At 37.8% G+C, this 144,179-nt stretch overlaps 2 protein-coding genes and 1 pseudogene across 3 annotated transcripts; 1 reads left to right on the top strand and 2 right to left on the bottom strand.

The window, feature by feature from the left end:
- Nucleotides 1-5,894: 5,894 nt before the first annotated feature.
- LOC145986777 (uncharacterized) lies at nt 5,895-6,302 on the bottom strand. The gene has a single exon (XM_083121198.1). The coding sequence runs from the start codon at nt 6,300-6,302 to the stop codon at nt 5,895-5,897; it is 408 nt and encodes a 135-aa protein (XP_082977324.1).
- Nucleotides 6,303-40,644: 34,342 nt separating this feature from the next.
- Nucleotides 40,645-41,843, bottom strand: LOC145989848 (mitochondrial 2-oxoglutarate/malate carrier protein pseudogene; annotated as a pseudogene).
- A 679-nt stretch (nt 41,844-42,522) lies between these two features.
- On the top strand, nt 42,523-92,170 carry kra (basic leucine zipper and W2 domain-containing protein kra). 2 transcript variants are annotated; one of them, XM_083141634.1, is made up of 12 exons: nt 42,523-42,631; nt 52,973-53,044; nt 56,694-56,870; nt 59,278-59,381; nt 68,029-68,211; nt 73,109-73,230; nt 80,272-80,374; nt 81,486-81,626; nt 83,495-83,714; nt 87,560-87,682; nt 89,993-90,047; nt 91,182-92,170. In XM_083141634.1, exons 2-11 carry the CDS (start codon nt 52,984-52,986, stop codon nt 90,019-90,021), a joined length of 1,263 nt encoding a protein of 420 aa, XP_082997760.1. In that variant the 5' UTR covers nt 42,523-42,631; nt 52,973-52,983; the 3' UTR covers nt 90,022-90,047; nt 91,182-92,170. The 2 variants fall into 2 exon arrangements, with proteins under 2 accessions (XP_082997760.1, XP_082997765.1); XM_083141639.1 differs by lacking the exon at nt 42,523-42,631 and adding an exon at nt 42,824-42,846.
- Nucleotides 92,171-144,179: the final 52,009 nt, after the last annotated feature.

Below are 144,179 nucleotides of genomic sequence, written 5' to 3'. Positions count from 1 at the left end.
AGGGGAACACTTTACCTTTTTACCTAATGTAGTTTTCCATTTTTACTTCAAAGTTACATAAAATACACCACAAGATTTTCCTGTATGTGTCATTAACCTGCTTTCAGAGTTTGCCTTGCACGATACAGTAGTCAGTTAGCATCTGAAAACACGGTTGTGTTTCGCGTATGGGGCCTCCCTGATGGCATAGTGGTAGCGTCGTCGCCTTGTAATCAAGGGGTCCCAGGTTCGATACCCCGGTGGAGGCTTATAGTGGTTAAGAGCCCAATTTAAACTGTATGTCCAGCCCCGATTAGCCTTATTGGGCATAAAATGGACTTAAAACACCTACTCAATCAATGTTTCGCGTACATCAGATTATATCTATATATCCATTATGCATTGACCGAATTTTCGATTAATGGCCAATTTGCTAGAACGGTTGAGTTGTTTGATTGAGTTAGTGTTTTAAGTCCACTTTATGCGCAGTAAGGCTAATCAGGACTGGACCTACAATTTAAAGTGGAATCCGAACCATTATGTGCCTCCACCTGGAATCAAACCCGGACCCCTTGATTACAAGGCGACGATGCTACCACCGTGCCATCAGGCGGCCAAATTGTTAAAAAGACTATGTCAGAAAATTTAAAATTTAAATATGTTAGTTATAACATCAAAAGCATTTAAGCAGTGGAAGAGAAAGATAAACCTCAAGAATTTAGAGAAATGCAACAAAGATGTAAAAAAATACTGAAAATGACATGAAAATTTAAAAAGTCGAAAATTGAAAAGTGCATAATGAAAACAATGTTTTCTTTTTCTGACTGAAGGGAAACAGACTGATATCGGGTTTAGCATTGTTTTTCAAGGCCCAGAAAAAATATGATGTTTCATCAACTTATAACTTTATTCTTATTATCTCATTAAACGCCAATGATATTTGCTTTATTAGCATTTTATTTGAAGAAGTAAAAGCGATAAATATACTGCCTGCATGTCCAATCTTGGTAAAAATGGAGCATATTTGTAAAATATAGTATATTAAAATCCCTTCTAAATTTCCATCAATTCGAGCACAACTCTCCAAAATGTCTAGAAGTGACAGTAAATTATCAATGAACATGGGAGTAAATTGCAGCTGTTTCCCCCTTTGCGGCTTAAAAATAAGCATCCTCTTTAACAGCACCTAGTGTATTGTAGAATGCAAATTTTTCACGCAGAAGAGGATACAAATATATTGTATGTAGTGCTAATGGAGCTAGTAATAATGGTGGTGATTACTTGAGTAAGAAATATTCCTATCTTATACTGCTTTCACTCACTCAAATTTTTTGGCGCCGTCCCTAGTAAGGTAGTTTAAAAGATTTTCTATACTTTATACCAGTACCAGGCACGTATTTAGAAACTTATTTTGGGGGGTCCGAACCAAGTGTCTCGGAAATAATAATAACAACAATAATAATAAAAACATTTAAATTTAAATAATTACATTATAATTATATTTAATTAATAAATATTAAATTAATATTGTATTGCTATTATTAGATTAATAGGTAAAAACAATGTCAGAATGGAGATATAAAAGCATGTATTCATTATCTAACGTATAGTAAAGATCGCTAAAATTTGTATGAAAGCAACTGCTCTGGCAAGGAAATTAGTGCCAAATAGATAAAAAAAATAATAATATTTATTAAATAACAAGAAAGAATGTTATATCCAGTTAACGAAAATTAAAGTTTTAGATTAATATCTTTGGTGCTGTCATTCAAAGTTTGGCAAAAATAAATGACCCTCGATTATACAACAAATGATAAACAAGTATATTTTCATTGTTTAGCTAATGTTAGTACTTGGTAAGTCTTTCAAGGGGTGGGGGTTCAGACTCTTTGGACTCACACCTACATACGTCTTGTGCTTCAACGCCGTATATGTGAAGAACAGTTTTTTAGTGGGTCAGCGTGTAGTTTTGACGCTTCATTTGATGGATGGAACCTGGGAAATAGGAGCTTTTTATTTCCTGCAGCTGGATGTGTACCTGGACTCTCCGCAGCCATGTTGCGGTCACCGACCCAAGGGGACCAACCACCAGGCCCGTAGCTAGAGGGGGGGACTCCCCCCTGAGAGCCTGCTTTGCCCCCCCTCCCCCTGTGAAAAATATGGAACACATTCCTGCCTGGAATTCTCTCTAATCTTTACAATTATATCATGTGTTACTCTAGCATCATAACAAAGACACTTATTGATTTTGTGATTTATTAGGGTGTATGGGATTCCGTATAATGTCGTATCAGGATTGGGGGGGGGGGGATTCCCTTCCAGATTCAGACTTCGGGAAATGATTTTGCAATTTTCAGTATATCTAGAACAGTTGTGACATTTTGAGTACGGTAGTCTTGTATTAAAGGTGCCTAATGTGTTCGGTTGTTTTTCTTAGATGTGTTCCTTGGAACTGCTTAAATTTTTGTTTCCCAAGTCTACCTTTTCGTAATAATGATTCATGTGGTAGAGAGAGGGAATGGATATTTGATTTTTGTTACTTAGCGTTGCTTTTCTGCCACTTCTAACTAATCGCAACAATGAGTGATGACGTGAAATTGATAAAGAGACACTCGTAAACAGTTCTGCAACCATAGGGGGCTGGGGGCATTGTCCTCCCCCCCCCCGAACTTGGATGTAAGTCCACTCTAGGGGAAGCAAACATTGAAGTAAAAAAACAAGACTAGGAGAATTGGATACTCGTAATGGAATTAGTTTTCACGTGTTCCTTGCATTTTCCTTCCAGACGGCCAAGGGCACTTGCAAGGGGCACAGATGTGCAATTGCACCCTCCCTCCCCTCGATTACAAATTTTATACAAGTAAAAGTACATTTTGTAAAATTTTCTTGCTCGCTCCGCTCGCAATGCCGCTGCTCTTATAGTCCAAGTTCAGAGCCATAGCTATGGGGCGGCGGGAGCCGGCCATGGGAGCCAAACGATCTATATGAAAGAAAAATGTTAAAGAGGATGCCATGGCGCCCCGTAAAATTATTTCCGCCCTATTAAAACAATTTCTTTCTATGAAACCTAATATGAAATATTAATGATGACACTGTAATCCAAGAAGTCGTTGATCAATCAAGGGATTCCTATTTGTTTGTCAGGTGTCAAACACATGTATTTCACCTATAATTCACACAATATTTTGCAAAATGGTTAACATAACCAGTAGGTAAACATTGTCTGTAGTGATTCAAGAGTCTCTCCTTTGAAGGAAATATAGTCCGTGATGGACTAAGGGACCCATGTTTTAGCAAGTACAAAAAAATGTATTACAAATTTTCACACAATTCATCAAAGTGTAGATAATATTTAACCATTATTATTTAATTAATTCAATTTTTCTTCCATAACACAACACAATGGTGTTGTTGGATTCTCATTCGATTCCTTTGTGCGTAAAAATCTTTCATGCTGGAAACTAGAGGGAATCATTATGAAGCATGATTTATAAAGGGCTCCCTTAATCAGTTCTGCAGAGAGGCCCAAAGCTGTTGGTACATATTAATCGTCCATTAACATTATCGACCTGTAAATATCAAGTACATACAGTCCCTATCAGCCTATTTATGTTAACCTTTTTATTCTTTGGCAATCTGGAAAGGTTGTTCGAAGTTTGTTTTGTTCGTTGGAGTTTCAAGATATCATCCCTTTTCTGTTACTTATCTCTTTTGGGGGAGGGGGCAACTGCCTCTGTGTACCCTGCTATATCTGCCAAAGCGACACCGTATATTAAAAATTTCCCCCTCTAGGATTGACTTTGCCTCCCCCCCTACAAAGAATTCCTCGCTACGGGCCTGCCAACCACGAGGTAAGCAAACCGTCGCCCTGCACTTTCACCTGCTTTACCTCGTGCTCATGTGCTGTGACATCCACCTGAACCCCGGTCCCTCAAAACAAAATGAAACTGCTTTCTCTGTTTATTATCAGAACTTACAGAGCATAAAAAACAAGCTCTCTGATTGTGCTATAAACCTAAGTGAGATAATAATGTGACTGTCTAGTTTTTACCGAGACCTGGCTAAATGATACTGTGAGTGACGCTGAACTTCCATTTGCCAAGCACTTTAACATTTTTAGAAACGACCGTCTAAATCAACGTGGGGGTGGTGTCATGATTTGTGTAAACACGAAATGGAACTGTAAACACCTTTGTGATCTGAGTCTGGCTTGTGAAGTTATTTGGGTGGAGGTCAATATTCATAAAGAAAAGAAACTTATTCTTGGTTCATAATATCGCCTGCACAAAAACAGTCCCCTCCATATCCTCAAAGCTTGCAGGGATTCAGTGTTGTCAGCTATGAAATTTGGAAATGTTGTGTTGTGTGTTGATTTCAATCTCTCAATTGAGTGGGAAAATCCAACAACTGGAATCGTAAATTGTTCAAGTGATCAGTGGTTTCTCGACACTTTCATACACGGCATGGGGTTGAAGCAGCATAACATGCACAAAATGCATGGAGAAAGCAATTTGGACTGTGCTGGCAACACTGTGCAAACTAGAGATAACACCTGAAAGGAATTTGCTGCCCTCAGATCATGTATATCATGTTTCTCTCGATGTTGTTGTGCGTCTCCCCTCCGCTTAACTCTTGTTAAGTCTGTTAGTTCCCACACTCTCTCTTCGATTAAAACCCCTCAGGAAGTCAAATCTCTCCTACTCTCTTTGTCGTTGCACCGGTCCTTAGACCCCGATGAAAGTCTGACAATTTTCCTTCGCAACACTGCTGACTCCCTGGCTCACCCTCTGTGTCTCTTACTAAACAAGTGTTTTTATGCAAGTGTGTTTCCTGAACTGTTCAAACGTGCAAATGTTGTACCGATCTATAAATCTGGAGACAAACATTCTATAAAATCTTATCAACCAATCTCTCTTTTGTCACCTCTCTCTATCATCTATGAGGAAATTATCAAAGACAGGCTGCTAAGGTTCACATCCCCTCCCCTTTATAAATACTGCTCAGCATGGTTTTCTTCGAGGTAGCTCTTGTTTGACCAAACTATGTATTACTTTCTCATGCTACTCAGTCTATCTCAAACAATTCCTAGCTTGATGTTATATATTTGGACATTTCAAAAGCTTTCGATAAAATTAACCATAATCTCCTTCATAAATTACAATCCACATTTCACATCCATGGTAAACTTCTATCTTTGCTAGATCCGAGGAGCGATATGAAAGTGGCTGACCTTGACAAGTCCACGCAGGGAGAGAGGGAGATACATTTCCGCTGTTGCCACCTACTCACCATTCGGGGTTCTCGCCAGCTCTTACAAAATAAAAAACAACGGCTTACATTCGAACAATTGTAAATTGCCGCTGCACAGATATTATTGCAACAATCAATACCAATCCTGCACGAGTATTACCAGAAAGCTTTAGACAATCGTATTGTGCTGTAAATTAAACGCGTAGAATCTTGAAAGTAAGTGAAAGAAATGAAATATTTTATTGGCCATTATTGTATAGAGAAAAAGTTCTCTTGCGAGCCGATTTTTATTAAATTAGATTTGAAATACCTTCCAGTGAGAAAGTTACAAAGAAAACTCCAAATTTTAAGTTCGTGTAATATTTACAGCAATATGTTATTTGGTTACTGAGAAAATGAGAGAAGAACTCGATTCATTCTTTCGCGGCACGGCAAAGGCAACTTCGTTTGCCGCAGATACCACGTGCCAGTCTTGTGGCACTTGCAATAACAAAACAACTGTCTGGCATGCATAATATGAAATGAAAAAATAAATTAAAATGCCATTTACTTACATAACGCTCATTCCGTACTGCTGTCAACCTCGTCACTTGATTGAAGTTCTTCGGAATCTGTGTCTTGCAAATTTATAATGACCTGACTATCTCATGCTGGAAGTCATCTTCTTATATTTTCTCTGCGTGAGCCACACAATCTGCCCACTCGGAAACATCTATTCTGTCTATTGCTTCGTGAGTCAGTTTCTCTATGTCAGCTACGTACCCGGCCCAAATAATTTCAATCAGGTTGTACTGACAATGATAAGGTGGGAGACGAACAACTCTGTGACCATATTCTCTTGCTATTATATCGATTTCGTAACTTTTGTGAGTTGGTGTATGATGTTTCACCAACTGCAACAATTCTGCTCGGGTTTGCATGCTTGTGTGGGGAATGTTCTTGTTACAGAGCCAAGGTGTTTTATTCACTTGCAAGGAATGTATGTTTGCATTGTCCATTACAATCACAGATTCAGGAGCAAGAAACTGCAAGAACTGCTCGCGAAACCACTTTCGGAACATGGCAGACGTCATTTCTGAATGATAGTCAGTACTGTTTGTTTTGGAGTGGAAAGCTAATTTACTTTGGGGCACAAAGCTGTAGCAGCTGAACCAGCATGACACACTATAAGACAAGCACCTTTTCCTAATGGCACCTTTAACCCACCAGAACCATCACTCATTCTCCAGCAGCTCGTCTTCTTGTGATTCTTGTTGACCCAGGTTTCATCTAAATAGTATATATTTGCAGTACCTTATTTGTAGTACCAGCTTTCCTGATTTCGTGCATGGTTCTGAGGAAGATCACTCTCACAGCTACAACATCACTCCTCTCCATTAAAAATTTCCTCCCGTTGTTGCCTTTCCTATATCTGAACCCCAGGTTTTTCAAAATTATTAACACTGACCACATACTGCCTGCAAACCCGATAGCTTCCTTCAATTTAGCCCTAAGTTTCACTGCAGTAGGAAGTTCGCCATTTGAGTACATATCAAATATAATATTACGCAATACCCCTTAATCAAAATCATCCAAGTGCGTAACATTCTTTCACCGATTACGACGTTTGCCAGGCGAGCGAAAAGAAACCGACCCTCACTGATCGACGACCTGGCTTCCTTCGCAATCGTCTGAACTGTACGAAGACCTATCCCACATGCAGCCGCTGTACGCTCCTGACATTTGGCAACACTGCTCCCTGACAAACATGAGGCACTGTCTGCACTGCGAGATTCACTTTGGAAGAATTGATACACTGTACACAACATCTTGCGCTTGTTTGTGTAGAACACGATGCTTAGGTGTTTCTGTAGCCATCTTGCACACGTATATTGACAAATTTTTGTGATCACACGGAAGAAACATGAACAGTCACAACGAAAACCTAACCGCTTCTTACTGCTCGAGAAACAAAGAAAACCTTAGCACGTTTTTCACGGCAGTCTGTACTTCCTCCTTTTGCTACTGTGCATCGAGGCTTGTTCAAGGTCAGCTGCTTTCATATAGCTCTTTGACTTCTAACAGACTATCTGCACGCACGAAAACAGCATGTTATCGTCTCTGGCTCCTCTTCCACCTTTCTACCCATCCTGTCTCGTGTCCTCCAGGGGACTGTCTTAGGCCTACTTTTGTTCCTTCTTTACATGGATGATCTGCCCGACTGACTGTCTTCTCTTCCCATAAATGTACTTCTCTTTGCCGATGACTGTAAACTCTTCAAAGAAATTTCATCGGAACGTGATTCACTAATCCTACAACAAGCTCTTATAGAACTACTTTTGTGGTATCGCCAGTGGAAACTTGAATTGAATCCTCAGAAATGCTCCTGCCTCACCATATCCTGTAAAAAAACAAAAAAAAAAAAAAAAAACTGTCCCATCAAAAATGTTTCCTCTCAAAAAGATCTTGGTGTTATGATCGATGAAAAGCTAAACTTCAGTGATCACATTACATATACTTCTAAACGAGCCATGCGTCTCCTTGGTATTCTGTACAGGTTCCCTGAAATCCAAACCCAATCAGCCATTAGCATATATTTCAATTCCTTTATCTCTCCCATTCTTGAATACTGATCCCCCATCTGGACTATGGCTTCTAAAACTAATCTTTCCTGGATTGATTCTGTCCTCAGCTTTTTCCTCGCAATTGCTCGCCATAGAATTCCTTCTCTCAGACACCTCCATAAAACAGATATTATGTCTATTTTGAAGATCCAGTCACCACACACTCATCACGAACTTGCCAACATGAAATTTTTGCATAAAATCATTAATGGCAAAATTAAAACCAAATTCCTTGTCAACCAATTTCATTTACGAGTACCCGCACGGCCAACCCGCAACGTAAAGCTCATTCCTGCTACAAGGCTCTCTCTCCTACAGCGGTCCCTTTACTATACGCTCCCCTACTTATATAATAACCTGCCTGTAAATATCGATATTGTCTTGTCAGAAGACAGTTTCCGACAATCGCTAAGAATGTACGTGTAACAATTTCTTTCTTTTTTCGTCTTCCATCTTGTATTGCCTTGTTTTGTTGTTGTTATTTTTATTTTTATTATTATTTTTATTTTCTTCTTGTTGCTACAGTTTCAGTATAAAATGGTCTTTCAGTACTGTATCTGAAACTTTAAGTAAATAAATAAAAGAAAAGAGTCATTCTCCTACGTTAGCTTCTATTTAGACACACACATCAAATTGATGTTAAATAAAGCAATGATAAAAACTAAATATTTACTACCTTCAAATAAATTGAATGAATAATCCTCGATTATACAAAAAAATTTAAACAACGCATATTTTCATTATTTAATTTTTGTACTTTGTAAGTATTTCTGGAGGGTCCGGACCCTCCCCCCCCCCAAATACGTCTTTGATCAGTACATTAAATTTTATTGTAGTGACAAAAAATAATCAAGTGAATAAAAATTGTACTATGTTTAATGATGCACTTTAAAATAATATTAATTTTTAAACATTTGCACAAGAGTTTTGTCCTTTGATGTTTACTTCCCATTGTTTTGTGCACTGGAAGACGAACCAGCTCTCGGTGAAGTGTTGTACAGGTGTTCTGAAAATCTTCCCTCTGTGGAGAAGGAATGTTGATTTATCTGGTGGTGTTGCATACTGGTCGGGGCTGTGTACTGGGATGTGGAACTATTTTGAGAGATAAAACTTTGGGGCATGTAGAGGGTAGAGATGAAAGGATTGTACATCTCGCGATGGGGATCCCTTCTCTCGTTGGCCACCAGTTTTCTGTACAGAATATGCTACACTTCCATTCTGAACTCCATTTTATTCAGTGGATCCAGTTTCCGCACATGAGGAAGGAGCAAATCAAAAAATCCGACGTCGTCATCATTTGGATCTGTTGCACGTGCCTTTTTCAATTCAATCTTCTCCTTCTCCAGTTCTAACAAGGATTGACCTAATGCGATTTGGGGAGAGACTCTCTTCCTGTAGCCTGTTTTCACTTTTATGTGGTGAGAAGAAGGGGTGGTGGCTGTCGATGTCTCTCCTGGTTGCTGAAGGATCGCCTTTGCATGAGGCACTAGGTGGCTCCTCAGGAACGTCCACTACATCTTCCAAATTGTCGTCATTGAGGTAGACATTTTCCTCTGCTTTGCCATCCTCGGAATCAAAATTAGAGATGCTCTCTTGGGGGTACAAACTGGTCCATTAGGAACATCAATGATTCAAAGTAAGGCCAGGAATTAATGGGTTCTTCTGGCGCAGAATCCCCAGACTTTGGTTTGGACAATTTTCTGCCAAAATCTTGCCTAAGTTTTTTCCATAGTGGTTTGGCTTCCTTCTCTGTGAAAGAAAGTCCTCACACATACACACATGCAACACTCCCCACCACCCTCGCAAACACAGGACTAGTCTGCAACTTGGAAGCAGGTTAATATTTTTGAAACAAAAGCCAAAACACAAAAATCCACAGGACAAGCCGAATGGTGATTTTTGAAAGTTCATAGTGCCCAATATTGCAGTAGCTAGATTGTGAAACATCTATGATGTTATTATATTTTTGAATATAGATGTTCAATTATTTTGTTGATTTGGATTGTCAAGCATGAGGTTAGCCATGTTGTATGTATATTCTAAGTTATGGATTAAATGATTATTTTGTATAAAATCGAACCACATATTTATTATATCATATTACCGTGGTTGGTAATACAACAATTTGGCGACTATGTATGGGATTCAAGGACAGATTCTGGAACCTTTCGATATGGATAAAGGTAACATTGATTCGTATTTGGAGCGGTTTGAACAGATTTGTGTTGCTAATGGTATTCCAAAGGAAAAGCAAATTAGTCATTTTATTGCATTCTGTGGAGGAAATTTATATGATGTTTTAAGGGATTTAGTTACTCCAGATTCTGTTGCTAGTAAAACATACGAAGTAATAAAAGATGTATTGTTGAATCATTTTCAACTGAAGCATAATGTAGTCGCAGAAAGATACCGTTTTCATCTTCTGAAGAAAGAGTTAGGTCAACCTGTATCAGAATATATTGTTTCTCTTAAACATGCAGCGACTAAATGTAACTTTGGAGCATTCTTAAATGACATGCTAAGAGATCAGCTGGTGTTTGGCGTTAACAGTGAAGTTACAAGAAAGAAATTGTTATCAGAAGACGACGTTTCCTTTCTTAAAGCTTGCGACATTGCCGTGAATATGGAAATGGTTGAGAATGATGTACGGCTATTCCATCAAAAGGAAGGTTTTGCTACTGATTATAATGTACATAAGCTTCATGAAAGCAAGTCTGAACCTTCCCAAGCTTTTTCCAATATGAAAATTAACTTTAATAATCAGTTTGAGAAGAGCAGAGTTAATGAGAAACCTGGAACTTCAAGACAATGGATTTGTTATAAGTGTGGAAAGATGCATAAAAAAGGTAAATGTTATTTAAAGTGTGGGGCGTTACCCCCACACCCCCTATACGCCTTCATGGCATGGTGCTAAGCACAGGGGAACACTTTACCTTTACCTTTTGTTATTTAAAGCAAATTAGATGTAATTATTGTGGATTCTTTGGACATGTTCAGAAATTTTGTAGATTTCATAATAAACCGACAGATAAAAAACTTATCAAGTTTACAAAGTAAATCCGCTGAATCTAATAGTTGCTTAAGTAATGTGTCTCTTGATGTAATTTCAAAAGAATGTAAAGATTCTATTAAGTCGAATGCAGAAAAGGAACATCAAGAATTGTTAATTTCACGTGAGCCCTTGCACACTTTCCAGTTACCGTTGTACAAGTATGGTTCTACTAAAGGACGGCAATTTGAATTTAACTCTGTAGTTGGAACTTTGCATAATGCTGACAAATGTACAATTGATTTGAATTGTGATGGTAAATTAGTTAATTTTGAGATCGATACTGGAGCTTCTGTAAGTGTGTTTGATAAAAGATTTCTCGACGAATCTTTTCCATATTTAAAGATTCAACCTGCAAATATCAATCTGAAAAATGCTGATGGAAGACCATTAGCATTAGAAGGTCAGGTTATGTTGGATATATTGTGGAAAGATAAGAAATATAATATGAATGTTTTTTTTTGTAAGCAAAATCTGCCACAACCGATAGTAGGAAGAACTTGGCTGGACATTTTATGGCCTCACTGGAGGCAAAATTTCATGTTACAGCAGATAGGAGTTCAGAGTTGTTCTAATAAGGAAGTGGTGAGAAATGAGACCAATAAGAACGAAGAATTACCATCAATCGGAAGTACAGTGTGGACAAGAAATTATACATCAAGATTTCCAAAATACGTACGAGCCACAGTTACGGGTCATTTAGGAAGGCGCTTGTTATTGGTCAATGCCGGTGGAACAACGAGAAGGGTACACCTGCATCAATTGAAGTATAAATCTAACAGGTCGGATACAGACAGTGGACAAGATAACTTTTGGATCTTTGATGGTTCCGTGTCAGTGCAGGACAGAGCGTGTGAGGAGAGACCGCAAACTGGGCGAGAGGAAGCTGTTACTGCCTCCGCAGTGAACAGTCCACGACGATCTTTTAGAAGGAGGAAACCACCTGACAGGCTGTAGCTGTCATTTGGAACAAGGGGAAAGTTGCAGTAGCTAGATTGTGAAACATCTATGATGTTATTATATCTTTGAATATAGATTTGGATTGTCAAGCATGAGGTTAGCCATGTTGTATGTATATTCTAAGTTATGGATTAAATGATTATTTTGTATAAAATCGAATCCACATGATTTATTATATCATATTACCATGGTTGGTAATACAACAGATATAATGGATCAGCCATAAACAATCCTTCCTTATTCATATCATTGTAATTTTTGCATGCATAGACAAGTTCAGAGGCTAATGACTTAAAAATTCAGAAAATGTGGTAAAATGACCTTAAGATTCTTTAAAAATGGCCAGCAATGTTAACTTTCATTTTTCACAAATGACAAACTAAGAATTTTTTTACTATTTTCTGCATTTTACCGCATCAGGATCATTGAGTGAACTTTACTCGCATTTACTTCTCAGAAAATTGTACAACATAAAATACGTCTTTTCCTTCTGCGAATGTTCAGGGAGGTATATATAAGATTATATATATATATAAAGTAAATGCAATCATTTTTTTTTATTTTTCACAGCAACAATAGAAAACTTACAACAATATAATTTTCCAACATAGTCCCCCTGCGCTTCAATACACTTGGTCCAACGTTCCACAAGCTTTCCGATACCCTGAGAAAAAAAGGTTTTCGGTTGAGCAGCAAGCCACGTATGCACCGCCTCCTTCAGCTGTTGATCTGTGTCGAATCGACGACCTCTTAAAGCATCTTTAAGTGGACCGAACAGATGGTAATCCGATTGGGCGAGATCGGGACTGTATGCAGCATGCTCTAACACCTCGAAGCCCAGATTCTGAAGAGTTTGAGCGGTGTTAGCGGCGGTATGGGGATGTGCATTGTCATGACAATCGACCTCGTCGTTTGCTTGAAATTGCAGGCTACAACTTGTTCGAAAGCATATCACTGTATCGTTCACTGTTTATTGTTGTCCCCTTTTCCACATAATGTTCCATAATTACCCCTTCTGAGTCCCAAAAATGTGTCAGCATCACTTTTCCTGCAGAGTGTTGACGCTTGACTTTTTTTTCTCCATTCCATGCTCTGGCGTTTGCTCTCAGGTTCGAAGTGATGGATCCATGTTTCATCTCCAGTGATGATTCGTTTCAGAAAGGCTTCACCTTTGTTAGCATGTGTCCAATAATTGCTGACAGATTCTCACACGATTTCCCTTGTTCTCGTCAGTGAGTTCTTTAGGGACCCATCTTGCACAGACTTTATGAAAGTTGAGCCTGTTATGGATAATTTCATATGCAGAACCATGACTAACATGCATATGGTTTGCCACTTCATCAACAGCCACTTGTCGGTTATTCAGAACCAGCTCATGGACTTGCTCAATGTTGTCATCAGTAGTGGATGTGGCTGGACGACCGGCTCTTTCCTCGTCCTTCACACTTGTTCGACCGCTTTTGAACTTTTCAATCCACTGGTAAACACTTCACAGTGTGTAACGGTATATTTTGTGCTTTTAAGCTGATTCTCAGCAACATACACAATATACACAAGCATACATTTTTTGAATCCTTGTCCCGAGGTTCAAAACTTGCAGTACCTGAAGTTCTGTGGATGCTAGTTTAGGCAATAGACACGTACCTCTTCAAATTACAACTTAACGCCCATTTCCTTTTAGATATATATAGGTTTATTCATAATATATTTACAGAAGTTAATTCTTGGCCGCTATTCACAAAATTACATTCCGGTGTACCCTGTCCCCCCTTCCCGAAGAGAGTGTGTAGACTCGCGTAGCCACTGGCTCCACGAGTAAAAAAAAATATAACCCTCAGTACCAAAAAAGGTGGCTGAAGGTATGTGTGTTGTGTACCCGGTTTCCCACATGAAATAAACTATTGGAATAATATGAAAAAGAGCAAGTGTGTGTATTAAAAGAAAGAAAGAAAGTTAATATCCCCGCCGTCGGTTCACATGGTAAGGAAAGAAAGCTCGCCCAGCCGCTCCCCTCAGAGAAAAAGATACCTCTTACATTGCTGTACTCCGCCAAACATCTGAGGCCGACTGCTCCTCTGCCCTTCCTATTTATAGGCCCCGCTAATGACCTAAACCGTTACTGGAAACTTACCGCTCCCCCCAACGGCCAAGAACCCAAACGTACAGGAATACATAGACATACACAATTTATAACATAAAAAGGATCCAGTAATGATCGCATCATTACATAGTCCCCCCTTCCTGAAGAGAGGAAAATCAAAGTTCTGTAACCTAGAAAAAATAATAATAATATACACAAAACACTTGTCCGCAGTTTCTGTTCACTACAAACACACTTTCATTAGATAACACGACACTGACAGTCAATGTTCACTCTAATTTTGTCCACAAGTGTACTTCGAGATCCGTGATCTTCCCTCAGCACTGGAGCTGGTTAACACACGTCGATTCTTACCCGCTCAGCATCTCTTCCATCCTTCCTCCTGGACCAATGAGAGACAGTCTCCTGGAAATCCATCCAAGTCATCAAGGCTGCTGGTTCGAGTCCCGGCAACGCCACTGGTCTGCGCTCCTGCAGAGATCGGAAGACACCACTTCTACCGGTTTCCACATGAATGGATCGAAGTGGCTCTACATCCGAAGATGTCACTGCTATGCTCGGCGCTAGAACTGCGTTCACTCGCCACCGAACTGCGACTTCTCGACGAAATTACACGGTAAAAGAATACGCACTAACTTTGCGTTACTTTCGCGATGAAATTGACTGCGGAACGACACTTTTGTATGAGTACTGTATGAGGTATGAGGTAGAGAAAATAAGTGAAAGATAGAATAAAGAAAAGATAGATAAGTCCCTATGTACAATATTTACAAAAAATCCCCCTTTGAAATTAGACTAGAATCTGTTTCTCAGCTTGTAACGCATCCGGGATATATCTTCGTCTTGCTCCTCCTGCCGAAGTTACGTGCGCTCTCTTTGCTGAATTGGATTCGGCTACTTTCCTTGCAAAGTCAGGTGGCGAAGAATAAGGCTTCAACTGGTCACTGTTGGCTCTCAATATTCTTCCGTCCCCGCTGTGTTTCATTTTGAAAGTATTTGCCGAAGTTTGCTCCACAATTGCGTGTGATCCAGAGGACTTCCCCGAGAATTTACTGCTTACTCTGCGGGCCTTACCAGAGATAGGATGTTCCTTAAGCCAAGCTTTATCCCCCACTTCAAACGTGCATTTGCGGCGTTTCTTATCACAAGCTTTGTTCTTGGCGTCTTCCATCCTGAATTTCGTTTCCTCCTTACTTGACATGAAATCTTGCTTCTTATTCCTGTCATCTTTTAATACGCAGCATGGCTGGCACGACTTACAATACTGGATAACGTCTTTAGTTAGGCCTATCCAAGTGTATTGTTCCCTAACCTTCGCTAACGTTTTCAATCTCCCAGGATGACAAGCGAATGCATTATCATGCAACGACACGAGAATTTGCGAACGTAGTGAAGTAGGTGCCCATATTTTCCCTTTTCCCTTCTCTTTGTACTTTTCCGTAGGCAAATTTCTCCTAAGAATTCCCTCGTTGTCGAAATACGAAGATTTGGCCTGGGTCTTCACCTTTTCCTTGTACTTCTTCGTTCCTCCACCTCCTCATTCCTTGTAACCCTCGCTACGTCAGCAAGAAACTTGTCTTTCATTTGCTCGGAAATGAGGCCTACGTGGCTCCTCAGAATTGTATTCTTCATTTCCCTCAGTGGCAGAGAATGGCAACAATGAAGAATCTTCCATATCTTTATTTCCAGAGAGACGAAGCATGGGCAGTTTTGTGCTTCGAAGCAAATTTTCCCTCTGTTTCTTCCTTATTTGCTTCGCACTTTCTGCAGTACACAAAGCGCTGAAATCTGCAACTGATTTCTGCACAGTGTCAGTCGAACATTCGACACGGTCAATCATGTCCTCAGTTTCGGGGTGTGGTTTGCAATTTCCCATCGTCGCGGTTGCTTCAGTAACAGTTTCATTTATTTCCATCGTCGCGGTTAGCCCTGCTTCAGCTTCCACAGTCGACGTCCTCCCCTGCTGCGAGAACGGAAGCCTCTTTCCCACTTCCCTCTTCTCCGCAGAAAATAAATGAATGACATTACTGTCCTCAAAACTGTAGCCTCCCTGCTTCAAATGTAGCGATATGCCGGCCTTCCTTATGAACCCACAACCTGCGATAAATCCCGTGAAACAATTGCGCAGAACGACGAATTTATGCTTAAATTTCATCCCATTCAAATGTACAGTAAGATACATTTCCCCACATGATTGTACAGAGCCTACTGCCAAAGAAATATTAATACGTTTATTGTTAATCTTATTTCCTTGTTTTTCCAGTTCTCTTGCGATCTCAACAGACACGGTGCTCACAGACGCACCAGAATCCAAATATAGCGAGAAGTCCTTTCCCTGAACCTTACAGGTGACTAACGGTTTTTTGTTGCCAGAAGTGAAATTTCTCCAGTTGCGTATTTCCCTATTCCTCCCCCTGTTTTGCTTTCCTTCTACGTGTGCAAGAACCGGAGTTATCTGTTCTGGTCTAACGGTATCTTTAGAGACGGCACAGGTGGCGCCCTTCTGCTGACCATCATACCCTCTTCTCCTCGCCGGTTCTTCTGCTCTCGACGGGGTTCCAATATTCCCGGAAAGGCTCAAGCGGTTGAAAAGACCCGGGTTTATGGCACTCATTGATACTTCTGTTCCCACGCGGCCGAAAGGGTTCATTGTCCCCGCGGCTACTAATTGCCTTGCGACACTCCCTGAAGTTGACGCTAGTGGTAAACTGCTATCTCTTAGCTCTGGACAATAGTACAGAGCTTCTGAATACAATCTCTTTTGAATGTCCATAGAATGGGTTTCCAAATCTTTGATTGTTGCGAATGTTCTGTTGTACAAGTGTGTTCTGAATTTAGGATGGGAAAATTTCAAAACATGCTGGATGACCTCGTCTTCTGTCCCCCGTTTTTCCCTCATTGCAAAAAGCTTCCTGGTGTGTCGAATAAATGCAAGAAGAGACTGGTCTGGTGACTGGTAATTGTTCTGAATGATCCTTGCTATTTCCGAATCATAATCGACACTAAAGTATTCCTCAAGAAAAGCCTTCTCGAATTCCCTAAAAGTGCCGAAAGGTCTTGAAAATCTGAACCAATCTGCAGCAATTTCCTTCAACGAAAGCGGCAAGATTCTATCTAAGAGAAAAGTATCCCCAATTTCCATGATTTCCTGATAACTGCGTAATTCATACAAATAATCGTGTGGACTTACATCGCCGACGTTTCCCTTAAAGATCGGAATGTTAATGTTGCTTTTTTCCAAGATTTTGCTCATTTTTTCCTCGCCGGTCCTTATCGAAGTTCCTTGTGTAACATTTAGAGAAAGTCTCTCAAGTTCCCCCACAATATCTTCCTCAGGCCTTCCTTGCAAGTTCGCATTGCCTAGCAACTTGCTAATGAGCTCCCTGTCTATTTGAATTGCCATTTTGTCTTCTATTATTTTCTTTCCACTTCACAATAACTAATGCCTTCAGTACTTTTCACAAGAAAATATCCCTGACTCTGAGCCCCCAGTATGTAGCGGTATATTTTGTGCTTTTAAGCTGATTCTCAGCAACATACACAATATACACAAGCATACATTTTTTGAATCCTTGTCCCGAGGTTCAAAACTTGCAGTACCTGAAGTTCTGTGGATGCTAGTTTAGGCAATAGACACGTACCTCTTCAAATTACAACTTAACGCCCATTTCCTTTTAGATATATATAGGTTTATTCATAATATATTTACAGAAGTTAATTCTTGGCCGCTATTCACAAAATTACATTCCGGTGTACCCTGTCCCCCCTTCCCGAAGAGAGTGTGTAGACTCGCGTAGCCACTGGCTCCACGAGTAAAAAAAAATATAACCCTCAGTACCAAAAAAGGTGGCTGAAGGTATGTGTGTTGTGTACCCGGTTTCCCACATGAAATAAACTATTGGAATAATATGAAAAAGAGCAAGTGTGTGTATTAAAAGAAAGAAAGAAAGTTAATATCCCCGCCGTCGGTTCACATGGTAAGGAAAGAAAGCTCGCCCAGCCGCTCCCCTCAGAGAAAAAGATACCTCTTACATTGCTGTACTCCGCCAAACATCTGAGGCCGACTGCTCCTCTGCCCTTCCTATTTATAGGCCCCGCTAATGACCTAAACCGTTACTGGAAACTTACCGCTCCCCCCAACGGCCAAGAACCCAAACGTACAGGAATACATAGACATACACAATTTATAACATAAAAAGGATCCAGTAATGATCGCATCATTACAAGTGGTAAAACATTGTCACCGTATTGTGCTGAAAGTCTTCTATGGATTTCAGCTCCTGGTACACCTTCAGACCACAAAAAACGGATTACAGAACGCTGTTCTTCTGTGGTGCACACAGACAGTGGCGCAGCCATGTTTACTTGGCAACACTGCAGAGCGAACTGAAGTGATGATGCTGTAACCTGCCACAGGCAAAGACAACGATGCTATCTTATCGGCTTGCGAACCCAGAAAGCTGTACAGCCAACCTACGGAACAAAAACATTGCATTTACTTTTTGACTAACCTAATACGTAGATAGAGAGAGAGAGAGAAAGAGACAGAGAGAGCACAAAACCTTAAGTTGTACTCATTTTCCCCTCTATTAACTTCATTACTTTAAAACACTAAATATCCAATTGATTGAATTGTTCACGTAATTTCGTAAGTGGTGGTTTCACGACCGTGAAGCAGTAACCTTTGTTTTAAAAGTTGCTCAAAGACAAAAATGGTTATCGGGGTTATTTTAAGGATTTACCACTTTCCCAAATTCATTACTTCTTTCACTTAAAAATTTTGATTTTCTCCAAATTTTGAGAAGTGTTGTAGCCCATCAGCTCCCCCTCCCCTCTGTGTACGCCTCGCGAAGAACATCATTGCTGACGCCAGGTTACGCACTTGAGATCGTCGGTGACGAGACTGAGTCGAGCACTGAACATGCTCGGTCACCGAGGCGACGTTACGACTTGTATAGGCTTCCAGTGTGCACACATACACACACAAAGTAGAATAATAAGTGGGGTTATTTTTGGCATTTGTTTTTGCATGAAATAACGTATGTTTCAGTATTTGCAAAATTTAATTTGCGAAAAATAATATTTTATCTGTAAAAAAATAATTTGTTGTTTTCAGATATCTGGATACTGGAAATAGCCTGAAAAGTCTTATTGTTCTCCTTCCGCATGGGTGCCAGTACTGTAGTAAAAACTGTGAGAGAAATCTGCGAGTGCATGTGGACTGTCTTTAAACAGATCCACATGAAGCATCCCACTACTGATGATTGTTTAAAGAATTTCTGAGAGTTTCAACAGTATATGGAACTTCCCTAATTGCATAGGGTCACTTGATGGGAAACGTGCGAATCAAGTGCCCACAACGTTCTGGATCCATGTATTTAAATTATAAACAGTATTTTTCAATTGTTTTGCAAGCATTAGTTGATGACCATTACAGGCTTACTTCCACTGATGTGGGAGGTTATGGAAAACAGAGCGATGGAGGCTTGTTTCATGCATCAAAATTGGGAAAACTGTTGGATGAGAACAAGTTGAATATATCTGAAGAAGCATATTTGCCAAATTCAAATATTTTAACACCACATGTCATCCTCTGAAGGAAAATCTGATGAAACCCTTCCCTTTGAAAAATCTAACTCATGAGGAAGAGGAGTACAATAAAAGACTATCACGAGCAAGGAAGACAGTTGAATGTGCTTTCGGAATATTATTTTCTAAAATGGAGAATCCTAGCAGGCACCATTGAAGTAGATCCCAAATTTGCTGATGTTATTGTGTGCTCAATATGTATCTTACACAATATTATAGTAGATAAAGAAGGATATGCACTTCAAGAGGCTGATCTACCACCCATTCCAAGAGCAAACAATTTACCATCAATTGGAAACAGGCTAGACATATCATTATACTTGCATATGAACAGTCTGCTCATGATTTAGTGAAATAATGCCGGGCGATACATACAACAGTCACACAGGAGAGAAGGATAAAAAGTTATGACAAAAACACACATATACTTTCTCCCTACCTCTCTCTCTCTTTCTCCCTCCGTGTGTATGGGGGTCATAGATTTTACAGGGTGTATCTGTTTAACAGATTTACATTATCGACCTTAATAGCCAAATGAATGAAAACTTCAACACCGATATATTAAAGCCTACCACAAGATTAAAAGGGAGTGATATTTCATTTTCGTAACTGCACACCTCTCTAGAGGGGGATAATCCAGGGGAACTATATCGCAAAATTCAACTGAGAAACGAGAATAGGGTGTGAGACATCCTGTTCGGGAATTATTTCAATTTCAATACATTTTATACACCGTTATTAAGGAATCACCCAGAAATTGTGTGTGTGTAGGTATGTAGCATGTGTAACTTCATAATGTTCTTCAACGGAAGGAAGATAATGCATGCATTAATGAATATCCAAATTAAATTTTAAATTATTGATATTATGTGTGGTTATCCATTGTTGTCATGTTAGCCTATTTAGTCTGTTACCATGGGCATCGCCAGAAATTTTTGCAGGGGAGGTATGGCTAATGATAAAAGTTGAATAGTTAATAAGTATTATTACCATGGTTATACATGCTATTATACAATAATAAATATTACAAACTAACAAAAATAAATTTCATTAGAAATAAAAATAATAATAATTATTATTATCATTATGTAAATGGGGAGACTCGATCCATCACAACTATTTTTCCATTATTGCTTTTGCATTTTATGTAGTTAGCGTCCGAATGCATTTTGATATTAACCTTTGCCTGTCTCGTTCAAGAAAAGGCTTTAAATGTTAGGGGGATTTTTTTTATAGTGTGTTGTGTGGCCTCTCGCCTAGCTACAACTGTAATTATTAGAATTTTGAAAACTGTGAAACCATTTGTTTCTTGGATGAAATGGTAGAATATAACCTTGTTCCTGTATTTTTCACTCAATGTTTTCGATCCAATGCATTTTTACTTTGATTATTCTGTTTGAATACCAACTAAATGAACTTAATTTCTGTTCTTAACAATAAGAGTAACACACTTTCGGCTTTCTTGTACCTTTTCATGAACAATGTAAATTTCCAGGGGGGGGGTCACTGACCCATCCCCCCCCTTCCAACGCCCATGTCTGTTAAGTACTGATGCATGCTGTATGTTCAATAGATTATTTAGGGAGGGAAAAGGACAGCAGGAAAGTAAAAAGTGCACTATCAGACCCAGTGGCGCAGGAACGTTTTTCATTGGGGGGGGGGGTACAAAATTCAGCCTCCCATATATATATATATATATACACACACACACACACATACATACACGCGTGCGCACGCATATATATACTACGCATATACTACTTCAAAGGTAGTACCTATAGGTATAATGTGAAGGCATCGGAAATATTCTATTTTAGAACAGCACACGAATTTTCTGTTTTTTTAATTAAAAATTGGCATAAATAATTTTTATTTGTTTGTTTTCCTTAGTATTTATGGTCATTTTGAAAACAGATTTTAACCAGATAACAATTCCGAAAAATATAAAGCTCTGGACCTTGTTCATGGGCTCATTTTGAATTTAACGAAACGGAATATCAGGAGTTCGAAATGTGAAAATTGCGAACAAAGATACAGCTATTATTTTTAATCCAGGGTGAGATTTAAGGGGGTGAGGAGGATTCCCCCTTCTCCTCTATCTTCAGCTGTCCCAACCAGGAATAATTGTCTCTCCCCAACTGGATATAGAAACCATATTATTGAATATATCATACTTATAGAGTCCACATCAGTTCAGTACATTTGATTTTAAAGTCCCATAGCTAAGCATAAAAATATCTTTAAACAAATTATGGCAGATGTGTGCCACATCCAATGCCTTTTAGAAGCCATGTATTCGGTATTTCCTCAGACATCTATAGGGTGTTGTATTTTTTAAAAAAAATATTGAGTTGAGATGGTTCCCGATCAACTCATAAGAGGTCTAAGTTTGGAATGTTTGTAAAACATTTGACAAAGAATTTATTTGTAACATAATTATTTGTACCTAACGACGTTCTTCAAGCACTGAAAATACTATCATTATATATACAAAACCGAAATCCTTCAGATCTCAGAGCAAGCAAGGAAAAGCCAAACACTCGAAAGTTGTTTTATTTCTCTAATCTTCGGTGGATAATATGAAGAGCCGGCCAAGGTTTCTTTTCGTATTTAGTAGTATTAAATGCATATACATGCATGTTTTAAGGTGACTTGTCAATTCCTCGTTTACGTGAAAAGGTGAAATCTAATGTAAGCAAAAGCATGTGCGTGTCACAGTTAAATATTTTCGCATCAACAAAGAAAATCCAAAACACATTTCCACCTCGCCAGCCCCCGTGGCGGAGTGATTAACATAGCGTTCTACGAAGCCAGAGGTTCCCGGTTCGAATCCCAGCCTGGGCATGGGCGTTATTTGTGAGTGTCCCTTCATCAATTTCATCATACCATCACTCATCCTCATCTTCGCGATTAGCCAGAAGTGGCTGAATTTGAAGTAAAACAAACCAAATCACTCAATCAAACATTCCCATCTCGCTCAAAGACCTTGTGATTTCAATAAAAATCTACCAATATCTACCAACCGAATGTGAAATGTCATAAATCTAACCTTAACTGATTAGAAAAATAATTTAGAAGTTTTAAACATACTTTTACTTTCTTTATACCCCCAGTGCATTGCTTTCATGCAGAAAAATTTGCAAGAAATTGAATGAAGTCTAGTCTAGATAACACAGTCAGTGGCCTTGACAAGCCAACTGGCAAACCATAGGACCTGCAGTGAGTCTCATTTATCTCCTGCATTCGTTTGACTAATGTAATTTTCTTCCAGTTTGACTTTAGGGTTTAACTTCAAATGGCGTTGTGTTTGTGTTGCATTCGACATCAAAATTAGATTTTAAGAGATTAATGTCCAATTCTAAGTACTATATCTAATACTTAGGTAAAAGTAAGTTCTCGTCCTCTGATAAAATCACAAATTGCACCCTGTTCTAATGTCTACGAAAGGGGAACCTTTCATTTGACTAGTGTTGCCCACGAGACGAGACTTTGGCCTGTCTCGTCTCGTGGAAATGCTGTCTCGTCTCGAAAATATTCGTTTGTTTCATGACACATGGTCAATCTCGTCTCGTCTCGAATTTTTAAAAGCCTGTCCCATCTCGTCCCGTGGACAACACTACATTTGACCTAGGAATGACATCGAGATGAGACGAGTCGAGAATTACCACAGCCTCATCTCGTCTCCTGTGTGGTGAGTTTGAGTTTGTTTTAGTTGGTTTATTAAGTCCACTTTATGCACAGTTATAGTTGGTTTATTAAGTCCACTTTATGCACAGTTAGGCTAATCGGGATACGAACCACTGTGCCACGTGCCTCCACCGGGTATCAAACCCGGGACCCCTTGATTACAAGGCGACGACGCTACCACTGTGCCATCGGAGAGGTCCTCCGGTGTGCTGAGGTCCTTCTCGTTCTTGTTTGTGCTTTTCTTTTGTTTCAGTGTCCACTCAGGAGTTGTTAAAACTTATTCTATGTAATTATTTTATATCCACTTCATGGGCTAATCGGGACTGAATCTGCAGTTTAAAGTGGAATCCAAAGCTCAGTGCATGTTGGACCCTTCAATTACAAGGCGAGATATCTCGTCCTGACCCACGAAATGTTTAGTACAAGCAACACGTACATTGTGTCACCACTCAAAGTTTCACAACGTATATGTCATTAAAGCAAAACTTTTCTTAATAACGTTTTTCTGCTCTATATCTTGTTTCGATGCTGTGAACCATCGAAATACGGAATTATATTATAAATAGATTAAACCGGGCAGCACAGGCTCGCAATTGTTACTAATGCATTAACTTTGCAATTACAGTAAACAAAATACACGACATTTTGAAAAAAAGAAGTCAATAAATTTAAACGCTTGGTATGTCTGATAAGACACACAGTAATTTAAATTTATTTTTACCAATTTCTTCAAATTTGATACCAGAGTTTCAAACGAGATCATCTCTGACATCAAGTACTAACGCCTCGCTTTGATTTTGCAGAGATTTACTTCAGTCTCGTTTCGAAATTTGAGACAAAACACAGACTTTTCTTGTCTCAGTATCATCTCCATGTTAAAAAATCTCTTAATATATAGGTTTAAGTATAATTTTCCCTCTTACAAAGTTATGAAGTACAGGAGTACATTGTACCCCCCCAAGGTCTCGTCTCATTTGTGTAAGTATTTCATTTCGGAAAATTCCATTTGAAAAATTCAAAATAAAAGGTCAGTCATATACTCTACTGATGAAGATTTATATATTATCTTTGAATCGACACGACAACTTCTTTAGAAAAGTGTACCCCCCCCCCCCCCTTATGCAAAGGAGCATTCATCTGGAGCGTGATTTTCTGAGAGTAAACTTTATCTGATTCCATCGTTTCACAGAAATTTTACACAATTATCATCTCCTTAGAGAGGTTTCCAAGAACAAAGGTCAATGAACTAACTACATAGTAGCAAGCACAATGTAGTAGAATAAGTTTACAATGGTTTGAATTTCTGTGGTAGCTAAGTAAGATAAATTAGATAATGCTTGTAAGTTATAAACAATATACCTAAACCTTTTTTATTGAGCGAATTGAAAATATGTTCCTTTAACAGTTGCATCTTGCATCTGTCAAATTATCTAAGGGGGTACAACGGGATTTTCGGATTTAGGGGGGTACAGTACCCACCTTCAAAAATTTGAGGGGTACAATATACCTCTGTACCCCCCACCCCCACCCCGTTCCTGCGCCACTGATCAGACCTGCCTGACAAGTCCTTAATTCACGAGTGTTTGAGTTATTTTCATTTTGCTTTTTTACATCAATAGAATAAGCATGTTATTTGACTGCTCAAGACAGATACTTCCACTTCATTAATACAGGTTTACATCAAATTTGCAAAATTTGTATATTACAATTACAAAACCACCATTTGTTTTGTATTTTTTGTTTTCAAATTTTGAAAATGTTGACTTTTGACCCATAGTGTTTTCTTCGAACGAGTTCTTTGTATGTCTGAAATATCCATTCGATTCGTTTAGATTTTCTTATTTTACGTGATGCTTTTTCTACCTCTTTAGGTAAAGGTAAATCTTTAATTTGAGGAAATTTGTAAAGGGAAAACAAATCAGTATCTGTGCCCATCATTACCATACGTAGATTTTTTTGGAGGGGGGCTGGAATTATAAAAGGTGGATATTAGATAGCTGTGTTATGGGCGAGGAGAGCCGGAACACACATCAAGAGTGGGATGAGGCTAAGCAGATAGGAAGGGAGAAGAGAATGCTAGTGAGAAAATGGAAGGAGGCCAAGGAAATAGAGAAGAAAGGTGAAGAAGACACAATGAACTGGAATGGGGGACTGAAGATAAACAAAGAATGGAAGAAGGTGTTAGAAAGAGTGGAAAGGACAAGAGAGAAAGAAGGAAAAAGAGCGTGAGATAGAGTCCAACCACATTCTAGATGGAAGAAAATATGTTTAGCCTTTTAGGTGAAAGTACAGTTGACAAGGGAAAGCCACCTGCTAGAATGTTCCAGAACAACTTTCTAATAGTCTGGAGGGGAGTAATGTTTGTGTATATATATCATCCTGTTTTGTACCTTGTTACATTTGTACTTGGTGCAGAGTCTGAAGAAGACCTTGCTAGAAGGTTGAAACGTTACGTTTAGTTTATGTTTTATAATAAAATAAATTTCTGCCTTGGTCAGCATATTGAGTTTTTCATATCATGGAAACAAGGCTTAATGGTGTTATACACATTATATATTTCAGAATTACAATTTATTTTAAAATTAGTTTTAAAACTTGGTCAGACAGAAATGGTAATAAGGGATCATTTTAAGGAGGTTTGCATTATCCACCCGAGTCTTTTACTGCTCTCATTGGAAAATTTGGATTTTCTTAAAATTTAGTGAGGGTTGTATCCCCATCAGCTCCCCCACCCCGTCACCCTGCATAGCTAATGATGCCCAGGTCGTGATTCAGACCTAGAAGTTTCAGTGGTGCTCTTCAATCGAAGTTTTAATGTGTGTTCTAGGTCAGTGCTAAAAAAAATGTTTTGAAACAACAAATGGAAGATTTTTACGATTTTTTATAATTTCCAAGGATTTAATTCGTGTTCAAGACTTCCGAATGTAGACTTTGCGTATGTATTCAAACTAACTTCTGTATAATCTTTGAAATGTTATAGGTAACAGCAATCTGCAACATAAAAATGATTGGAGTGTGTCAGAAAAGATAAACTAGTGAACAGTACAAAGTCATGAAAAATAATTGTAAAATGGATGGAATAAACTCACCTGTCATTCCAACCTCTTGAGCTACTTTTGTCCACTCCTTAGCTAGATAATATCTATTATGGTGGTTCAGGTGCCATTTAATCCATATTGCTGGTTTCTCTTTAATTGAAGCAGTCAGCTGGGCTTTGACGTCCCTCATACTGAAAAACTTCCAATCGCTCTAGAATTGAAGACTAAAATTGGTAAACGCTGTAAGTGCCACAATAATTCAAACACAGTTTTCCACGTTAAACTGTGAAATGTGCCATGCTTTATAATGTGGTAAATGTGAAATGTGGCTGGTAGCTCTCTAAGTAGTTCAAAGGGTGTGTAAAGCGGCCACTATTGTGCACGTTCTTACGGGCTGATGTGCGGAACGATGCGATTTCCCAACACTTTCGCTTTTGGCACTTACAACGTTTACCACTTTTAGTCCTCAATTATGTCACAACACTTGCAAACAACAACTCTGTCAAAAGAAAGTGGGGAAACAGGACAGGTGACCTTGAGTGGACCAATCACAGAGCCTTCCACTTGAAACAAGGGACCCAAGATCAAACCGTGTTTGTTCTTGGGAACCTCTCGTGATGAGTTCCAAATAGTTGAGTTCCAAATAAGGTGGAAAAAACATTTTTTTGTTAAAACTAATTTTATTTGCCTTCATTACAGTCTGGCAGATTTTCCTGCCACCAGGCATTTAAGATAGCAATTTCAACTACTTTATAATTATTTTGTTTTTTATTTAGTTACTTAACAACAATTTTAATACATTGGTATCTATAGCATAATCTATTTATATGGAATATATACAAACACAGAAACATACAATAGTTTCAAAAAAGTACTCTAAATAAATTTCTGAAAAGTTGCATATTTTAGCACATAGTTCAACATGAAGCACAATTTTCAATCAATCTCTTGAACATCAGTTAAAATCTGCTCCATAATGCATCCCAATCCTTGAAGTACTCAGGAGAGCAGATACAAATATATCACAATTGCATGTAGAACGTTCTTAATATTTCTTACATCTTGAATTAGGTTTATTGCTCTTCACAATCCAATGTCCAGTGTTATGGAGCGCATGCTGCATCTCTTTTCTCAAAAATGGTGACCTGGTAACTCTTCTTGGTATTCAAAACTGCTTGATGAGTAGGTCTTGCTTTCTAGTGACAATCATTGGTTCATTTTCATATTATCAGCAAAATGTAGGTGGCACATAATGTGATCAAATATATCCTGTCTGATGGCACCAGATATAATTTCATTGTGTATATCTAATGCATCACTCCAATGCTTATGGTGGTATGGTAACCTACAATATTCAGAAACAAAAAGTATTTTAAGACGATAAGATTATTTTATTTTGTTATTGGCTCAGTACATAGATTTTTCTGAATTTCATAACTTTGATTTTGTTCCACAATCATATCAACAAAATTTGCTGATAACATCAATTGGAAGAAATCCAGAGATGGTCTAAGTGTACTTGCATAATCCACAGCAGTTGGAGAGAACAAGGGATGAAAATTTCGTATTTTGCTTTCAACATGTCTCTCAGACAATTTTCTTTCTTCCTTGCATTTGTGGTTTTGAGGTTCTGAATCTCCATTGCCGGGATTCTTCAAATTTTCTGCATATCTCTGGGACAGCACATCTCCTTTTGTTTGGAGAATTCTCCTTGGCAGGTGTTCCAGTAGGTCTTCTGTTTAGTCTGTTTTATCCGAGTCAACATCTGTATCTGCTTCAGGGTCTTCAACTGGCTGCATAAGAGCAATACTACAGCCATTCCAGTGGCGTGCCCAGGATTTTTGAAAGGGGGAATAAGTATACATTTTTTTGGCAGTCATCCCTCATTTTGCCATCATTTCCTGCTTTTGAAATCCTTTTTTTTAGGAATACTGAGCCAGAGGAGGGGTTATGACCCCCACTAACTCCCTTCCCTTAGGCATTTGTCTGAGTCATATGTCTCCTCATCTGAGTCTTCAGTGAGCAGGTCACAAATGTCACTGAGAGAGAGAACCTGTAAGAAGAAATAGGAAGTGTAATTTGTCTTTGTACATATTACTGTTTTCATGTAATTCGTGGGTTAAGTCATAAGTCATGGCAGGGGAGAACATGAAAAATCTAAAATATACGTTTGAAAGATGGAATGAACCTTCGAATGAAGCTATCAGATGAAGTCTGAATTCAGAAGAGACTCGTAGGGAAGAGGCAGAACACAGGACATTAGACAATAGTGTTTTATTATGGCATGAACACCAAGTACACAAGACTACACTGTTTAACAACCTTCAAAGTATTCACCCAGATTATCCACTGTTCGATAGGGTATGGCATGCACACCCAGTTCTTCCCATAGCATTTCTGTCACGGAGAACTGCTATTTTAACGTACGAACGTTGCTCCTGCTTCATGACCTTCATTTTCGAATGCTGTCATTCACCGACTGAACTTGGGTGCGTGCTTATTATCTCACCTTTGTTCACATACACCATCCGATGGCTTCTTTTGAAAGTACATTTCATACACTGTCAAACGTATATCTTAGATTTTTAGTGCTGTTCCCCGTTGCCATGACTTATGACTTAACCCATGTATAATGGAAAAATAGTAGTATTATAATAATAAAAGTTTAACATTACTTTTGAATCATTTTGGTTTTGAGGACTAAGATGCAAACTGTAAATTAGCAATTAAAATTCAGAATATGCAGGACTGCGGGAAATGATATATTTGTACTGGTATTTGCCTTTGTGCTAAATGAATATCTACTGCAACACAAAGGAAAGAAAAATGTGGCAGAAGCAAGATGTGAAGATAGGGAATGACCGAAGTACTGGCAGCAATTGGGTTCCAAGACTGGGGGCGAAGGTGCCAAAACTTGGGGGGGGGGGGGGGGGGGGTAAAGACAGTATATTTCCCTTTGTAGATAAGGTTTAGCATAGTGCGGGGGCAAAAGTGGCAAAAAGTGAGGGGGCAACTGCTCCCCTAATCGCCACCACTGGACCGAAGCCAAACATCCCTTTACATGACAATTATTCTGTAAAGCACAAGTTTATAGAAATGTGCAGTACAAGAGACATAAGAGGAAAGCAAGTATAACGTTTGCTGTATGGTTTGTCACTTCAGATTTACTGCATCTAAATGCCTGGTGGCAGGATTTTCTGCCGAAGTAAATTGAACTAATATTTTTGGGCATATTATATGCTACAATTACAAATTGCTTATTACAATGAAAACGAGATATTTCAAGATCAGAATTCATCTATTAGTTTACAAAAATATAGTACAACGTATTTGTACTTACCTTTTATTCGATGAGCTGCAAGCCATTTTCCTTCCTATTCTTGCAAGCACACAAGAATTGACTACAGCTCACCGCTCAGGAAATGATCCCAACGGAAGTGCAGTGACGTAGCGACAGGCGACTCCACTATTAGGGTTGGGGGAGTGCACACTGAGTGAGAAACACACGAGGGGTTGCTGTCAGTGGCATCTTGTGGCCTCAAATTTGGCCGGGGATTATTTTTTAAAGAATTTAAAATAATGACAATTCACATGAATTACAAAAAATAGGTATTATTTCTTCTAGACTACAAAACTGGACTTACTTTTTTTAAATAATTTAAAATGTAATGACAAATTACATGAATTACAAAAAAAACGGGTATTTATCTTCTTCTAAACTACAAAACTGGACTTATTTTTTTAAAGAATTTAAAATATAATGACAATTCACATGATTACAAAAGAAACAGGTATTGTTGTGAAACATACCTTTCTACGAACGTTGACTCCTGTTCTTCTGCTCAGCAAATTTTGTTATTACTTTTTCGTTGAAGCCCTCTATGTTTGAAATGTATTCTATCTCTATTGTAAGCGAGTGCCAAGGCATTTGGTCTGTCTTGACCCATTGCATTTCTTAAGCAGGTTTTAATACGCTTCAATGTGCTGAAACATCGTTCAGATTCAGCTTTTGCCACTGGAGTTATTAAAACTATGTTTGTCATTTTTACTGTTTTTGAAAAGTTAAATAAAAAATGAATGCAATCTACTGATATATTTTATGTTTTTCAACTCTTCACTACAATAAAGAACATGAAGTTACCTCTTCTATGAAGGGATAATAAATCTGGGAACATGACTCTGTTTAAAGATTGTTCTCATTCATTATGTCCTCGTAGAGCAAGTTCATGTCGACCACAGAATTTTAAGCAATCGATAATTCTATTTAATATATGCCTATTTTTCCGGACAAATTCATTGTGTCTTGTAATTGACAGCCTATGTCCTTCATCAATTTGTGTTCGAACATCAACCCTGCCAAACTCACTCAAACATAGCGAATGAAAGCCACCAAAACACTACAGAACAACATGCGAGATCGAACGTGACGCAACAGAAGTAGCCCTGAATCAGCACTCAAACCCATTGCACTCTCCCCTCCTCTCTCTGCTAGCATGTGACCTTCACTGTAGTGTAGGTGGGTGTAGGCCAAGCCTTCCTTTGCGACGTGCCCCGGAAAGCGATAATTGACATCAATGCCGCTAGGAGTATCCATTGCAACAGACGATGAATTTAGGTGGGTAAAAATCGCCTTTTGAGTTAAAAGACTGTGTGATAGTTATGCGTTATGGTGATTGATAATTACGTGAATACGTCCGTTTTTCTTTAGGGGCTAAGCCCCGGAAGCTCCAAGGGACGAGACGCCACTGGTTGCTGTAACCGGTGCAGCAACGCAAGTCGTTTAGGGTTAGAGGACGTCTTTCTCTTTTACCTGGACAAAACCTCTTTTTCGGGTCCTAAAAATGGTCCGGGCAGGTTTTTAGGAAAATTTGGAGAAGTCCTCCTTTCTGGGATAAAGACAACTGCTTGACTTCAAGATTAGTAACAAAATTTTATTTGTAAATAATTGTTAATATTGTTTCTGTTTTCAATTTCAAAGTAAAGAAATACAACACACTCAGTTGCAAGCGAAAAGACAATAATTTTTTCTTCCAACAAAGAAAAATTGTTGAACTTTTTGTCTCTTCTGTCGTCGCCGCTCGCAGTGTGAGGTCAGAGAGAAGGGTGAGGTGTTGATTTCAAAGCATTTGCGACATCTCCCGCAGCTCGTGATGAGCAGCAAATTTCTAACAATAGGTAAGAATATGCGATACTTTGATTTGTTTTTCATGACAGAATTCAGAAATAGACAGTAATTTTTAACTTATGTACTCTTAGTTGTGGAGGAGACAAAAAGTTCTGTCGATCAGCGATGTGAACCATTCCGAAACGTAAATGTGTTTTTAGTGACGACTTACAAAAACTGATTCCTGAATTTACGCCTGGAAGAAACAACTCCGAGGCAAAATGTCAATTTATGTTATTCTTTTAAAGTAAAAGACCAAGTTTCACAACCGTATAATATTACGAACATAGTGAATAAATATTAGAATATACAGACATTTGCCTATAATGAGGCCTATTATTAGTTATATGGTAATGGTGTAAAACTGTTTTACAGAGCTGTGTGGTCTATAAGCTCATCAAAACACCAATGCTTGCTCATCTCTCTTTGTTTCTGGCCATGGCACACTCAGCTTTCATCCATTGTGACATCCTCCTCATCCATCTCAGAGCAGCATAACATCTCTAATAGTATTGCTTCCTCTCAAGTCCTCTTCTGAAAAGGGATGAGTTCTCAGTAAAATATGCCAGGTGGTGGAAGAGGTGCAAGTATTTGTATTGATGGCAGATGAAACAAAAAAAAAATGCTAAGGAGGAACAGCTGTCAGTTGTCCGATATGTGTATCATGGGCAGGTAAAAGAACACGTTTTAGGATTCACCACTCTTCAATCATTGCATGCAGGCTATTTCTTTGCATATATCAAAGAATTTCTCTCCAAGAACATATGATGGAGTTAGTGTTATGGGTGAGAGTTGTCCAAAGTCGACTTCAAGACGAAGTTCCTCAAGCTCTGTAAGTGCACTGAATGAACCATAGACTACACGTAGTGATCATGAATGTTCGTAAAAATATGGAACACGATGAAACATTCTCTTCAATGCTTGAAAATTTGTATGTGTATGTCTTTGTCTAGTGTCAACATTCAGTTTAAAAACAGATGACAAAGTTAAATTGTCTGTGCCCAACAAGATGGACAAGCCACTTGCAGGCTTTCCTTGGAGTGAAAAATAAATGTTATTGTAGTGTTTCTTTCCAAGTTGTCAGAAGGGATTGTTTCTCATTAATCATTGCTGAACTTGATTGTGTTTCACACAAAATTTAGTTTTGAAAGGGGTAAATGCTTTCTTACCAGAATCAAAATATTTCTTGAATTATGAGGTATTGCAGATTTTTATTCCTGTGATATCATTGCCCTGAAAGCTGAAATGTAGATTTTGCCCATCTCTCTTCAAGAGTTACGAAGAAGGTGGGAAAAAAAGTAGTGCACTTAATGGATTTTGTTGATTTTCTAGCAAAATCATTCCATGCGGTTCATAATCTAGTCTCAGTGAGTAAAAGAAACCTTTTGGTGTTTGAAACGTTTTTAAAAATTTTTTTGCTTGCAATGAAATACTGGATGCCAAGTTGTCTCATTTGGCTTTTCTTGTTATTAAGGAGGAATGTCAACTCTTGGAGGTACCGCAGATTATCAATGCATTCTCTCAAGCACATATGAATAGACTGCACTTCGCTAAGTGACTTTTTGTTTCTAATACTTAATAAATTTATTTTCTTCCAATGCCGTATTTATGTTCTCCTTAAAGGTTCGCATAACCTCTTTTTGTCAATGCTATGCATAAAATTTGTGCTGTAAATATTGTGATTACTTCCTTGAATTTCTAGGATGAAATAAAGGGGAATCTAGGAAAATTAATCTTCTATCAGTCTCTGTAGGTCATAGACTAGAGACTAGATTATCTGAAGCCATGGCCTTTCAATCTTTGCAACAGCCAGCAGGTTGGAGGAGAGGGGATGGGGAAATGGAAATCTCCCCAGTGGTACCTGTCAGGTGATCTAAAAGGCTGCTAGAGTAAGTAGCTCCTTCCAGCTTGCATGCTGATCGTACTGAGGAGTGAAAAAACCAAAATACTGTGGCTTCAACAAGACAACAAATCTGGTTTGAAAGTAATTAGACTTGCGACATTGATCGATCTTACTCCTAAGTGCACATCACTGGATATTACCGTACAATAATAATCACTATCATCATAATATTTACTGATGTTATTTCTATGGGTCATTCCATACCCTTTCGACCAATTTCTAATTAATTTGTTGCCTCACCATTTTTTTAAATATTTATAAGTTGACCACTTACTTAGACATCTTCTAAGTGTTCAAAACCGACATTGAAAATTTCTTTCAGGCTTGCGTTTGAACCTGACAGCCATTTTTAATCAGCGGCATGCAGCGATTTTAGCATTTTCATACCTTCACACATATCGCTGTAACTTCTGTTCTATAATTCCAAATGTAATGATTCAAAAACAATTTTCTTCAAATATAAATGCCCTTTCGTTTTGTTTATCATCATTTTTGCTTGCAGATTAGTAGTTTCCATGTTATACTACAATAAATCAAATATTTGTTTTTCTTTCATAATTTCTCATCTTTAGGGCACAAAATTACCATGAAGGGGCAAAACACCTTAACCATATTTCTCATGTTTACTGTGCGGTGCGGGGTAAGCCCGAAAATTGTTAAACATGTGAGGTGCCTGGGCTCCCTTTTTTTCTATAAGCCTCAAAATTGAAAATTTTGAAAAACATCAAAAGTTTTCCAAATGGGGGACGGAGGATTGTTCTGAAATTTGCATCACAGGGAGAACTCTTCATGCTCAACATAATATTAAAATTTGGTGAAGGTGTATTTCCGAATAAGAAAAATATTTAAGATTGAATGTACCCTAAAATAGCCCCTTCACAATACTAAATGAAGAAACTGCGAGACAAGAGAGACTATAAATACATATGAAACATAGATTTATTAAAAATGTATAATAAATATAAAACTATGTATTATATGTAGATACAGGGCAAGTCAAAAGTCGTGAACCACCTGAATATAAACCTCTTGGAGTGGAAATGTTCTAAGTATTATCATTATCTATTAGATTAATTTTTGTCTCTTGGACACGAGGGTACAAGATTCCCTATTGTCAACATCAAAACTACATTAATCGAACATGCATGAAACATCTTGCATGTTAGATTAATGGAAGTTCGGAACCGAAAATCAGTAACTCAGTTTCAAAATAACAACAGGCAGACAATACTGAGTTAGAATTTTCAAACATTTGACATTCCTGAAACTTGTGCATAACAGGTGTTATTCTCGGAATTGCAGCCCACCCCCGACCTCCCCATTTTCACTTTTGCTGTTCTCTTTCAAATGTTGTGTCTGGTTCAGACTGACAAAAAAAGGGGGGACCCCCAAAGCAGACCCGCATACGAAGGTACATGCTTATGCCATGGTGCCTTTAAATAGACCAGGCCATCTTTTGCTCTGAATTTCTCGGTTCCATTGTTTCCTTTTTTTTATTGTTCTTTATTTATAATACAACTAGCTGATTATCTGGTGTTGCCCGGGTATTTATTTATCCCAATCTTGTATTAGACAGGAAAATAATGAATTCTAACTATAGTGTAAAATGTAACTAATTTTAAATGTGATTGTCAATGTCACCAATTCAATCACTACATTCGACACAAATGTAGGTCATTTGTGGCATTTTATTTTTCACCCCCTCTCACCCCCATGCTGATAGAGAGTGTCACGAAAACTATGGATTCCATTCGCAACACAGCCTGAATGTTAGACAACCCAAGAAACACTATCGTTGTGCGGATTTCATAGTCACGGATGTCTGTTTGTGCGGAATTTAATGTCGGTGGTTCTCGATTATTTTTACGTTACCCCTTCCCACCCCACCCCTAGGGGTGCCAGGAGTGTCTTATCCCAAAATATTATTTCTAGATTGCAAGCGATATGTGTACCAAGTTTGGTTAAAATTGCTCCACGCGTTCGAGAGTTATGCCGGAACAAACAAATATACACACCCACACATATCCATTTTTATATATATATATATATATATAGATTACATACACATACATTAATCACAAGAAAGAAAAAAATATATATGTATATAAGAATAGAAAATACAGTTACATATAGGTATTATTTAGTTATAATCTCCCTTTTTTTTCGGCTCCCTTGGCGAAGTGGTTAGCACATCGTGCTATGATGCCAGGGGTTTGAATCCCGGCCTGAGAATGGGTGTTTGTGACTGTCCATTCATCAGTATCATCATCACTCATCCCCATATTAGCCAACAGTGGCACAAAAGCGAAGTAAAATAAACTAAACCAATAATGTCCAGACCATTCTGGTATCCGGAACTAAACATATTTATTGATTTATGACATTGATTTATTGATACATTGTAATAATTTTTTTTTCAAAATATTAGGGGTGTATCTTATTTGCGTTAACAGTTTGTAAATTTGTAAGAGTGATGGTGGTTGAATGTTGGTTGGTAGTTAACATCAAAGGATACATTTTTAATGAGATATTAACATCTGAGTTAGATATAATACTGCAGAATGATATGATACAAAGAACATAATTACACTAAATAGTAATAGTAATTATATGAATGAGCACTCATTAAGTTACTGTTAGTTGGTTAGTCAGTTTAAATGATACATTTTCAATAAGATTCGAACATTATCTAATTTTAATTTAAGTCTCTTGGGAACAACTGGTATCCAGCAGCAATTTGGTCTAGGATGTTTTATGTCAGGCTACTGTGCCCTATATTGAAAAAGTCTTGTAGTTCTTCGAGAGTTAGAAGGAAGTTTGTTTAAATGCAAAATACTAGAGGGTCTGTATGTATTTGCATTATTTTTGTGGCTACTTTTTTAAAATATATTATTTTTATCCCAAGAAACTCTAAATTATCAAAACATGCTTGTTAGTTTAATTTATTTAAGTTTTAATTAATTTCATCTAGGTTGAATCCTATAAATGTAATGTTGGTGCTCTTCTCAAGGTAGACGTGGTGAGCTCTCATTAAGTTACTGTTAGTTGGTTAGTCAGTTTAAATTTGTTCTCCCTCTGGCTGCCGCTACCTGTCTCCCTGTAGACATGGTGAAATTCCTGCATCGTGATGCTCCCTCCTTTTCTACTTGGTTTCTTTCTAGTCGCGGGTGGTCCTCGGGGAAGGGCCTGATTTCGTTGTCTGGATGTTCTTCTGGGTAATTGTGGGGGTGTGGGTTGTCTTTTATGTTTTATGTATCATTGTAACGCCACTTGCAAGTTCTATGTATTGTTGTAACTCCGCTTGCGAGACTAAGTCGACTAGTTCATTGAGCTTGTCTTTGTGGTGATCACGTAGCAATCGGAAGGTGTTCATGTCCGGTAAAGTCTGCCTGGCAAGCACAATTTTCTTGTCGGACGCGGGACAAAAGTACACTCGGTGTTCTGGAGTGCCTACCTCATTCTTGCAAGTCGGGTTCTTGTCAGTTTCCCCTTTTCCAAAATCTCTTTAGATTAGATCCATAAGGGCCGTGTCCAGGGAGAAAGTGCACTAGGCCTCTAGAGAGTAGGACATTATTTTGTGTTATGTAATCTTGCATATTTGGGATAAACTGATAGTCTCCTTCCCATAGTTGATGTTTTCCACTCCCTCTCCCATTCCTGATTAACCTGATTCTTTAGTTCCGGGAAAGTGGGATAGACGTTTCCCATTATTTTGATTATCTGCCTCTCGTGCCCCTTTTTGAAATGAAATAACGCTCTTATTTAACTAGGTAGTCCACTGGTAAGATGCTCATTATAACGAATCATGCTTGAGTCGGTATGGTGAGTCTGAGCATTGCCTTCCTCTGCTGTAGCCATATTTAGAAAACAACAGGGAGACAATGCCGAGTTAGTAGAATTTTCAAACATTTTTAGTAGAATTTTCAAACATTTGGAATTCCTGAAACAGGTGTTATTCTCAGATTTGCCACCCACCCACAACCTCCCCATTTTCACTTTAGCTGCTCTCTTTCCAATGTGTCTGGTTCAAACTGAAAATTCCATTTTGATTGTCCCAAAATAACCTGTTTGTTAAGGTTTTAATCCCACTTGACACAAATGCAAACCTAGAACCTCCAGCTTCATAGAGCATTATGTTCACTACCCTCCACCCAGTGGTCGGTGTATACACTTAACCTATATGCAGTTCCATAAAACACATTTTTAACACTTTCTGAAATGGCAAAATATACATTTTTTTTTAATGTAGGAAATAATCTTCCATCATGTTCATAAGAACTGTGGAATCTGAGTGAGTATATTTTTGTTGTTTGTAATGCATTTGCAATTTGAGTACATAGTAGGGTGGAATTAGCTAAAATTTTGCTCCAAATTGGAATTAAATACTACAGAAAGACTTTTTGTAGGAATGTTCCTCAATGTTGGATAACTCAAATCCAAAATGCCAAATGATGGAAGCTTGGGGGAATTGTTCTACCTATTTGGGTCGGTCAATATTTATCTGCACTCTTGCCATAATTTTCTTTAGATTGGCCTCACTGCTTTCTGCGTGAGCACATCAATAGAATATGCATGTGTCATTGATTTAGTGTATTTTTGAGCTTCACAATTATTTTTTGTTTTCTTGTAGTGTTTACAGGGTAAAAGTGGCTGCACAACCCTCCATTTATACCAAAGAGGAACAGCGATCAGTAATCTCTCTTTTGTTGTCTGACGGTGTATCAGGGACCGAAATCTACCAAAGACTGCATCACAATATAGAGGACCAATGTGTTGATAGTTTGTCAGAATTGTGGCATGGACTTGCTCAAAGTTGTTGTCAGTGGTGGATGTGAATGGCCATTCTGCTGCTCCTTCGTGCTGAACACTTGTCTGATGTTTTTGAACTTCTCAATCCATTTGAACACACCTTTTTTCATGGTTATCACTTTCCCAATATTGTGATGCAAGCATTCAGTGGATTTTGACCTCTTGCAATCTCATCTCTGCCAGCTGTAGTACTCTTGTCTAAGACTTCTCAACCTTCTCCACGTGTTAAGTCACACATCTTGGGGTGCTGATCGCTTTGTTTCTTTCAACTTTATTGAGCTCTTATTAGGTTGAAGTTCGATTGTGGATGTGTTGTGCATTCCTCTGCCCATTTTTCTCAACTAGGCATCCTCAAAGCTATTCCGGTGCATTTCGTCTACTTGTTTTTGGAGGTATCGGAGCCCTCATTGTCTCTACAAAGACAACTTATTCTTCATTATTGCCACCATGTGTGCTCTGTGCCATCCCATCCATCTTATAGAGTGACCACAAGGAAAAAAACCTTGAACAAAAAGTCCCTGTGCAGCTTTCCCTTCTTCCCCTGAGCTCGGGCCATAAGGAAGCATGGTCCACTCTCCCCCTCCCCTCGTTGCGGGAGTACGGTGCACAGCAGTCGCGGGTCTGCGCAGGTTGTTTTGCTTGTGGTTCCACTATAGCACAGTCTCTGTTGAGAGAGGATTGCCTGTTAACCGCCTACATCCTCGTGCCACAAGGGAACTCTTTGTTTATGCAGATGAGCTCAGCACTTGGTGTTGATAGTGATCTGCCTGGTGTCCCTCCGCTTTTCCCCCTTTCTCCCATTAACCTGTCTCTAACTGCACTCCCAAAGGCAGGGAAACCTATGTTTTTTTTTAGAGCTTTGATCACAATACCCCAATTTTACTGGTTCTTTTTTATACGGATGGGCCCATATCGGTTGAATCAGTGAATTATGGCTTCATGTGAACTCGCACAGTTATAGCTTTGCTTTACATTCTTCTTGCTACATCTACATGGCAGAACTCTGTGCAATACTAAGGGTGCTGTGCTTTGCTGAAGTTCACACTTTCCAGAGTGTCCTCATTTATTCAGATTCCTTCAGTGTGCTCCAGAGTCTGGAACCCCACTCCTTTGGACACCCCTATAGTACAGTGAATTTTTCAATGGTTAGCGTCCTTCTCTGTCAGTGTAGGCATTAAAACCAATGAAGCAGCTGTTGATGCTGCAGACAGCAAGGTGCTTTCCACCTTGCATCAGCCAGAGACCTTCAAATGTGTTTCCTTCTTTCTGATTTGGAAGGGATGGCATAATGTATGTTGTATACCCTGCGAAGCAGAAGAAGATAGTGTAATGGCCCTTTGGATAAAGGTATAATTGCCCCCTGGGCCCCTTTGAAGTAAGACATAACAGGTTTGAACAATGTGGCAAATTTACCTCAACTCTTATTTGAAAAAAGAAAATACTTTGGGCCCTCTTGAAAACATTTGGTGGAAAGTTACATTTTAAATATCACACGTAAAACTAATACTATTGGTAAAAGTTCATGAATTACAAAGTTTGATTGTTTATTGTGTAGCAATAAAGCGTCGACTGGTTGAGCAACTGAAACTTTCTACTGAATTCATAATGTAACTGTAGGCACTTGGCACATTATACATTTGCCACAAACGGTTTAGCTATAGTACGAGATGAGGGATTTTTCCCCCTATCGATGGCCATCTAGCCTACGAGCAAATACATTAAATCTGCCGGCCCCCATGGTGGAGTGGTTAACACATCATGCTACGATGCCAGGGGTCCCAGGTTCAAATCTCAGCCTGGGCATGGATGTTTGGGAGTGTCCATGCATCAATATCTTCATGTCAATACTCATCTCTATCTTCACAAATTAGTCAAAAGTGGCACAAAAAGAGAAGTAAAATAAAGCAAATCAATCAATCAATTATGCATTTCAGTAAGGGGGGGGGGGCACATGTCAAGTTGTCTGGCACCCTCTGGCTGAGTAGATATCGTAGCATGATGTTACTGGAAACCAGATTCTCTTCGTAAACATATTTTTTTAATAAGCTACATTATCTGTTGAATTTCTGGGATTATATAAAATTTCAGGAGCAGAGAGAGAGAGGGAGAACATTGTGGAGCACCACTGATTTGGACCCATCCGTGTAAAACACATTAAAATTGGCATACTGTGATCGAAGTTGTAAAAACCGCTGCAGATATACGACCATTTGTGTTTCTGCCTTTTGGAGAGCAGGCAGATACAAATCTTTTATAAGTGCAGGATATTCCCACGTGGGAGGGGTGGAGAAATGCCAGGCAGATCACTGTCAACACGAAGTATAGACAGGATCTCATCTGCACAGACACTGAATGGTCTAGTGGCACGAAGGAGAAATTTCCTGTCAGTAACCACTCTGACATTGTATTAACATATATGTTACACCTTTTTTTGCAATATTTTAGTAGTTATCACAATACTTTCTTCAGGCTATTTGCATCAAATTCAAATATAAATACAAACTATATTCATTTATTTTTTAGAAAGTCCTAACTAACCAAATTATTTGCAACATGAACACTTTACCCACTTTTTGACAGCAAAATCTGTTTTCAATAGAAAATGAGAAAGAAGTACTGACAAATATAAGGTAACATTGCAATCATGGTTACAAGCACAATGTTGTACATTTTCCTTGCAAGAAATACTGTTTATACAGCCTGATGAGATATTCATACACTACAAGAGTGATAACAGTTTGTGGTGCTTGGTAATTGTAGTAAGGCGTAAACCCTTTCCACAAAGCCAGGAAGCCCTCATTTCTCACAACTCTAACAATCACATCAATAGCACCTTTGTACTCGGGTTTCCCATCAATGTAATGCATACTTTGTACACGTGTTTTAGCCATATCAGCAGGCAATGATGCAACTGTTGTTAAAAATCCTGAGATCAGACTTGAACAGAAATAGCACATCAGATTTTCTCTAAAATATCCTGTTTCTATGAGAAATTGCTTTGCTTGTGAATATGATGACAACTGTACTGAATTTGTTATCATAGCCCTACCCATTGTTGGTAAAATACCTCTCCATAAAGTTGGAACTCCTTCCTCTTTTATTATTCTAATCAATGCATTAAAAACATTTGTATATCCTCTCCGTTGTCCTGGAGGTAATCGACCATCTGATGCCATACGAATCAAACAAACATCTGCTGGATTCCCAACAACAGCAGCTGTGACACCTGATGATAAACCACAAAACACTTTCAAATAAAAAGCTGGTGGTTCACCATCTATAGAAAAATGGTCAAATAACAAGGAGTATACACCTAATTTTGTGGTAGTATATGTGGACTGTCGAAAAAGAGAAGCTGACATGCCCTTGTACAAACCTGTTACACCATCCGATTCGACAATGATTTGGGCTGCATGGAAAGTGTTTTTAAATTCTTTTTCTTTGCTTCCCACTGAACTCAACTGCATCCTGTTTTTCAGAACATCTACTGGATGGACAACAAGTATAGAAGCCATACCTGCCACGCCACCACACAAAAACTGTATTACCTTGGGCAATTGTTTTAATTCGCCCCCTGATTGTACCATTTTGTCTCACTTCTGTATGAATATGCGAGTTAGGCAACCTCACCACTACATTCTATTATGTTCTAATCCGTTGTCATGTCTTTTACATAGAAGAAACACCTTTGTTATTGTAAGTAAAGGCATAGCTAAACTCGGCAACGTTTGTACAACAATTAGATGGATGCAATTGTTTGTCGTTTCTACGATGTACTTGACAATTGTCATTTATTATTTCTTGGATGAAATTCGAATTATGAAAAAAAGTAAAAACTACGTACATCTTACAAATAAAAAATGTCCAATCAACTGAAGAAAGTAAATTGATTTTCTAGTAATTTAGATGGAAACATGCACTTCGACATTTTACCACTGTTTTGTCTCGGAAAGGAAGAAATAATACATTTATTTGCAAAAAAAAAACCCTTAATAAAAAATAATTATATTTTCAGATTCTTGTAGGACAAAATAAAATATTTATATATTTTTAATTATTCATGTAACGTGTGGAACTAAAACACTACATTTACATTAATAAGCAACATGCATTAAGGAAACTTCTCAGTCACAACCATGTACTCATTAAATGATTTAAATGTTTCTTAACGCCCATGAGACTTCAGCGACATTATGCTTGCTTACGCACGCAGCCATGTTGAATGTTGTCATGGGACCAGACAAATACAGGTGATAATACTGGATATTAGAAATTATGCCTTGAGAAATTAATCATCGACATTGATTTCTGTATTTCTTCTATTAATACTATAGCACAGTTAGTTATTAGAACTACTCTTAGAAGTAAATTTGTTATTTAGAATTGCCTTGAACTTTAGTGGAAGGACCCGGATATCCTTCCGTCACACGTTGCTCAATACCACAGACCGCTTGTAACGCCTGGAAAGGAGTTTTGTGCTGAGAGATAGAGGTTTGCATGTAAGTTTTCTACATAATATAAAGCTACTAATAGGTTTTCTTTACTGAAATTAAAATTATGTACTCATGTACGTGAGTGCAGTGGTGTTACTTACAATATTGGCTTATTTTTTTATACTTGTGGTTACTTTCTACGTACATTTATAAACCAGTCGTGAAAGAAAGGCGGCCTAGGTCACAAGTGTGGCGTATACATCATTTACAATATTGCTAAGGTGCAGTTTTCCACATGTCACTATGAATTATTTTTGGGGTGTGCCTAACATATTTACAGCTGAGTACATAAAAATCATTTGAATTTTTAAATAGTTCTACTTCTCGAAACTTGATAGACAGGTGAAAGTTATACAAATTTAATTGGAACATGGCCATTGACCTTCAATATTAAAATCGTTGAATGTATCATTGCTAAACCTTGTATAGACTCCAGAAAAAATGCACTCTAAGTAATGATCACGACTTTTGTTCCAAATGTGGCGTTAGATTAAGCAGCGAACTTTTTTTTGTAGTGTTTCAAATGTAGTAAGTGCGTTCAATATTTAGTACAGTATTTCTCGATGATGGACTTTTCTCTTCGCAAATAACCTATGCATCTCTCTCCGCTTACTGCATAGGGTGACCAGACGTCCGCTTTTATCCTTTTTAGGTGTCTGTCCGGCGTCCTGGCGGATTTTTTAGATATCGGTAAATGTCCTTTTTTGGAAAGAGTATAGTAGCATCGACCTTAGCGAATGTGCGGTGCGGCATAGTGAATGCTTCCACACATGACGATCATCATTTAAGTCATATCACTCGTTAAGTATTCGAGAAATGCTAACCTAGCATCTTGGAACTGAACATTATCACTGCCGACTAGGTTATTATTAGAGCTAGGATTTGTATGTAGCTAATTACATATTCTATTCCTTTCTATAGTCGTTTTCACATTCAGAAGACACAATGGCGCATATGGAAAAACGGCACAGTGTTGCCAATACAGCGCTAGCTCATGTCACCTGGAAATGAGATTCCTTCACAATGAAGGTGTTACATATTTTGTATATATAATGATAATTATATGTAATTATTAATATTAATATTATACTGTGAACGTTACAGTTCATTAGCATGTCATTTTCCCATTAGATTCCTAAATTGTCTAATTTTCCGTAAATATGAATGTCGCCACAATATAATATCGTTTCTTTCAATTATTAGTGCTTTATTTCCTCGCTTTTCGAATTCGAACCCTATTTCTTTTACCAAACGGTAAAACGTTGAATAAGTGAAATTGGGCAAATCATTGTCATCGTTAACTTCCTTCATTACGGCCCTAATTGTAGGGGGAGCATTTTGAAACAGAAATGTGTGAAATTTCCGCCGTATAGCACTACGTACGAAGTCATTATACTTCACTTCCCTGCTGGTTTTATATTGAAGCCTACCTTGTCTTTTTCGCGGTGTAGTGACTGGTCCTTTGCCATTTTCCTTTTTAATCTAAAGAAGGTGCTTTTACTGTCACCAGTCGCTTTGCAAAGTTCACTAACAATAAACGATTGGCTACGTCCGGGGTTCTTTTCCTTCAAGTAGGCGAACACACGTAAAACTGCTGTTCTCTTGCCACTTTTAATTATCTTACCCTTTTCCCTACGTTCCATTGCGATCACTACACGCGCGAGTGTATTGCACGAAATAAAGACACGTTGTCTATAACAATGACACTTCGGAAATCACTTAGAAAAGTAAAAATCACCGAGCGCTCACACAACTGAAAACACTTTAGAGAGAGGAAAAAAGTCGAAACAGACCAAAGCAGATCTCTCACTCAAGTAAGGGGAACCTGGCACATGGGTTAGATTCAAGTTGCAACCCAAACAAACAAATGAGTTATGGCCCACGTGAACTGACATCAGTGACTCAAGCAAGGCATGTTTCTATCTTGAAGCCCCATATTTTGTCACGTGTTGGAAAGTCTTTCAAGGGTTAATATGGTGTCTATGAATTTATGTGTGCATTGGAAACTGAAAGGTGATCTTCATTTCAGTATTAATGTCGACAGTATTGTAAACAAAAACGTGTATTTGTGACAGCACTAATGTTTCTCAAAACAGCATCATTGGAAATAATTGTCAATTATTAAATTTAAGTAATTGCAATTATATTATAACAAACTGCATGAAGTTAATATTTTTACTGAATGGAAATAAAATAACTCAAACTTGGTGGTGATTAGCCGGAATGCTGCGGTGAGTCAGCTCAAGATGGCCAGACAAAGTCTCCTTACTTTGCATGCGGTTCGGGTTAAACAGAAACTCCAAATGCATGGAAGTAATGTTTCTGGGAACCTTTGCGTGGTTATAAAAAATAATTTCATTATTTTCTCCACAACTTTGTCGCTGGAAGTTTTTACTTGGAATTACAGAACAAAAAATGGCCAGCGACGACATTTTCTACTGCACAAATATAAAAAATCTCCACATACTTTATTTGAATATTTTTTAATGCGAATATACTTTAAAGTATTGATAAATTCTGAGCACCACCATCACCTATGACAATTGAAAAACAGTGTCAATTTTTTTCATAATGAATGCTTCAATTTTACGGCATGTTTCAACGTTAGGAATGAAAACAATGTAAAAATTTTGTTTTCACAGAAAATTTGAGTTTTTAATTTATCTAAAAATATGTAAGCAAGTTACCAGTTTTTTGTGTTCACCATCGTATTCTCTACAAAATTTCCTGCAAAACTGCAGGTACAGATTTTACGTAAGCTAAATTTGTAAATCGAGAAATTTCACAACAGGGCGCTCGTATTTTTCCATAAGAAAAGCATTGTCCATAAGAGCCCATTGTGTCTTCTGAATGTGAAAACGACTTTAGATGCATACCTTGATCACGAAAATGTCAACGAATTATGTAACTGACATCGTTTTGCATAAGTTTTGTTACATATTTTGGTAACAGTTTGTTATATCAGAGACACATTTCTTAGTTTTTGCAGAAGAAACTACTTACAGAAATGAGTTTCTCTAAGGTTTCCAACGTTCGTCGAGGTATTTTCTTTCATCGTGGAATCTATTTGACCGGGAAATCATGTATTTTTCAAGAGAAATATCTCACCTACGCCCAAGTGTCGTTGCTTTCACTACATGAACCGGATGCTGCATATGTTTGATGACGTAACCCCCTGTCAGTGGTTCCAACTTTTTTTAAAAAAAAAACTATGCTTGCCTAATCTAACCTTATCGGAAATGGTTTCTGAGGCTATCCGTGAAGAGTTCGTGAGGCTATCCGTCAGCTACCTGTGCATAATGTACAATTTGCACACGTGACTAACACAATAGTAGGTATTTTTCTGTGAAGAAGGTTGGAAACACTGCATGCCTACAACGCTAGTCAACCTCTGCCTGCCATACTGTGTGTTACTGAAGCAAAAAAAGGAATAACAAAAACTATGTGAAAAATTGTGTTTTCGTGTAAAAGGCATAATGGCACCTTGAACTATGTTCCGCAATACACAATTGGTAAGTACGAACCATGCAAAACACAAAATATACGATTTTAATATGTGTCTGATATAACGAACTGTTACCCATATTTTTACATATTTGCAGGAAATTACATATTTTACATATTTGCTAATTTACTTTACATAAAACAACATATTTGGGCAATTTTTTCCTATCTTGATCCCTTATACTATATTTTCGATCTCTGAAACATGAAGAAAATTTGTATGTGATATCATATTTTCTAATCAATGAGATGCATATTGCTTACGGTCACCTAAATTTGACTGCCAAGTCGAAAGACTGGCTGAGGAAAAAGAATAAACTGGAACTGTTATTTATCGGAAGATGGTGGTGTTTCTCTCCCCTCCCTTTCTGGTTACATATTTTCGTTGCGCTTTTAGGTTAGGCAAAGCACCTAGAAACTTTGCATCGGTGGACAAGAAAGCTACTTTCCTGTACATAGCAAGTTACACAATATATTCCCTTGTACAAAGAAGTACAAAAGTAGCTATGTATTTTCATTTGATTGTTTTTTCTGTAGGTGCTTTATTTTACAATTTGTTTTGAAAGTTACGAAGATCTCTCGTACATATGTACATATTCTGCAATAATTTGCAATGTGAAAAGTAATTTATAGTTGACAAAATTGGTTTCTTAAATATATGCACGTTGCTGTGCTTTTTTGAGTTTATAAATTTGATGCAAATTTTAATTTGAACAACTTATGTCTTTAAAATTACGTCGAATGTATTCAAATAAAATAAATATCTAGCAGAAGGTACTTGTCTCTTCTCGGCTGAACACCTCTCACTCGTTTATTTCATTACTTTTTACATTCATACTTAACTATTGTGCATTGCGAAACATTCTTCAAGGTGTAATTTCGCTTTCCTCACGAAAATAATTTCAATATGTGACATTTACATTGTATATTGTTCTTCCTTTTTTTTGCTTCCGTAACACACAATATGGCGAGTAGAGCTTGAGTAGGGTTGTGGATCATGTGGGTATGCAGTGTTTCCAACCTTCATAACCGAAAAATACCTGAATAGCCCCACAAACCATTCACGGATAGACCCACGTACCATTTCCAGCAAGGTTCAGTTAGGTTAGGCAAGCAAAGTTAAAATTTTGTTAGTAAAGCAATGTGATACAGCTTTAAAGAAAAAAATTCACCTTCACTTCTTTTTAAACAACGGTGTGGTTGGAAACACTTACAGGAGGTTACGTCATCAAACGTGCGCAACATCCACTTCACGTAGAGAAGCAAAGAAAAGCAACGGCTATTGTGCGTCGGAGATATATTTTTCGTGAAAAACACATGAATTCCCAGTCAAACAGATTCATTGAGGAATGAAAATACCTCCACGAACTTTCAATATGCTACAGAAACTCATTTCGGTAAGTACTTTCTTCTGTAAAAATGAAGAAATCTGTTATTCTGAGATGCAGTTGTTACCTAGCAGGATTCTTGAAATTGCTTGTTACTCAATTATTATTATTACATATTCTATGATACTACATATTTAGCTACACATGAGCAAATGAAGAATATAGAGAATGTCTCCAATTTCGTTAATTTTTGGTGTACTAACTAAATTTGGCCTTCTAATCACGAATATCTTGTTAAAATGAGGGGGTCACGTGTGGAAATAGGGGGAAAAGCCAATGTAAGTGGCTTTTTTTTACACCTGGCTTTTTTTTACAACTGTATCTCATTGTTTTAGGAACAAAATTTTAATTAATCTTGCCTAACCTAACCTTACCGGAAATGGTTTGTGGGGCTATCCGTCAATGGTTTTTGGGCTACCCGTGCATGGTTCGTGGGGCTACCCATTAGAAGGCCAAAAGTAGTTAATATACCAAATATTAACGAAATTTGAGATCCTTTCTTACCCTAATCTTACCAAAAATGTTTCGTGCGGATATCAGTTGAATGTTTTGCCAATGAGCACATATTGTTAACAAAATATAAGTTTTGTAGCACTAGCTTCATTAAAATTTCAATCTCCGGGAAACTTCTAAAATTTCTTTATTTTGTTGTTTTTCACATTCGTGCTTACATATTCTGCATTGCTAAGGATTCTTGAAGATGGGATTTCGCTTTTTTCATGAAATCAATTTCAATTTTTCACATATCGAGTAATTATTGTTTGTTCGTTTTTTGCTTGCGTTACACACAGTATGGTGGGCAAATCTTGACTAGCGTTGTCTATCATCAGTAGATAGGCAGTGTTTCCAACCTTCTTCACTGAAAAATACCTAGTTTGGTGTTACTGATTTCATATTTTTTTGAAAACCCCACGAACCATGCACGGGTAGCCCCACGCACCATTTACGGATAGCACCACAAACATCATCAAACACACACAACATTTGGTTCATGTAGTGGAAGGACATAGAGGCAATAGCTTTTGTGCATTGGAGAGACATTACTCTTGAAAAATACATGATTTACCGGCCAAATAAAATAAACTATGGGAAAAAACACTTCCACGACCTTTCAAAAGTCTACAGAAACTCAGTTCGGTAAGTACTTTCTCCTGTAAAATTGAAGAAATACGTTTCCCGGAGACCAAAATTTTACCATCATTAGTATGGCTCAGTCGGTAACGCGTCTGACTACCATGCTCAAGGTCCCGGGTTCGATCCCCGGCCGGTTCAAATCCGGGAACTTTTCTAACGGTGGAAGCGGCCCCGGCGCCCACCCAGCGTCGAATAACATGGGTACCTGGGGCAAACCCTGGGGGGTAAAGGCAGTCAGGGGCGTGATGCTGATCACATCACCCCCACTCACGACTGGATCAAGAAAGTGTGGGGCGTTACCCCCACACCCCCTATACGCCTTCATGGCGTGGTGCTATGCACAGGGGAACACTTTACCTTTTACCTTTTTAGTATTATTCTAAGTTGTTACTTTGCTCGCTGAGCACGTCCCAGACTGCTGGTACGCATGTAGTCTGTGCAGTTCCTTTTTGGTTATACCCTGGCTCAGTTATCCCTGAACCAAGGTCGCACATAGTCTCTGAGTGGCCACAGCGAAGCCGTACACACTGGTCTAAGGCTGATGACTGCAGTCGCTTTCCCCACCTCCACGCAATCATGTTCATTGTGTTCATTGGTGGAGTCACCTTGCACTTGCGCATAGACTTCTTTTCGTTCACTTGCTCCAGAGTTAGTTGGGACAGAGTATAATTGATTGATTTTGTTTATTTTACTTCTTTCCTGCCACTTTTTGCTAATCGTGAGGATGAGCGGTGATGATTTTAATAAACAGACACAAAGAACACCCATGCCCAAGCCGGGATTCAAACCTGGAACCCCTAGCATTGAAGCAGTCTGTTATAACCACTCTGATGCAGAGGTCTCCCAGTTCCTTTTTGAGTCGTGCGTACGCAATACAGAAACATGTAGTGAGGATTTTGATTATTATATAATATTTACTTTCACTGGGAGAAAGTGTAAATTAAAAAATTATCTTGCAAGAAAATATCCAGCTATGAGGTAAAGTGTGAGATACACTCAGGCTAGTCTATGGCTGTCACTTTTCCCTGGTGTTGAAAGAACACTAGAAATGTTTTTGGCATTAAAATCGTATTTCTTGTCCCAATCTAAACTACCTAAAATCTAATTCGTATTTTTTTAAAAAAATGGAAATAAACAAAGCTTACTTGTTACAATTGCATTCATTTGTGAGGATTTTCCCTTCTAATATCCAAGAATTGCGAAAGTAGCAAAATTTATTTGCTTAAAGGTAAGAATAAATTATTGAAAAAGTTATCAGAGAAGTATCGGTGAGCAAAGTGTTAGTAAGAATTTTTGTTGTATTGATTACATTATGAGTAATGGCAAATGTATTGACATTTTTTGCAGGGTCCTCCTTTTTCACTATGCTTTGTCCTCTTTTTTTAATGTGTGTGTTCTCGCTTGAATTTTTGCTTGCAACGCCATCAACCAAGTATTTAGTTTGTGGGCATATAGTATCCTCATACAATGTATGTGGTGTTTACAGCCAAGATGCTGCTATGCATCATTACAAATTGTCACTTCGGGAGGACTGCTTTAAACTTTCAACTATATTTCGTCTACAAAAAGTGTTGTACACAGGCTAATTTTCATTTCTGTAGAGTTTAAGCCGCAAGCAATAGAGGGGGAAAACAAGTTTTGAATTTGAAATATAAGTTCTGATTGTCTTAAGTTAGAAGGACGTGACAGTTCTTTTTTCTAAGCAATGTAACCACAGTATGGAAGGGCATGTTTGACCTGTATTTAATTTTAACCCTTTTTCAATGTTTCCATTTATATTTATTGTTGTTTTAAAGTTAAATGATAGTACAATTACAAACATGAGTGAACTTAGCAAATAAAGTAAAAGATTATTAAAAGGATCAGTTCCATATTTTTTCCAGTTTGCAGTTTTCTAAATGGTAATGCAGCAGCAACAGATCATTCTGTAATGTAAGAAGACTAAGTTCTTGCTCATTTCACTGCCAATACATAACTTATTATTTTAGTACAGTCTACCAATGTTTCCTAAACACTTCATATATTTGTGCAGGCATAGATTGGCTACCTATTTGACAATAAAATATTTTAAAATAAGTTGTGCTTTATACACCATCTTAATTTCTTAGAGAGGTCCATATCCAATAAAACCTGACTTTTTTTATTGATTATTAAAACTTTGATATCAGCAAGATGGATTGATATAAATCAGGTGATTTTTTTAAAAGAAATCATTGATTTAAATCACTTTAAAAAAATTTAAAGAATAATGTACATAAGGATTTGTAGATATCAGGATCACTTTTGGTGAAAGCAAATTAAGGTACTTGTTTACTATCCTTCGGACACATTTATTTATTTTTACAGAAGAAACTACTTACCGTAATAAGTTCCTGTAGCATTGTCGAACATCGGGAAGGTGTTTTGTGTGATGTGGGAATGTTTCATAGCTGAAATTCATGTTGTTTATTGAAAATTAATTCTCCGGCGGACCATTGGCACGTGGATAGGTTAGTTCTGTTAGGTTAGGAAACGTAGTTAAAATTTGGTGTCGTGTTAGTATCAGGATCTAGAAATTGGAAATAATTGCGAACCATTGGCACGTGGTTACGTTAGTTCGTCTCAGGCAAGCGAAAAGGTCTATCAGAAAGACGTACTGGTAATGTGAAAAATTGCAATTAATTTCATCAAAACAACGTTGATACACCTTTAGGAATGTTCCGCAAAGCAGATACGTAAGTACGAATATCAAAAATTGACGAAACGAAAAAATTAGAGTTGTCCGAAGGATAGTAAATTTTTACAGAATAATATACAAAATAGTAAATAGTGTCATTATCATTAAACTTTAAATAAACATGGCAGCTGATATTTTGCAAACTATCATCAAAAAATTTTCAAAATTCAGGTGCAAAGTCTATAAAAAATATTTTAAGTTACAATTATATGATACATCCAGAATGTTTTATTTTCACTAGAAGAAAAGGTACTAAAATTTTTATAGTTTCATTAACACACTCAACAAACATTTCCGTAGTAGGTTCATATATATATATATATACAGTATCAAACAGAAAAATGTATATTTACATATAATTTTTATTTGCTTTAATCGAACTGTTCAAATATTTCACAGGGCTGTTTACCAGAAATAAACCTTTCTATAAAAGACATACGTATGTCTATATGTATGCTGCCAATTAAACATACAAAGGGGTCCCGGGTTCGATACCCGGTGGAGGCACATGGCATAGTGGTTCGGATCCCACTTTAAACTGTAGGTCCAGTCCCGATTAGCCTTATTGTGCATAAAGTGGACTTAAAACAACAATTCAATCAATAAAACTAACAATCTATTTTAAGTGGTTTTTTTTAAATCATCAGAAATGATTTTTTTAATAAAAATCTTTTACATACTCAAATGCACAATAACGTTAAAGAATCATCACAGGAGCAAAATTTAAACTGACATTTGCACATATTCTTAACCTCCAAATATCTATGTTCGAATAAAATAAATACTCTTATATGTATGAATAAAACTGGCTTATATGGCAGTATGTGTTACATAGTTTTCCAGAACATAATTTCTCATAAATTAGTACAGTAGTTTTGATAATCCATTATTCCATATACTCGAGCCAAAAAGATCTAAATTTTCTTCCAAGTGCTCAGATAAGTAGTATGTGAAAAGAGACATTTGCACATCGTGACACAGAAGAGCTGACCATTTGTTTAATGTGTAAGTTCAATTTTGTTTAACTATTTCTTCATGCCATCATTGTTTCTAACCTACTGAACAACAAAGCTACTATATTCATAATAATACTGGATATCCCATTTTTCATATACTGTAGTTTTTTTATAATGTTTTTCTTTTCAGAATTTCCAAGTCTATTTTGTATAGTCCCATCCACCAATGAATTATTGGGACTCTACTGTAGTTTGTGACTAAAACATTCAAATACTTTTCTTTTAAGTACCGGCACAGATTTTCAGATTCTAAATACCTTCCTCATCGTCCTATCTAAATCCATACATTTCATTGATTCACCCTCTGTTTCAGTTGTAGCATCTTTTATGCCCTGGGTTTTTACCAAAATAGGAATTTTGGTCCACGGCTTATCTTATTTTATGTTTTATGAAAGTTGTATTGCTCGAAATATTAAAATTGGAATCGAATTCAAGCGAAAAGTTATGCTGAGCTAATATAGTGTACATTCTTGTTTTGCTTCAGTGTTCCTTCCTATAAACATGAATTTAATTAGTGTGTAGTTTTGATTATACATGCTCATTTTTCTCTCTTGCATGTTTCATAAATTATTTTATATCTCTATTTCAGCGAATTATTGTATGAGTCAGAAAACAGAAAAGCCAGTATTATCAGGTCAACGCATCAAGACCAGAAAAAGAGGTATGACATTACATTTTATGTAAAAGACTGTGTAAAATGCCAGATTATGTTAATGAACTACTTTTATTTAATTCCAGTGTATTGGTTGTTGGTGACTTAAGTGTTCACTTGCCAAAATGGGGATAAATGTAGACTAGACTACTTTGTGTGAACATTTTGATTGATAAGTTTAATGTTGTTGTAGCTCAGGCTTTTCCCTTTTGTATTCTCCTAACATTCTTTAACCCCTTAAGCCCGAGCCCAAGTTGTGCTCGGGCATTTGAATTTGGCAGCTTTTTGTGCATTTCAGATCCAGTCGGTGTTCCCGTAGCGGGAAATTATTTTCTTTAAATGGATATACAGTAGTACATACATAGACACATTTCGTTTTGTACAGTTTGCTTGAATGTTTGTGTGTTCATTCACCTTTCTCTTGTATGTTTCATAAGACATGTAATGTTATAATGTTGTCAAGAGCCATATGCCCTCTGGGACATGGGCGGACTGGGGGCTTGCTGAACTGGAGTCTAAGATTCAACATACGATTTACTTTAAATTATGTGTGCAGTAGTTTCAATTCAAATTTAGGTTTAAGTTACACACACTCACTCTCTCTTTCTCTCTCTATCTCTCTCTCCTTGACAATGTAGTGAGACTGTTTAGGAGGGTGGTTTGAAAAGTTCTCGGAATGGAATAGAAAGAAACAACTTACAACAGTGATTTTTTATTTTTTATTTTTCAATGTAGTCTCCCTGTACACTAATGCACTTGGTCCAGCGATGTTCCAATGCCTTGATCCTATCTCGAAAATTAGATTCCCCCAGGCCTGTGAAATACGTGTCAACTTCGGCTATTCGTTCTTCCTTTGAAGAGAATCTCTGTCCACCGAGGAAACTTTTGAGTTTGGGGAAAAGATGGAAGTCTGTGGGAGCCAAATCAGACGAATAAGGCAGATGTGGCAACAATTCGTAACCAAGTTCATGAATTTTTGCCATGGCAACGACACTTGTGTGAGGGCGCGCATTGTCCTGATGCAAGATGATTTTCTTTCTTGCCAAACCTGGCCTCTTTTCCCGTATCTTATGCTTTAGTTGGTTGAGGAGATTAGCGTAGTATTATCCCGTAATTGTTTGACCAGTGGGAAGATAATCGATCAACAGAATCCCTTTCGCATCCCAAAACACTGACGCCATTACCTTTCCGGCCGACCATATTGCCTTTGCTTTCTTTGGTGGTGGTGAATCAACATGTTTCCACTGCTTTGACTGTTGTTTTGTCTCTGGGGTATAGTAGTGGACCCACGTTTCATCTGTCGTTACAAACCGGAGCAAAAAATCTGTTTGGTTTCTCTTAAAACGAGTCAAACATTGTTCGGAAATGTCCACTCTGATGCGTTTATGGTCCTGTGTTAAAAGTCGCGGCACCCATCTTGCAGATATAATTTTCTCATATCCAATTCAACTGTTAAAATGTGATACGCCCGTTCGGATGACATTCCTATAGCTTCAGCAATTTCACGCACTTTCAGTCGGTGATCCTCCATGACCAATTTATGCACTTTTTCAATAATTTCTGAGGTAGTAGCACATTTTGGGCGACCACAACGTGGATCATCTTCTAACTCGTTTGTCCACTTTGCAATAGTTGAATATGAAGGAGCAGAGTCCCCCAGTGTGTTCAGAAAATCGGCATGAATTTCCTTTGCTTTCATACCTTTCTTTACAAAGTACTTAATCACCTCTCGAATCTCGATTTTTTCCATCTTCACAAAGCACTGCACGGGAACAACTACAAAGTGACGTCCACACCACAGATCTCTACTAGGGATGACCAGATCCGGATCCTAAAATTTTTTGGATCCGGATCCGCGGATCCGGAATTTTCAGATCCGGATCTGAATCTGGAATTTTCGGATCCGGATCAGTTTTGCCATCCCACATGCGCTTCTTTGGAAAGTAAGAATGTGCTTATAACATATTGTTACCTGCTAATATACATATATATATATACAGGGTGACTGGTAATTAGATGTATTCCCTGAAAGGGGTTAAAGTAGAGACAGTTTGCAATAAATTTGACCATATGATACCCCGTCCGAAAATTAGTAGTTTTCGAGATAATCGAATTTCAATTGTTTTTTTAAAAAATGACAATTTTCCACATAAAAAGATGAATTGAGAAAAAACTGCTTATTGTATGGAACTTATTTCAGCATTTTCTGATAGCTAATAAATAAGTGGTTCATTTAAAAAAAAGTTTTTCCGAAATAACAATCACATGTAAGTAACGGGTGGGTCTAAACTTACAAGTGATGATAAAAAAATGTACTCTTAGTTTACTTGGCAACGTATTTATAACAAAAATGGTATGACACGAAGCGTACAAATTACTTAAATTACTTCCTTGTGTCGTCTGTTATCCAACAAGGTACAAATGTTGCTAACATTCATATTTGTGTACAAGAAATAATACTTCATTCATCTTCATGTGAATGGAATCAATGAACAATACAATTAAAGAACATTACACGTCTTGCTCAAAGTGGGCACCTCCGTTACGAATGCAGGCACGCAGGGTTTTACGAACATTTGGTCTCTTAACTCGTGATGTGATGGTGTCCTTGATGTGTTGACCAGCTGTTGAGATCCTCTCCCTGAGCTTTTCTTGCGAGTTTACCGGTGTCTTGTCATGTGGCTCCAAATGTAAAAGTCACAAGGCGTCAAATCGATCGGGGGATCGAGCTGGGCAGTCATCATGCTGATAAATCATGTCACTTCTTGTAGCTAGAGGCACATCCTTCAACAACATTGCCATCCCGTTCCTCAAAAAATGTTCATAAGTGATACCATTTATGATTTGGGGCAGGAAAAATGGCTCGATCAAATGATTGTTGATTACGCCCATCTATACTTCTGCCTGGCGTGCGACAGTGGCTGGATGAATATTACCCAAAGAAATGGATTGGCCGAGGCAGCCCGATTCCCTGGCCGGCTCGATCCCCCGATTTGAGCCCTTGTGACTTTTACATTTTAACACACTCAGGTGATGTTGGTTTGCTTCAGTTCCAGAACTTGTGCTGTTCTCTGTTGAGATGCAGTCATTTTTCTAGCCTCCCACTCAGTTTTATATGCTTTTCTGTGACTGCATGCTGTCCACACACTGTCACCATCCACGTGTGAATTTCTAGGATGGTCACACCCTCTTTCTGCAGAAACCAAGTTGAAGTTGTTGAACGCTGCCTTTGACAATCAGACTTAAGAAAAATGAAAAATTTTATTATGCTCTATTTGGACCATGAGTATTGAATTTATACTGCAGAAAATGTAAAATCTGATTTCCACCATTTTACATATTATTGGTGTGTAAATAATATGAAGTTCAGAAGAAAATATATGGACTCCATCCTCTGTGGCAAAGTGGTTAGCACAGCATGTTACAATGCAAGGGGTCCCAGGTTTAAACCCATCCTGCGCATGGTGTTCTGTCAGTGTTCCTTCATCAATTTCATCATGTTATCGCTCATCCTCATCATTGCATTTAGCCAAAATTGGCAGATAAGTGGTGTAAAATAACCTAATTCAATCGATCAATAAATATAGATAATGTTATTTAGCTGTTTTTTTTTTATTGATAAAGAACATTTTCTAGCATCTTTCACATCTTGTTCCAGATGAAAAAGAGAAATACGACCCTACAGGTTTTAGGGATGCCATACTGCAGGGTCTCAACAAAGCAGGATCTGACCTAGAAGCAGTTTCCAAATTTCTAGATACCGCAGGATCAAAATTAGACTACAGGCGTTACGGTGAAGCTCTCTTTGATATACTTATAGCAGGAGGACTTTTAGGTAAATATTCGTCATTAGAATAAAATAATATGGTTTAAATTATCTTAATGGTGAATACGGTTTGAAAATTGTTTCAGGGTGTATAAATTTCGCTTATGGATCAAAGTTGATTTTACCGATGTAATACTTCTATAATATATAGTTTGCTGAATAATGTAGAAGTTGGCAGCATATTCAAACATATCTTGAAGTTTTCAGAACTTGTTTTTAACAGTTCCATACGATAAATTATGATTTGTAATATCAGCTAAATCTTTAGCTTGTCATGAGGAATATTTGTATACCACCAGTTGTGGAGTAATGTAAAGAATATACCACTAATGAGATATTGTTTTACCAGGAAAGATTAAAGATACATAATTTGAAGTCTCGTATTTCTGTAGTTTAGTGCATGATTATATTTTTTGTTATTGTATAAATTTATGTATTAATTTCCTAAAGCACAGTATCAGAGGCATAGCTGCCTTCATTAATGAAGGAGGTGAAGAATGCATTCCTTTTTATATCAGGTTCATTATTTCTTCTGTTTGCATTGCTACAAATTCAATATCATTACTAGGGTGTCCCTTGTTTTTTTGACTGAATTTTTTGAACACACACCTGCTAACTTAATTTCAATTACTCCAAAACACAATGTAGTTTAATTTCTTGCTGATTGAATCATTTCACCGACTTGACCTTGAAAATACAGTGGCAAGCACATCCTAACATATTGTGTTGAGCTCAGTCCAAAGAATGGCAGTGCATGTAAGTCAGTTCATTGCTCTTAACAGGCCATGCTACATGCATTTTTATTCATTTATATTCACGTTGTGTCATATGAACTGTGCAGTGCCAATAAGTGTGTTTTGGTGAGGGATATGGGCCACCACATATGAATATATATAGACACTGACTTGTAGAGACTTTCAAAACTCAAGATATTTTTGTATGCTGTGAAGAAGAGTTTGAGAACAAACAACTTATTTGATATGTCATATTGTCTACAAACTTTCAAATAGAAGAAGACTAAAATTAAGTCCTCTCAGTACATTGCAGGAAGTCCTCTAGATATGAAGAGCAATTTACATCTTGAAATATTTTTGCTACAATCTGAACTGCAACTGTGCAGCTAGGATAAAGAAGCTATAAGAGACATTAACCTATCCATTGTAAAAGTTTGTCAGATGGTGGGTTAAGGCTCCACGCCTGTAACAGACCCTGATCAAGATCTGAGCTTCTTAAATTCATGGAAAGCATACAACCCAGTTTCTATGAATTCTAGAAATTAAGTGAGACTTGATGTATTTATCTGAAGAAGTGTCAGTTTTAGTGCTCTTTGATGACAATGCTAATGGAAAGAACAAAAATAGAATTGTGGCAAATTTGAATAAGGCGAAATTTCATTTTAGATGCAAAAACTAGACTTAATTTGTTATGGACAGACTTAATGTTATACAGCTGGAATTGCTGTTAAATTAATGCAGAAAGAAAGCATTCTTAAGTCTGGATAAGAAACAAAGGCAATTCCATTCTGCTGTGGTCAGCATCATCCAAAGCTTTATCAGATTGTGAAAAGAAGACACTGAAAGGAAAATATATAGTAGTTATGTAAATTCTAATGTAATCGTTTTAAGTGTCAAATAATTTTAAGTTATGCCTAGTATATTCAAATTTGAAGATCAAGTGCGCACAGGTTAACACCATCTGATTGCAATGAAATTTCATATATCGTTACGTGTAGCCTTAAGGAAAAAATTGGTGGTATGTGTTACAACTTGCACAAAGACAAGAAAATGGCCAAAATAAGGAAATTTCATATATCATTACATGTAGCCTCAAGGAAGAAATAGGTGGTATGTGGTACAACTTACACAAAGAAAAGAAAATGGCCAAAATAAGGAACGCCTGCCCTAATCAGTATATATGTCAAGGCTCGGCTGGACCTTTAAGTTCACTGTTGTCTAGATATTATCAATAGTTTCGCGATTACGTAAGTCTATTAAACTATTGATAATATCTAGACAACTGTGAAAGACAACTACACGAAAATTCACGTCAATGCTCTAGAAGGAATTCTAAGCTTATGTAATTTTTCATATTTTGAATTATCGAAGAGGTTTTTCAAGTGGAGAGGAAAATTTCAAAAGATTCGCCCATTCGCATGCCAAAGGTCCAGCCGAGCCTTAATGTGCTAATTTTTCTCTGAAACAAGTTAATGTAATTTGGAATTCTCAAGTTGACTTAGAGTTGAGAAAAAAAATAGAGAGTTTTGTCAAAAATGACATATACAGTGTGAACCAAATTATTTGTAATTTTATTGTAACTAGCTTTTCGTGGTTCTTGTACCACATTCAGCTGTTTTGTTTTGACAGTTTTCTTTTGAAGTTTTTTCGTGCTGCTATAATGCATTCATGTGTTTTCACAGCTCCAGGGGGAGGCATCATTCAAGATGTCGACAAGCCATGCAGGGCTGACTATTGTATTTTCATTGCTCCAGATGACATGGAAACAATGCGGAACTATGAGCAGGTACTGATCTTTTTAAGTGTTTTTTCATTCCTATTTTGACTTCCAAAATGTAGTGTTTCACCTTGTATGGTCTCTGATCTTTGGTACTGTCTCCCTCATTTAAAATATTGTTGAAATGCATCCATACATTATTCATTTTCCAATTGGGCTATGGGCTTTTGTGTTGATATATGTGTTGAAAATTTGCATGTGACAAAACACTAATTTGTGTCTGTCTTTTTATATTGCTAGTACTGTTTTATCAGTCTGTTATGTGCACCATATTGACTTACTTCTGCTTCCCTTTAGTGCAGTAAATGTTTGGTTAATATTGTGAAATATATGTTATTTGGATTGTTGAAGTTAGCAAGTGGAATATTTGAAATAGCTGACACAATCTATTAATATGAGGGTTAAGCTGATACCAATGTATAGTGAAACCACAGGCCAAAGAACCTGCGCTGACTCCTGTGCATCGTACTCCTGCAAGGAGGGAAGGGACAGAGTGGAGCATACTTCCTTATGGCCAGAGTTCAACCGGTGGAGGTGAAGATGCATGGAGACTTTTTGCTGAAGGTTCTTTTCCTTGTGGTCACTCTATATCAGGCTGATACTTTTCTGTGCTCTGGCTATCTTGCATGGTATTTTTTCATGGAATCTAAATATCCTGGTCAAGATGCAAAATGTATCATTTTAATTATTTTGCAACAAAACTGTGGGGGAGAGATGGGTTTTGTGATAAAATGATTATCTCGTATGAAATTATGAATAATTTAAAGCAAAAATATGATAGATTTATATGGTGTAGTCTCAATAAATGATATGTATTAGGGATGGGACAAATTAATCGTTACTCTATCAGTATCAACCAATATAGGCATATCACTTTATCAGTAAAATTACTAATAATTTTATCAGTCCGATATATTGATAAATATCTTGTAATTTAGTCCAATATTCTACCATTTTGTTATAATTTTTATGGATATAAACATTAATGTCGAATCCCTATTTTTTAAAAAACAAAATATGCAGATTCTTTTGTGTTGCAGCCATCTGATAACATACATTTATTAAGCAGGTCTACGAACCATTGAGATTCTTCAGAGATTATTTGGAATTTATCAGATCAGTGGAATATAGTATTGGTTCAAGAGCAGTATTGGCTCAACCCTACTTATCAGAGTGCAATCTTGCTTACCCCCTAATGCTGTTGCCTTGTAATCAAGGGATCCTGGTTTCGATCACCAGTGTAGGCACATTACACAGTGGTTCAGATTCCACTTGAAACTGTAGGCCCAGACCCAGTTAACCTGTTCGAGCATAAAGTGGACTTAAGAGTAGTACACATCTTGTCAAAATTCTTTGTAGTTGTCAGTGTTTTCCATTGCTACACCATTGTACGAGGGTGAATCAAATATAAACGAGAATTTATTTTTCATAATTTATTGAAACAAAATTCAAATACAAAACAAAATTCATTACTTTTCTACATAGTTCCCTGCAACTGAAATGCACTTTTGCCAGCAGATAGGGAGTTTGGCAATCTCATTTTCCCAGAAAGTCTTCTGACGTGTGCGGAGCCAGTTGCTCACGAAATCTCCTCCACTCCTGCATCATCCTGAAAATGCTTCCCTCCCAGTGCTTCTTTCAGTGGCCCAAACAAATGGTAGTCACAGGGGTATAAGTCTGGGCTCAGAAATGGTAGTCACAGGGGTATAATAGGTCTGGACTCATCCCCTTCTCTCTCATAACAAGCCAGGAGCCTTGGAGAGATTTCCAGTCAAACTTTTTTTTGCTCCTCAGTGAGGAAGTGTGGAACCCATTTCGAGGAGATTTTTCGGTAGCCCAAGTTGTTATGAATGATCGCATGAACACTACCATAGCTTATGCCCACTGCAGAAGAAATTTCACTCACTGTCAAGTGACGGTAACATTCAATAAGGTCCCTTGGCTGCCGTTATGTCTCATCAAAATTTCAGCTGGTTTTACCCCTTCTTTTGTAAGAAATTTTATAATGATGTGTTGTGCAAAGGATGTGTGTACCTCTTGCTTACTCATCGTGCTACTGACTGGTGTGGAGAGTTGGCAAGGACTCCAGGCAGGGAACAGACTCTACACACACAACATCACCAAGGCCACAGGGCTGTACCACAATTTCTCTGGCTGTGCGGAAGAAATTCCCGTTTATATTTGGTGCACCCTTGTACCTCTAAAGAGATGCATTTTTCAGGGTGTCTACCAGTCTGAAAAACCTGGAAAAGTCAGGGAAATTTACTATTTTTCTGGAAAAAATTGTATTTTTGCAGAGCTTGTACAATAGAGATTGTTTAAAATGTTGGATGTTGGCTGCGGCAGGTGGTATTCATTCAATGACAAAGCATACCTTACATCTATCTCCATGTTAAACAAAGATCTCTGTCCATGACAAATGCTGTCTGCTGCCGTACTTTGGCTTATCAGTAGGTTTGAACTCTGCAAATTGTTTTTATATAAGATTTTGATTACTTTGAAATCTTTCTTAATTTACAGTTGTATGGTCATTTTAACTCTTATTTATATAACAACTAGCTGATAGCCTGGGGTTGTCCAGGTATTTATTTATCACAATCTTCTATTAAAAGTTGTCCGTTGGAGAAACATGGCGATCTTAAATCCACTCCGCATTACTTAATAGACAGCCCTGTGACTTGTTGATAGTGTTTGAGAAAGCAAGTGTGTGTGTCTCTCTTTTTCCCTCCCTCCCCCCCCCTCTCTCTCCCAACTCTCATGTCATCATAAATGTCACCAATTAGCTTAGAGACTCCAAAAACTATGGATTCAACACTAATGTAGGTCATTTTTGATATTTTATTTTTCACTCCCTCTCACCTCCCATGCCGATAGGAGTTGAACGGCATTCGTAGTGTCACTATTCATCTTAGCAACCTCGAAAACTATGGATTCCACACTAATATCAGTCATTTTCGATTATTTTTACATTCCCCCCTTCTCACCCCCACCCGTAGGGGTGCCAGGGGTTTGAACGGCATTCGTAGTGTCACTATTCATCTTAGCAAACCCAAAAACTATGGATTCCACACTAATATCGATCCTTTTTGTTTATTTTTACATGTCACCCCTTTCCCACCCCCACCCCTAGGGGGTGTTTTAGAATTGAATGCCATTGTGTGTGTCACTGTTCATCTTAGTGACCCCGAAAACTATGGATTCCATACTAATATTTGTCGTTTTCAATTATTTTTACATGTCACCCACTTCCCACCCCATACCCTAGGGGTGCCAGGGGTGTCTTACCCCCACAGTATTTCCTTCCACATTGCAAGTGATACGTGTACCAAGTTTAGTTGAAATCACTCCACACGTTCGAGAGTTATGCTGGAAGAAACACACACATACATACATTTTTATATATACAGGGTGGTCAAAAGTCTCAATACACCTAAATAAAATAAGCCACTGTGAGGATAGGTGTCAGTGAGTGTTGGATATGCGTGTTGGGGGTGGGGGAAAACTTTATGATGAGGTTGATCTTGATGGCCGCCATCTTGAAGTCCGCCATCTTGGATTCAACTTCATTTTTTTAAATGGGAAGGGGGTCATGTGACACCTAATTTTAGGCTAGAATTTTGTCAGGAATTAAATAGTGTTGTCCATTTTGACGTATCTTTATTCGTGTAGGAGTTACAAAGGTTTCTTTTTTCAAGTTTTGAAAAGTGGCACACTTTACATGATCTGTTCGATGTGGCCTCCTTCATGCTGGACAGTCATTTCCATTCTCTTCTGCCACTCCGTATGCACACGTAACAGGACATCTGGTGTAATAGCCGCACATGCATCAATGATCCGCTGTTCCAGGTGGCGAAGATCATTGATTTTGACTGCATACACCATGGCTTTGAGGTGGCCCCATAGGTGAAAGTCAGGCGAGTGAGATCGGGGGATATTGTGCCACACCACTGGACCTCGACGGCCAATCCAGCGCTGTGGAAACTGTTCGTTGAGTAATCCACGTAGTGAGGTGGTGCCCCAGGGTGCTGAAACCAAGGGGAAGTCACCATCCTCCGTCGCTACGGATGGGAACACCAGCTCCTCCAACATCTCTTTGTAGCTGTCGGCATTCAAATTGTTGTGGATGAACACAGGACCAATGACCTGTGTTCCCCAGATCCCGTACCACACCATGACTTTGGTATGTCCAACCATCTTGGATGGATCAGTCCAATGTGGGTTACTGTCTGACCAATAATGTAGGTTCTGCTTGTTAACCTCCCCGTTAACGTAAAAGTTAGCTTCGTCCGTAAAAAGCACATTGTGGGCGAACTGTGGGTTATCTGCAAGCTGTGCTGTTGCCCATTCCGCAAACTGAAGCCGGCGGTCAGGATCGTCTTCAGAAAGGTGGTGTAATAACTGCAGCTTGAGTGGATGAAAATGATGTGTCTTCAACATCCTGCGTATGGAGCATCTGCCAACACCAGTCACATGAGACATGCTACGCACACGCCTTGTGGGACTGAGGGCGAAGCTACCTAACACGGCGATGGTTGTCGCCTCATCTGTTGATGAATGTGGCCTCCCAGACTGTGGTGTATCTTTCACACTCCCTGTGGCGTGGGAAATTGGATGTCGGTCTGGATGGCGAGCGTTGAAATCGGCTGCAATGGTGCGGGAACTTCTTTCCCCTGATATTAGGATGATCTCAACCCGTTCAGCGTCGCTTAGTTTCATGTTGTCCTGTCAACCTGCAACGAAGAGAAAACCTTTGTAACTCCTACACGAATAAAGATATGTCAAAATGGACAACACCATTTAAATAAAGATATGTCAAAATGGACAACACCATTTAATTCCTGACAAAATTCTAGCCTAAAATTATGTGTCACATAATGAAGTTGAATCCAAGATGGCGGCCGTCAAGATCAACCTCATCATAAAGTTTTCCCCCACCCCCAACATGCATATCCAACACTCACTGGCACCTATCCCCTCAGTGGCTTCTTTTATTTAGGTGTATTGCGACTTTTGACCCACCCTGTAGATTAAAGTTGAAATTTTCACAATTAGAGAAGTTATAGGATTCTCTCACATCTAATAACTGGAAAATTTCATTGAATCGGAAGCAAAATATACAAAGCTCAGGTAAAATCTTATGATTGATTAATGAGTCAATGAAGCACAAGTGAGGGACTTTAAATGCTCCTGTCTGCTCATAACTCAGGCTATTGTAGCATTTCTCTTTCACCAAGGATGACATATCTATTTGCTTGTCTGTTTCTCATTGTTAATATATTTCCAGGGCTGGTGACCAACTACATTGCAATATTCAAAACTATATATTGGATTCATAATAGGGAAAAGTGAGATGCGGTAGTATATAAATACGGAGAAACTAGTACTCACTTTTATTCACGAAGCTGTTTTTTCTTCTTTTTCGATTAATTTCAGTGACCACTGCCAACGAGGATGGTGGGTACTAGTTTCTCCGTATTTATATATTGGAATTTTAAAATAGCTGCAAATTAGCTAGAAAACCCTTTTTCATACAATACTGGTGCAAAACTTAAAATTTGGTATAATTCCCAGGATAATTAGATTCCATGAAAACATTGCTCTGCATTTGGGGAGATCCTGCAAATAGTGTGTGGTATTGGTGAATAAATTCCAACTGATATTTCAGTACATATACAGCAGCAGCAGAGATCGCCAAACCCCCAAGCCATGGAACTACTTTCCACATTTGAAAATACATAGAAAAGTACATGGAAGAAAGAAAAAATATTAAAAAAAGTTTCTTGGTTCATAAGAACTTTAACATGTAAAGAAATGTTTCTTGAATAGATGGATGGGGCAGTAAAGATGTGCCACATTAAACTCTAATTGCAGGATCTTGGGAAAACTTTTAGATCTTCTCATTTACTAACTTCTGATATAATTGTAGATAATTTTAGGTTGATGTCTTGTCTGATAGGTGTATCGAATCAATTTGTTATTTCGATTCATCATTGTACGAAAATTTGTTCTTATGCCTCTAGTTGTTATTGAGATACCAATATTTGAAGGGCTCGGGTGGAAAACATGGTGACATTTTGATCAGTTTTGAGTTACAAAGTATAATGTCCCATTCTTAAATTTTCGAGTGAAATTGCCATGCATGTCATGCAATTTGCATTGGATTTAGTGAAGCTTTCTGAAATTGGTAAATATAACAAAACAATTTATCCATGGTAAAGGGTCTAATAATTTTTTTTTTCTTAATGAACTCAGAATTGACCAAAATGTCACTTACCATATTTACACCCGAGCCCTTCATTTGATACAGTAAGACAAATGAATGTAACTGGCACATAAGATTCTCTTTTTCAACTTTGCTTAAAATGTTATTTTTATTGGTGCATGAGTAATCTTCAATGTCAAGATTTGTTGTTTCATTTTGTCAACATTCCACCTGTCATGGGAGTAGAAGCTACATAAAGACATAACTTTACATTCAGTTTAAACATATATATATTATTTTTCTTATGACTACTGAATTGTTATGGAAATAAATTAACTCCAAAAAATTGGTAAAAAAAATATTTTATGATGTGTGGATGTATCGGATGGCTATAAGAGGTCAAGAGAGGCCATCAATTTTCACATACTGTGATATTGAAAGCTTGCTAGTATAAATACGGAGAAACTAGTACTCACTTTTATCCGCGAAGCTGTTTTTCTTCTTTTTCGATTAATTTCAGTGGCCACTGCCACCATCCTCGTTGGAACTTGCTGCACTGTTGCTTGGCGTGTGTCTTTTGTTCGTAGTTCTCTGGCTGCCGCTAGGTGGACTGTGCATCTTGGTGTGTCGTCTGCTATTTCCAGGCGATAACTGCTTCAGTAGGGGAATCCAAGTGTGGTGCGCTTGCCCGCTATTGATGTTTAGTTCGTGCGGGAAGTGCATTATGGCATGCATTTCCTTGATTTTGGTGTCTATCAGCGTATAGGCAGTGTGTTTTACCCGAACCTTTTGAATTTTATGGCTATTGTATTTGATATGTTTAGCAAGACCGGTAGTGGGTTGGGCTTTTTTCGCATCTGCTAGGTGCTGCTGGATTCTTTCATTGACAGATCTGATGGACCTGCTGATGTAATGAGCCTTGCATTCACACTGCATCGTATACACCTGGGTTGTCAAGGGGGGGTATATTGGTAAATTCCCATAAATATACAGGTACAAGAGGATAAAGTATGCTTTGTGGTGAAATGATTAATCTGATGTACTACTGTTTACGGTTTTAAATTTGAGTGTGACTAATTGTGAATTTTCATCTAAGTGCTCTGATTTTCTTACATGTATCACCTTTGACTGGGTGCCAAAACTTTGGGGTTGGTACAAGGACAGTTAATTTTTTCTTGGTAGATAAGGGATAGCATTATGAGATCATACTGGTGCGGCAGAAAGTAGGGGGACAATCCCCCCACACACTCCCCTAATCGCTGCTACTGTACATACATGTTCATGTACATTAATTGCCCTAATGACTTGGTCTGGAAAAGTCGGGGAATTTTGTTTTCACAAAATAATAGACACCCTGATTTTTGTAGCATCGAAAAGCTGAGAAATTTGATAATCTATACACACAAAAGAATATGGTTTTTATATATGAACCAAGCTTCACAAAATTTCATCATAAAGTTTTCTTTATGTCAGTAGATGAATATTTTTGACATTTCAGTGCTTCTTCAATAATTTTTATTCATCAGTTAGGTTATAATAAACGAGTAATATAATTACGTACTGTAACATTGCACTTGCAATGAAATTATATATATGAAATATGTTATTTATTTATGCCTGATTTTCAGATGTGCGTTTCTTATTTCCAGACACCCAACTCTAATTAATGCATCATGCTTCTTGTGAACTTTTCCTTCGGCATTTTAAGTTGCATGTCATGTGCTTTCATATCACTATTTATACAGGATCTTTCATTTTCCACAAATTTGTATTGTGGTATAACAATTTTCATGTACCTACATCATCATCATCATCATGAATGCTTTCCACTTGAACCTCAAATGTTGTTTATGTACTGCTGGGAGGCTTGTATTTTTCTGGAATGACATATACCTTAAAATTATTTTTAAATTACTCTGCACAAAATTCAAAGATAAGCTTTTCAAAAAAAAATAAAAAAAATTACACTCATTTCATGAATTTAGTATGTTTATTTTTATTAGTTTTAGTTAATTTTACCTTTTGACTTGTGCTAGAAACTACATTTTGTTCATTGTTTAAATATAGATGCAGGGAATGTGTATGTATGTGTGTAAATTAATGATGTATCAAATCATCCTGGATCTTAATTTTCAATTATAATTGATTTAATGGGTTCAGCATCTCCAGTAAGATAGATAGATACTGAGGCAATATTTGTAAAGCATGCAAAAGTTAATATTTTTTTATTTAAGGCTGGAGAGATGATGAGCTTTTTTTAGTTAGTGTTTCCTCCTTGTATTTATGTTTTATCAGAAAGTAAGTTGCAGAAGAAGAGCAACATTTGGACAGAAGAGAAAACAGGCAAGATATACTGGGATGTAAACTGAGAATATTGTACTGTAAGCCATTATGTGTCAATATAATGTAAATGTCAAGATTCACATGCTAACAATGCTAACAACTGTTTTTCAGGTATTCATTAAGCTTATGCGACGTTACAAGTACCTTGAGAAAATGTTTGAAGATGAGATGAACAAGATTTTGATCTATTTGAAAGGATTTAATGAGTTGGAAAGAGTGAATCTTGCTCGTATGACAGCACTATGGATCTCAAATGGCTCTGTGCCTCCAGCGGTGCTCTTGGTGCTTATAAATGTAAGTGAATTTTTCATATAAGTTTTTGTAATTTGTGAAGAACTGCATTAACCGTACCATGTAAGTGATTATGATATGATAGCCACCATTACACCTAAACTCTTCTTGGAACCTTCCAAAGCCAAGACTACTAATTGTTAGACTATGGGGTAATTCCAAGAAAAAATACATTTTGGAATTTGATGTCATGGATTTGACTAATTTTTGGTATACAAGTTTCTTATCTGAAATATACAGGGTCATCCGTTTGAGATGTCAGAAAAGTAAACCTTTATATACAAGAGGTTAAAGTACGTATCTGTGAGCAGCTTGTTGTAATATAAGCCCAAAGGATGTAAGTTTCGAATGAGTGGAGGTTTACAGACTTTGGCCATATGGTGGCGCTAATGTGTATGGTAACAAAGGTGGCGATCACGTCACAACAGCACACACAGTGTGTCGTATGGTATGCGAAATTTTCGAGTATTACATGCATGCTACTGCCGCCACGCAGCTGAAGTCAGTAAACCTCCACTCATTCGAAACTTACATCCTTTGTGCTTATATTACAACAAGCTGCTCAGAGATACGTACATTAACCTCTTGTGTATAAAGGTTTACTTTTCTGACATCTCAAACGGATGACCCTGTATATTATTTTATTATTTTTCATGTTGCCGGTTTTTGAGTTATTGAATTTTGAAAATTGACAAAATTACCCAAACACTGCTCACTGCTGAAACTTTAAATACAATTTGCAAAAGACCTATTTTAAGTACAAGGCTGGGCATGGTCTCATTTTAAACCTTATGAAGAGGGCTTTCATTTGATATTCAACATGCTTGGTTTTTTGCGGAAAAACAAATTTTTCAAAACTTTATTTTACAATTTCCAAAAAATGAAATTTTCAAAACCTTTACACATATTGGTACACATCTACTGAATGTTCAGTCAAAATTTCAAGGTGGTATGTCTCTGGTATCATATGAAAAGTGAATTCCTTTCAAGACCATGCGATGATTTAAGTTAACATATTTTACATACCTAACCACATTATAAATACAGAAGCATACATACCAAGAAACTGCTTAGTGATACAGAAAGTCTTTCTTTGATAAAATGTATGATGCTTGTGTCATCTCCTCTTGCTACAGCTGGTATGTTCTACCAGTGGCTATTTCAGGGTCCACTTTCCAAAGGACTGCATGTCTTGTGATTTTAAGAACATCTGGTTGCCTTGGATAACTAAATGACTGTGTTGGACCACAAGGATGCAAGAAGATACCTGCACTTCATGTTCTACGTCATCTTTCCAAAGTACACATCCCACCCACAATTGGCATCATATGCTACAAAACCTGTGATGTGTTCAAAGGGTACATTTTGAACATCTGCATTAACTTTAACACAATGTACCAAAGTTTCTTCAGATGCAGAAAACACTTTAGTCTCCACTGTTTCTGTGCTTACTGGTATGAATGAATGAAACCTCCGAGTCCCTGTTACAGCTACAGCTTCACCAAACCGTATCTGTAAAAGTCTCTCTTCTTCCAAATATTCGTCATTTGTCACATAAAAGAAAGTTATTGATGGAATGTTTTCCTTTCCCCACTCAAATAGCTGGAGTGGTGTCATGATTTGGTTTGAAAGAGGATTCTGGAGACTAGCTTTGGCTGTCAGCCTCTTTACTGTCTCTCCAACACCATCATACACTCCCTTACCATGTGCTGTTGCATAAAAGTGCCACAATGCCATCAACATCTATGCACAAATTTGCATTTTTGCTATTCTTATATTGTGCTGCTGAACCATCAGAGAAGTAGTATACTTTCTGTAAGTTTGGCAGACAATCAATTTTCAAGGAATATAAAAGCTTACTTTGGAAAGCATGGAAAAGAACTGTGTTGTGAATCAAGTCATCTGAAATGAAGACATAACTCTTATGTTCTAGAATATTTTCCTTGTCCTTAAAATATACTACAAATGGATGAACTGTTGCCATTGAGTTGTTCCAGTGGAGCCCTTGTACTTCATACTGCAAAATAAATTAGTAATTCTCAGCAAAATCACATGTCACCACAGCTTCATCATGCACTAGAGAACTTTTCTTTCCAGAAAAATATATAATGCTGTTTGGCTATAAAATCATGTCTCTTGAGGTTGATCAACTGATTTGAAAAATCTTGAACAAATTCCTCTGTGGATTTAGTAATTGTCTCAAAAGAACAGCGATCCACTGATATCCACTGCTTGTAGGTTATACTTTCAATCATCTCTTCCTCAAGGCTTGTTAGCAAGGCTTCCTTGAAATCAATTATGCTGGGACAGGAATCACACTCTAGAAAACACTTCTGTTGTGGTATCCTACACATTATTTTTGAAAGACAATCTTTGTATGTTTTTAATGGATTTTCATGTCCTGGGAGAGTTATTTTTTTTAAGTGAGCTCCAGCTATCATTAGTTTAACATTTTGATGAGTGGTACAAACACATTCAGTGTGGGTACCACTGGCTCCTGCTATTATGCAACTCTTTGGTCTTAATTCTACAAATTTTGAAAACCCAATCTTAAGTAGCGGGTATTCAGATTTAAAAAGTCTGAATGTATCTCAGATTTCCCAGGATCAATCTTTTTTGAATGTGGATAAGTTTACCATCTGTGTCCCTCATGGAAACATAGTAGTCTATCTTGCCAGACATTTGCCTGCTTACTTCATCTCTGCAGTAAAAATCTTTAACTAATGAGGCTGTTTCTTCTGGTAAAGTTTTTCTGGGGTGAGGTGAGGACAAAATTCCCCTCTCTTAGACTTTTTTTTGCTATGTGATTACTAACACCAAACTCCTTTTCAATTTTTCCACATGGCCAACTTTTGGGCAAAATAGACAAAATCATAAACCTTTCACTTTTATTTGCAGTTTTAAATATCTCTAAGTTGCTCAAAGATATCTGATTCTGAATTGTTACAGTAGCATTCTACTTCATCTTTATCACCTTCTGCATTAAAATGGGATTGGGTATAAGTATTTCTTATTTTCTTTAGCTTTCTCTGCAATACCTTTTCAAACTCTTCAGTTTTTTCTTACTGGAGACTCACCAAGAGAGATCAAAGAGCATTCAAGTACTGTAGCTGCACTCTGTATCAACATCCATATATTCTGAATCTTGGTTACTACAACTAGGACCAGCATTATCATGTGGCCCTGAAGGATTTTCTTTTTCTGGAACAATAGCCTGCTTTTCCTTCCCCAACTGCAGTCTACAGGAAGTACAAATTTTCATGTTTTCTTCAATTCCGTAATTTAAAGAAATTATCCAAGCTGCCACATTACTACACCAGTGTCCCTTTTTCTTCAAAGGATTACAACAGTAAATGGATCACTTCTTGCCATCTATATCAAGATATTTTTTTTTAAAAAAAAAAGGATTTAGACACTAATAAAGCAAGTGTCAAACAATTCACAGCACAGAAGTTAACTGAGATGTACACACTCTGACAGCTACACCACAACTGATCCAGTTGGACAAAGAAGTATAGGAGAGCAGGAATATACAAGTCACTGCAGGAAAGGGATGACTCACACTGAGCTTTAACTGTCTCTCACTCATGATCAGAAAGAGATACTCTCTTGAAATTTTGACTGAACCTTCAGTAGATGTGTAAAATTTTTGAAAATTTCGTTTTTTGGAAATTGTAAAATACAATTTTGAAAACCTTTCAAAATTTGTTTTTCACAAAAATCAACAATGTTGTATATCAAATGAAAGCCCTCTTCATAAGCTTTAAAATGAGAACATGCCCAGCCCTGTAGTTGAAACAGGTCTCTTGTAAATTGTATTTTGAGTTTCAGTGGTGAGCAGTTTTTGGGCAATTTTCAAATTTCAATCTCAGAAACCGGCAACATGAATAATAATAATAATAATAATAAAAATGTCTATACTTCAGATGATAAGAAACATGTATACCAAAATTTAGCCAAATCCATGACATGAAAGGTTTATGCACTGGTTGATTTGACAGAAATTGCCCTATGATGAATAAGTCATCCTTCAGATAATAAAATTATGGGAAGTTTTATTGTGAATTCACAAAACCAGTTGCACAAGAATGTTATTTTATATTAGGAATGGGCCGATATGAAATTTTGACAGATACCTAGAAAGTACCGATATAAAATTTACTGATACCGATAACCGATATTTTACCAATACAATATAAAATTAGAAATGGTCCTTGAAGAACCTGAAAGGTTCATTGACCTCCTTAATAAATGTGTGTTTCAAGGTGACTGCAGTGAAAAGGAAATTGCATATTTAGACATTTACTTTTTTAAAAGTAGGGCATGGAGATTATCCATAAAAATTACAACAAAATGGCAGAATTTTGCACTAAATTATCAGATATTTATTGATATATCGGATAGGTAAAATAATCTGTAATTTTACCGATACACCAATATGTCTATATCGGCTGATACCATTAGAGCACCGATTAATTGGTCCCATCCCTATCTTATATAAATTTTTTTACTGCAGAAGTCAAACGTTCAGTCTTTTAAATTTAATAAAATGTTGGTGGAAGTTGTATAGTGTCTGGTGTTTAAATCTTGAGACCTTGACATTGTGCCAACCCGTAAATATATGGCACTATGAACTTATCTCTACATTTTACATTGAGAGGTGGAAAGGTATGACAGAATAACGAAGTTAGAATTAATTACAATTTATTTGTATGGCAAATAATTAGTTCAAATTTGGGCACAGGTACATATCAGAAACATCTCATGTCAAAAATTAATATTGCTGAAAAAATATAAAGAAATAAACATTGAAAAAGTAGTGTGTCGTAGATTAGCTGTGTATGTTCAGACCCTGTTCCTTTTTTAAAAAAAAAATATATTTGGTGTTTGTTTTCTCTAGGAACATCTTGTGAAGGATAATCTTGCTTTGGACTTCGTAATTGAAGTGTTTGTGACATGGAAGAAAGAGAAGGGACTGACAAGTCTTACGACTGCTTTGAAGAAGGCTGGATTGGAGGGAAGGTAAAGTTTATTATTGTTGATCATGTTACCTTGCTATTGCTGTATGTTGTTCACTGCTTTTCAGAAACCTACTTAATTGTAATTACTCAAGGAACTTTGTGTATGAAACTTGTAGTTACACGATAATAAATTGTGTGTTTTACTTTATTGAAAACATAAAATAAGGCACTATATACATTTTTCCTGCTTAATATATTCAGCCATTCAGGTCCCAGCAAGAGGCCATGTTTAATAATAGGATGTTCACCTCGATCTTACATTTGTCACAACTCCCATTTCCCCACTTTATACATTTTCCAAGCCATGTGGATGGCATCAAATTTGCTCTTACTTTGGCCACACAACTCTCCTCTTTTCCTTGCTTTTGCACGAAACTTTGATTTCCGGTGGTTAGACTTTTCTTACAAGAGGAGGGAGCTAAGAGGCATGGCTGAGTTGGAAGGGGAGGGAAGGGTGCACAAACTGTCCTTGATGGACAGGAAAGAAGAAAATGCATTCCCCATCAATTGCATTCTGAAGCAATTAGAATAAGGATAAAAGGCTGTATGTAGTTTGAAACTAACAATAAGCATTCAGTGAACACAGCATGTGACAAGTAAAAAAGTCTTCAACCTTTCACCACAGGAGCTCATTAATCTGCCAATGGTGTGCAGACATATTGCTCATATGTCCACAGCATTGACAGCGTGGGAAAACCAAGCAATAATCCCCTTTTTGTCTGCTACTCGCTTCAGAAATTAGTACGCTGCTGATAAAGAATGAGTACTATAGTTCAGCTTCTCTATCTTCAACAACTGCATTGCCTTAAAACTCCCAGTACCTTTCATTCCATCACATGTTCCTCCAACTTCACCTCCCCTCCATCCCCACCAGTCAAATTGCCTCAAGACTGCTGCTGGCGCCAGTGTTTTGTGTGGTTGCTCCAAAGTGCTCACTTGCCAAAAAAACTCTTGTAACAGCAATGACTCATCCAAGATAAAGGACAAAAATGGTATTTTAAATCTGTAGACTCGCAAGGTCGTTTTGCTTTGAGGATTAGGAAATAGGAACACTAGACACAAGATGGGTAGTTAAAAGTCGAGCCAATTTCTTTTCTTGCACTGGCTTCTGACAAAGAAAACCCTAAAGTCTGAATCACGAACCTTACAACCCTCTGTAAACAAACAGTCTCACTTCAAGTAACGTATCACTTCGCATCAGCTGTTCGTGCTGTTCACTAGCACTTCACGCATAGAGGCCACCTGATCTATAATCCATAGCCTATCTCAAGAGCAGAGGTGTTCACCATGTGGAGAGTGACATCATGAGGGCATCCTCACACTCCACAATACTTGTGCGGGTGAAGGAAGGTGAGGGCAGGTCGTGAGGGTGGGGGAGGTTGATTTAAAATTAACACCTCTGAACAAGAGAGGAAAAATGTGACAATATTAGGAATTTAGCCCCATATGCATTGTATTTCATATGTAGGGTACAATAAAATGTGACTGCCTCAAAGTATTTCTGCATCTTACCATCTTTCTCCACTTTCTTACCAGTGACGATAATTAAGTAAGTTGCCATTTTAGTTTTCCTTGGTGTGTTTGCTGCATAACCCAGCATTTTCGAATGGGATGAAAGGGACATACAAGTGTGTTTTTAGATGATGTAACTTTGGAGACTTTGAAGTACACTCTGGAGGATATTGGAGTATGTGGCATTGAGGCGTAGATCGACCACATTGTAACATGCACATATGTCATTAGTTACAGAGACAATGAATACGACTCAAGAATAGGTGATACAGTGAAATTGCAATTATACGTTTCGCAATAGTATGTTTTTCTCGGTACATTTTTTCTGGCGGTACCTGCAAATTCCCATAAGGCTGCGTACTATTATATTTCAGTTATACGTTTTTAACTGTGCTTGCTGGAAAGAAAGCTGCTCTTGGAGTTCAAGATTTCCGTGATAACATCTGCCACCCATTCAGATACAGGTTTTCTTACCAGCTGCAACCAGGGGACCATTCTCGCAATTTGGAATTCTATTTATGTCGCTTACATCCGAGGACAGGGAATGGGCAATGCACCCTTGAACCAGACTGGCCTGTACTTAATAATCCTGCCTTTGTTCTTTGCATTGCGTTGGGCAAGTCGTATCTGCCTAACACAGATCGGAAACTGATATCTTTCAAGCTGTTATACAAGTCACTGGCGCCACACTTCCCAGTCTGTTGTAAACAATACAAGCAAGCTGAAGAAAGGGAGGGGGAGTCAACAGCTGCCTGCGGGGGTTGTTCCGCTGTGTCTTATTACCGTCATATTTAAGGATAATACGGTTGTTGAAGACAGAAGTTGCAGAACTTTTTTTTGGTACAAAACTAAATTGCAGATAAACAAATTATTGAACACTATGATTTGCTTTTAACCATGTGAATGGTTCTGATGAAAGCAGCGATTGTGTGCATTTTCTTTCTACAAGCGCCATTTGAAAAAGGAACTTTTTCCCCTTTTGTTACTATGAGCTTACTGAGGGGAGGGCTTGCAGGCCCTACACCTCTATTTTTTAGATTTTTCAACTGTTTGGAAATAAATTGTTCTGTAGGATGTTCCCAATATTTCTGTATTACTTTTGCTCAGAAGAACATAAATGTAATGTAAATAGGAGACAAAATGCACTTGGTGGGCTTATCAGGTGCCATCTTTAAATGCATCTCATTCGAGACACTCATGCCAGTGACAATGTACAGTTGGTTGGTAATTATTGTAATTCTTATATTTAATTAACAACTGCACCTCTACAAACAAAAAAGCATTAATAAAGAACTATTATGGATTTTGTGAGTTTTAGTGAATGATAAAATATATGAGAGACTCGTGCAATAATTGGCTATTATTTTTTTGTTATAGTGATAGTAATTTTTTTATTATTATAATTAATAAATAACTGCACATATATAATCAAACAAAGCAGTGATTCAATAATAAAAGGTTTTTTTGAATTTTAATGATTAAAAAAGTGTGGGCCTGTGAGCTGCACCCGGTATGTAAGTTTCTTGTACGGCACAGGTAAGCTAGGTTTAAAACTAAACGTGTAGTCCTGATGAGCACATCTGACCATAAAATAGACTTAAAACAAGCATTTACATGTTTGTCTCTCAATTTAAATGTTGATGTCATAAAATATGAAACAAATATTAATATCAAAATATTCAACGTTTTGGGACAATTAAAAATCTTGACTGTTCACAACACACATGCAGAAGTATACATATTACATCAATGTCTGTATATGTCCTGTTTAACGGAGCTTTGAGATGGAAGCGACAGCTCTTGGAAACCAACCCTTAGAGGTAAATGCAACCTTTCGAACCAGAGCAACATAAGCTGCAAGTGTCACTTGTCTCTTGGCCTGTGCAGTTTCCTCAGTTAACTTTCAGACTGAAGATAAAAGTGACATGTCATGTGTCACTTTGAAGCAGGCCCTCAGTAATCCATTCAACCTTTTTGAACTTTAGTGCGACAAGGAGCTAAACATGTCACTTGCATGTTGCTCCTACTATACTGTTTTCTCAATGGCGTGCATTGTGCCGCTTCGGTCTGTTATTCTTGCATGTACGGTGAATGTTTTGTTTTATACTGAAGGAGACTGTGTTACTTGTCATCTGTGACTTCAGTCTGAAAGCTCCTTCAAAGGTGAGCATCATGTCGCCTTGGTCTTGTTTGTGCGTGCGTTGTGGATGCTTGCTTAGACTAAAGGTGCCCTTGTCACTTCAATGTGATTCCTACCACTGTCATGTGTTGCTGCGGTCTGAATGTTCTCTATACTTAACAAGATTGTTTGCTACTTCATCAGAGATTAAGATTTTATTTAGCCTGTAAATCACAGAGAACAAATTGCAAGTACTGTTGTTCGAAAAAGGCTGCCTTTTTGATAGAAGGTTCCTCTTATAATTACGAACGGGCCTCTGGAGTGGAGTAAAGTAATGCTGTCTGCTTGTAATAAGAAGGGTTCCGAGGTTCAATCCTCAGTGAAGGCAGAGTGCTTCGGATCTCATTTCAAACTATAGACCCAGTCCAGATTTTTTTTTTTTTTTGGCATTTGCGGCCATCTTATTTGCTTCAGTTTTAGTGCCAGTGTTTTTCAACAGGCGGGCCTGAAAAAAGGCCCGTTGCACTCAGGGGTTGATGACTAATTTAAATATAATTTTATATTTGACAGGAAGTCGATATGTAATTGAACTATGATTTTAGTTGATATATTAATATTAATTAAGGGGTCATATTAATATCCATATAAACTTTAAAGATCATAAAAGTATTTATGAGTAACATTTTTGAGTTCAGGCCATGGACTTAAGAAATAAAATAAATAAATTTAACAAGCTGTGTGGTCTCACAAAGGTTGAGAACCACTGCAACAAGCAGCCAAAGTACATCACTAAGCCAAGCGTCAGGTTAACCTTGCAGCAGGTTTTATGTATCAATCCGCGCGAGAACTGAGCTCAGAATCTTCCGTGCCAGTCTTTCCTCAACCGCCGAGCTGCTTACATCGGAGACACTGAGAAAATCTACAGTATTGCCAACCGCACAACACATCAAAACCCGCATGCATGTCAAGTGGATTGTATTTTTGCTTCTCTTTGTCTCCTGAAACATAACATTTTAAAAGTACTTTCTGCGCATATATTATTTAATAAATGTGTCATTAATATAAGAGCGAAACAACTTCTAAACATGAGAGCATGTGTGTATATTTCGAGCACGCAAAAATAAAAATAAACAAAGATAAAAGTAAACAACGATAGGCCCCTCTTGAATTTAATGACAAATTATTGTTTTTGGTTTAGAAAGAAATAGATTTATGAAAAACTTGGTTGCTTCGTTCGCAATACATCCGTTACTGTAAGACACACGCACTTCAAGTTGTACCACCAAAAAAGCATGATTTGTTATTGGTGATATATACAATCAGGTGCATTGTCTGTCGCTATTACTCTGGTTTCAATTTATGAATCACTTCACTAAACCAGGATTCAAATCTTGGTCTGTCTATTTGTTGCTGATAATCACCCTTCCCTTTCTTTGCGCTGAAAAGTAAATATGCGCCTTCAACAAAGCTTTCATTGCCGCCAGTGGGTGAAACAATAAGCCTCCCCCTTCCCCTCATCGTCGGTTTCTTCAGCCCTGGCGGTGGTTTTGCATGGTGGTATCCTTCCATGGTTTATTCCCCCTTCCCCCACCCACCGAGTTGAAGGACGTCTCGTCCAAATAATAAACATGTTTCTTCTCACTGCGATATATTTTAATACCGCGGAGATTCTTTTGTCGTCAAACAACAAACAATCGTTTCCTCTTGCTAAACTCAAACCGCAAATCATTCAACACCCGTGATACAATTCGTGTGCACATTGACGGCAAATCACCTCACGCCCTGTTTTACTTTGATCTTGTTGCCGCAAGGAGGATTATGCATTTAAAACAACTTGCTTGACTTTGAAGAACATTTCCTTTCGGATGAAGCCCAAAATAACATTCGGGTAAAACCGCGCGCTGAACAGGAGATTCAGCCATTCTCGCCGCTCTACAATAAACATAGGGTTAAAATAGTGGGATGTGCAACATTGGTATCAGCGATTTCACGCGCTCTGCAACGCATTCAGTCTCGCTCGACTCGCTCTAAAGTTTCAATGTCTCTTCAACGCAATACAGATTCGAGTTGGCGAATCTGCGGTTCTAAGTTCGTCTGCACAGTGATTGCAACCAATTAAGTCCATACCTGCTAATCAATGTATTATTTTGTCTGTATATTACAAATTAAATAACTGTTTTCTTGCAAGTATGCAGTTGTGTCGGAATAGAACCCGTCTCAGTGGAACTATATTCTTGCGCGCACGTTTGGATCTACATATGCTAAAACCTGCTGCAAGGTTGACCTGACGCTTAGCTTAGTTACTCCGTGACCAGGTTTAGGGGCCATTTAACCAATTTATACATGATGCACTGGAAAGTTGAATACAAATATATTTTACTGAACACAAACTTTAATGTAAAGAGATTTGATACTAGATTTTCAAGAGGCAGAGCAATATTTTCTTTTTTGCTTAATGTACATGTTCGTATAACAAATTCGAACATTGAAAATCATATCATACTATTAGATTCTATTAAAAATACATACAAGGCTAATCTAGTGATGTGAATATGTTTATACTACACAGCTTACCGAGATATGAAGATAACCCTGAAAGAAACGCCCATTCAAAAAAGCAAGCTTTTATAAAAACCTATTCATATTGTAAATTGTATTTTATATTTAGAAATGAGTGTGTATAGTAGAGAGATGAATGAAAACCATGGAACAGAAAAAATACTTCCAATATTTTCATTGATTTGAGACACTTTTGTGAAAAAAAGACCGACCAAAACAGCCGTGGGAAAAGAAAACCGGTTTCTTTCCAAAAAATACTGTTTTTTTTCAACCACTTCCAAATCTACTTTGATTACAACATATAAAGATGATCCCACACAATCGGATACCTAAATTGAACCTCATAGGCAGCAATTAAAAGCTGCATCTAGTGTCCGTACCCACGAAAGCACATTGTGTTAATCCACCGCTGATTATCACTGCATGTCTTGCCTTTTTTCCTCCCTTAGGAATTTATAATATTTTCTCTTTCCCATTGCTAAATTATTTTTAACATATTATGCATCCAAAAAAGTTGATTGTGTAGTCATATCTTACATGCACTTGAGTTTCATTCCTCTCTTATGCTTTCCCGAATTTTATGTTTTTTTATTTATGGGTCCTTGAAAAATGTAAAATCAGGTTTCACTGTGTATATATATTATGTCAGTTTATTACAATTGTTCAAGCAAACTACATTAACGTTGTTTACAATGTTTTAATTATTTTTATTATCGTTAATCGAGAAACACGAGTGTAACCTGTCAATAGTATGTTCAGTGCTAGTTGTAAATATGTATTACTATTGAAACTTATGCAATAAATAACTGATAATAATGACTTCACGCACTTTCTTTTTTTTTTATTCCACAGACTAATGGAGTTCTTTCCTGTCAATAAGAGAAATGAAGAAAACTTAAGATCAGTATTCGAAGATAAGGGACTTGCTGAACTAGTGAAGCTACACAAAGCTCAAGTAAGGAAATGTTTGTTTACAAATAATGTATTTATTATATTGTGCATTTCCTTTGCAATCTGATCAGTATCAAATTCAGGTATGACTTAAGTCTGCTTCATAAGGTATTTAAGAACGATTTTTTATTCTAACTAGTTTGTCAACTTTTCAATGCTACCTTTCTCAAATAGTCCACATTTTATCGATCATTAAACGCTGCGGGACGGCGTAGGTTCGAATCCGGCTCTGGTCGGAATTTATTCGGCCTACGTATAGGGCCGGTGGCAACCCACCATCGTGAGGAAATTGGGGAGCTCCGAGTGAGTGAGCGTAATCCGGTCACGAAGACCTACTATAACGGCTGGGGATACGTCGGGCCGACCCCCCGACTATTCCAATACCGGTTGAAGATCTCCACGCTTAGAGGTGACGAATGAAAGCGTGGGAGGGAGACCGGCAGTCGGTAGGTACGCCTAGGCCCTTCATGGGCTGTTGCGCGACGGATTATTATATATAAACAATATTGAACATAAAGTTTATGAAACTTTATAAATGTCATTTATACTAGCAATATTGTTGAAAAAAATAATGTGATGCAAAAGGTAAATTGTATGTGTATAATTATGAAAATGTTACAATATATAAATGGACAGAATTTTTTTTTTCCTAGATTGATTTTTAACTGGTGATTTTATTGGTAAGAAAGTAGAAGAAGTGCCAACAGTACAAATGCACTCACAGAAGTTGCATATAAACAAAAAATGGGAATCTTGCAGGATGTGTTTAGTTCACTATTTTGATTGAAACGAAATATTTAGTTTAATTTCAATGTGATTGGTAAACATTCTAAAATTCTTTGTTTATTGTGTTACCAACACTTGGATAAAGATACAATTGACAAGGTACCTTCAGAGATTAGACAATGTGATGTTCCAGATTCAAAAGTCTACAAACTTTCACAGCACTGCAGGTATGATGTGGAATTATTATTTTTATTAATGTAATAACAAAAATGCATTACCTATTCTCTGTAGGGAAAAGGACTATTTTGAAATTTCTTTACTCGTGTGAGATAATATGAATGGTATAAAACTGTTTTTTGTGGGATTGCTAAAATTCTGTTGAATTGCAGGCTAGCCAAGAAGCCAAACGTGATCTTCAGAAGCAACTTGAGGAGCTGTTGCAGGAAGGTCATCCTGTTAAAGATATTGTCTCAGAAATCCGAGACATGTCCACCAGAAATGCTCTTCTTGAACAAGAAGTTGTTACTTTGGTAAGTGTTGATTTTCTTGATGGAAGGGGTCTGTAATGGGTTATCTTTTCTGAAGAGACCCAAATGTCATCTTCATCAATGTAATAAGTACACCCTGGATTGCATTTTGCAGACTTACAAGGTTCTAGCATCTGGTCTCTCGGCCAGTATAAACCTCGGTGGGGCTCTTATTGTATCCAGTCCATGTGTGTTGTGGTTGTCGTTTCACGAGTTTCATCTTACTACCTTCCATCCTCATTTCGCGATTAGCCAAAAGTGTCAGAAAAGATATGTAAAATAAAGCTAGGCAAGGGGGGATAGTATCAGAAGACTGAAGTGAAATAGTTAAGTGCATTTCTACATTAAATGCTTTCCAGTATTGGGACATATTTTATTAGAGCAACATGCCAATAATTGTATTGGTTTTGAATTTATTTATTAGAATTCTGAAAATTATACGTGATAGTAATTCTGGAACACTGTTTCCATGTGAAATATAGAGAATGTAATGATACTCCGGCAGGATGCACTTGTACCAGAAGACACTCACCATCCACCCTTAGGAATAAATATACCACCGCCCCAAGTCTAAGCATAAAACTGCAAAGTCTAGTTATAAGCGATACAATTTTAAGAAAGCTGTTGAGCCAAGTTTCAGTGCACAAGACCACATCATAGTTATTCGCCAAAAAGGTGAGAAGAAACTGGTTCGTTTTCGTGCGTATACCTCTTAGGTTTTGATAAATAATCCTCATGGGGGCTCGATTTATTTGATTCTCATGAACGGTTTTGACTGAATGAACATTCTCTGGTGAGTTGTCAGAAACGTAGTGTGCACTAGTTACATTTGTACTCGTTCCGCTGGGTTCAAGATTGTCGGCTGTTTTCACTAATACACCAGTGAGTCCTGAGGGAATGTCCTTCTTACCTGTCAGGTTGCGATGGGCGTGGCTACGTCAACATCTTCAGAGAGGCCGGAGACCATTTCCGCGGGACCACTTGCTTCCCCGATTATACTGCATTCCTGAACTTCCAGGGTGGACAGGGGCTGGGGGATGTTGAACTGCACTTTCACTTCGAGACTAGTTGGTGCTCGCAGTTTGGGGCACAGTTAAGGTGGCTGGGTCATATTGGAGATCATTCAAGGAATACTTGACATTGTCAACAATGAGGTGGCGGTAAGTAATGTAGGCTCTGTGATCAGCATTCCGTGCACTGTGCATATGTTCCAAGAGTCCCTGGCGCTCTTTCCGAGTGGAGTAGCAGAAGTCTTGTTCAACATATATTTTTGTACCTTTTAGTTTCCTGTGGCACTTTAGACATTTTTTTTAAACCATATAAAGCAGCAAACGATTGGGTGTGGGCCTCGTGTGCTGTTGGTGTTTATCCTATGAGCTCGCTGTATGTCATCCTCTTGCAGATTTATGCTCAACTTGTCTTGTATAATTCGATGCACTTTGGACTCTGATTCTGCCTAGTCTTCTCCCGAGGAGTCCTCATCAACATCGTAAAATACTAGGTTAAGAGCTTTGTTAAATTCTACCTGAAAATATGTGGAAGAATAATTATAAACCTCTTTCCTCTCTAATCTAGATTGCCTCTGGAATTCAGATCCAAAATCCAGTAGTAAAATTTTTGAATCTAGATTTTAAATTTTCCAGAATCTGGATAATTTTGGCCTTCTGTTAGTTTTTATGGGCGTGTGGTTAGAATTCAATATTTTTTTATGAATGTTTTGTATATTAAATTTGGATGTGTTGCTGAAGGCTTCCTATTTTCTTAAGAGAGATGTGTAGGGGTAACACCACATGTAAGTATTTGTATTTTCCTGATGAGTTCCTTAGTGCCACTTTATCAATTTTTGGTAAAGTATACATATTTAATTACAGATCTGGACTGCCGTTATGTCAATGGTTGAATGGAATAAGAAAGAAGAGCTTGTTGCAGATCAGGCCCTGAAACATTTGAAGCAGTACACTTCACTATTTGAAGCCTTTACTAAGACTGCTCGGTCTGAGTTGACTCTAATGCTGAAGATACAAGAATTCTGTTATGGAAACATGAATTTTATGAAAGTCTTTCAGAAGATTATTTTGCTGTTTTATAGGAGTAAGTGTTTTAAACAAGAGAAATCATTTACAATATATAATGTAAATCATGCACATAGTCTGTCACAACTGGCAAAAAAAAAAAGCATAGGTAATGTTCACTATTTGACAGTTGCCAACCAGACATGTGAAATGTTGAACTTTGTGATAGGGCACTACTACCTTGATTTTATCTTTTGTAATGATCTTACTTATTATCATGTTTTGACCTATGTCTTGTCCAAACTGTTTAAGAAACCAAATTATGTGAAAGCTTCAGGCAGTAGAAGTATATGCCAAAAAGTGAACATTAGTGTGTGAATTCATCCCAATGTTTAAGTATTTCTAGCTCTCAATAGAACAGGCAATAAGGGATGTCATAAATATAATTTAAAAGTTATTTTTGCAAATGCCTGAATGATATTCTTGGCATGGTGTTCAAGTTAAGATGTTGGGGTTGGAGGTAATATTTTTCATTTGTTTTCAACGGTCAGGTGTTTGTGTATCTTGTAATGCCTAATCTACTCTGGTGGTCATGAAAATACATTTTATATGGATGAAGAGGGATTGACTTACACATGTTTACAAAACAATCAATCCTTGCTTCAACTTATAGGGCTAACTTGAGCTTTGATCATAAAGTACTTTCCTCAATATCCCAAATTAAGTTGTTAAACTCAATTTTCAGCAGAATATATTTAACATGTAGTTGGAAGCTGAACTTTTAATACCAGATTGCAGTGTTCTCGTAGGCATACCTATATTCTCGAAAAACTCTGAATTAATCATATCTATATGTTGACAACAATAAAACTTTCTATAAAAATGCAGGAGACATTATAGCCTGAACAATGTTTTCATGAATAACTTTTATTCATGTTCATGGTTTTAACTAGGGATGTGACGAAGCCGATTACAGATGTATGAAAATCGGCCGAAATCGACACATCGGCATCGGTATCGGCAAAAATCCGATATTTAAACCGGTACAGATTATACTAGAGTTTTTACCTTCTAATAAGTTTTATATTTTAGTTTTGTAAGATTTATTGAAAATTAGGTTATGATTCATCATTATTGTAGAGTTTTTGTAATAAAATTGTTGCAAACTCATTCAGAGGATCAACCTAACTATAAATCGGAAATAAAACAGTACATTGCTGAACCAAGATCTGCTGTTGTATTGGAAATTCAAAAATGAATATTCAAACCTGAAGCAAGTGCTGAGAAAATACTTGGGCATACCTGCTGCATCAGTATTCAGTGATTGAGTGTTCAGTGTTGCTGAACAGATTTGAGATAAGAGAAGAAGTAGGTTACTTTCTGAAGTGCTTCCAAATCTCGTGTTTCTGAAGTTGAATCTGGCAGAACAGGAATTCATTTTGCATTTCAAAGAACTGCTTGTGTACTAATGTTTAATCTCTTGAGAATCCATGTTCTTCTTAAAGGTTCACATAACATTTTGTAGATGTAAATGTACATAGCAAATTTATTTTTGTCATGCTGAAAATAACATCCCATTTCTGTTTAATAATCTTATGTATCGGAATCGGTTAAATATCGGGATCAGTTCCAAAAATTATCGGTGAGTACATCAGCATTGGTAAATTTTCAGCTTCGTCACATCCCTAGTTTTAACTGAGGATTCATGGAACCAGAGTTAACTTAGGATAAAACATTCAGTTTTGTATATATTTTTTCTCTCTTTATAACAATTGTATTGCATTAAGTTTGTGTTATTAGTAACAAAAGTAGTTTATATTCTGCTGGACAAAAAAAAAAAAAACAGGCACCTTAATATTTGACATCTGAATTGCAATTACTTATGAATTATGCTCTCAGTTAAGTATTGAACAATTGAACATTTTCCATACTTTTTCCGTTTATTATTTATTTATTTATTTACTCGTATTTACTTATTTTGAACACTTAGTAGGTTCAAAATCAAGTTCATGCAATTTTGTTTTAATTTATTGATTTACAATTCCTGTTAATGTTATTTTGTTTAATGTCTAGAGAGCCATGAATTTTGGTTCATAGTAACAGATATTATTGACATTGTCATTGCTGGTGTTTTCTTGCAAGTGTATTGTAAGCTTGAAAATGAGACGTGAAGAGGTAGTAAAAGCAGTAGCTCTTCGTGATGATGCTCGTAGTTTGCACTATATTGCTAGGGTGCTAAATATAGCAATAAGTACTATCCATGAAGCTCTCAGATGGTATGATGCAACTGCTTCCTATGATAGAAGACCTGGTTCTGGTCGGAAAGTATGCACAAGAGCACGGGAAGATCGTTTCATGTGTACCATAATCTTAAGAGACCGTCGTATGACTTCAAATATTGTGGCACAGCGTTTGAGATATGTTCATAGAGCTGTGGTTTCTTCATGAATAGTTCGTAGAAGACTGAATGAAAGTGGTTTATCATCGAAGCCGGCTACAAGTCCCAGGCTGTTAACACGTTACTGGAAGCGAAGACTGGAATTTGCTACACAACACTTACATTGGAATGTGGAACAGTGGGAAAAGGTTTTATTCTCTGATGAGTCAAAATTTAACATATGTTCATCAAACAGGCGTGAACATGTGTATAGAAGACGTAGTGAGCATTATGTACAATGTTGTTTCATTGAAATAACACGCTTTGGAGGTGGTGGTGTCATGGTCTGGGGAGGTATCTCTTTACAAGGACGTACAGAGTTGGTTCTTGTAGAGAATGGGGCAATGACAGCTTGCAGGTATATTACAGAATGTTTGGCAGCTCATGTAGTACCATATGCACCATTCATAGGCCCGGACTTTGTTTTTATGCATGACAATGCACGTCCTCACATTGCAAATATTGTCACGAGTACCTGGAGTAAGTTGGGATTACGCGATTAGAATGGCCAGACCTAAATCCAATAGAGCACGTCTGGGATCAATTGAAACGACATCATAAACTGCGCAATACTTCCAGAAACAATTGAAGAGCTAAGACATGCAATTCAAGAAGAATGGGAGCAATTGGACCAAGAAGTGATTGCCAACCTTATTCAAAGTATGCCACGGCGGTTATAAGCTGTAATTGATCCCCAGGGAGGTAACACCTGCTACTAGACAGCTTATATACCCCACCAGTACCAGTTAACAATATTTAAAAAAAATATTGCTAAGATTTATTTTTCTTTCTTTTTTTTGGTAGTTTTCTGTAACTTTCGTTTTTGTTCTAATTTAACTTATTAACAATAAATTTTAATTTGTTTTCTGTTGAATATGTTCAGGTTTTCTTATTTCCAATAATTTCTGCAACATTTAGTTAGCCTTCGAATCGGAATTTATGCGTTATCATAAAAAATGCAAGTGTCCAGTTTATTTTTGTCCAGCATTGTATTACCAAGATAAGGAATAAAAAATTATGAGACCAGGTTTTAGAAATTAATGTGAGGCATGTGCTTAATGAATATATTTTTAATATAAATCTGCATGCCTCAGAGGTAAAGCTGTTGTTTCTACATGTGCTGTTTTGATTACTAGGTACATTTCCTTTTATTATTATTATTATTATTATTATTATTATTATTATTATTATTATTATATTAAGAAAATGTACATTTGTCTATCTACATTAGTATTGTATGTTCTTTGCATTTAATGTGGTGCTCCCAGGAATTATCAATTTGTTAATATCTGGAGGAATTCAGAGGCAGTAAACCAAACACCACATTGTTATTGGCACTGAATGTTTAAGAATGTTAATTGGAATTGCAGTCAAGCCAAGTTTCCATAAAAAAAAAAATTCAGTTCACCACTCCTGTGTGCACCAAATTGAAAAATACATAGGTGAAGATAATTTGTTAAATATTTTCCTTTTTTAAAAATTTTCAGCTGATGTTTTATCTGAAGAGGTGATACTGAAATGGTACAATGAAGGCCATTCCGTAAAGGGGAAATTGATGTTTCTGGACCAGATGAAGAAATTTATTGAGTGGCTGCAGAATGCAGAGGAAGGTAATATTACATTTATCATCATCAGTGAATACGTTTATGTTGACTGGAAAACTTCGCACCCCAAACTGCCTCATTATTTTAGATTTCTCACTCTTATTTTCCACAAATTACATCAACCTACTAGACATTATTGTGCCAAGTGTTTGTTAGCCTCTGTCAGTTGTATGCTGTGTTGATTATTTTTAGTTGCAGTTTTAATTTAATCCTATGCAGTAGGGATGTGACAGGTTAATCTGTATGCTGTTGGTACGAGGGTCACTATTTATATTTTGAGCCTTGGCAACACTGATTGAAGTTAGGCGCGATTTGACGTTTGCACGGAATCGTCTGGCATTATTGACCATAATGTACTTCAAATGTTTTGTCAATAGCTTCATTTGTGTTGTTTATGTTGCCTTGGAGATTGCGCGACAACAATAAAATGGCATTAACTCGTGAACATTTTTGTGCGATGATTTTTTACGATTTTCGACGTGGATTATCAAGACAAGAGTGCATCGATCAACTTACTTCCACATTTGGCGATGAAGCCCCATCCTTTGCCACTGTGAAACACTGGTATAACGAATTTAATCGTGGCCGCCATTCGCTCACCGACGAGATTCGCGAAGGTCGTCCAAAATCAGTTGTTCAAGAAAACATTGATGCTGTGCAAAACCTAATACTGCAAGATCGTCATGTGACATACTGTGAGATTGAGGCAACCATAGGCATTAGTTCCACCAGCATATATAAAATATTACATGATCATTTAGCTGTGAGAAAGGTATGTTCTCGTTGGATCCCACACAATTTGACAAAAACTCAAAAAGATGCTCGCGTCAATTGGTGCAAACAAATGCTCAATAAATACAATCGTGGTGCTTCAAAAGACGTATATAAGATTGTAACAGGTGACGAATCATGGATATATGCATATGAGCCGGAACGTAAACAGCAGTCGACTGTGTGGGTGTTCCAAGATGAACCCAAGAGTTGTTCGCGCTCGAAGCACATCGAAACAAATGGTCGCCTGTTTTTTCGGGAAAACTGGTCATGTGGCAACTGTGCCTTTAGAGGAACGTAGAACGGTCAACTTTGAATGGTACACAACAATTTGTTTGCCAGAGGTCTTTTGGTCAAATACGGAAAACAAACAAACGCCGTCCGATCATTCTTCATCAAGACAATGCCAGCTGTCACACATCTCGTCTAACAACTGACTTTATGAACAGTCAAAAAATCAAATTGATGGGTCATCCGCCGTACAGTCCTGATTTGGCACCCAATGACTTCTTCTTGTTCCCGAATGTCAAGAATAAATTGCGTGCACAACGATTTTCGTCGGCGGAAGATGCCGTTGATGCGTTCGAAAACCATATTATGGAGGTGTCTCAAGAAGATTGGAAAAACTGCTTTGACAAATGGTTCGAACGAATGCAAAAGTGTATTGACCATAAAGGAGAATACTTCGAAAAACAATAAAGCAGTTTTCAATGCCACATTCCTGTTTTTTCATTGTTAGGCTCAAATATAAATAGTGACCCTCGTATAATGCAAAATTCTGTCATGTCACTATTCCAATGAACATAAAGGTCTAATTCATATACCCTGGTTCTGTGAAGTAAAAGTCTAAATTGGCAGCTCCGTTCTGAAAGCATAACATATTGCAGTAATATAAGTGAATGATGAATTTCATTTTTGCATGAAATCTGCAGTTTTGTATCAGATTGGTACTGCAAAAATTTAAATCAGCCATCTTATTTGATAATGTGTCTTAATTTTGTCCTCACATTAACAAAGTGCATTCTTAGGACAGAGTTACTGAAATAAAATTCTTACTTCCGATTTTACAAAGAATTGAAATATTTTTCAGTCTTCGTGGGGTACTTAAAATGATATTTGCCAATACAGTGTAAGGGGTGACCCTTTGTGAGGACACTCAAGTGTCAACCACCCATCCACGTAGTACACCATGGACTGCATTTTGCAGAGTAGCACGTTTGTGACTCGTGTTGTCATTCATATATATGTTTGTGATTGTCATTTGATCATTCATCGTCATCTTTGCAAGTAGCCAAAAAGTGGCAGATGCTCGAAGTAAAATACATGAAATCATTCATTCCAATACAATAGAACCCTGATTTTACATCCCGGAATATCCACGGTCCCAAGAAATTCCCATATTTTACATTTTCACATACTTTGTTGTTTTTACCTTAAAAAATGTAAAATCAAGGTTCCACTGTATTAGCACTATCTAAAAAAACAATATATATTATTGTGATCTGAAGCTTGAACAAACTTAAACATGAATTTTTATTATTTCAGAATCTGAGTCTGGAGATGATGAAGACTAACAAGATACATGCTCAGGTTACAAAAGGTAAGTATTTTCTGAAAGCAAAAAAAACATACCTTATGGGAGAAACAGGTCTTAATCAACATCTCTTAGCTTCAGATTCCACATATAGCAGTAAATTTCATTGTGTAACGCTAAGTTGGGTGAAATGATAAGTGTTGATTTCTAGAGAGAAACGTTTATATACACATTTACAGCAAAAAAGAAGACTTGAACTTTTTACTACTTGGTATATCATAAGAATTCTTTAATTTTGCATTATATGTGGATGATGTTTTCTTGTCAGTATCTTTATATCTGTCTTAATGTTGATAATTTAGGAGTAAAAAATTTTGCTTAGTAGCTTAGGTACTGATGTTTTGAACAGTTCATATTTTATTATCAGAATAATTATCACAAGAGACTAAGGTTGATAGAATTTACAGCACATTTGCAAATAGAATGAAAAGTTGAAGACATCATTAATAGGTACAGAAGAGAACTCATAAGTTAATGTTAATTTGTGTTCAAGATGGGTACAGTAGTAATAATGATGATAATAATATGGATTGATAATCTGCCTTCATGGGGGAGTGGATTTCCATGTAAAAACAATGGAACCCCAATTTATGTTCCCAAATTATGCATTTAGCTCTCGTGAGTCTAATAAATCTCTTATTTTCTCACATTTTAAGATTATTTGTCTTGGTCCCCTGAGAATCTTAAAATTAAGGTTCCACTATATTTACCTTTTCTGTTCCACACCCAAATCTAGCAATGGATGGCATCCTCATCAAAGCAAAAAGTTGAAATCACACAGCAGATGGTTATACTTTCTCTGGTGAACATGCAACAAATGAATATGAAATCTATATTTTTTAAATTTCCAAGAATTTGTTTTAAGACAAAATTCATCAGTCATTTGATCATACATCATGTACCTTTATTGAGTTAGTGAATGGTTATATTTCCACACACCAAATAATTGCCATTTTATGTTGGATTGATACACTACCAGTTAGTAGTGTTGGTTACTGCAAGAATTTCATAGTTGGTGCGGTACATCCCTAGAAAGTTTCATTTGTATGCTTTGTTTAATGTATCAATTTCTTGCTGTACCATAGATCAATTGTAACGTAATCATTCCAATGCAGTAATATTTTTTTTCTTTCTTTACAGCACATCCATACTTCAAATTCCCTGAATCAAGTAGAAGTATATTTTGAATTTGTTATTCTTTGTTATTTTCTTTAAAAGAAGAAGATGAAAGGCTGGGGAGGTTAGGGATTTCGTTAATCACGTAACTTTTATTTGCTACAGATAATTTCTTAGTGTCTTACAACGATCAGGTATTGTCATCTCTTGCCCCTCTCTGGTGCCTTATTCCACTCCATTCTCCATTTGATACAGACCAAGGAGAATAATTATTTTTCTGTTGGTACCATATCAGTGTTGCTCTATTTTGGGCGAATTACGTAAAAAATGCCAGAATTATATGAATAATAAAAGTAATTGTTATTTATTCTTGAATCATTAAAAGCAAATTCTTTGAATTTTGAGTTGGTAGTTTGATATGTTAAAGAAAAATTGTGTGTGCATGGTAATCAGTGAATGTGTGTGATGTGTGTATGTGTGGTGTGGTCACAATATGCCAGAGATGAAAATACCCGTGCATGCATACCAAGATAGTGTACAGTGTCATGTTATGCCTCAATTTTATAGTTGCCGAGAGGATCAGGTCTTTTTTTTCTGTTTTTATACTTACGTTTAGATAACTTTTCGTGAGAACTGTTAATTCACTGGTGTAAGTTGTGTGTAATCAGTGAATTATCTTTGAAGCTGCCAAATAGAAAACCCATTTTGTAAATGAAATTTATTTTATCTACGTGAAAAAATGTGTCCCTATTACCTCACTTACTGAAATGTTAAAGTGAATGTTAAGATAAAAGATATATACAAATATTATATATTAACAGATAAATTTTGCATGAGATTTGGTAGTTCACTGCAAGCTGTGTACATTTGGATACAACAACAACAAAAAATGTAAATCCACAAGATTTGTACTTTTTATAGTGACAGTAAAGTTGGGAAATTGACAATGGTTTAAGGGTTTTACATGTAATCACCAAGTGTAAGGACTAAAATAAAAAAAAAAGTTTGTTAAAAACAATAATTACTTATATTTTTTATTGAAATTCTTAATATTTAGTGGTTTTTCAAAGAATAATTGCAATTGTGCTAAATAGGTATGTTGATATGAAAGCCCTCTGAGGGAAAAATTCCTATTAACTAGCCCCTATTGGAAAGTGGAATATTGTAGATTAAATTCTTAATGATATGTTGATTCTCCTCCTTACTATAGTTCAAAATCAGTGGGCCAAAATTAAGAATACATCAGTAAATGTTCTTCCAGTACGTGGTTTCAGACTTTCCGGGTTTGCTCACCAGTTATAAAGCACTTTTTGAAATTTGAGTGCCATATTTTTATATTAAAGAAAAAGGACATTTAAAATTTTTACTATTTTATTTCCAGTGGGGCGTAAGTGGTGATCACTTAGGGCACCCAAAATATCATCCTCACTTCCACATAGTACACCCTAGTAACTTCAATATTGCAGGCCAAGAGGCTCTGGCATCTAGACTCACAACTGGTATAATCCTCTGTGGGGCGTGTGTTTTGACATCCATATATGTTTGTGATGAGTTTCATATAATCATCTTTAACCCCCATCAACAATTAGCCAAAAGTAGCAGGAATGTGATGTTGAATTAAATGAGTCAATCAGTTTGATTTGCAGTGCATACAGGTTTACTTTCAAAGCTTATCAACACCATTTAACAATTCCTTTCTAATAATACAGTTAGGGACAAACAAAATTTGGATGACAAACTGACAGCTAATATGTACCATAATTACTCAGGAGTATGTTGATAATGATAATTCTCTCCCCCATGTATAGTTTGTCATTTAACAGTAGTTATCCCCGTAACAACAGCTATCCAACATTTGAAATGCCTCTCTCCTTGGCTTACTTTCATGCATGTAAATGAATGAAATTTTGTACATGAGCTTCCACAAATTCAAATGTACAGGGTTAGCCTAAAAGAAATAGACATTTTAAACGCTATTTAATTTGAGATTTGTTTGTTACATCAGAAAGCATTTAATACTGTTGTATGGAGAAAGTCTTCAAGTTTACAATCTCCACTTTTCGTTTGTCTTCATGACGTCAACATCACGTGAGCACCCTTGACAAAAGTCTAGCAGTATGGCCGCTAGCCAAGTGAAGAAGGCTTTCTGCGTGATTTTGCAAAAACAAATTCTATTACTACCGTGCAGAAGACTGTATGCAGGGTGGCGACAGACCTGGAAAACCAGGAAAAGTCAGGGAATTTGAGAGGTCAAAAAAAGTCAGGGAATTTTGTCTTATTAACTTTTTTATGCGATGGAATGAATGTGCCAGGCGTTTGCTTTGAAAGATGTTATGTAGCGCTGCATGGGAACAGGAAATCTTGTTGCTAAATCTCGGCCTCAACTTTTAGGCCCTTTTATGCACAACACAGCCACAGTGCCAGAACAGAAACCAGTGAATCGGGAAGGGGAGGAAGGGGGAGAGAAATTTTTCAGAGGGGCAGAAAAATTTGATAAGCCTGAAAATTTGGAGAAATTGTCTGGCAACCCTGAAGCAATAAAACGACCGGATGGGAAGACTATAGTATTGACACTTGTTGTTCCTTCGTTTTCCATGGAAAAGTTAAGCTTTTTCGGTACTTGTGTGCTGTAGTTGTGCATTTGTCACGATGAACAGTGTGGAGAAATTGTTGGTGCGAAGTTTTTCTACCAGAAGTCTGGATGAAGAAATAAACATAAAAAACCTAGGCCGAATTTGAATCTAGAACAAGTGTCAAAGAAGGGAGGTCGTGAGTTCACTCGCAAATTTCGAGTTGAAGGACAGAAGGATGAATTTCAGTTACAAGCATGTCTTAAGATTTCTGGTAAGTTTGAAGATTTTACTTTAGAGCTTCTGGTAACGCAGATATTACCTTTCCAGTGGGAGATTTATTTTGGTGCCCTACTTCACATATCAATTAGTCATGTTGGACAGGAAACTTTTTCTGTGTAACTTTTTTACTAGAAATTTTCACGATCAATGCACGTAAATATTCGTCATTGTGCTTATCAAGTTGTGTAAAAATTAATATCCCTTCTGAATTTTCCACTCTGTTAAACGACTAAATCCGTTAGAATTCTTTTATAATATGTGCTAACATGTTAAACATGATATTCGGTAAACACGAACGTATCAATTTCTTATCACGTTGGCTGTTATACGAAATTCATCATTTAAACTCACATTACTAGTAGAGCAAATTTGTGCCGACCCCCGTGGTGGAGTGGTTGGCACATCACGCTACGATGCCAGGGGTCCCGGGTTCGAATCCCAACCTGGGCATAGATTTTTGTGAGTGTCCATTCATCAATTTCATCATATCACTGATCCCCATCTTCGTAAATTAGCCAAATGTGGCACAAAAGGGGAAGTAAAATAAAGCAAATCATCAATAGAGCAAATTTCTGAGCTATGGCGCCTCCACTTTGGTTCACCACGAGCTGCCACTGATTGTACATATTGTGGAATAAATCATATTTTAATAGCAGAATTGGAAGCACAATTATCAGCATTCAGTAATTATTACTATCATGTGTGGTCTGCTAAATATTCCAAAAAAAGTGGAGAACTTTACTTATTTAACATGGTGTGTGGTTGTGTTCATGTAATTGAGCACTATTTGTTCAGTTTAAGTAATTTTTGTCAGTTCTTAGAACTTCACAGTTGTTAAATCAAATGTAAATATTGAATACCCTCCTTGGTGGTGACAACAGAGTATTGTATTGGGGGGGGGGGGTCACAAAAGTTCTCTATCACAAAACCAAAGCTGGGGGAGTCCGTTGATAACACACAAGAGGGCACCGAATGAGTGAAATGAAAAATTTGGAAAAGCATAAACAACCCAACCAAGCACCTTGTGAAAATATTTGTGTCCTTTTGTATTGTCATCAACTTGCAATATATTTAGTAGATAACTTTTTACTCTTCTTGGTAATGGTACACCCAATGGCAAAAGAATTGGTATCATCATTTTCATTGTTTGTTTTCCACATTGTGATGATGAAATAAAAACTAGTAAGTAGAGGACATCTGCTTTGAATCAACACAATTTGATTCCTTAAAACACCACAGGATGTAGAATAAGAAAGAATGAAAATAGCAATGGACAAATTGCCTACTATCATTTTTGCCATTGGCTGTACAAATGTTCTATAAAAGTTGCCTCAAGTTTACACTCCTTACTCACAACAGTTATTATACAAGATTTGTTAATGGTGTGACGTACAAGGTACCATATTGTGACTAATAGTATGTGAAGGAAAGTTTTGCAAATTGGAAGCATTAAATATCAGAAATATATTGTCAGCATTTTGATAAATGATTATGTATTTGTCTTGTAGTTTATGGCTGTTAAAATAATATAAACACATTTTTTATGTAATATTTCGAGAGAACGCACACTGCCATCATGAGACTTTTTTATTTTGATTAGTGGTTTACAAGGGTTGATCAAATGAAAAGGTACAAAACGACACTGTCGGTGTAAATGAATACTTTATTCAAAGTATCCTCCATAGGCCTGGGCACATTGATCCCATTGATGAACGAGCCGAATGATTCCTTTTTCCCAGAATTCCTTTGGCCGTGACGCGACCCAGTCCTTCACAGCGTCCTTGAGTTCATCGTCCGAGGTGAAGCGCTTTCCTTTGAGATGCTTTTTCAGGGGACCAAACACATGGAAGTCACAGGGGGATAAGTCTGGACTGTAGGGTGGATGGTCTAGCTGCTCCCACTTGAACCTGGCCAGTTCCGCGTGTGTGACCCTGGAGAGACGTGTGGACGTGCGTTATCATGGAGCAGAACCACACCCTCCATGAGCAGCCCTGGTCGTTCGTCTTCTCCGTAAATGTTCACCATCCGGCGATGAATATCGGCCGGTTTAACACCTTCCGCTGTCAGAAAACGGATAACGCCTCGCTGCTCCTCAACAGTCGAATTTGCCAATGTTAACGCCATCCTGTCCGAACATGCACTGCTGCGTCACTTGGACTCCGATGCCGCGTGGCGACTCCAATCGCACCCCTACATATCACGCTACGTTCTCCCATCGCAGCATTGGTATTATATAAACGATTCCGTTGTTACGACGTTTCGTACCTTTTCATTTGATCAACCCTTGTAACATGAATCTTGTCAATAATGATACATTGTTGGAACATGGCAACTTCAGTGTGAAACAAGTATAGGTAGTATGTTTTTTATTGTTTTATTACTTTAAATGAAGATTTGTCAAATTTTAATTAGGGACCTCAAATATCATCAGGTAATTCAAAATCATCATTATTTTAACGAAGATTCTTAATCTCTTCTGTTAATTACATTTCCAAGATGGTGGCTTACCTTTCTCCTTTTAATCGTATGCTTCTCCCCAATGATGTGACATGACAAAACCGATTCCTTTGATTGGATGATCTTGACAACAAATAATCCTATTTAGAGAAGTCAATTAATCAATAGCTATCAGTTATGAGATGAATTTTACACAGTTAGATCAGCCAGATAGATTATTTATTCATACAAATCAAACAAGATTTTAGTACATTGACTGAGAACATGTTCAATCCTATAACACCAAAGTGGACATTCCATTGAAACCAGGAACTGTTCCTGTTTTCAGAAAAGGTTACGATATTCCCTATGCCTTACTTTCAAAAGTTGAAGCTGAGATTGAAAACTACTATGATTAATAGAATGACAGAATTTAATTGAAGATGTCTTGCCTCCTGTTGTTATCAGCTGCTGCACAGAAACTTAAGATTGTCGACATACATATTGCCTTATGCAGAAGCAAAAGGTTATGCTGTGGATATTTTTCAAATTACATTGGCCAAGATCTTTGATGAAACACTAGGAGTTGCTTTTTATTTCAATGACATAATTTGTGGAAGAATGAATCTTATGAGAACTTGCTTAGTGCTTTCTAGATTACAGGCACATAATGTGAATTCTCAGCAAGCTGAATATTTGGGATACGTCACCAAGGAATCAGTCCATCTCCGAAGAACATAAGCTTTAGTATACTGTCCAGAACCAAAAAAATCTGACCAAACTGAGATCATTTATTGGTATGGTGAATTCTCATCAAAGGTTTATTACAAACTTTGCCTCCAAATTATACGGTATTGTTAATTCGTCAAAGAAGAATGTCACATGGAACTGGTCCCAAGGATTGTTCAGAAGAATTCCACAAAATTATTTCGGAAATAAAGAAGACTGAACTGTTTCTCATTCAACATCAAATAAATGTAATGTATTCAGTGGCTGTGAGATTGTTTTTTGCTTGTTGGTATATGCATTTAAATGTGTACAGTTATTACACTCTATAAATCGGATCTCTATATTTTGGAATAGGTCTAACAGTGTGACATGAATTTTTATAGTAAGACGACGTTCAAAATCGAAAGCATGAGTGTTACGATGTTCTCTCATTGGTTTCATCGTTATATCTATCCTTATTGCTGCAAATATTGGAGAAGGAGAAATATGATATTAAAGAATCAAAGAGTGCACAAACTTCCTAAATCTTAAATCCTAAGATTTGGAAAGATTAAAATTGGGCTTCCAGCCTCGATAGTCTACAGAGATAAAAAACTGCTGTCTTGATATCAAGGAGTTCCGGGTTCGATCCCTGGTGGAGGTAACACTCCATTAAGTGGTCAGGATTCCACTACAAGCTATTGTTCTAATCCCGATTAGCATCTGTGCATATAGTGGAGAGCATCTGTGCATATAGTGGAGAGTGGAATCCAATCAACTAATCATTGCAATGCTGTGCGAAAATCAGCATGCTTGGGCAATTTTATTGCTTGCAGTCCTAGTCCTACATGTTAGTTCGTTATGATTGTGATGCTAGATAATATTTTGTGCTGTACTGTTACAGTGGCCAATTATGATCTGAAACTATTCATCCAATTCTAATAAGCTTTTATGTTCGAATATTACAGCTGCTCATAAAAATATGAATATCTTATTGTAGTTTCTTGCTGTGATTCATTTTCTCATTTCAGCAAAAGAGTATTCACACTCTTTATATAGTAAAAGTTTTACATGTAGTATTTATACTTATATCGAGAGAGTTGAGAGTGAGTGTACACATAGTGGCCAAATTTGATTCTCTGCAGCAGCATCAATCTTTGAAGCACATCTAAAACTATTTATCCAACTTTGATCAGTATTTATGCATAATATATTCTGAAATAAAATTATAATCTCCAGCCATTATTTTCACTAATCAAAATGCCCAGTGCAAGAGTTGCAACTAAGTTAATTACTTTTATGTCAATGTATTTTTCTCCTAGTGGAGGTGAATTTGTAGTGAAAATATGTTTGTTCCTTTGAGAGTGGCACCTCCTAAATGGATGGTATTTCTGCATCCTCCCTGCTTTTCCCCCCCATGTTCTGATTTCCAGCTGTTGAGCAACAAAACTTAGATATTTCATCATGGCAGAGAAAATGGTATCATTAACACACTTTCTATTCAAGAGTGAGTGTGTTGTTTATTTGATGCCTACTTTATTAAGTTAGTGTCACTTTTCTGAAGCACGAAAGCCACAATCTTTTGCCGCTTCCTATACTCTAAAGATTAAAACAGCTTGAAGTTGTGGCACACTAAGAGGCAGAAAGGAACTCGAAATTAAGACCCTTCAATTTTGAAACATTCAAATTGCCTTTTGCGAACCTGATAAGCTTTGTGTTATTGAAATGTAATCGAATTGGTAACGAGAGGTTGAGTGCTCTATTTATTCTGTCCTTTTCAGAAAGAGCATGCAAAATCTTTGGATTTAAACAAGGTTGTTTAAATCCAAAGCAGAAAGTTTTCACTCACACTCTACCTAGAAATAGTGTTACATGTAGTATTTATACTGCACAGGCATGCACAGGGGGCAAAAGGGCGCAATTGCTTCCCCTAATCATGGATGTTCGCAGATTTTTTCCACGGAGGGACAAGCAAGGTAATTTTCCATGGGACATATTACCCAGATAATGGTGTTGCCCCCTCAAAAAACACCACTTGAATTTGAAATTATCGCATTCCTGCACCCCCATTACATAATAATTCATAATTCATGTAAATTACTATGACTAAAATCAAATTAGTTGTGTGATATATATGTACATACACACACTCACTCACTCACTCTCTCTCTCTCTCTTTTAGGTTCGCATTCCTTTTAGAAGGGGAGGTGTGGCCATACTTGCCCCCCCCCCCTTTCCAGACGTTCCATGCCCCTATATTATTATACTTTCACCTAGAAATTTAGTGTAGAAGAATCTTATCGCTGTTATTAAACGATATTATACTCTTAAAGAAAATGAAGTATTTTCAAGCTGATAAAAGTTCAAAGCAACTACAGAGGAAGGGGGTGCAGTGGCACAACCACAAGGGGGCAGGGGGGATTGCCTTTTCCCAACCTTGGAGGGAATCAATTCTATGGGGCCAAACATTGAAGTAAAAGAAAGCAAGACTAGTAGAATCTAAGAGTAGCAGGACAAAAGGATATTCAAGATGGAATTAGTTTTCACATCTTTTTTGCATTATTTCTTCCAGCGGCCAGGAGCATTGCCCCCTCGACTTCAACTTTTAGATAAATAAAAATACATTTCGTAAAATTTTCTTACAGTGTTGTCAAGTTCAGAGAGGCAGGAGTTGATTCTGGGTGCCAAACGATCTGAATGAGATTGTAAAAGAGAATGCCATGGATTCCCTTGAAATTTTTTCAGCCCTATTAAATCAATACTGTTTTCAATTTGCAAAAATTTGTATCGAATTTTTTTTTTTTTTTTTTACTCTCTTCACTCACATTGTAAATTACCAGAGAGAGAAGTAAGAGCAACTAAGTACTTCAGACAGTTGTTGCTATAACAGTTTGGTTTGGAGGAAATGGAGGGTACACATTTCAGAGACAAATTATATCACTTTTGCTGTGGGTTTGTTATGGGGCGGATGAATTGATTATGTAATGTATTTAAATAATATGTTACATTATTTATATATAACGGTAGTTTTACATATCATCCCCACCCCTAGGGGTGCCGGAGGTGTCTTTGAGGTGAACGGCATTGGTAGTGTCAGTACTCATCTTAGCGACCCCAAAAACCATGGTTTCCACACTAATATAGGTCGTTTTAGATTTTTTTACATGTCACCCCCTTTCCGCTCCCCCTAGGGGTGCCAGGGGTGTCTTTGAGGTGAACGGCATTGGGAGTGTCACTATTCATCTAAGCGATCCCGAAAACAATGGATTCCACACTAATATCGGTCGTTTTCGATTATTTTTACGTGTCACCCCCTAGGGGTGTCTTTGAGTTGAACGGCATTGGGAGTGTCACTATTTATCTGAGCGACCCCGAAAACAATGGATTCCACACTAATATCGGTCGTTTTATATGTCACCCCCCCCCCCAGGGGTGACAGAGGTGTCTTGGAGTTGAACGGCATTGGGAGAGTCACTATTCATCTTGGCGACCCCGAAAACTAGGGAATCCACACTAATATCGGTCGTTTTCGATTATTTTTACGTCTCCCCCTTTCCACCCCCACCCCTAGGGGTGTCTTGAAGTTGAACGGCATTGGGAGTGTCACTATTCATCTGAGCGACACCGAAAACTATGGATTCCACACTAGTATCAGTCGTTTTACATTTAACGCCCTTCCCACCCTGGGTGTTAGAGGTGTGTGGGGTGTTGAACGGCATTGGGAGTGTCACTGTTCATCTTAGCGACCCCGAAAACCATGGATACCACACTAATATCGGTCGTTTTCGATTATTTTTACATGTCACTCCTTCCCTAGGGGTGCCAGCTGTGTCTTGGAGTTGAACGGCATTGGGAGTGTCACTACTCATCTTAGACCCGGAAAACTATGGATTCCACACTATATCGATCGTTTTACATGTCACCCCCTTCCCACCCCCACCACTAGGTGTGTCTTGAAGTTGAACGGCATTAGGAGTGTTACTATTCATCTTAGCGACTCGGAAAACTATGGATTCCGCACTAAAATCGGTCGTTTTTGATTATTTTTGTCACCCCCACCCCAAGGGGTGCCAGAGGTGTCTTGAAGTTTTACGGCATTGGGAGTGTCACTATTCATCTTAGCGACCCTGAAAACTATGGATTCCACACTAATATCGGTCGTTTGCAATTATTTTTACATGTCACCCCCAACCCTAGGGGTGTCTTACCCCCACAGTATTTCTTTCCAGATTGTAAGTCATATGTGGACCAAGTTTGGTCATCGTGAATGTCACCAATTAGCTTAGAGACTCCGAAAACTATGGGATTCTCACATAAAATTGCAAAAATTTTTAAAAGTTTTAATTTCAAAATTGTTTTTAAAGCACCAAGAAGTTTGAAATGTACATTTAATGAATTCAAAATGAGAAACTCGCTACCAGATGTGGAAACCACAGGAATATATAATATAAGTTGTTCATGTTCAAAAGATTATGTGGGACAAACAGCAAGGAAAATGGCAATAAGATGGCACGAACATGATTTGGACATTATAAATCTAAACCCAAGAACAGGTTTGTCAACTCATATCATCGAAGAGAAGCATTTGATTAAAAAGAGAAGGGTTTTAAAAAGATTAACGGGAAACACAGAGTTGAATGTCTGGGAAGCCTCGTTCATTGCAGAAGAACACTGGAATAAATTAAATAATGAAAATGGTAACATAGATCCAGTGTGGAGTTTTCTTTTTCACAAATGGAGTAAGCCACCATCTTTAAAATTTAATGTAACAGAAAACATCAAGAGACTTTGTGAAAACAATGATGAATTTGAATTACCTGATGATATTTGGGATTCATAATTTTAAAAAAAAAATTCTAAAATAAAAATAAAATAGACTGCTTTTTTCACAGTTAAGTTGCTATATTACAACAATGTAACATTGACAACATCCATTATATAACAGATTCTTTTTGTTTAAAAATTACTAACCATTGTTATAACTGTATCTTTAGTCAAAATGAAAATAAATGTCTGATGAAAGGAGCGTGTGTTCTCCTGAAACGTCACAAAGAAAAAACTGTTTTCTTATGCTTGTAATAACCGTAAACTACAGGAAAATAATTCTATCATGCAAGCAATGCGTACATACAAGAAAAACTACTAATCTAGTCATTTTTGACATTTTATTTTTCACCCCCTCTCACCCTCCATCCCGATAGGTGATGAACGTGGAGTTGAACGGCATTCGGAGTGTCACTATTCATCTTAGCGACCCCGAAAACTATTTATTCCACACTAATATCGGTCGTTTTCTATTATTTTTACATGTCACCCCCTCCTATCCCTACCCCTAGGGGTGTCTTACCCCCACAGTATTTCTTTCCAGATTGTAGGTCATACGTGTACCAAGTTTGGTTGAAATCGCTCTAGGCGTTCGAGAGTTATGCCGGAACAAACAAACACACACATATACACACATACATCCATTTTTATATACAGGGTGTCATTTTAATGGCGCCCACGGACCACAGAAACGTATAGAGAGCATCAAAACAAACAACTTTTCTCGGTAACATTTTTCTCGTTGGTGGGTCGTTTCGGCGCTACAGTCGTTCAAAAAAGCCCGTTTTGCCGCCTGAATGCTGGCAACCACACACAACATATGATCGCAACTGTGACGTCATTTCCTGCGGCGAAACAGTGCACGGCAGTGTTGCAAGGAATACCCAAATTATCTGGAAAAAAATGACAGACTACCTACTACATTTTGAGCCGTACGTAAAACGTAGATAGGATCGCGTCCAGTAGACCAAACATCTAGGGAAACACCGTCTACCAGCCAGAAGATCAGCAGTCATCCCAGGGAAAGGGGAAAGTGAACTAACTATACGAAAAATGGTAGAAAAGCAACGTATTCAAAATGAAGTGCCAATACCGAATTTTGTCCCTTAGCCTACGTATCAAATATAATCATCATGAAGGTTATTAGAATTATATAAGGTTGGGTCGTAAGCTTGTTTACTCAAAATGCATGCGATCTGATGACGAATCGTGGGATCAAGTGAATCTAAGCCCCGAAAGTTCTCATAAAAGTGTTGCATTATCCACATACCAAAAAAGAGTGAAAACTTGAAATGGAGCACGGAAATGCTTATCTCTTGATGTGACAGTTCATTTATGGTTCGTAATTACAAAAATCTTTAGAGGTTTTCACATCAAGGGGGTTGAATTTGCTTATTTTCAGATAGAAATGTGCAATCCCAGGCATCGCTTCAGCATTTCAGATCTGCAGAATAAATGTTTTGTGCCACTCTTTTACACATTAAGTGCTACACGTCAAGCAAAATAACGTGCAAATGCAAGTTTTTAAACTGAAAAGCAATTATAAGTCGTTAAAGCATCTGAAGGTTGTAAGATCGGATCCGGTAGCGATTTTTTTTCTTTCTTAATTGCTGATTCTGATGATCTTCGTCACTTTAATTGTATCGCATAACGTGATATTTTCATGAAACATCGTATGATTCACTTAATTCGAAAAATTTAAATGTGTGTTTATTTTAGTGAAAACTGGTAGAAATAATTACGTGATAATTTGTGAATAATTTGTATCATGATTAGTAAGTACAATCCATTTTAAAATTATCAATATTTATTGGATCGTGAAAAATTATAACATTACGTAATTGTGAAATTAAAATCTCATCATTTCTCAGAAAAACAATGACGTCTTAGAACTCAATCTTTCAACTGAGGAAAAGTACATTACTAATGTTTTTACTTATTTTCTGTTGTGTCATAAAAGAGTGTTTAATTTATTTATTTCGACATAGAAGACTATAAAATTGTGATTCATCTGAATTAGGAAAGTTTATGTGATTATTTACAGTATTCAAGCAGCATATTCCATAGCAACGATTCATAAGCACACGAGAAAACTTGTATTGTGCTTAATATACTAAGCTGTTTTGTTAATATGGTTACGTTACAATACTACTAGTTTCTGCCTTTGAGGTCCAAAGATACAAAGAACAAACATTTCGTACAGTAATATTCCAAAGGATTCATCTCCTTTCTGACCAGTGAATCCGTGCTTGCAAGCGTAAAGATGCTAGCAATATAAATAATAATTTTCAATAACACATGGCGCGACAGCCCTCGAAGGGCCTTGGCCTATCTCTCGACTGCCAGTCTACCTCCCACAATACTACCTAGAGGTGTGGAGATCGTCAACCGTTAATGGGGTGACGTGGGGTCAGCACGTCGAACCCTCAGCCGTTATATACTTGCCTCGTTCTTTGGATCCCCAGGCGGCATCAAAGCGCGCTGGTTTCCTTTGGAAATCTGATCCTCCCACCCTCGAGAATATTGCAATCCTGCGACGCGTGCAGGGTCAGCATGCTGTCAACAGGCTGGACGTTGCCAAGTCACTTCCTCCCCTAAGGCCTTCTCTTCGCCGCTTTTCACAAACTCCGCAACAAGAGAGCAGTGTGAGATGCGTATGCGAGTTCGTATTCTCGGGGATTGACAAAGTGTATTTTTTATCTAGTTTATTGTTATCAGGCACGTATCCAGGAATTCCTTTCGGGGGGGCTCAACACCATTTTTTTAAGGGGTATAGTAAGAACCTCACAATTGTGTGTTTAAGACCAGAGGTGGCAATTGGGTTCCAAAACGAAGGGGGGGGGGAGGGTGCGGAGGGCGTTGCAAGGAAAGTTTACTTTATTTTGGTAGCCAAGGCTTAACATTAAGAGGTCATAATGTTCAGGCAAAAAAATAAAAAATGGGGAACAACTATCTCTTAAATCGTTGTCACTGTAAGGCTGTCATTTTAATCAGAACGTGAAATCGGAACATTTTTTACCACTCGACTTCTCTGTTTCCATGCATTAATATTGTGTGCCGGAACCATCTCAGTATGTGTGTTTGTCCATTTCATCTCATCAGACATAAAAACATCTATGGTGTCTTTGAGTGTTTTGACTAAGCTGTTACACATGCACGGGATGGACAATCCACTCGACAACGCGAGATTCAAATTGTGGGCTGCGAACTGGACGCAGACAGCTCTCGAATATTTCTCTCTGATTCGAGCCTGAACACCACTAACGTGTCTTGTCCTCCCATTTTTTCAGCTCTTATAAAAGCCGAAACCCACCAAATTGTTCAGATTCAGGCCTTAGCACTCACAAGTGTTCAAAAATGCCTGTCACAGTTTCCGCTGTCTTGTCATATATCGGCACGAAACAAAGGAAGTCTTCTCGAATACAGGTGGATCACGAAACAATTAATGCACAGTGAAAACCCCTCCGTTCCCAACACATCTAATGTTTCGTCTCCCAGTATGATGAAATGCTTACTCATTTATCTCCAGTGTAATGCCCAAGGGAGGTTTGGTGAGGTAATAACCAGTGCCGTAGCGTTATAGTACGCCCGGCGTTCCCAGATTTAAAATTTCAAAAATGCTTAAATGCTGTGATTATAAAGTAAAACGTGACTAATTTCATATATGTTTGACCTTCATGACATTATAATAGCTATTTTTCGCGATCCTCTTGCAACGCTCCACTCTCAACACTCGTTCTAGCATCTCTTTTCAATGCCTTTCCCGGCCGGACGCCGAACAGGTTCGGCGTACAGAACTCTATATTCCTTGCTGCCTTTATGGAGGGAAAGCTTCGATTTCTACAGCACGTGTGTAAATGGCCTCTCTTACGCCCGCGTACGAGAGCTCTACCGTGATTGGTTCATGTGACCCTTCCTGCCTTCTGAAGCAGACGACAGCGGCAGAATTCCTACCCGTTCTTCGCTCTTCGCGCTCATGCAACGCGTGCTATGTGATGCTACAATACACAATATTGACTGACGTAACTTTACCAATCTCAAATATACTGCTTCTTAATGGCCACTGCATTGTATAATTTATCGCACGAACAGCGATGTGTATTAGAAACTAAAAGATCAACACAGTTTTTGTCAAATAAGTTGGTGAAGTCCTCGTGGTAGAAATTCAGCCTGTGGCTGCTCTACCACTTAACCCGCAAAACTATTATTTTTTTATTGTATTTTTTCGTTATTATCTAACTACTTAATATTGTGTGAATGGAAATGTTTAGCATTCATTTGAAAACTCTTAACATCGAATGGTCTCTGGAGAAAATTATTTTAAAATGTTTATCAGCATTCTCAAGATGTAATAAACAGTGGTCTGAATTACTAATCGGCACTGTTACGTCAGTAGAGTGTACGATATTTGGATCATCCACTCTGCTTTTCACAGTGCGCCAAGACGACAGAGGTCCCTGGTTCGAATCCCGGCGTGAGCACGGGTGTTCTTTGTCAGTGTCCCTTCCTTCATCAATATCATCACTCATATTCATATTCGCAATTAACCAAAAGTGGTAGAAAAGCGAAATAAAATAAACCAAATCAATCAGTAGTTGGATCGCCCACAACAATGACGTCTACTGTTCTGCAGAGGCGCTTGTGATTCAGGTAGGTTTTTAATGACTTGCGTCATGCAGAAAGATATAAAAAAAGGTATAGAACACCAGAGTTCAAAACATCTGTGGCATAGTGAGGCATCTAATTTTCTAGCTAAAACATGCAATGATGATGTTTTATTGAAAACCCAGCTTACTTCAGGCAAATAATACCTGTGGCGACTAATACCATAAGTAAATTATTAAGCAAGAAAGGGCCGACTCTTCCTTCGGACTTGGCGTTCCCACCCGAAATGTCCATGCTACGCCACTGGTAATAACCCCATTTGACCCAGTATTCCCCCTCTCCCTTCCGAAAATCCTGGGCACGCCTCTCTTTATCTCGGACATTTTTTAAAATCAACTCACCAGCAGTTTTTATCATCGTATTGGAGATTGAAGTAAGATGCGTTCTTCCTGCAGGTTTGGATATGATCCTTTAGGGTGCTGTTGTCTGCCTGCCTTCACAGCTAACCTTAACAAGACCCTAATTTTCCATCCTTGTGACTTGGATTTTCAAGACTTAGGAAGGTTTCAGACCGAAGGGACACGCGATACATGTCGATTGGAATGGGCCAATCAACAGCAACGTTTCACACCGTAGCGACACAAAAGGCCGCACAAATATAATTTCGATTTGTGAAATCCTCAGGCGACAGGGTGTGAAATCTCCCTTATTAGGCCACTGTCATTGTCACCTCGAAGTAGTAGCTCTTGTTGACCACAGAAAAAAATATCCTCAACCGGTGATAATGCTCCTCAGTTTTCTTCTCTCTCCTATATTTTCTGTGCTTGTTACGATTTGATATACACAGGACATGTACTATGTAGACATTTTAACGAAAAATCGGTTGAAGTCAAGGATGGCTAGGTGGCTCAGTTGGTAGAGCCCTGATTTGGGACCTGGTAGAGCCTGCAATTTCCGCCTAAAATGTCTACATATGCAACATCTTCTTGCTTTCTCTTCTCAACATTCATACAATTTTCGGTTGTCTCTTTATGGTAGTTAAGTGTTTGAATGTATTTTGAACCCAGTAGGGTTAAACAAAAGTATTTTTTTATACCATGAAATTCTCGGACTGCATATACGAAATTTAGTTCTGGCAAAACTAAATCATCACTCAAAGCTTTGCTTTTCAGTTGATCTATGCAGTTTATTTCTGTTTTAATAAACCACTCCAATATCCGGTACTGCTGAAATATTCACTTTAGAGAGAGACCTTTGATCTCTTCGGCCCTCGAACCGAACTAGCACTACACTGAGGCCCCGAAAGAGGACGCTGACTGATCTGATCACCAACTACTGTATGAATTGTCACACTTACCTCTGAAATCTCATTAACCGATTCTTTGTACAGATCAACCGAAAAATTGAATCCGCGTATTTATATTCTCATTATATTCTAGAACGTTCCGCAGATAAAACGATTCGTTAATATCGCCAGTAGTTCACTCCTTCTCTCATTCAAGAACGTACACCTTCCCGCCTTCCAGAGATTAGAAATTACAACGAATCGCCCTAAGTGTGGCGCTACCTTTGTTGTGCAGCTTCCAAATGCTGACAAGTATCTACATAGTGCTCAAGTGCGCTGCGAGAACACCGAAAGCACAAAAAAAGTGTACGTGCAATATTATCAACAACAGGGTTATAGAACATTCTCCGTCTTGCCTCAATAATTGTCTATCTCCTTAAATCATCGTCATATTATTCAAAAAGCCAAAAACCTGATTTTATCTAGTGTAAAATAAAAAAAATCCTGGGGGGGGGGGCTCGAGCCTCCTGATTCCCACCTTGGATACGTACTATTGACAATAATAGGGTTATAGAACACTCTCCGTTTTGTCTCGATAATTATTTCTCTCAGATTTATAAATTTATTATCTTCACATTATTCAAGACGCCAAAAATCTAATTTTATCTCGGGTAAATTGAAAAATTTCCTGAGGGAGGGAGGGGGGGCTCGAGCCATTAACTATAACAGGGGTATAAAACATGCTCCGTCTTGCCTCGATAATTATTTCTTTCCTTACATTATTTTCACATTATTTAAGAAGCCAAAAACCTAATTTTATCTAACGTAAACTGAAAAATTTCCTGGGTAAAGGGTCTAGCCCCCTGTGCCCCATCTTGGATACGTGCTATTATCAATAACAGGGTTACGGAACATTCTCCGTCTTGCCTCGATAATTATTTCTCTCCTTTAATTATTGTCACATTATTTTATTTCACACCACAAGAAATCAAAAACCTCTTTTTATCTAGTGAAATACTAAAACTTTCGGGGGGGGCTCGAGCCCCCTAAGCCCCCCCTCTGGATACGTGCCTGATTGTTATATCTTGGAAATATTACGGGAAAACAGAGTTTGTATCGACATGTGGCGACCGTGGGACACAACCGAAGTTCCAGATCATCCAACAAACCAAGATAATCCTCAACCAAGCACTTCCGGAGCACCGAACAGAAAAGAATCCAAAACTAAAACGTTGAACAAAGTCAGTTATTTGGGTGTAATGTGCACGAATATGCCGAAAGGAAAAAGCTAGGAAAAGGAGCCATTGCAGAGACAGCCAAAATATTAAAGTTAGACAGAAAAACCGTGCGAAATGTGATTCGGAGAGGACCAGTCACACCAAAGAAGCCTGGAAATAAAAGGAGAAAATTTAACGAAGTGGACGAGTTTACTTGTGATTTCCGAGACCGGGTTACGCTACTCACTCGTAGCTCTCCAATTTCTTCACGATGGTGGGTTGCCACCGGTCCTATACACAGGACGAGAACCCGGAGACTGAACCCAGGTGGACTCAAATCCATGCCGTCCCGCAGTCAAGAGTCCAATGCTCAGCGCTTTAGACCGCACGGCCACGGAGGAGAACCTAGCAATATAAAACATGCAAAAATGCGTATAGTTTATATTTCAATGCAGATGACTATGTACGGAGTCCACTAGCATACGCAGGATTTTTTCGGAAGTGCTGGAATTATAAAGATGGAATTGTAGGAGGCAGGATACAAGACTAAAATATATCATTTTAAAAGTTGTTCCAAGACAAGAATGGTTGGTTATCTGGTGTCATTTTAAGAGGACTTTGCATTTATCACTTTGTTTTTCTTGAATTTTCTCAAAATTTCAGAGCCGGCCCCTTTGACGGAGTGGTTAGCACATCGCGCTACGACGCCAGGGTTCTTGGGCATGGTTGTTTGTGAATGTCCATTCATCAATTTGATCATATCTCCATCTTCGCAATTAGCAAAAAGTGGCAGAAAAGCGTCAAAATTTCGGAGTGGACTATAGCCCCATCAAGTTCCCCTCTGCGTACACCAGTGGCGGAATCTAAACGTCCTTGCGCCTAAGATGATTTTAAAATCGAATGCAGGGTTAAGTAAATAAGACTTGATCACCTTCCATTATGTCCGTAAACATGTGTTCGCAGGAAATGCGAACAGCATTGACTCCACGTAGGTACGAATTACTGATATTAATTATTTGAATTATCAGTCCTTTGATTTTCTTAGAGAGAGAGATAGAGAGAAAAAATAGAGAGGGGAGCGTGCTACAAGTGCACGTCTGTATGTAGATGAAGTGATGAAATTTAACATGTTAGCACCAGGTATCTACGAAAAATTCTGCAATGGACTCTAAGGCAAAGTGACCGGTTTAGAACAGTATTTTACCATATCATATTAGGCGATTAGGGATGGAGGTAATGGGGAGCAGTCCCCCCCATATACATACTTTTTGTCCCCGGAGCAGCCCCCCCCCCCCCCATATACATACTTTTTGTCCCCGCACTATGGTGCCTTACTGCTAAGATTTGTCTGCCAGTGGATTTGACCCAAAATCATCTTCCTGAATTCCATTTTCAATACGCTTCTCCCTAATTGCAGTCAGTAGAAAGTAAACTATTCTTGCCCCTCCCCTCGCTCAGTGTAGACGCCTAATCGCCGCTGCTGTGTGCATACATTTTTAAACAACAAAAACAACATGTAAGTAATAAACGTTACGTGAACGAAACACTGCACAAGACAATGCATTACATTCTCACCTATATCATAATAGCGCTACGACGCCAGGGGTCTCTGATTCGAATCCCGGCCTGGGCATGGATGTTTGTGAGTGTCCATCATTTCATCATATCATCACTCATTCCCATCTTCGCAAATTAGCCAAAAGTGACACAGAAAGCGAAGTGAGATAAAGCAAACCAATCAATCAATCAATCATCCAATATCACAAGAAATGGAACACGTAAATTTAGGGAAACACATGACTCTGCATTAAACTACATATCTCCTCAACCCCTGACTCTAAAGGCACAAAATAAAAACCAATCTCTAGAGGAAATGAGGACTAAAATGGTAAACATTGTAAGTGCCAAAAGCGAAAGTGTTGGGAAATCGCATCGTTCCCTACATCAGCCCGTAAGAACGTTCACACTAGTGACTTCTTTACACGCCCTTTAACTACTTAAGAGGGCTACCAGCCACTTTTAACGTTTACCACATTATAAAGCATGGCACATTTCACAGTTTAACGTGGAAAACGGTGTTTGAATGTAAACCATCGAAACTTTTCATTCGAAAACAAAACATCCATTTGGATTATGGTCTTAAAAGCAGCTACTGTATATTAGCTTCCGAGCAAGTCTTGCACAAGAATAAAATAAATAAATAAAAATGGCAGTTATTGTGAATTATCATTTTGAATACCTCTTGAATGCACAACTGCTTAAATGTAACACCAAAATAAGAACTTTCGTTTCGTATAAGCCTTAAATTATTTAATTTAGTAACATTTCAATATATTACACGTAATCTTCTTTAAGAGCTAGGCCTCCCCGATGGCGCAGTAGTAGTGTCGTCGCCTTGTAATCAAGGGGTCCCGGGTTTGATACCCGGTGGAGGCACATAGTGGTTCGGATCCCACTTTAAACAGTCCCGATTAGCCTTACTGTGCATAAAGTGGACTAAAAACACCAAATCAATGAAAGTCTTTAAGAGCTAAAAATACATTTAAATCTACCATGTTATAAACATAAATCTTCAAAGATTTGAGTAACAGATCAGACAGGGAAGAACAGAATATTTTTTTTTTAAAATGTGCTCTTTCTCACCCGACCCAAAAGAGGAACAGGTTCTTTGAAATGATCTTTAACGTCTGACATTCTTCCTACAAACCATTTGTCAGTATGTTTCCAGCAACATTAATTCCGTGCTGAATCTTTAAAAATGTATCAGGTCTGGTGAAAATATTACTTCATTCTATTAACATTAGGTATTTGCATGAACTCTTTGCTATTAACCTTGTTTCTCACGATTGCTTCTAGTGTTTGTTGTTCTTTATATGTGCATATTGCAACACTGTTCTTTCACATCTTGTACATAGTAAGTTCACAGACATGTAGAAATGCATGCTTCAATGCAAAAGCGTGGTCCTACATTACGATCAGATAATTGTCTGATGTTAGAAACAAGAAAAGTGTTTTTTTTTATGAAGTAGAGTGCACGACGGATCAGGCATTGTGCATTTCTCATGTCAGTGGTTGATTAATTCATACATGCTGTGAAATACGAAACGTTCCCACAAAATGTATCACTACAAATATTCACAATATTCAGTATCAAATACCAAGCGAAGGAAAATTTGTCATATTTCAACTCAATTAACACAGAATGAACTTTTTCATTCACGAATCTTCGTTTAAGCAGAGCATTCATTACACACTTCTCGTATGTGAGATTTGAAGATTTGTTCCCACGATACGTCACAAGCAAGGAAAGAAACAAATGAAGTACTCTTAGCTACCGACTGGGGTTGTTGCAAGGTTATTAGAAGTATTGATCAACATCAACAACAAATGTCAAATATTTACAAATCTCGTTGCAAGGTTGATATCTACAGGTTTGTATATCCATTTGTCCTGATACATGCGTTGTGGTATTTTTTTTTTTTGCTGATAACAAAAGTATACGAGATTCACGTTGTTACATTATGGCTAAATCACGTAGAACCACAGCAACAACATAATCATGAATCAGCAGGGAATATACTGCCTTATTCACAATTGCAAACTATTGCATGTATATCCGGTGCGTAGATAAACACAATCATCAGGGAGCTTGCTTTACTACTACTTATATCCCTGTATTTTCAACCATTTTTGTCCCTTGCCTCATAATGCCCTGAATATACATTACATTATGTGTTACTTACCTTTGGAATTTTGAGTTCTTTCATTTCTATTTTGTCAACTGTTCAGTGTCACAGACAGCGAGTATCAGGACGAAGTGGATAGCCGAAACTGTAGATGCTAACTTGGCAACGAGATTTGCAAATATTTGACATGTACGCTGAGACAAAATTCGATATCACCACTTCCATTTGAATTCCTTCTTTTTCTACCATTTTTTCACTTCCTGTTGGGTTACGGAACGTGTTTTCTCGCTATGTTTTACGGTACATAATGTGGCTGTTTGTAGCCATGTCATTTTTCATAGAATATGTGTGTTCCTGGCAACCCTGGAAAGCATCGCTTCATGACAGGAAATTACGTCTCAAATGCATTCAAATGTTGTGTGTGGTTGCCAGCATACAGGCGGAAAAATGGGCTTTTTTTTAATGACTGTAGGTTCGAAACGACACACCAACGAGGAAAATGTTACCACAGATAAGGATGTTACTGAGAAAAGTTGTTTGCTTGGATGCCATCTATACTTTTCTGTATCCGTGGGCGCCATTAAATTACACCCTGTATAATGTTCGGGAATGGAAAATTCCATTTTTGAAGAGCACACACGGATTTCCTGTTTTTTAATCGAAAGTTTACATAAATAATTTTTTTTTGTTTGTTTTTTTAAAAAACAACAACAGATAATTCCGAAACCTAGACCTCGTTTTGGGCGCATTTTGATTCTGATGGAACGGAAAATCAGAATTTTGTCATTTGAAAGTAGCTAACAAACATGAGTCTATTCATTTTAATGCAAGGTGCGATGTGAAGGGGGACAGGAGCAGGCACGTATCCAAGGGGGGGGGGTGGCTTAGGGGGCTCGAGCTGTCCCGAAAGTTTTCGGTTTACACTAGATAAAATGATGTTTTTCGTTTCTTGTGGTGTGAAATAAAATATTGTGATGATAATTTAAGGAGAGAAATAATTATCGAGGCAAAACGGAGAATATTCTGTAGCCCTGTTATTGTTAATAGCGCGTATCCAAGGTGGGGATCAGGTGGCTCGAGCCCCCAGGAAATTTTTCAGTTTACACTAGATAAAATTAGGTTTTTGGCTTCTTGAATAATGTGACAAAAATTTAAGGAGAGAAATAATTATCAGGGCAAGACAGAGAATGTTCTATAACCCTGTTATTGTTAATAGCACGTATCCAAGGTGGGAATCAGGTTTCTCGAGCCCCCACCCCCTCCCCCAGGAAATTTTTCAGTTTACACTAGATAAAATTAGGTTTTTGGCTTCTTGAATAATGTGACAATAATTTAAGGAGAGAAATAATTATCAAGGCAAGACAGAGAATGTTCTATAACCCTGTTATTGTTAATAGCGCGTATCCAAGGTAGGGATCAGGAGCCTCGAGCCCCCCAGGAAATTTTTCAGTTTACATTACATAAAATTAGCTTTTTGTCTTCTTGAATAATGGGACGATAATTTAAGGCGAGAAATACTTATCACGGCAAAACGGACAATGTTCTATAACCCTGTTGTTGATAATATTGCACGTAAATGCCGATATATGACAAGGACAGACAATGTTGAACACTTGCAAGTGCTTAGGCCTGAATATGAACAATTTGGTGGGTTTCGGCTTTTATAAGAGCTGCAAATATGGGAGGACAAGACATATTAGTGGTGTTCAGGCTCGAATCGGAGACAAATATTCGAGAACTGTCTGCGTCCAGTTCGCAGCCCACAGTTTGAATCTCGGATTGTCGAGTGGATTGTCCATCCCGTGCACGTGTAACAGCTTCGTAAAAACACTCAAAGACACCATAGATATTTTGATGCCTCATGAGAAGAAATGGACAAACACACATACTGAGATGGTTCCGGCACACAATGTTAATGCATGGAAAGAGAGGAGTCGAGTGGTAAAACATTTTCAGATTTCACATTCTGATTAAATTGACAGCCTTAAACAGTGGCGACGATTCAGGGGATAGTTGCTCCCCATTTGTTTGCCTCCACACTATCACACTATAGCCTCTTAATGCAAAGCCCTGTTTACCAAGAGAAAGTAAACTTTCCTTGCACCCCCCCTCCCTATTTTGGATCACAATTGCCACCACTGGCCTTAAACATACAATTCTGAGGTTCTATCTGTACCCCTTAAAATATTGTATTCACCCCCCCCACCGAAAGGAATTCCTGGATATTTGCCTGGACAGGAGGGATCCCCTGTTTTGAGCCATCAAATCTCTGGTTTATGAATGACACATCTCAACCAGGGATCATTATTTCCAACCCACTTGTAAACTAACTATATGGTACGGTGTTCCAGTTAGTTTACCATACCATATCTACATACAACAATTTCGTTACTTAATTTATGACGACACTGTACAGTGGCGTAAATTTAATGGGTTCGTGGGGCCCGAGCCCACCATTTATGTGATTTTTGTGAACTGTAATTCAAGTGTTTGAGCCCACCCAATGTTTTTTTGAAAAAATTGCGTTCTTGGCTGTCTCTCTTTTAAATGCCATGTATCGGTACTTTTTCAGACTTCTGGCATTTCACGTACTTTTTCAGACTTCTGGCATTTCAGAAGTACTTTTATATCGAATACTAAAACTGGGCGTTGTTTTTGACGTATGTTTGGTCACTCGTCGTTTAATCATGTTCGAGAGCTTGTTGAGATCTGTAGTGTAGTTTTGTTGTGTCTTAATAAGTAAGTCGAGATGGTCCTCGATCGACTCGTGGGAGGTTCAGGTTTCAAGGATTGGTAAAACATTTGATAGTTATTTATGATGGAATTTGCTGTATTTTAAGACTCTCTGCAAGTACTGAAAGTACTATCATTGTGTATGAAAACACGAAATCCTTCAGTTCTTAGAGCAGAGCAAGAAACTGGCATGGCTACTCTTGAAACATTGAAAACGATTGATTGTCACTAGTTAAATACAAGTATTTTCAAATCAACAAAGAAAATCCACCTCACTCAAGGATTATGTGAATTCAATTGAATGTGAACACGAGTTCAATGTCATATATAACATAACTTATACTGAACAGAGTTGGGATTAAATATTTGCTTGGAATCATAGAATGCATCGCCGCAAATCAATTTGATGATACCGCGTTGTTCGTGTTTTATTTGCACGAGATAGAGTTCCATTTTAAAGTTTTATTTTAAAAGTTATTCAAACACAAAAATGATTATCGGAGTTTATTAAGTTCTATCCCGACTTCATTACTGCCTTCATTTGCATTTTCTGTTTTTCGAAAGTTTTGGGGGCGCTGTAGTCCCTTCAGCCCCTGGTGCGTACGCCAGTGAAGGCAACAAAACATGCATTTAAGTAGAATTTTTCAAAATGATCTAACTGCCCAGGATTCAGTATCTTCGAAACGATATATATACTTTTTGACAAAATGTCATGTAGGGTACCACTGCCCAGCACGTGAGGGAGAACACATCTGTAACATCCATTGTGGAATTCGATCTACACTGGACCATCCCCGTCTCCGGCCCAGTCCGATCCCCCTGTAGTAATCTAGCGTTGTCCTTGAAACGAGGAACCCCATTCTGCTTCGAAAATCTCCCCTACTCCCACACTGGACCAGCATAGCGATGTGTTCCTGCCAGCCCTTGTTTACTCGGTCACTGGGTGCTTGATTGGCTTAAAACTTTCAGGTGCTCGTTTCAGTAGGGTGGCTGGGCCCTTTGTAAAGCAGCTTGGAAGGCATGGAAACTGTGCTGTACCTTTGTTGGGGAAGACGTTCGATATTTTGCCTGCAGCACGTGTAGGAGCAAACAAAGGGCCACCACAAATCCTGTTATTGTCCAGCTGACGTGACATCGAGGTATCGTCTTTTTTTCCCTCCAACAGAATTCTTTCATGACCTTGTGCTCAAGTAGAACAAATGAATTACTACAACGGCTCGGCAAATACCATCGGTTCAATGGAGCTTTTGTGTAAAAGGGAACACCTCCAGTATGCCCGCTTTCAGAACCATTCAAAGGTGCTTTTTCGGGATGCATCAGGATACCATACACCGAGAAAGTTCACGTTCTGTTGGAAACGAAGAATAAATTTACGAAACCCGAGAAGAAAACGGCTGTGAAATTGTTTCCACAAATCCTGAAAGACTTCGGTGAACGACGCTGCAGTTAGGAAAGTGCCAGCCTAACCCGAAGTGAGAAACATTTCTTATTCGTTGTTAACCATAATATGTATAATACAGCCCTGACAACAGACCATCCATGTCGTAATATTTTAAAACTGGCTTATTTTCATAACATAAAAAGTACTGCATGTGGAGAGAAGCAACACCGCCTCACCAAAATGAATAACTGTTCAGTTCACCATCATAATAAATAACAATGCAGAACTTTCGAACTTACAGGGAAAACTACCTAAATATCGAAATTAATACCAGGACCGTAGGTAGCTAGAGGGGGGGCAACTGCCCCCCCCCCCTGTGAAAAATACAGAACACATTCCTACCTGGAATTCTCACTAATCTTTACAATTATATTCTGTATTACTCTAGCATATTCTGTATTACTCTAGCAACATAACAAAGACATTTATTGATTTTGTGATCTATGAAGGTGTGTGGGATTCCATATAATGACGTATCAGGATTGGGGAAAAAATTTCCCTTCCAGATTCAGACTTCGGGAATTGATTTCGCAATTTTCAGTATCTAGAACAGTTGCGACATTTTGAGTAGTCTTGTATTAAAGGTGCCTAATGTATTTGGATGTTTTTCTTGGATGTGTTGCTATGAAGTTTGAACTGCATAATTTTTTGTTTCCCAAGTCTATCTTTTGGTAATAGCGATTAATGTGCTAAAGAGAGGGAGTGAATATTTGATTTTTGTTATTTAGCGTTGCTTTTATGCCACATCTTGCTAATCGTGACAATGAGTGATGACGTAAAATTGATAAAGACACACTTACAAACAGTGCTGCAACCACAGGGGGGCAGGGGCATCCCCCCAATCTTGGACAGAAGTCCAATCTAGGGGGTGGGCAAACATTGAAGTAAAGAAACATGACTAGCAGAATCTAAGAATAGCACGACAAATGGAATTAGTTTTCAAGTGTTTCTTGCATTTTTCTTCCAGACGGCTTAGGGCACTTGCAGGGGGCACAGAGGTTGCTCGCTTCGCTCGCATACACAAATATGACGTGTGTGTTATGGTATCCATTTTATAAAGGAAAAGTTAAGTTTTAACCCTGACTGTTTGCAAGATATCGTTTCCATAGCATCTTATATATTGCTCTCAGAATTTTAAACGGCAGTAAAAATAAATGAGTGCAACTGCGAAGGTATCAATGGGATTGCATACGTTAAGGACAGAAGATGCCATATTTTGATTGTTTGTAACATCGAAAGAAGAATTAGACGAGCAAATAGTGACTGAGAAAAGTTGCTTGCCTTAATGTCCTGTACACGCTGTGAAACTTGTTGGTGATATCAGGCGGCACCCCGTAAATATAGGTTCAAGAAAATGACAAGTAGAAAAAAGCTGCAGTGAAATAAATACGATTGAAAATCTCTCAAATTATATTCTATTTATTTTCTTATATTTATAATATTACATTGTGTCTGTAGCAGACGTTGTCTGTTAAAGTACCTCGGGCACAACCTAATTTTTTGACAAATAATTATGTCAACTCTTCTACTATGAAGTGGATTCTCCTAATTTTATTCAAATAGTGGTGACGATAAGCGGCCGAGACACCTCGTGCCGCGGAAATGGGGTAAGGCGAAGGAGGCCCCTTATATCGTTCGGTTTCGTACCATAGTCATTAAGGAAGGTATTTTTCATAATGTAAAGAGGATACATTTCCCTCTATAAAACTTGATATGAAATATTAATGATGACACTGTAATCCAAGAAGTCAAGGGATTCCTATTTGTCGGGTGTCAAACACATGTATGTATTTCAACAACACAATATTTTACAAAATGATTAACGTAACCGGTAGGCAAACATTGTCTGTATTCATACAGGAGTTTTTCATTTCAAGCAAATAAAATCCGTGGTGGAGTAACGGACCCATTTTTTAATGTTTTAGCAAGTAGGCCTACAAAAAAAGTATTACAATTTTTACACAATTCATCAAAGTGTAGATAATATGTAACCATTATTATTTAATTCTATTTTTCTTGCGTAACACAACAGAATGGTGTTGTTGGATTCTCTTTAGATTCCTTTGTGCGTAAAAATCTTGCATACTGGAAACTAGAGGGAGACATTATGAAGAACGATTTATAAAGGACTTCCTTAATCAGTTCTGCAGAGAAGCCCAAAGCTGTTGGTACATATTAATAGTCTACTAACATTATTGACATGTAAATATAAAGTAGATACAGTCCCGATTAGCCTATTTATGTTAAACTTTATATTTTCATTCTTTGGTAAGGACATTATCAATATTGTTATTTGATGTTGCTCGATTTTTTTTTGTTTCTTGAGTTTCAAGATATCATCCCTTTCCTGTTACTTATCACTTATCATCCCTTTCCTGTTACCCTCTGTACCCTGCTTTATCTGCCAATGCCAACACAATACGTATATTAAAAATTTGCCCCCTTTAGGATTGACTTCGCCCCCCCCCCCCCCCCACTACGAATTCCTGGCTACGGGCCTGATTAATAAACATAGAAGTTGACAGTTTTGTTCTTATTAAAATTAGGCTCTTCATCCAAACAGCATATTTTACTTATTTTTATGTTCATCCAGAATAAAATAAAGTAGTTCATGTGACTGAGTTACATTACAAAAGGGTTCGTGCTGGGAGAAAATTCTGGGGAAATACCTAGGATGACAAAAATATATCTTCTATTTATTTTTTTGTGGGTACTATGCATTAAAAGAAATATATTTTAAATTGCAAATTTTGGAAAATATTTCCATTGTATAAAGGGCATTCACACTGTAGAGGGTCTCTTGTATTGATTTGTTAGCAGAGTGCCCTAATGTCTCCTACACTTTTCTTGGCTCTGTTAGAATGGGGTTAGGGGAAATGCTTGAAAGTAAGCCAGCTAGTTAGTGTATGTTACGAACACCTACAAACACCCATTAATCAAAATATTTAAAAAAATAATGTTTGAAAAATTAAAAAGTATAAAAAATGTATTTTTTGGAATTACAAAAAAAGGTGCACCCCTCCCCCTTTAACAATTTCTCTGGATACTAATGAGCAGAAAGTGTATATAAATGATAAAGAGACTAAGCAAATCATAAATCTTGTTTATTTACCAATATTTTTCGTCATATTACATAAAATTCACAATTAAAGAGAAGAAAACTGTTTGAAAATATTAGACTAATCACAAAGAAAACCTGAAACACTTACAAGCGTTCATAATTTCAGTTAAGAATATTTCATACATTATTTTCCTGTTTGTCAATCATTTTTATGAATTATTACCAGAGATTATTATTACAACAAAATCTCATTCCGTAGACAAAACATTATTTGTTCTGAAACTAGATATCCCTGTTTGCCACGCTAGTAACAGCACTGCAGAAGAGACACACTTGATCTGTGTTTTATTAGTTCTTATCAGTGCAATGAACATTGTAAATAGTTTTCTAATTATGCTAAATACCTTATACATATACGCACCAATGGTTAAAATCTTTATTTTCAGGTTATCCGTAAGTTTATTCCAGACCCGTAAGTTTATTTCAGACTTGTACTAAAAATATGCATTACTCCCAACACATGTCCTTGAGAAGTGGTTGATGACTTTCTCGTTGATTTTACAGCACAAAACTGTAGTTTCGTTCTTTACTGGATTTTATAACATAGAAAAGTTATGATAATTGTGCTTCTTTTAGAAGTGGAATTATTGACCAGAGATCATCTTAACCTGTCATTTTCTATAAAGCTATTCGGCCTATACATACTTGATGAACGTCTGAAAACATTTGAGTTTTGAAATTACACACGTTTACGGATGTGATTTATTATTCATTCAAATACAAGTATTAGAAGCTGAATGATGCTTAAATTCCCAGAATTGTATTAAAATAATCAATCTTAACAGCTCTTTACACACGAGCTATTAGGAAAAAGTCAAATAAATAGTAGGAAACTGAAAAAAAAAACATTCATTTTCATCATAAAGACCGATAAATAAGTTTCCAACCTGGAATTAAGTGATAAAGTTACACAGAGAGAGAGAGAGAGAGAGAGAGAGAGAGAGAGAGAGAGAGAGAGAGAGAGAGAGAGAGAGGGGGGGGGGTCTATTTTGACGTAATTTGGGATGGGTGTAAATGCAATGGTGCAAAACCCTGAAAATCAGAAGTCAACCAAGGAAAAACAGATTGAAATGGGGAGAACAGGGAAGCCAGAAGAGGGCGTGAAACAAATTCAATATATCCTAACACCCACAAATTTGCGTTTGGTATTATAGCCATGTTGCCGCCCCCTCAGTCTGACATAATCGCTGTTTCGACCTCAAAGAGCTTTTGAGGACACGGAAATGCAGAATGTTTTGCTGGTAATAGTTTGCCTTGGCTCTGGTATGTACACATTTATTGTAATGCGAGTACTTTGATGCCGGTAATGTGAGCAAGGCAGGCCGGGACAAGTGCAATTTGATCAAGTATCTTTACAAAGTGCACCCATCACGACCTAAGTTGCCACATTTACTGTGAGAGTCATCTGATTCACTTCCTCTGAACCTATAGTACTTGTACAACTGCCAAGACATTTGCAGTTTTCACAGAATACCACAAAAAGGTACGAAAGGTATAATAGTAACGTGTTCAGAAAACTAATATCTTCACATGCACAATTTTTATGCACACATTTTAAGTTTCACAAAGAATAATTTGATTTGTTTGAATTAACAAATCCCGTTTGGTTAAATTTTTTGATAACCATAAATAAGAAAATGATAGGCTTTAACTAAATTTGGAAGGTTTTATTACTGTAAAAATGTGCACAATTACGATGAAATTTGATAGGCTATAGTGAACGATAATTCGTTTGTCGCCTATTTAAACAAATATTTCATTACCAGAAACTACTTTTTTGGTTGTTGCAAACATTTTTCTTTGTGTACAAAACTGTACGTGTTTGGAATTCCTGCTAGACAGTGGCCATCACCGAGGTGATCATTTCATGTTACTTACTTATTGTTTTAAGCTTGAACTGTAATCCTAGACACTCCTGAACAGCAATAAAGTTTTAAGACAGACACAACATAAGAAAATTTTAAAAAATGACTTAACATATGTAACATTTTCACCCAGTTTTCTTGAACTGTTGTAAATGAGCGGAAGTTCAGCACCGCGCATCCAATAAACTGCTATCTTGAAGTCTGCATTCAGCAAACCAACGTTGGCTAAAGCCCACCCCAGATAGGCCGGGACAAGTGCAATATTTAAATACCATAGGCAATATTGCCACAAGTCACGGACTACCTGAGGTAGTTATAAAAGACCGATAATTATGTTACGGTGTGTTGAGTTGGAAAACTGTTTCAACCTGTGTAAGAAACAAAAACAATTGAAATATTAGCACACACATTACAGGTACACAGAGAATTAAAATAAAAAAGGGCACATAAAATTAATAATTCATAAATAAGAGCAGAAATGCTACTGATGGGTCAGAACAGTAACGTCATGGGGACACGGACGCTTCTTGCAATTTCTTTTCCTGAAAGATAGTAATAATAAATTCCTCGAACCTACTCAGCTCCACCTTGCATCTGAACTAAAGCATCAGGATATAGTAAGGCGAGGAATGCCAGTTGCAAAGCGGATCTTCTCTTTTCGTTTGTTCTGCCCCCAGCGATAAAATAAAGGAAACTCATTAAGCTGTCGGTTGCCACCATCCATTACCCAAACCGGGGGCACGTGTTCTGCGCTGTAAAGGAATTCCCGATTACATGCTTGAACTAGCGAGAACATTGGAGCCAATAGGAACAGATATTAGATTCTGGGTCCCCCTCTTTGACCAACCATTTTAGTGGCCAGGTGACTCCCTAACTGGCTTCTGCCAATTGCCAACCGTCGACTAAAGCTGCATCTCAAGTCATTAGCTTGCAGGGAACAGTTAACTTTGCGGACCAGGAATAATTTGCCAGTATCTTGCGATTTTTTTGCAAGGCACACATTAATAACATGCATAAATAGTATTTTAACAGTAACGTAAAAACTGTTATGATCAAATATTGTTGCTTCAGTTACTCGAAGGCAATGATTTACGTCATGTTTTGAGATGAGATGGAACATCTAGTGTTCTAGTCAGTCTCAGTCTTGGGTTATCTCTGTATCGGCAAACTATTCCCTTTTAGTGTTTGAAATATTGTTATTGAATGAAATTGGAATTAATTACTGGCCACACATACGGCAAATAACACCAAAGGAGACAACAAGCATCTGGCAAATAACACCAAAGGAGACAACAAGCATCTCTTGATTGGGGGCGGCTGGGCACCCTCTAATGCGTCCTCAAAGAAATAAAAATGTAGCACCTACCATTAATAATGGAAATAATATGCGTGGTTTTAAAAAGAAAGGAATTTCGCCACCTCTTTCCAAAATAATGTGATATTGTTTATTATATGAAAATCAGAACTCACGTAGTAAATAAGATATTTTTCACTGCATAAATCACACACAGCTCCCCCACAATTCGGCCCGCACTTATATCGAACTTTCTTCAACTCACAAGGCTTATGTGTTTATTTACATTTATAAATAAAAAGAAGATTGCATAGCAATCGAAACCTCACCCACAATAAAATGAAATGCAAACCGATTCAGGGAGAAACTCTGTACATTTTATAAACTCATAATAATACAATAATGGTTTGATAACGGCAAATTGTAATCATGAGAAGTTGCTTTTGTTGGGTAAGGTTGGCAGAGATTTGTTTTGACGATTTATCGTACAGTGGTGGACCACTAAAGTGACACCGAATCATCATGTTGAAATTTAATCTTCATATCTAATAGTTTCTGTGAAAATGTAACATGAATTTACGACAATTAGGCTAACATGATCCAGATAGGTAATTAGAAACTCCCCCTAAGGCACCCCCAAATAAATTTGTCTGCGCTCGCCTATGTGCACAACAGAGTGATCCAAAAGTCAACCAACTTGATCGTTCATGTGACAAGCATAGGTATGGAAAGAAGTACTCACAAAGGAGTATGTGTATATTTTTTCACTGTGAAAGATGCATTGAAGTCCTTGACAACGCCATACGGGTAAGTCCAGAAATTAATTAATGGTAGAGGTGGGGTCTTTTAAACAAAAAATGCATAATTGAGCAACACAAAATGTTTTCTTCCATTTGAGTGTTTCACGACCAAGAAAGCTTGTGTGAAATAACTGTCAGGCCAATATATTCTAGGCTGGAAATTCTGGAAATCAGTGGCGGTGATTAGGGAGCGTGGGGGGAGGGGGTTTGTGGGTTGGCAGTTGTCCTCCAATTTTTGCCACTTTTGTCCCGCACTATAACTTCTTTATGTTAAGCCGTATCTACCAAGAAAAGTAAAACTGCCCTTGGCACCCAATCGCCGTTACTGCTGGAGGTTAATAAAAAATGTCTACAGTTGCGTATAATATATGTATGCCTATGTACTGGCACTATATTAGTGCCAATTATCGTATTGGCATTTGAAGTACATGAATTTATAAGATCACAAGTCTTAGTATATATTATATCAAACTATTGCAAATGTCACAACAATGTGTGTGTACTCTTAGACACTTATCTTCCATACAAACGGGTTTGTGCGAAATATAAATTCAAATGAAAGTTCAATATTTAAATTGGCAATTTTAATGTAATATATTTAGTACAATGATGATGATGATGATAGTTATTATAATTTCTTGTATACACAAACATACCATATGTTGACAAAAATTGTTGTAATAGCAACTCCTTGTTCTCATGCACTGGCTATAAGTTTTTTTTCCTACTTTCTATTCTGAAAATGGCACTAACACCAGGTGGAAATCGACGATGATGTAGAATTTTATGTACAGGAGTTCCGAGAAATAGCAACATCATTATTCCCAGTACAGGAGCCATTTTACTGCAGTATTCCTTCGCTCTTCATAATGCAACAAATAACTCGTGACGTAACATTCTAGGCACGTGGTTCCACAGCACAAAAACAGAAAGGAAAAGGGAGAGGCGTAATTTCCTTTTTTTCACGATTCTTCCTTCTACTTCTTGCAGCAGGTTGGGTGATTTGGGCAGATGACGGGCGCGTGTGGAGTCGCGTGCGCCAACTGTCTCGCCTGGGGCGATCGCGGTGGGAAGGCTGCATCCCGGTTCGTAGCTCTCTGCGACTGCCACATTCGGAAACAACGAAAATGATGGAAAGTGCTTCATGATGGAGCCCGCTGTTGGACATTTCCTCGCCTTTTTTCGTCCTGAAAAGGTCAATGTCCGGACAATTACATTTCGCAGCAGTTGTCACAGAAACCAAAAATTAAGTTTCGCTTTTGCTCTTTAAAACATATATTCTTTAGTACATTGTACTGTATTTAAATTTATTTCCTTGTGCGAGCGGTAGCCTCTTTTCCACTACACAATGTTAAATTGATATAATTAATTATAGTCTGTACCTATATGTTGGTTTTGTATCGTAGTTAATAATTGCTCTCCCAAGTACAACGACGCCAGGGGTCCCGGGTTCGAATCCCGACCTGGCCATGGATGTTTGTTAGTGTCCATTTATCAATTTCATCATGTCATCACTCATCCACATCTTCACAAATTAGCCAAAAGTGGCACAAGAAGCGAAGTAAAATAAAGCAAATCACTACAAATTAAATACAGGTAGTATTTACTGTACTATTATTGTGTTGTATCCTTTAATAAAGGAAAATTGAAATGTAGGCATTACTTACCTCCAAAGTTAACAATTTTCTTTTTTCTCTAGAATATATTTATCATAAATACTGGCATTTTTTGAGTTTTAAGAAAATTAAAATATAAAGATTTGCACACGTAGGCATATGTGTAACTACCTAACTTTGGGGGGGGGGGCAGATTTGAACTTGTGCTTAAATTTCGGGGGGCAGAATCAAAACCATTTCAAGACCATAAAAATATCATCCAGGACTATTTTGATAAATAACTATTACACATGCAAAATTATAAAAATTACTCGTTACTTTGCTTCTCATGGTCCAGGAGGTTAACAAAAGTGCCATTAACTTGTAAATTTTCATTAACCTGATTTTTTCAGGGAGCAAGCGCCCACCTCTCCTTTCCCCCGCCAAGTTACGCCTATGCACGTAGGCCAGATCATTTGACACATTATCTTACTTTACAGCGGTTTGTCGTCGATATTGAATCGTCGTTTTAAATCCATTTTATGTACGGATAGGCTAATCGGGACTGAACCTACAGTTTAAAGTGGGATCCGAACCACTGTGCAATGTGCCTGAACCGGGTATCGAACCCGGGATCCCTTGATTACAAGCCATCGGGGAGGCTATTTGTCGTCGTTCCCTCACTCTTCTCATAAACACACAATCCGCACGGGGAAATACAAATAACTACAAAATATACGACTCATGTTAGATATGGAATGGGGCAGATCGGGTTACTGGGTAGCTATTATCTTACCCCTTTGTGGCGTTGAAAAAAAAATGGTAATCGTACTGCAATTTCAAAACCTTTTGAAGTTTTACTTTTAGAACTTTTATGATACCCATTCAAATAGACGACCAGGCTTCGCCAAACAAAGGTACACCACTTGCATCCTCATAACTGTGCATCTATAGAAAAGGATGCACCAGCTTTCTATTCCTGGATTCCTGTGGAAAGTCGGACCACCGGGGGATAAAAGCACCCGCACTGCAAGTGCCCCCACTGCGGTTGCTCTTTTGTTCTTGGGAATCGTTTCCCCATATTCCCGTTACTTCTAGACGCGATAGCTAACTGGTCATTGCTGTCGTCTGATGGACAGGTGTTCTTTGTTCCCGCTTCACAGAGGGCATGACCTCTCATTTCAGAAAGAGACGGAATTTGAGGATCTTTTATATACATACTTACTTCTGTCTGAGACTTCGAAAACAAGATTGGAGAAGAAACTGCCAAATCATATGTTGAATGCTTGCATTAATTTCATCAGTAGCGCGCAGGGGATTAAGGAAGTGATGGAATAAAACTGACTCATACTGATTGTGGATAGAAAAAGTGCCAAACTTGCAGTTACTTGTTCTGTACTTCAGAAAGGAAATACACTGTAAAATAAATTATGTCATTTGAGTAAGAACGCGCTTCCTCCCTCTCCTGTTGGTCTCTTCAGCATGAGAACATGGTTTGTTCAATGCTTTTCTTTTTCTCATAACTATTCTTTCCAATCTCCCTGCACACACAGTAGTTGAGAAAATGTTAAGGATCACACCAGTCTATTCCCTTGTTTGTTCACGATAGTGTTCGTAACAACACACTCAAATAAGGATTTGGTATATTAGTACAGGAAGAAAGATAAGCAAACAATAGACGACACGGGCCCGGCTTCAGACATAAAAAGAGCGAAAGAGAGACGCCGACGGAGGAAAAGTTACAAAGCGGTGTAGGAAGGGCAAAAATAAAGAAAATTGGGCAGGGGAGAAAAGTCACGGTGAAAGAAAAAGGGAAATAAGAAAAAAGAGAGACGAATTCACAGAGAAAAGATAAAAAGTAGAGAGAAATAGGAAGATATGGTACGGAAAAAAGTAACGAGATCGCAAGAGTGAGGATGGCTAGAGAAATGGATATATAAGAGGCAAGAAAAGAAGACAGGGAAGAATGGAGAGAAAGACGCGCGACAGAAAAGGGGGAAAGAGACGGACACGGTGAATGATAGGAAGAATTGAAGAAAGAAGTACAGACACCGGTATGGAAATATGAGTCATTAAGAGCGCATCTCTTGCTTCTCCAGAAAGTATTTGAACATTTGAATCCAAACATCCGTACCGAGATTTGGACCGCCATACCTTTATGCATAGGCGGATCCACCCAGACATAAACCTCAAGGACGTATTTACGGGGGGGGGGGGGGGGAGGCAGGGGGTCCGGACCCCTCGAAAGATTTATCAAGTACAAAAATTAAATAATGAAAATATACTCGTTTAGCATTTGTTGTTTAATTTCCTCTGAACTTATTGGAAGACAAGGGTTATATTGGGATTAAAGGGGTTTGAAGGACGTATTTAGGAGGATCCAGGGGTCAGGACCCCCCGAAAGACTTACCAAGTACTAAATTTAAGTAATGAAAATTAGCATTTGTTGCATAATCGATGGTTATTAATTTCCTCTGAACTTTTTAGAAGGCAAGGATTATATTGGGATCACACGGCTTTGAATGACATCAGTAAGAATATTTATGTAGAAAGTACATAAAATTTTAATCAGAAACTTACTTTTCTCCAACTACATTTAACATAATTTTTATTATTCGATAGGTATTCAATTATTCATCTATTTGACATTAATTTCATTGCCAGGGTACTTGTTTTATGTAAATTATTCCGATCTTAACTACAGATAAGCTGTGTAATGAATATGCGCTGTTATGTCTCTATTATAATATAATATTAATTTATGTATTGTAATTAGTATTAATTTGATTTAATATAATTATTTTAATTTTATTATTATTATTCCTGAGACACTTGGTTCGGACCCCCCCCCCCCTTCCCAAAAACATATTTCTAGATACGTGCCTGATAGACCTCTAGTCCAATAGTATCCCGGAATTTTCCTGACATTAATAGAATAAATGCACAGGCGTCAAGAGGATTTCTGTTTGTCCAAGGACAGGCCGCAATTGACAGCACAATGCCTTGAATAATTGTGGTTAATTATACAGTGTCCGACAAGTCACCTTACCACTAATTTATATCAATTATAGATCAAGTCCGGATTAGCCTATATTAGTGTCTGTGTGTCCATCATACATTACCCATCCCCATCTTCGTAATTAGCCAAAAATAGCGTGAAAGTGAAGTGAAATAAGCCAAACCACAAATGGTAACAAGGTGGTACTTTTTTTCAACCCCGCAGGAATTGGGTTTTAAAAACTTATCTTACCTATTTCCATGGCAATACTGTCTGAGTAATGCTCTAGAAAGCCAGATGTCCCACGTTCGAACCACAGTCATGTGCGTGTATATCACTGTGTTCGTACCAGCATCATTTTAATCACTTCGTCATCCATTATCATCGTCGCGATTAATAAAAAAGGTAAAAGAGCATGAAGTAATGAAAATATAAATAACTTGTACATTGTAATTAATTTGTTTTTTTATAATGGAAATATTTTAAGCAAGCTGAATTATAAATACATTTTTCATAAGAGAATCATCAAGAAAGGGTATTTATGTCACTTTTTTTTTAACATTGTAAAGTATTTTATGGAATTAGGAAAACTAATTTTAGTGAACTATTGGAATAGTCTTTTAGATAGTGCTAATATGTATAATATTATACGTTTACAATGGAGGTTTATTTATTCACTTATAAATTTATAAGAGGACATAGGTGATAAGTAAATAAGCTCAATGTTTCTCGCCACGCAATTCACGAAGTAACGTCACGTGAGAAAATTTCTGCATTTTCAGTAGCTAATGCCTGTACCATCCTGAACGCCTCGTGCTCTTAAGACGTTTAATTTGCCTTCTCTTTGGAAGACAAACTGCGAAAATTGACTAGAGTGGCACTTCCTCTATGATGGACAGCGCGGAATTCAGTTGGAAAAAATGTACAGCAAGACGTAGCGTTTGGACGCGCCAGAACTGCAACATCTCTTCCTGTACAGTTTTGAACTGCGCAAGCAAGACGTACTGTAAGACGTAGCGTGTGGATACTGTCCAACATTCAACATACTGTAAGACGTAGCGTGTGGATACTGTCCAACATTCAACACAATCGCAACATGGCCCACTCAAGTAGGGGTACGGGAACTTCTCTGACACACTGTATAATTTGCTATGTAAGATTATTGTACAATTTGCTATGTAAGATTTTGCTGCTTTCAACAAGACCCCAATCCAAAAAATGGGTAACTACAATTTATGCCTCTCCATAAATATAGTTCTGGACCTCACTGAGCATCTCCCCCCCCCCCCCATCTTGTCGTGGTAACGTCGTCGCCTTGTAATCAAGGTTTCCCGGGTTCGATACCCGGTGGAGGCACATGGCACAGTGGCTCAAATCCCACTTTAAAGTTTAAACCCAGTCTTGATTAGCCTTTCTGTGCATAAAGTGAACTTAAAGCAGCAATTCAAAGAAACAATTAACTCAGCATCTCCTCAAGCGAGCACTTGGGAGGTTAAGCCTGAAGGGGGGAGTTACGTTGGCGGGAACTAGATTCCGAACACAGCCGAACCATGTTTGGATCCAGAATCCGACCTTTTCGGGTTTTGAATACCGGGCAAGGTCATGGATTCTTGTGCTTCTCTTCTCTTTCATCACCTCCTCACTCGACCTCATCGTCACGAAATTAATTTAAAGGGAGTAACGCGGCGTTAAATTTTGTGCTGTGCACTATTCTTATAATAATGGTGCAAATGTCTTGGATAGCGTTGTTATAAAATTTGGGGAAGAATGCGGGGTTCCCATGCTAGGAAAACTTATACAAAGCATTCCACTCCTCAAGCATCGTCCAAATATCCTCCCCGCATATGACTTTCGCTTCAAGCGTTGATTTGAAGGGTCGCCACTAAAATCCGAATGTTCAAAACAAGTTAATGTCCAATTACTTTGCCCTCAGAAGTGAAAGCACTCAACTATAAGCAAAACCATAAAGAAGAAAGGGATTCATCATGATCCACAATATTACGACTGACTGCGAAAGCAAGTTTCAGCACTATGGCAAAGGGGTAAAACTATTTCTATAGGCCTACATAATCTTGCCTGGAGATGTCTTTTCAAGGTTATTAATCCGGAAAAAATGGGTGATTCTGCCGAATGAAGTCTTCCCGACTGCATCCAATTATTTAGATGTGCATGCTAGAGACTGGTATGGCTGGAAGCAGTTTTGACAAGAAACATGTTGGAGGGTATTCGAATAATCACGCAAGGAAAAAATCTTCCTTTGATCATAGCGTGAAGGAATGTGGAAAGCAGAGATCGGCTGTGCAACGCATTATGGGAGTTAGGTACGTCACTCTACCCCCTCCCCCGCACACATACAATTCGTACAATTTCCTCGGAAATGACTTATTTGTTGAAATAAGGACTATTCACAGCGATTTCACCACTTTATTGATTTCAGCTGATGTTTCAGCTCTTTACCTATCTTTAAACCTTTATGCAGATTATTTGGATGTCATTTTTTTTAAATAAAAACGAATGAATTTCCACTTCTTCATCAAAATAAGAAGAATGAACTTATGTAGCTCAAATTGAAGATCTATTGAGAATTCACTACACATTCTTGCACACATAAACCTATACCAGATATTAATTTCATTAAATGTTGAATCCTAGCTAAGGCATGGTTGTATTATTGGACTCGTCTCATCAATCGTTCATCATCGTGGTCGCGATTAAACCAACAAACTTAAGTACATCCGAAATAAAAAAAAAGAAAACAAATAGGGGAGAGGAATTCAATACAGGGAAGAAATTAATACGTAAACATTGTTTGTTTTTTTACGTTGAGTGTATGGGTGGGGAGGGCGAGTGTTAACTTCCTTGACTCTGGCTATGGCCGGTGCCCATAATTTTATTTTCTCATTTGTTCCGTTAACTTATCCGATGAATCTTGAGCTTAACTCCAAAACAAAAATACTTTTTTCGAAAATTTCGAAAACCGGCGTTGATTTTCTCCTCAATGGTAAAAATATAGATTCTCCTACGACTTTTGGGAGAATTCCATGTTGCGTTAGTAACTAGTTTCAGTAGATGCAATTGTAATGTTACAATAATGCATTTAGAACTATATACTGGCCAAAATCACGCGCTAGTAGCCTATATTTAAGTACAAATGTATTGTATCTTTTCAGTCCTTCTAAAAAACTAACATGTATTGTAATAATTATTAGTATGTAATAATAATATTTGTGTAGTAAACGAGGGAATCTTTTCAAGAGAGTAGAGAAAATTTTGCCATGTTGGGAGGGAAATTCTACGATAACTGATTTCAATCACTGCGAAAGTGACGAGTACAAGAGTGGTACCCTCAAGAAGAGGCGAATACAGCACTGGACCCCATTCCGCATTTAAATTTAATGAACGGGTGGAATCCAGTAAAACAGCTTCGGACGGAGCAGGAAGAGAACACAGAAGAAAAGGGACGGCCAAGGCAATTCAGAAGAGTCTTCCCGGTTCCTTGAGAGACCGAATAATGGGGTACTTACTAGGGAACCCAGAAACTACCGGGTGTATTGAAGCTACCCACTGAAGCGGGGCGGATGGGGTGACAGCCGTAAAGATTTTGACAGGGGTCCTGCGAAAGTCCGCCGCCTGCTGTGCCAAAGCAGTGTGGCCATCCTGCAAATTTGACCTCCTTTTTCTATCAAGGTGTTTGAATTGACAAAGATGTGCGTATTTTTCTAGGTGACCATATTTTCGGAATTCACTACGCCACATACTTATTCGCGTCTAATCATATTGTACTAGCACCAATTGAAACATTCTATACCATCTTGGCCAGAAGTTTTGGAAATATATATTAGGTTTCTAAGAAATTCGTATAAAGGCTGCTTTAAAATACAAAATCCTAAAAGATGAATGGCCGTATTTCACACGAAACTACGGTTAAATAGTGCTCAACTAAGAATAAAGTCTGTAATTTGTTCATAAATTATATTTTTTTGTGTTCTATATTTTATTTTTACTTCTCAAATATTAAGTATTGTACGGTAGAGGCAGAGTAGAGCCGATTTAATGTAAACTGATGCAGACATCAAATTGTTTATTTTTTAAAAGATAGAAGATAATCATATATTCAATAGACCGTAAGCAAGGAGAACCGTGTATTAGAACATAAAATTTAATGTCATCACCATAATGATAATTAACTTGCATTTCAGCTATTTAAGGAATTATTCTCACTCACTCAAAGTTAATCGTGACAAGAATAAATTATGTAATTGAGAAACGGTTTGGAGCTGAAACGCGAAGAAGACATCCCTTTACCGTGCCAAGTTAGAGAGTAGTCATTCCCTGTAATCGTAGTACATTGGTTAACTTTTAGACCAACGTATTTCACAGTACCTCTCGCGCATTCCTAAACTCCGAGACTTAATGAACCAATATTCTCTCTCTTCTGCGTCTTGGGCAAAATCCTCAGATTATTGAATTCAATTACCAATTTCTCTCAGGTTCACACCTATCCTATTTTACAGCAGATTTTAGTGTTCAAAGCTCCTTTTTCTTTTCGGAATTCAAAAACACACATAGGTCAAAAGTACATATTTACAAACAGCCTCAGTGATCAAGAGCGTTGGGAAATCGACTCACGATTTCGCCACGGAAGGTTCCAGAGGTTCGAGCGGGCACGAGTGCTCCTTTGTTAGTGGCCATTCATACATTTCACATAATCGTCATTCATACTCATCGTCGCGATTAGCCAAAGTTGAATAATGGTTACGAAAAATAAAAAAAATGACTATTAGCCTCTGTGCATAAAGTAGACTCAAAACAAACTTCAATTATGGATACTATATTAATATCCAATTTTGCAAGTGAAGATAAAAATGTTCTCCCTTGTGAAAAGATGGAATTTAACATTTTTCCTATGTGGTAATAAGAAAAAGACCTCTGTTTGGCTCGGGTAGAAATCCTTCAATTTGGCTAAAAAAATCTGAGATGTTTTGGTACTATTTCGCAATTTTGGCGCCCTGTACGTTTTTGAATCCCCACTCATCCCCAAAATAGGGAGGAGTTTTTTCGATACAGCTTATTGTTTCCCCTAACCCCCCCACCAAATGGGGGAGGAGTTTTTTCGATACAGCTTATTGTTCAACTCTCTTCAGGTCATATCTTGGGAACCTACTTGCAGACCCGGAAAAAACATCATCCACACATACTCCATGCAACACGGCCCTTTACATTCCGCACATTATCCAATTATGTTCGCCCATCCCCCTTCCAAATAGTACGCCCTGCCTGTGGAAGTACTGTTAAGATCAAGTTAATAGATCACGGCTAACTGCCGCAGGCAAGAGCTGCCCAGCGTTTCCCATATCCGTCGGCTGGACCACCTTCTGTATAATCTCGGGATGACTCATATGGGCCTAACCTCCGCCAACACCTACCTGCAAGCGACGTCAACATTCTCTGGTAACCTTCAGGGACGCCCACTTCTCCCTTCCTTCTGCTCGTTTCATCCATTCTTGTCCGGACAAATCCTTCTTCCTTTGACCCAACTGGAATCCTGAAAAGAGAACAAACTGATCAAACATTGTTCGGTGGTTTCGCGCAAATGACAAAACAGTTTGTCTGCGCTAAGCCACTGTTTGAAATTGGCCCACGATTCGATGGTAACTAAACTATTTCATGAAGAAATAAATTTGAAAAAAAAAAAACATTTTTGTGACTATAAAATAATGTGTTTACTTCTTTGATAATTTTACATGCATATTTATCAAACAATCGTATGAAATTCAGTCTGTTCTCAGTTTGATGTTTCTTTTAAAAAAAACTTCCAAATATGTTATGTACAAAATCAAGTCATATCTCGGAACTACTTTAAAAAATAGTTGACGAGACATGCAGACGTCTCGTCAAACCTGGCGTAAGTATGAAACAAGAATAGTGTTGAGAAAACAAGAGACAGACAAATATTATAATGCGTTGCGGTACCAAAAAACAAACGCATCAGTCAAGCGAGCAGTGAACTCCGTTCTTGGAAAATGAAATACTAAATCTAAAGACAGCGAAGCTCGCGCAATGAGGCTGGCTGGGAACTTGCTCCAGTCGTTTGGATTTTCGTCCTCTTCATGTTTATTACAACGTTTGCTTTTGGGTGAGAGCGGGCTTGAGATTAGGAAAATCAATCACTTGTTGCACGAGATCTTGTCGCAGCACGAAGGGAAATAAAAAGATCTGAACGATACCAAAAATAGAAATCCAAGGGCACAATTTAATACGAGAACTGAGTAATGTGTTTGTTCATAAAAAGTTTGTTCATTGTCAAATCGTCTATCAAAGAGAAAGAGGGTGATTCATCCCAACTATGTAATTACTTTGGGAGTTGCTTGTAATTAAATGTAGTTTCTTATATATATACACCAGTATTACTTAGTAAGATAGATTGATGCAATTACAAATAAACTTTCCTTGAAAGGGTAACCACAGTAATCTGGACACCTGAAGTAGGTTGCCGGACCCTGTGGCCGAGTGATTAGCACATCGCGCTGCGACGCCAAGGGTCCCGGGTTCGAATTCCGTTCGGGCTTGGTTGCTTGTGAATGCCCATTCATCAATTTCATCATTTCATCACTCATCCCCATCTTCGCAAATTAGCCAAGAGGCACAAAACGCGAAGTAAAATAAACTAGATCAATCAACCTGAAGTAGGTTACACAAGCAGTACTATTAACGTATTGTATATAACACTATTTCATATCATAGGCTTCCAAAATAACGCGTTCACCCGTCTCCCGCTATAACGACACGCCCCTTGGATACAGTATTTGTCTGGAGATTTTCATGTGTGGGTTAACCTATTGCAGGTGATGCTTCTCCATGGGAAAATCCACGTGGAGAAGCGAGGAAGTCGTTACAAAAACGGCCACTTACTCTCCCTTACAGACGTCATTGTAATAACAGCAAGGTTCGATCAGGTTCCCCATGGGAACACCCACATGAAAAATCGTTATGTGTAATACTCCCTAGATTGTAGTCATGGGGCCTAACCTCACTTGCAATCGCGCTGAAGCGGGGAGTAGAATTTGATTGTTGTTATTCGTTTCCAGAATATTCATTTTATTTTTCCACTGCGGCGTAATAACGTATGTAACACATACAATAGCTTACGCACATTCATAACGACAATTGCATGTGGGAAATCGAACCTCGTGAGAAATCAATGCATCTTTCATAACGCGGCAAACCTTTGCAAAACGTTTTCAATGCTACCTAACTCTCCCTCTCTCTCCTTACCAGAAGCCGCTGGCGCGCGAGCACGTGTGTGTGTGTGTTCGGACAACATTATTCTATCGCCCTTCTGTTGATGGCCGCGTGAAAGATGCCAATTGAAAAACAAGTTGCTTTGAAATTCGTCACGTACTTTGTAAATCACAGGGGTCATGGCCAAGGTTAGGCGAGGCGAGGCTTTGATCCGAGGCATCGGGATAGCGAGGCAGCGCCATTCGAGAAAACTCTTTTGATGCTGTCTGGTGCTGGGAGAGATCAGACTTGCTTCTGGCCACTTTTGATCTCTTGTCGAATTATCGGTTTAGGACAGAATTTGCAGATAATCACTTTACTGTATAGCGAAAGAAAAACATGGATGAGGGTGTTAAGTATGGATAATGTTTGAATATTAACATTCAATTGTTTATAAATTTAGTTACGAATAAAATTATAAGTTCAGACATCTTGGAAATTGATCTGTTAGTTCGATTTATGAATCCTCGTGATTAAATTTATTCTATGATGAACCTACGTACGTGTGTGCGTAAATCAAAAAGACAAAGCACTGTTCATCAAAAGGTGATAGATGTTTAGGGAAAGGAAGATAGTCGAATCCAGTTTCTACTTAAATAGTAGAGACTAAGTCTGAATTTGACAGCAACTCCTATGTATTTTCAATTCAAGTTCAATTTTTTGATTGAGGGCAAGATTTGAAACCTTACTAACTGCCTCCCCCTCCTCGAAGTGGACATTTCTAGCTGCGGGAGATGCATTGCCTAGTTTGGGGAACGACTTAAGAGTATAAAAGGAAGAGGAAAAGGTGAGACGATGCTTGTATGGGTCAACATGGAGAAAATGCACTGGGTGGGGGGTTTACGATAACGTTATCTTAGTGGAAGATGCTTTATGGGAATTATTTTCAACTGGACCCTGAGAAAAAGCCATGCGAGAAGCCTTGTTTGTTCTCACTGCTTGTATGTATACTCGTATATGTAAATACAGAAAAGGTGACCTGAACTTAGTAATAACATTTTGATAATTCCAAACATATCGAAACTTGTTGTTTTGTGGCATAGTGGTCAACGAAACGTGTAACGAAGCCAGATATCCTGGGTTCGATCTCTGGTAAGGCATGAATGGATTCAACACCTATTTCATTAGTTCATCATCCAGTCACATTGTTACGATTAACCCAATGGGTGGAACGAAAAAAAATATATGTCGACCTTCTCTCGGCATATATTAAATTTTAAAGAGACAGTTGTGGGTACATTGTCAAACAACACTTATTGAAGAATGTTACACAAATTGAAAATTTTTATTTTTATTGTATTATATATATATCTTTGTTTGTAACATGAGATCTTTTACTCGGTAAGGTAAAGTTCCCCGTGCATATAGCACCGTGCCATGAAGGCACATTTAGGAGATATGAGGGTGCGGCCCCACACATACTCGCTTTCGGCCATTTTTTTTGGAGGTGACAATCAGCACCACGCTCCGGCGCCCTTTACAGCCATGGTTGCCCCGAGAAACCCACTGATTTGAAGCCGAGTGAGCCCCAGAGCCGCTTTATGCGGGGACAACCGACCTTAAATCACCCACCCCGGAAATCGAACCCGGGTCTCCCTCGTGACAGTCAGACGCCATACCGACATTTTCCCCCCTCTTGTATAATTTTTTATTCAATTCTCTATTTCATTTATTTCAGTACGGACGAACACAAACATCCATGTCCTAGCCAGGATTCGAACCCGTGACCCTCGGCGTCGTAGCCTGCTGCGCTGACCACTCTGCCACGGAAGTCGATCGACTAGACCACCGCGGCTCTTACAGTGTGTTGAGCTCATTATAAATAAATATTGAACACAACGTTAATTCGTGTACTAAATTTAAAACTTTAAGTAGGCTTCTTGATTATAGATTTACCACCTGTGTGCGTGTAAATAAGTTTAAATTTAGTAGTTTGACAAGACTAAATGTCCGAAACAAACATAAAATATATAAAAGCCCAAAAACTGCACTGCGTAATAATAGTCTAATGTCTAGTGAAAATAGAGTAAATAAATAAACAGATAACTAATTTGCAGTCGAGTGTAGCATCTTGCAGAAATCTTAAATCTTCAAGTGGGAGATTGTACATTTAAATTGCACTTTCTCTGTCCTTGAATACACTTTCCTTCCATGACTCAGTTTGATACTTATATCACCACGACGAGTCTTGCGGTCTGCCTCCATTAACGGAACCCATTTTCCTGGAACACACATCGTTCATCTTCCACGCTTCCTTGTCTGGCAGAACTGGTCCATGCAATCTTTCCTGCAACAAACCGTTGCACTTGCAGCGCAAGATGTTTTTCATAACGAAAGACCAATAAGCACGTATCTCAGCCTATACTAAGGTAGAAAGACTTACATTTGTTTAGAACGGATATTATTAAAAACATTTGGATTACGGAAAACAGACCTCTCAATAACTCAATATTAGCCGAAATTATTTACTGGACCGAAAGAGAATATAGCCTATAGACATTTTTGGACGCCTCTAGTCACACATAATAGATTCTCTACAATCAAGACAATATCCTGAAATTACTGACTTTTAAAAAATAATTACATAATGGGGGGAGTTAGTATTGTTAACTAACGGCCTCTTGTATTGCAAAAGTTACACTATGTTTATGATTTTTAAAATCTAAATCTAGGATTATAAAGCTTTTCAAATTCGTACAATAAGAACAATATCATTTTATAAACATACATTGCAGGATATGTCTTTCAAAAGCGACCTCAAGAATGCAAGATCTGATTGAAACCACTAAGCACTAAGCAGTGGCGAGTGGGAGGGTAAAATCACCATTGGAAGGCTCAGGTTTATTTAAATTTACAAGGGTATTTTTGTTTACCTTCTGCGACCTAAGCAGTAATTTTTATGATTTTGCAAATGTAACAGTTATATAGCAAAATAGTTTGTATTATGGTATGGAAAACCAAACCACCCTCAGGTTTAGCCCCAAGGATGAAAAATTGAACTTTGTTGCTCAGGGTATTAAATCGCGGAGATCCCCAGCCCGTCATTTCGTACTTTGACTAGACTTACTGTAACCACCCCCGACTTGTTATGACCGCTTAGCATAATAGGACCTCACCGATGTCGTTAACGTCGACGCCTTGTAATCAAGGGTTCCCGAGTTCGATACCCGTTGGAAGTACATGGCAAAGTGCTTCGAATTCCACTTTTAGCTATAGGTCCAGTCCCGATTAGGTTTTCTGTGCATAAAGTGGACTTAAAAATTCAAACAAACCAATATCTGACGCAAGGCAAGGAATGAGCTTTGCATTCGACCACTTGGATTGTATTCTCCATATTTACTACAGGAAAACACAATTCCTAGCACACATATCTCCAACACCTTCGTGGGAGGGGCCAGTCTTGCCAAGTCTTGCTCTCTTTGCTCCTTTTGACCGTATCGCGAGTCAAGGCCAGCAGGCGCCAACAAAGGCAAAGTGCACCACGACACCTCACGGTGCCCCCCCACACATGGTTGGTTCTCTGTGCATCTGTGGCGGAAATGTCATTCATTAGGTGTATGTGTGATCACGTGCACTTACGCGTGTCTACTTCATGAATGCCGACTTCTCAGAGCAAAAATAACAGATCTGAGGTACCGAACAATTTAGATTCGCAGGCAAACAAGTGGGTAGGTGTATTATAGTAAAAAATTCACAATTGGGAACATTAAAATATAATAAAAAATAAAGTACTAAAACCTCTAATGTAGGCAGACAAATCAAATACCAACATGTAACAAGAACAATAATTGAGAGTAATGTTACTGAAATCTAGAAAATATGCATGCAAATAATATTAAAAATCTTCTAGAAGATGAAGCAATTATTAGATTTGAATGCAAAGAAAGTAGAGGAATGCACATGTACTATTCAAAGAAATGTAGAGTAATGTAAACATATAGTTTTCAAAGAAATAGATCTTTAAAAAAAATTATTGCTCGCGAAACGCATTAAGTTTATCCTTATTTCTTTAAGACAGGTATTGCATAGGATTTGTTCATAATAATGTGATGTACTATACAAGGTGAAGAGTTATAACAGAAAATATTTGCAGGGGTGTTGGGGAAATAGAAAACGTTTAAAATCAGAAATTGCGTGCTTGGGGTTTTCATTATAAAAGCGAACAGCTGCATTACATTATGAGATATAAACATATTCTCAGTGTCTATTAATACTGTTAGTTGTAAATAATACTTCATCTTGGAGCTTTATTAAGTATATTTAAAGCAGATATATATAGAATTTGCAATGAATTATATTGCAAATACTGTTAATGATTTTCTGTCTGCCGTAATAATTGTAAACTCAATGTAGAAAATTGTACATAAAAATGGAAAAATAAGTAGGCTAAGGCCAACAGCGCATTTCGAACTTCTTAGTCGTAGGAGATTTTATCTTAGTGAGTATCCTTACTACTACATGTGTGAGACAAGAAGAATTTTATTGTAGAGCAGCGCGCACCCTTTAGGCACAGTTGGTCTAATTTTACGGATTCCTTACGGATCGGAAAATTGCTGTTTTTGTAAATAATAAAGAAAAGTGTAAACCAGGAAAATAATATTAGCCCCAAGCAGGGGGAATGGAGCGAATTCGATGCATGGGAGTCAAATTCTCTTTTTGTTCCTTTAGCAGAAATCTCTAGCTACCGTTCTGGGTATCCTTGAATCTTGAATGGAAATTATGCGAAAAGTGGCTGTTCAAAACAATTCCGTAGCAAAAAATAGAAGGAAAATTTTTAGTGTTCGTGTTGAATATCCCATGACTCTACCTTATCAGTGAAACCTATTCTACTTACAACCAAAGTAACATTTTGTTTAACTAACCTACATGTTTTGGACAAAAGTGGTGTCTGCATTTCTGGGAAAGGAAAAGGAAGGATCAACAACGACTTCCGGTATAGTGTTGAGCAAACAAGTGTTCGTACACTGACCTCCAGGAATGAGTTTATTTGTTCGAGTTTTTGGTTTAAGTCCACTTTATGCGCAGATAGGCTAAACGGGACTAGACCTACAGTTTAAAGTGGAATCCGAAACAGCCTCCACCAGGTATCGAACCCGGGTTCCCTTGATTACAAGGCGACGACGTTATAACTACGCCATCGGGGAGGTCCCGTTTTGCGGAGCAACTCCATCAATGAGCTCTTAAAAGGAGCTGGCAGAGTAAACATATCGATGTTCTTCAATACTACTACTACCAGGAATGAGTTCATGGTTTTTTGCATGCGCCCTCCCCCAGTTGAGTCAAAATATTAGATGCAAGATTAAAGATTAATATATATATATTTTTAAAAATTCAATAAAGTACAATAGCATACAAAGAAATTGTAATTATCGATTCTCGAAAAAAACTTTTTACCTGCCACGTTCTAATTTTGAATGAATTTTGGGGTGTTATGACGGTGTTTACACAATTTGTCTTATTTTCGTTGTCTGTAGACTTGAAATATGTTTGGAAGATAGCCTCTATTGGAGGTAAAGAATAATTGAATAGCGTATAATATTTGCGGGTAGTTATTTTTTGTTTTTCCGGTTATATAATGCACAGTGGAGGCGTAATATATTCATGAAATGCAATTTTAAAGCTTCCAAACATGAGTTGTACATGTTTCCGTGCTGTTACGATTATCAAAATACATCCTGCATACTTTTCTTCATATTAAATTTCGTTCTAGAGGGGCAGCGTGTGGCTTGATGAACGCATTGGTATAGTCACGGCTATTTCTGGGTTGAAACAATCTTATTGAAAATTAATGGCAACATTACAACCCAGAGGCGTCCGTAACTGTAGATTGAAACGGAAGATGGTCTTCCGCGAATGCATAAATATAACGAAAATAATTACGATACACTTATAATTCTCAATATAGTCAGTTGCTCCAGGCCCTCTCCCAAAACTGACAAACGTTCGATTTCCGACCTTCAAGTAAATTCGAAGTAAGGCTTTCTCATTGTCTTTTAGAAAATCTGACTGTTGATAGGAAAAGTATTCTACTAGTGGTACACGACTACTTTTTTGGTTTACCTAAGATGTATAGTACCACCCTCAAGTATTGTTTGTAGGCCCAATCAAAAAGAAATTTCCAACACGTTACCCTCACGGTTGGGAACTTAATATTTTATGATCAGTACAGAAAAGAAATAAACAAACATACATATGCGCGTGCGTGTGTTGTAATTTCACATTTGTTGTACCACAGCATGTTCTCATGTCCAATAGAGGGGTCTCTCCGATGACGTAGTGGTAACGTCGTCGCCTTGTAATCAAAGGGTCCCAGATTCGATTCCCACTGGATGCACGTTGCACAGTGGTTCGGATCCCACTTTAAACTGTAGGTCACGCCCCTATAAAAATATCTGTGCATAAATTGGACTTAAAACAACAAATCATTCATGTCTAATTTTACTAATTTCACATTAGCGATTATTATTTGATTCGATACTCGTATTAATACCGTCAACACACTTTTTTTCTTGTAGAACAACAGGTTGTTTTCCAAACATAAAAAAAAGATAGTATGCTCGTTTACACATAGAAAATATGCGTGGATGTTTTTCAATTGATTATTTCTTACTGTGATCCTCCACATGCCAGGGAATTGTAGTATTTGGTGGTTTCGTACTACAATTTTGACTAATCTTACTCTCATTGTGCTTGAAATTCACCTTGATAACAATCAATACGAATTGAGGAATATAACCATCTACACAGAAACTACTCTACGTGACACACTGTTTTGCTGCTTACCTTTATGTGCAAGGGCCGCGGAGCGTCTACATTTGGTCAGTTTACTCTTCATGAGACGCAGTTACATAAATTCTCCCGATTTTTCTTTACGTGTTAAGAATCCAGTATGCATTGTGCTTACAAACTGATCATCTTTATTATCTTTCCCTTCGGCCACTCCTGCTGGCGCAGCTTAAAGAGTGTTCTTTTTTTCTTCTCCAGCGGCTGTGTGTGACCATCTTGGGTAATAATCTCCTGGCCTCGTTTCTATTCGAAGCCTTCACCAATGGTCTCCAGCAAACTCATGGAGGGTTGGGAAAGGCAGGCAAATGAGACAGACGCTTCCTTCCAAATCTATTTTCTTTTGAATCCGTAGTGAAACACCTGGTCGTTTTGACTCGGCAAAAACTTTCGCAACTTTAGACAAGGAGAGGGGCCTTGGAAAGGAAAATGGGGAAACTGTCCTTCCGCTTGTGTATTCCGGGGTGGAACAAGTTCTTCCCGACAAGCGAAGGAAAAAAAGTCTCCCCATTCAAAAGTGAGACGTGAGTGTACGTGGATCATGTTTCTGGAAGCTAGAGAATTATTCAAGATGTTACACCTCTTCTTCTTTCTCTGTCTTGGTTACACCTTCCTCCCCCTTTCCATCTTCGCTGATGAAGGACAAATAAGAACAGATGAGACGCAAAGACTTAAGTTCCTGGGGGGAGAGGGGGAAGAGGTAGAGGAATTACACGACCAATACGAAGCAAGGGCAAAGTGATATAAAAAAAGGCGGGGGGAAATTTGTTTTACGTATGAAAGGGAAATCAAGACTAGAGACTAAAAGAGGCTAATGCAAAAAACGCGGGAGGGGACAGCCTGGAGCGTTAGGAGGTTAAAGGTCCTACCAAGAAGAAGAAGCAGGGGACCAGGACATCACAGGAACGTAGGCACGCACGCTGCTACACGTTCAAAGACACAATTGATGTGCGGGTTGTACGTACAAGTTGGGAAGGAGAAGACCAGATCAACTGGCGAACAAGGAAGACGGGGAAAGATCTTCCTGGAAGGGTTCGGAACTGGACATTCAGGAAGGAATGGAATCGCAGACCATAATGTATTCACAGAAGTGGACAAGCAAGAAAGGCAGGCTGCACTTCAGGGAAGTTTCAACCCCTCAGACACACGCGAGGGATGAGAACGCCCGTGGAAACTTGCGAGGTGGGATTCCAAAGACACCGGAAGCCAACAAGCTTGTATTGGCTTTCCCAGAGCCATCAAGACTAAGAACTACACACCAGGAACTTTGACAGACAGACACGTCAAAACATTAACATTTTGATCAACTTTCACGGCAATACTAATGTTTCGACAAAATTATCTTTTATCTTTGCTTTATTAATAGGTATATTTCGCTTCAGAAATAATACTCGGGGAGTTATTTCGCCTGATGAGGTTTGTTCTGGCAATGTAAATGTCACAGCCTGAGGCAGTGTTACCTACCAGACGGATTTCATTCATCATTCCACGCATGACA

The sequence above is a fragment of the Lepisma saccharinum genome, chromosome 1, assembly GCF_977018435.1.
Source record: "Lepisma saccharinum chromosome 1, izLepSacc3.1, whole genome shotgun sequence".
NCBI lineage: Eukaryota > Metazoa > Arthropoda > Insecta > Zygentoma > Lepismatidae > Lepisma > Lepisma saccharinum.
This window is presented reverse-complemented; position numbering and strand designations above follow the sequence as displayed.

Excerpts from the sequence above, each read along its gene's own strand:
- kra (XM_083141634.1), top strand. The coding sequence starts at position 52,984 with ATGAGTCAGAAAACAGAAAAGCCAGTATTATCAGGTCAACGCATCAAG. Across the intron at positions 73,231-80,271 it reads AAGGCTGGATTGGAGGGAAG|ACTAATGGAGTTCTTTCCTG; the intron begins GTAAAGTTTATT and ends TTTATTCCACAG. Across the intron at positions 83,715-87,559 it reads TATTTTGCTGTTTTATAGGA|CTGATGTTTTATCTGAAGAG; the intron begins GTAAGTGTTTTA and ends AAAAATTTTCAG.
- LOC145986777 (XM_083121198.1), bottom strand. The coding sequence starts at position 6,302 with ATGACGTCTGCCATGTTCCGAAAGTGGTTTCGCGAGCAGTTCTTGCAG.